Source organism: Trachypithecus francoisi, unplaced genomic scaffold (assembly GCF_009764315.1).
Source record: "Trachypithecus francoisi isolate TF-2019V2 unplaced genomic scaffold, Tfra_2.0 Lachesis_group18, whole genome shotgun sequence".
NCBI lineage: Eukaryota > Metazoa > Chordata > Mammalia > Primates > Cercopithecidae > Trachypithecus > Trachypithecus francoisi.
In genome coordinates, this window is record NW_022681463.1 from 1,759,190 (window position 1) to 1,871,899 (window position 112,710).

A 112,710-nucleotide genomic window follows, 5' to 3' on the forward strand; every position below is an offset into this window, starting at 1 on the left:
GATCTGTGGGAAGATGTGCTCCTCACCCAGGCGCATGGCCTATCTTCCCTCCAGAAGATCTAAAACCACATAGGAGGGAGTTGGGTCTCCATTTTGGCTGCAGTCAGCAAATCTCCAAAACTGTGGATTGCCAGGGTCCTCTCCCCAACAAGACGACGACGACCTGGCAGCCTGGGGACTGTGAGGGCACAGGCCCTGCCCACTGCAGTGCTGACTCTCAGGCAGTTGTCTCTGCCGCTTCTGGGAGACATGCTGAGACCCCCGAGTCCAGGCTACAGAGGACCCATCTCTTCCACTCCCTGCAGGACATGACACCCCCAGGTGGGACCTTCCCAAGCCACCCTGTCTCCATCAATCACATCATCAGCCACTCGCCACAGTCCGTCTCGCCAAATGAGAGTAGACAGGGCTTATTTCTACCACCAGCTCCGCCCCAAGGCTCACCGGGACGTCCCACCATCTTCTCTCCCTGTGACCACATGTGGCGGGGTCAGGCTCCTTCTCCCACTGGTACAACAGTGGCCGTGGCTCGAAGGAAGTTCTTTCCTAAGAGGAGCTCAGAGACCCTCTCTGGAAAGGAGTCCTCAGGCCCTGCATCACCATCCCTTCCCTGTGGCTTGGATGGACTCCCTCTGAGCCCGCCGCTGAGGCCACGGAACCCAGGCCAGCACCACCGGCCCTCAGGAGGGAGTGTGTCCTGGAGGCAGCTGTAACGGAACTCACTTCTCGCAGTTAAAACACACAAAGCACTTGGGGAGCCTTCGGTGTTCAAAGTGCTGTTGGAAATGCCAGGAGCATTGTGGGTGGGGCTGGGCTGTACGAGAGGGTGGGCCACGAATGTTTTCCAGGCTACGGCTTTAGGACTCCAGTGCTGCTGCTACTGGGAACACAGAGAGGGCTGCAGCAAGGAGCTCTGTCCCTGTGCACAAGGCCCGGGTCTGAAGTGTCCCTGGGAGAGGAGACGGACCAGCCCCGGTGGGGGGAGGGGTCAGAGAGCACACGGTCCCGGCTTTGCCCGCCAGTAGCAGCTGGGGTGCTTGCGGGGCTCAGGGTCCAGACAGAAAACATTTGCAGCCCCCCAGCTCAGGGGTGGGAACTTTGCACCAGCTACCATCAGCTGGACATCGAGATGAGGAGACCCCGAGAGGCATTGAGACCCCCAAACTCCACACCCATTCCCCTCCTCCCAACAGCCCAACAGAGCCTGCGCCTGGCAGATGCGGACCACGGCCCCCCGGCGTGCAGGAGACCACGTGGCATGCAGGCCAGCAGCCCAGGGCCCGGGCACCCTGGGAGGCAGGAGCCTGCACAGAGGGACCTGCGGGGGCCGATGTCCGGCCCTCCCCAGTGGGGCCGGGGGTGTGGCCAGGGTTCACCAACCCCTGACCTGGCCACAGTGCGCTCCCACTGAGGACTGTGGCTCTGGGAAGCCGATGGATAAGGTCTTGGGAGGCCCAAGCCGAGTCTCTGCCCCTGACCGCACAGTTGGTCGCTCACCAGTGCCGGAGGCTCCCTGAGAGTTGGTAGATTTTTGGCTGACTCCCTCTGGAGAGTCTTATGTCCTCTCAGTGAAATGGAGCGAAAGGACTGAACTATGTGGTCGGGGGCTCACGGCACCAGGGTGTGCGTCTGGCGGCTCAGGCCGACACAGGCTTTCTCCTCCTTGGGCCGCAAGGAGATGGCGTGATGGGGACCTGGGTGGAGGGAACCGCGTGTCCCCTTGCTGGCGGACCCCAGGCTGGCACCACGGAGGCAGGCGGCCCCCACCGAGCCGTGTGGGTCCTTTTCCTCCACGTGGACTCTTAGGTGTCACCTAGGAAACCAGACACATTCCTGACTTGGATGAGGAGCCAGAGCCCCCCGAGATGCCCTTCATGTCATCTGGCATCTGACCGTCCGAGCGCCACACGTTCAGCTCGCCGAAGATGCCCGTCTCGATCATCTCCTCCTGCCAGGGGATAGAGCAGTTGCCAGTGGCGAATTCCTGAAAGAATTCTGTGTCTGTTTTGTCAAACACCACACCTTTGACAGTGGAAAAGGCACCCACGTCCTGAATATCCTTCGCGTAGACAGTTTTGGAGTCTGGGATGAAAGGGGGTATCAGCATCCCTGTGGGAGACAGAAAACACAGAGGCAGGCACCTTGCGCGGGGAAGGAAGCACCGTTTAGCCAAAAAGCCCCTCTCCCCCGCGGCCCTGAGATGCACAAAGGCCTTTGGTGGCTCTTCCTTGGGGAAGTGTCCCCAAGGCTAACAGAGAAAGCCCGGTGTGCCTGGAAGGCCTCTGGTGTCCCTGAGACCACACAGCTGGGGCTTGTGTGGGGCCGGAAGAAGCCCGAGATCCCAGGGCCCATTGTGGAGCCTTCTCGTGAAAGGGCCTGGCACTCACATCTGCCTCCTTGGAAGCCTCCCCTAGGGCCTCATCATGAAGCTGTCTCCTCCCAAGTACCCCTTCCCCTGGGGCCCCGTCCCCACTGGGGCTTCCCCTGCACACTCTGCAGACCGCAGACCCCAGGTGCTTCAGCACTTGCTCCAGTGAACTTGGCAGCTTCCTCCCAAACTAGCATCCCTCCCTGACGCACCACGGCACCGATGGCCAGGCACAGCCAGTCACAGACATCAACATCCCCAGTGGGTGGGTGGACCCCTCCTCTCAAGGGTCCCCTCCTCGTCCTGTGACCCCTTGGAGCCCCCTTGGGCTCCCTGACCTCAGCCATCCTTGCCTTGCTGGGCCTGCCCAGGGCACCTGCCTGGCAGTCACTACTGTGACGCCAATATACGAAAACGACTTCTCATTTGGGGGATCTCCTGCTCTCTGGTCACCCGTGGCCCTGTCCTAAGTTAGTCACACTGCACGTGGCCTGACCCTTCCACCTGATCACAGGGTTCTAGAGAGCATGGCTGTGTCTCAGACGCACAAGTGCACGAACACACACACACGCACACACGCACATGCACACACATGCACATACACTCGTGCACACATGCACACACGCACACACATGCACACACGCACACACACTCACACATATGCACGCACACATGTGCACACATAGTATCTTCCACATCCACTTGACAAGCAAGTGCTGGTGGGTGGATGACTTTCTCCCCAGCAGACAGCCTGAGCCGCTGGCCTCTGTTTGATCGCGGGCTCCCTCCAGCACCCGGGGACGTGGTGGAAGGTTTGGGTCTCGAGGTTCCAGTGCAGCCGGCATGTTTCCTGCCTCCTAGCGCACCCAGAGCCCTCTGGCCTGATGCCAGCTCCATCGGCTTGTCCTGGGGCTGGGAGAATGAGTGGAGGACTGGGGGCCTTGCTGGGGGCAGAGGGAGAGCCTCGGGGGTCTCAGGCACTCCTCCCTGCTGACTCTCACAGGCTGGACCAGGTGGCCACAGAGCACAGACCCCCTCTCTCCCCGGGGCTGAGGCGTCCAACAGTACCGGCCTCCAGCTGCCTCCAGTTAAGGTCCTTGAAGAGGAAGTGGGTGCGGAGCTTGTCGCAGGTCTCGTCTCTGAACCCCAGGCGCTTCTCCGGGTCCTTCTCCAGCAGCGCCTCGCAGAAGTCCTTGCTGGCCTGGCTGAACTTGTCAGGGTACTTCACGGGCTCCGAGATGATCCGCTGCTTCAGTTCCTTGTTCTCCACCTGCAGGGATATGCATCGCCTTAGCCCTGCCGCACCTGCCTCTCTTGGGTGGTCAGACCAGACCACAGCTCCTCCCAGAAGAGCCACTGCTCACCCACGTGGGTGGAGGACCCGTGAGGCCTTGTGCCCCTCCCCAGCACAGCAGCATTTGAGGCTCCAGTCTCAGGAATGGAATCCTAAAGGTGAAGCTCCCAGGAGCCACAGGTGGGTGCTGTGCATTTTAGGGACTCTGTCTGACCCACCCCCAGCACAGCCGCAACCCATCGAGGAAGGAGGAGAGACAGGAAGCTGAAGGCCAGCACGGGCCCAGCTGGGGAGCAGCCTCTGTTTTCACTCTGCCATGGCGGACACGGTGGCTCTGTGGTCTTCAGGAGCTGTGCCAAGGTCTCACTTCCCCACCAGAGGCCCCACTGATGGACACAGTGTGAAGGGGGCTGCTCAGCCCTCAAGGTCCCTGGATCAGGCCATCGATACCCCTCCCATAGACATCCCCTTGCCCTGGCAGCCCACACCTGCGCCACGTCCCACAGATGCAGAGTGGCCACGGGCATGTTAGAGTCCCAGGACGACTCTGCTGTAAAATCTGTCTTGGCGGGACGGGTCACACGTCCAGGGAAGTCAGGAGGGAGGGGGTGGGCATGGCCCAGGTGGCATCGAGGGGGCGATGGGTGACCAGGGAAGAGCCACAACCCTCCAGCCCAGTGGGACTCTGAGATGGTGGCCTTCTGGCTCTGTGCGGCCCCTCCCTCGGTCCAACGAGAGGCAGCCCCAGCCCTGAGCTGAGTCAGCTTCACTGGGGAAAAGCCAGCTTTGCTCCACTTGTCTCGAATAAGGGACTGGCACCTCCCAATGTTATCTCTATTTGCAGTTCTGGTGACCTAGGAGCCGAGACAGCCCAGGGGGTGCTCAGAGGAGACCCAGCAGCCCAGAGCAGTGCTGGGCCCACCGTGGGCTGTGGGGTTCTTGGCATCTGGGGAGAAGGGGAGCTTGTGCTACAACAGCAAGGGATAAGACCGTCCAGGGAGGGGGGGCCCACTCCAATGTCCCAGGAGCCCCAGCCTCGCCAGTCCCCAGGGGATGAAGCTGCACCCCATGAAGGTGGCTTGTCCTGCTGCCCAGGGTCTGGGGCCACAGTGGGAAAAGTCACCCTCCCTTCTCCTGCCTGCCCCAGAGGGACCGACCCAGCAGGGCCCTCAGAGGCTGAGTGGTGGTGTGCTCTCCGGTGGGAGGGTCTGCCTGCTCTGGGGCACAGGGTGACTTGGAATCCCTCAGCCCTTCCACCTGCAGGCCTCAGGGGCTGGGAGTGTCACTCATCGAGACAGAACAGCATGGCCCAGGAGCGAGACCCCAGGACGTGAATCTGTGACCTCCCTACCCTAGGGCCCACAGAACAACTCCCAGGTCTGCCCCAGTAACAGACCCCATCGCTGCCCCGTTGCCAATGAGAGCCAGGGCATCAGGGTGGCTGCAGGGACACCTGCTGGCCACCTCCTACCTTCTCTCCACGGGCTCGGAAGGGTCCTCTGGCCGCAATCATCTCATACAGGGTGACCCCCAGGGCAAAGTAGTCCACAGAGAAGCCATACTCCTCGCCCTGCAGGAGCTCGGGGGCCATGAAACCTGCCAGCAAGGGACATTGCGGGTTCAGAGGCGGTCACTTCCATGGCGGGCACGCACTGCGGCAATCACAAGACTGATGCTCTGAGGATGCATCCCCCGGGGCCTCAGCACTCTCCACATTTGTGACCAGAATATCCTTTGTGGAAGGGCTGCCCTGTGCGTTACCGGGTGCCGAGCAGCACCCCAGACTCTGCCCATGGGGTGACAGCAGCACCCCCAGGCTGTGACAACCAAAAATGTCCCATGCCCACTCCAGTGCTGGGCACAGGGCAGGACTTGTTGACTGTAGCTGCACTGAGGCAGCCTTCCTGGACTCTTACTGGGGAGAATCCAACATCAATATCTTTTGAATTTTCCTCTCGAGCTGGTCAGATCATGCCGAGGTGGGTCTACCACATTCTGGGAACCAAGTTCAGAGGAGGCCTGCGGAGCCCCAGCCGTCGGTCACTCTCCTCTTCCTCAGCTGTCGGCCTGTTCTCCAGTTGTCCAGTGTCCCAGGAGTGCTATGGGTGTGTCCTCTCCAGAGAGGCAGCCCCAGTTGTCTGCCAAGAAGGCCCTTAGCTGCAGGGACTGTCCCTTAGCTGCATGGGAGGACAGGTCTGGGTGCAGCCATGGGGGCTGTCTTGGGATGGAGGGACGGCTCTGGGTGCAGCTGCTCTCCTGCAGTCATTCATCCACCAAAGCCATCTTTGCACAGACACCAGGCACTGGGCACCGACTGTTCCGTGCTGCTTCAGGGGGCTCTGGCAGCAGCTTAGCATTCTGCTTCCTCGTGTCAGCTGCCGGCTCCCCTCACCCATCGTCAGTCTTTCAGCTGCCATGACGCTGCCACTCACACCCTCCTTTGAGCATGTGGGTTTGTGCTTTTAGCGAGATTCCTTCACTGCCCCCGTCCCTGGACTTCAGAAGGGAAAGCACATCACATGTGTGTCCAGCCATCGACTTTGCCCACGAGAATATCTGAGTGTCCGCTTCCCGACACTTCACTACATTCCAAACACACTTTCCACTCCTCACTCTGTGCTCTGGCTCTGCCAGCGGATCAGGGAGCAATGAAGCTGGCAGCCTTGCTCACTCATCTGTTGGTGTCTTGTTAACGTCGAGGCAGATCTCTAGGCTCAGCACTTCCACACTCACAAACACGCCTGCTCTAGGTTCGTGCCTGGAAGCCACGCCAGGCTCACGTATGTCTGTCTAGTTTGCTGAAGCCGAGTTCTCTGCCTGGTCCCACAGTCTCAGCTCGAGGCTTCTGCACCCTAAAAGGCGCCTCCCCTCACGGCGGCCTGACTCTGAGGCAGCCAAGCACCTCTCAAGCCCTTCCCAGCTCCTCCTCACAGAGAAGACAGAATCCAGTGTGGACTGTGGCCTCCAGGCACCCCCACGCTGCTCAGGCTGGCACAGGGTCCTCTCCTCTCCCCACCTCCAGCTGAGGCTTGCCCACCTACCTGGCCTTGTCCACCTTTTGTGGCTCCCTGCAGACCCTGCCAGCCAGGCTGTGCCCTCCCCGGCCCTTCCGCCCTCTCCATGGTATCCCTCCTTCTTCACAGAGATGAGGTTCAAGACCACAGCCACGCACTGAGGTTTTCCTCTCCTTGTGAGCAAGCTTCCCCTCCAGGGCGGAAACCACAGATCCCACCTGCCTCAGCTCAGGCACTTCCATGGTCCAGCCCTGTGCCTGTTCCACGGAGCTGGGGCGTCTCTGAGTGATGGCCGCAGACCCTCCAGGCCCCGCTGCGATGCCACCATGGTGATGAGCACAGCACTTGCTCCAGCCTGCCCTGAGTGCCAGGCACAGCAGTCCACTATATGCTATGAGCTCGCCATGGGTACTCCTCATCGCATGGGTACTCCTCATTGCATGGGTACTCCTCATTGCCATGGGTACTCACGATGGGGATGTGCAGCAACTTGTCCAATGCCACGGCCCACACCCCACAGCCCACAGTCCACAGCCCACAGGCCACAGCCCACAGGCCACGGTGCATGGTCCATAGGCCACAGCCCACAGCCCACACCCTACAGCCCACAGTCCACAACCCACAAGCCAGTCCACAGACTGTGGGCTGCCTCCATGAGTGCTCTGCCCTCTTGTCTCCAGTGGCCATAGCCATGAGCTCTGGTGAGTCAGACTCCAAGAGAGGTTCCGACACCTGCCTGGCCCCCGAGCCAGCTCTGTGTGGCACGTGGGGCCTGTGTGAGCTACGTCAGCTCCCCAGCTGCCACCCAGGAGAGGCCAGCCCGGCACACAGTGGTGGACAGGCCCATTGGATGGCCCCATGACGGACATCCTGGGACTGGGCAGAGGGGCCGCAGGCTGGGGCATGGGGGCTGCTGGGGCTGGTCAGTTCTGACATTTCTGGGTCGAGGTCCTTCCTGGTCCTTCACCGTGTCTGAGGGCCAGGCTAATGTGGCCACAGAATGCTTTTTCCCCAAAAGAGTTGCAGGAACCCTCCTCCACAGAGCCACAGGCCCTGAATATGCCCTGCTGGTCCAGGATTACACTGACATCAGAATTCTGCCCAGACTCCGGGTAGGAACTGCTCACATGATCACAGCCTCTAGACCCACCCAGAGCCTTCTCAGCTCCAGACCAGGCACAAGCAAGGCCCACCAGACCGCAGGCTCCTGTCAGTTCCTGGGCCAAGGAGCCCCCCAGCCCTCTTGGCCTGACCTCATGATGCAGCCCGGACAGCGCACCTGTTTGTGCCCCAGGCCTCCCAAGGGACCTGCAGCCACGCAGCGGCCAGTAAATATTGACAGAAAGCGTGAGGGAGCCAGCTCTATCTGCTCTGTTCACAAATTCTACCGCCCCTGAACTCAAACTGAGGACCAGGCTTGACCAGCCCCGCCCTGTGCACACTCCTGGGCTGGCACAGCACTGGCAAGGGGGAGTCCCCGGACAGACTCCTGATGGCTGTGGTGTCTCTCTCTGCTTGGGGGGGCTGTGTGGGAGGGTGCGAGAGTGCCAGGAAGAAGGACACGGACTCTGGGGCTTTGCTGAATTGGCCCCGGCCTCCCAGCCTGCACCCTGACGTCAGCATCTCCAGGTCACTGTGCTGAGGTCACGGCCTGAGCCCAGCCCTGCTGTGTGCACCTGGAGCTCCGAGGAAGGGGCACCAGCGAAGGCAGGGGGCCCCCTGGCGGCCAGCCGGGCCATCACACTCGGCCTCAAAGCTGGGCCCTTTCCATCCGTGAGGTTAACTCTTCAAATCCTGGCCTCAGAGTCCACCTGGATCTCCCTGAAATGCATGAGGCGGCTACCACCCACATGGTCACACCCAGGCTTGGCAAGGATCCCAAAGACTTGAGGGCCACAGTGCCCACCGTTTCTACAGACCCAGAAAGAGGCTTGGATCATCTCACGAAGAACAGGTGCCACCCGAGGCTTCCTTGAGCCATGGGATCCCCCAGGGTGAGCTGCCTTCCAGAAAGTTCTCAGACCTTCGACCACTGGGTGCCTTTCACAGAGCCCTAAGCACTCAGTGGCTACTGAATCCCACATCCAGATTGCAACCCAGCCGTGAGGGGTGTGAACACAGAACTGCCCTTCTTCAGAACTGTGGGGAAACAGTCCTTAGCCCCCATCCCGAGATGCACCTTCCCCTAAGTCCAGCTGGAGCAAGGATGTCCCCACCTTGGCCACGGCACAGACACACCCAGTGCCTGAGCAGCCACATGGGAGGATCCGAAACACCAGCGCACACACACCCCACCAGGCGACAGCACCGCCTCCCCAGAGCCAGAGCAACCCTGGGGAGGGGACAATCTCTGCAAATCCCAGCAGAAGTGAGCCCCAACACGTGGACCCTCAAGACTGCAGAGGAGGGAGGAAGAACTGAAATTCACAGTGTGGCTGCTGTACACAGGCACCGGGCACACAGCGTGTGAGGTCTCCTCAGCAAGCCTGTGCACCGAGTGCTAGCAGGAGGCTCAGAGGTTAAGTAAAGCACACAGGCCACACGCCAACAGGTGCTGGGCCCAGAACACGGACCCCACTCTGCTTGACTGTGGGGGTCTCCTCTCCTCCGCAGGTGTTGTGAGCCTCCCCGCCTGGGGGGAGGTGAGAGGAGATGAGACGGGATGGGAGAGGCAGCAGGATGCACCGTGCATGTGCACTCACACACAGGCACACGGACACACGTGTGTGCACAGAGATGCAGGCATGCACACACAGGCACACATGCACACGTGTGTACAAAAACAGGCATACACATACAGGCACACATACCCACAGACACACATGCACACACACAGACACATGTGTGCACAAAGACACAGGCATACACATACAGGCACACAGGCACACGGACATGTGTGTGCACACAGGCATGTACAGGCACACATGCGCACACACACATGTATGCACAAAGACATACACATACAGGCACACAGACACACATGTGTGCACAAAGACCCAGGCATGCACACACAGGAACACATGCACACACACACATGTACACAGACACACATGTGCACAAAGAGGCACGCATGCACATACAGGCACACAGGCACACAGACACGTGTGTGCACAGAGACATGGGCATGCACACACACAGACACACGTGTGTGCACAGAGACGCAGGCATGCACACACAGGCACATATGCACACACACACACGTGTGTGCACAGAGATGCAGGCATGCACACACAGGCACACATGCACACAGACACACAGACACGTGTGTGCACAGAGATGCAGGCATGCACACACAGGCACGCATGCACACAGACACACACGTGTGTGCTCCAAGACTCAGGCATGCACACACAGGCACACAGGCACACATGCACACAGGCACACAGACACACACATGTGTGCACAGAGACGCAGGCATGCACACACAGACACACATGCACACTGTAAAATAAAAGTATCTCGGGACCCAAAATCATTAAACTAAAGGGAAAAGTCAAGCTGGGAGCTGCTTATGGCAAACGCGCCTCCCGTTCTATTCAAAGTTGCCCTCTGCTCACTGAGACAAAGGCATATCTGACCGCCTCCTCTGGAGAGACTAATCAGAAACTCAAACAAATGTAGCCATTTGTCTCTTATCTTCCTATGACCTGGAAGCCCCTCCCCACTTCGAGTTGTCCCCGCCTTTCCAGACAGAACCAGTGTTCATCTTACGTATGCTGACTGATGTCTCCTGGCTCCCTAAAATGTGTAAAATCAAACCGTGCTGCGATCACAAGTCGTCAGGATTTCCTGAGGCCATCACAGACTCACGTCCTCAACCTCAGCAAAATAAACTTTCTAAATTAACTGGTACCTGCCTCCGATTTTCAGGGTTCACAACACACACATACACATAAATGCACAATCACACAGACACCCTCAGACACAGGCACACACAGACGCCCATGTGCACAGACACACATATATACACTAACTCACATGTACGTGATGTGCACACAGACATATATACGCAAACATGTACGTGATGTGCACACAGACATATATACACAAACTCACATGTACATGATGTGTACACACACATATACACAAACTCACATGTACGTGATGTGCACACAGACACACATATATACGCAAACATGTACGTGATGTGCACACAGACATATATACACAAACTCACATGTACGTGATGTGCACAGACACACATATATATGCAAACATGTACGTGATGTGCACACAGACATATATACACAAACTCACATGTACGTGATGTGTACACACACATATACACAAACTCACACATACGTGCATGTGCACACACACACATGTACACAGGGACACACACAGGCACAGAGCCTCCTCAGCTGCGCTCAGACCCTTACCTGGGGTCCCTGCATAGCCCTTGGTCTTGCTCTGCCCGTCCAGCAGCTCCACGGCCAGCCCAAGGTCAGAGATCCGGACATTGCCTGAGAGGCAGACATAGTGGAGTCACCCCTGGCTGCACAGGTACCGGTGAGCCCAGAGCCACCTTCACACAAACGCACACACACAACACACACTACACCACACACACCACACAGATCACACCACAGACATCACACACCACAGACACCACACACACACAACACACCACGAACACCACACACCACACAGATCACACCACACACCACGGACACCACACATCCACACCATACCACACAGACACACCACTACTACACTATACATACCATATCACATGCAAACCACACAGACCATACCACACATACCACACCACACACACACATATCACAGACACACACACACCACACACAGACATACCAGGCAGCCATGAGGTCCCAGAGCCCAGAAGCCTCCCCTCCCTAGCCAGACTCACACACACACGTGACCCCACCACCATACCACAAACATATACACACACACCCCACACACACACCCCATGACCACACCACAAACATACACACACACCAAACAGCCATAAGCACCACCCAGTGCCCATGATCCTCCCCTCCCCAGCCAAACTCACAGACACACTACACACAACCCACATGGTCTCAGACACACCACACTCACTGCACACTCACATACCACAAACACATTCCACAGACCACACACACAGCACACGCCAACAACCAAAGACTACACACCTCACACACACGTGCCACACACAATACCACACACAATACCATATTTACATGTAGCACACCAGATACCACACATACCACACACAATACCAGAAGTACCACATACCACATCATACAGATACCACACACGCCACACACAATACCACACATGCCACGTACCACACCAGATACCTCACACCACACATACACGTACCAAGTGACCACGAGGCCCTAGCACCCCAGACTTACATACACCACACACACCAGACATACCACACCATCACACACCACACACACACACCATATACCACACACGTACCTCACACACAACACACACCCCACAAACCACATACACGTACACAGCACACACCATACACACGACAGCGGCTCCCTGGCTGACGGTGAAGGGCGCAGGGTGTAGGGAAGAGGGCTGGTCGCGCTGCAGCTAGGCGTGGGTGTTGCCCACCGGGATCCTCCCATCCCGGCCCCCTGCACTCTCTCGGGCCCTGATGCGTGTCTCGCACTTGCCTGACCTGCCAGCGTCGGGAGCCTAAACCCTTGTGTTTATTTCTGAGAAGAATCCTTGTGTGACGCCTCATTCAGGCAGAAGGAAGGTGGGGACTGGGCCTAGCAGACTCGCCATTCCCAGCTAGTTCTGCACCGCAGACCCCTGCGCTCACTCCCACGACTCCTGGTGCCCGATGACACCACCGCCGTCCACGCAGCTGTCCACCCTCGTGAGGTTGTGCAGAGACCTCCAGGGAAGCTGCGCCCCGCCCTCCTCGGAGCCCCCACCCCTCACCGCCACGGGCGCCGCCTACCGTCGTTGTCCAGCAGCACGTTCTCAGGCTTGAGGTCGCGGTAGACGATCCGCCGCTGGTGCAGGTGCTCCAGGCCGCAGATGATCTGCGCCGTGTAGAAGACGGCACGCGGCTCCGGGAAGCCGGGATTCTCCTCATTCACGTTGTAGATGTGGTACCTGGGGGCAGACACGCGGGAGCCATGTGCCCCGGGTTTAATGGGGAGTAAAATCATGGAAAGACAGAGCGGGGGCCTCAGAACCACGTCTCTCAGCCAGCGTTCTGGTCGTTTTGAGGCCTGGCCCCCCAGCGTCCCTGCAGGGGAGACCCCGAGGCCATGGTGGCTGGCGGCGTTAGCAGCTCAGGGACCCTGAACCCCAACAGCTAACGGGGAGAAGGTGCCGTCTACGTGCGTCTCCTGTCCCCCTGCTTCCCGGCGCGGGCTGCAGGTGCTGGAAAACAGCCCAGACCGTCTCAGGAAGAGGCCAGGCCGAGGCGGGACGGAGCTCCACAGGCCCCGAGTTCATCGGACTCGTGAAGGACTTGCAGCAAGGTGTTTCTTCTCAGCCTCTTTCCTCCCCCATAAAACATCATTTCTTATGTTTTCCATGGACAGGTTTTGCAGAGAAGCAAAACCTAACAAATAAAAGAAATGATTTAAACTATGTGGCACCAGGAGTATAGTCGCAGGAAACAGGAGAGGAGTCCCTGGAGCCAGGTGGACCACGAGGTGGCCGGAGCCACCAGGGCCTCCCTGGGCACCCCTGTGACTAAGCTTCCCAGCGCCCCCTCCCCTCCGCCTGGGCACCTGGCATGGTGACTTAGTCTGGACTCACATTCCTCATCTGAAAAATGGGGCCACCAGCCTCACCTGAAGGGGTTTCCTTGGAAATTAAAAGCAGGTGAGAATGGGGCATGCTGCTGCCAACCACAGCCATGGCCCCTGCCCACCCCCAACCTTACGGGTATCAGACACTGTTCATCTTCCAACAATCTTTCAACTTAGATATTATTTCTTCCCATTTTATAGACCAGGAAACAGAACCAATCAATGGCTACGCGGCCCAGGTACCAAGCGAGCCTGTGGTCTGATCTCCCACATGGGCCTGGGGCCTGCCTCAGTGATGGATCCAGGGCCAGAACTTTGTGGAGGCAGCGCCACCTCCTCTCTGCCGGAGAGTAGCAAGGCCATGGCCCCAGCTGGCCTGATCTTGTCTCCAGCTCCAGCATCAGCCCCAGGAGTGGGCGCTGGTGAAATTCATCTTCATTTACTCTCCTGGTGCAAGGCCCTCAGCCCTGCAGAGGCCCCTGCACTGCATCACGCGTCCCCCACAGTACCATGTGCCCCCCACACCCACACCAGGGCCACACACAAGGACGTGCCCTGACTGTCCGGTTGGGCACCTCCCAGGCTCCTGCACCAATGTGGGTCCAGGGTGCATTGTTTCAGGAACCGGCGCCTACTGACAGCGAGAAGGGGACGGTGATGGGTGCAAGGCTTTCCCTCGAGGGCAGGCCTCGGGCCACCATGGCTCTGCACGCAGGAAGCAACCCCATCGGGCCCCCCGCCGCCGGAAACCCTGACCCAGTGGGACAGCAGGGTCCCCTGGTGCCCTCTGGACCAGCCTTTACCTGATGTCGCCTCCGTTCATGATGGTCATCACTAGACAGAGGTCAGCCTTGGTTTCAAACGCATAGGCCAGAGACACAATGAACCTGCTGTGCACTTTCATCAGAATCTTCTTCTCCACCATAGCACCCTGAAAAGTGAGACGCTGAGTATGTGACGGCTTTGAATAGGAAAGGGACCAGTGCATTGTAGAGACCTGGTGCGCACGGCCACGCCCACTGCACACACAGCCACTAAACAGTCGCAAACATGCTTTAAATGCTCCTTTCACAGAGCAATTGCAAATGACTTCAAAACATGCCTGTACCCCCATTTCAGAAAACCAGACGTGTGAATTCCTTCACACAGGGGACTTCTGGTCTTCTGGGCCAGCCTCTGGCAAGGTGAGGCTCAAGCCCCGAGGCTGAGCAACATGGGTGAGGACCCCACCAGCCCCGCCTGCCCAATCTGGAGCCACAGTCCTCCCTCCTGTCTAGGCCACTGTGGGCTGAGCTCACAGACCAGCACCTCCCAAACCACCTCACCACTCTGCTTCGTTTTGTCTTTATTTTAAAACCTCACAATGCTCCACTGAATGAGTTTGTAAGTGTCTGGATAAGGACAGCACACCCCTCTTTGAAGAGGGAATTCCTGATGTCGGAGGCCCCTTTCTGTCTGCATTCACACTGGGGGAGGTGTTCAGTGATGTCAGTATGGAGTTCAGTTAGGTGATGGAAGTCAGGAGAAGAGGCTGACTGTTGGGTTAAATTTACAGTTAGATGTGAATGGCATGGTGTGGGAATTAGATGTCAAGAAAGCTAATTTTAAAAAATTACTGCTACAACCACATGGCATAGTTACCCACCCCGAGTTCCACGGCGAGAACACACGGATGTTCCAGGGCCTCTGCCCAGCGCCATGACCACCCGGTATTTCACCTTCACTAAGGGTTGAGGCCCTGCAGAGCCAGGGTGCACAGCGGCTGCTGCTTAACCCTAAGAGCTTCCTGTGCCCTCAACACAGCTGCGCAGTAGGAGAGGGACCAGGAGCTGCGTGGAGCCGAAGTGCAGTGGGCTGGCTCGGGAGATCACGTCCACACCCGGTGCAGCCGCTGCCTCTCACCCTTAAGACCTGTAAGCAGCTTCTGCTGATCCTGCCCCAGATGCACAGTCTGACGCCAGCGGGCAGAGCGGATGAAACTTAGCGTGGCCTGCGTGCCCGTCGCGCACTCCCACCCCCAAGAACAGCGCACTCAGGGGAACGGTTCCTGCATCCGGCGTCACGCCAGGCTCCACCTCACAGAAAGTGTCATCAGAGCAAGGCTGCCTCCGTCCTGCCTCAGCTCCTCCTGTATTCACTGCCATCAGAGGAGCCAGGTCCCTGGAAAGTCTTCCACGGCCATGGCCAAGAATCCGGAGACCCTGCCCTCTTCAGCCTCCCCTGAGAGGTCCTCTTTCCCCCACACTTGAGGCAAGTCTGTGGTTGGTGAAAAGCTGATGAGCAAAGGTGACACGTCCCCACCCAAAAATGTGGAGGTCGCTCTCCGAGGAGGGACGTCCCCACCCAAAAATGTGGAGGTCGCTCTCCGAGGAGGGATGTCCCCACCCAAAAATGTGGAGTTCCCTCTCTGAGGAGGGACGTCCCCACCCAAAAATGTGGAGGTCGCTCTCCGAGGAGGGACGTCCCCACCCAAAAATGTGGAGTTCCCTCTCTGAGGAGGGATGTCCCCACCCAAAAATGTGGAGTTCCCTCTCTGAGGAGGAATGTCCCCACCCAAAAATGTGGAGGTCCCTCTCTGAGGAGGGATGTCCCCACCCAAAAATGTGGAGTTCCCTCTCTGAGGAGGGACTTCTGCACACGGACTAGCACTGCCCGTGACCGCACGGCCGCGGGGCGCCCACGTGGTGAGGCTGGCGAGGCACCACCTGTTAAGGGCCACCGAGCCCAACAGTGAGTTGGGGGCCCTCTGCACCCTGCTGCCCCATCCCTGTTGGCTGGGCCACGCTGCTCACCTGGTAGCCCTTCCTCTTCTTCAGTCGCTTCTTGTTCAGCTTCTTGCAGGCATATAGCTTGCCGGTCGCCTTCATCTGGCAGGCTGACACCTCCCCGAAACCCCCTTTCCCCAGGACCCTGAAGTCCAGGAACCAGTCCTCCCCCATGGGCTGGGCTTCCAGCCACTTCCACTGCAGGAACCTCAGGAAGTACAGGCTGCCCAGGTACTCCTGGAAGGGGGCTTGGCCCAGGTGTGCCAGGGTGGCCTGCAGCAGGGGCTGGAAGAGCCCGTCCTGGCTCTCCATGGGCCCCTCCTTAAACTTCACCACCATCCCCTCATCCAGGAAGCTGCAGAAGAGTTTGGCCTGGGGGTCCAGGTACTGGGCCAGGATGGTCTGGGCCTTCTGTGGCTGCAGGTCGTTGTCTGCTGTGTCATAGTCCTCGATGTCTTTCCAGAGCTCCAGGGCTGGCAAGTGTTTCTCTGCCGATTGCAGGAACTGCTGAAAGAGCTTCTTGCCGATGGGCTGCTCCAAGCACACGCTCTCAAATTCCAGGCTGAGGCTGTCACGGAGGTACTCACACTTGGACAGCGGGGGCAGCTTGAGCTTGGCCAGGTACTTCTTGTCCCGGGAGGGCTGGGAGCTGCTGCCGTCAAAGCTGCCTCGGGCGGCGATGAAGGCAGAGTTGGCCACCACGGTCTCCAAGGACCCAAAATCCATCCCGGAGCTGGCTTCCTGCCCGCTTCAGGGTGCCTGGGGACCACTGGGGAGCCCCTGGGAGCCCGGGGCTGACACAGCACCAGGCTAAATCCCAGCTGGGGTCACGGAGGACGCTTAGGAGTGGCGAGAAGGTGCTAGAAAAAGACAATCCCCTGAGCTCTTGGAATCCGATTAGCTCATTCTGCCTGGCCCTTTCCTCCCAGGGCCCGCCTCGCTTTTCCCCGAGGACGACAAACAACTCCCAGGCTTCTGGGGCCCGGCTGGAGAGGCTCTCAAAGCTCTGTTCTGAGCTGCCCCATCCACCCCCTGGCCTCAGCAGCCAGGCTCAAGCCTGCTCTTTCCTTGGGATGTGGGCCCGACGGGAGAGGGTGGTGCCAGAAGAAACCATAACTTACAAAGGCTGTTTTTCCCTACTCTATTTCATTTTTATTTTTAAGAAAATAGCAGGTGAGAAGAAAACCACCTGATAATAGGAATTGAGAGGAAAAAAACCCACAATGATCAGCTTCCTGGGGGTCTGTAGGTGAGACCACCAGTGTTTGCTGAGGGGTCAGTTCCCAATCATTTTTCTTCTTCTCACCTGGGGTTTGCAAGCAAGGCAGGATTGTCAAGAGACAGTTGCTGGTGACACCAGGACCAGGGAGCAGAAGATCCCCAGAGCTACACCAAACCAAGGCTCCACTCAGAGGGATGCATGTGGAATACAGCTGGGGCACACCTAGGATATGCCTGGGGCACATCTGAGACACCTGAGACAGCTGGGGCGCACCTAGGACACACATCTGGGGCACAGCTGGGACACACTGTAGACAGCTGGGGCACACCTCGGACACATCTGGGCTGCACCTAGGGCACACCTGAGACACACCTGGGACACACCTGGGTTGCATCTGGGGCACACCTGAGACACCTGAAATGCAGCTGAGGAACACTTGGGACCCATCTGAGACACACCTGGGGCACACCTGAGATCCACCTGGGATACAGCTGGTGCACACATAGGACACACCTGGGACAGCTGGGGCACACCTGGGATATGCCTGGGGCACAGCTGAGACACACTGGAGACAGTTGGGGCACACTTGGGATGCACCTGGGATGCACCTGAGACACACCTAAGACAGCTGGGGCACACCTGAGACAGTTGAGGCACACCTGGGATACAACTGCGGCATACCTGAGACACACCTGGGACAGCTGGTGCACACCTGGGGCACATCTGGTATGCAGCTGGGGCACACCTGGGATACAGCTGGGGCACACCTGAGACACACCTGGGGCACACCTAGTATGCAGCTGGGGCACACCTGAGACAGGTGGGGCACACCTGGGATACAACTGTGGCACACCTGAGACACACCTGAGACAGCTGGGGCACACCTGGGATATGCCTGGGGCACAGCTGAGACACACTGGAGACAGTTGGGGCACACTTGGGATGCACCTGGGATGCACCTGAGACACACCTAAGACAGCTGGGGCACACCTGAGACAGTTGAGGCACACCTGGGATACAACTGCGGCATACCTGAGACACACCTGGGACAGCTGGAGCACACCTGGGGCACACCTGGTATGCAGCTGGGGCACACCTGAGACAGCTGGGGCACACCTGGGATACAACTGCGGTACACCTGAGACACACCTGGGACAGCTGGTGCACACCTGGGGCACACATGGAATGCAACTGGGGCACACCTGGGATGCAGCTGGGGCACACCTGAGACAGCTCGGGCAGACTTCAGACACACCTGGGACACACCTGGGGATGGTCACACAAATTAGGAGTGTCAGCTTCATAAGGGCATGGCCCTGCCTTATTCCAGCACACAGTAGGTACTCAATAAAGGTTTAGAGAAGAACGAGGAGGAAGTTAGCAGGGGATTGGTTCCAGCTCACACAGGGAGTAAGCAAAGGGTCGCAGAAAGGAAGAATGCCAGAGTGTGGAGAGGTTGAGACTGTCAGCCCACCCTGTTCCATGTGGGAGAAGAGGCACCTATGGGAGGGCACTGGGGCTGCACCTGGCAGGGTCCTCTGTAGCAACCACGGAGGCTGAAGAGAGGGCCTGCGGACTGAGCTGAGGTCTCCATGGCCTCCTGAGGGCTTTGGCAGGTGGATCACGAGTAAATATTTGAGGTGAGTGATACCCATCGTCCGCCAGGAGCCCTGCACGGGCCCAGCCCTGCCCTTCACAGTGGTGACCTTGGGCCAATCACATTAACTCCTTCCTGCCTGCTCACTCAGTGGGGCAACTGTGGTGCTTTGTGAAGTGAAGCCATCTCTGCTGACGTCTCCCTGCCTGTCCTAAGCCATGCCTCAAACAGCTACAAACACGAATCGCCCAGAGACCTTGCTGGAATAAAGATTCTGCTCCAGAGGCCGGGCGGTCCAAGACTATGCACCTGTAACAAGCTCGCAGGTGGTGCTGATGCTGCGGATTTGCGGGGTCTGAAGAGGATGGCTTCCTGTTGGACTGGGGGCTGTTCCACCTGCAGTCATGTTGGGAAGCGTTCAGTGAAATAAAGTTAAATATGTTAAATAAACAAAGTTAAAAATATGTTACACATGCCCATCACAGGGCTTCTTCAGTGATTTCAGGGTGAACATGGTTCTCAAAAAGAAGTAAAGTACGTCGTTTCCCAAATTCATCTGGCCCTGGAAATCCCTTTTTAAACTCTTTATTCTGTGACAATTGTGGATTTACACGCAGTGTTAAGAAACAACCCAGAGAGATCCTGTGTACCCTTAACTCCGTCTCCTGTAATGATGACTCTTGCCAAGTAGCAAAGATATTGACATCCATACAGTTGAGACAAAGGCCGCCTCCATCCACGGGACCCTCCTGTGCCACTCGCAGATGCACCCATGTTCCTCCAGCCCACCCTCCTCAACGCCCAGCAACCAGGACTTCTCCAAGAACATTACATGAATGGAGTCAGACACTACGTAGCTTTTCAGGATCTGCATTTCTCACTCAGCACTGTTCTCCAGGTGTCAGCCATGCCCTCCTGCTCGTCTCTGAGTTGTGCTCCACAGAAGAGGGTGCCACGGTCTGTTTCCCTGTTCACCGGTTGAAGGACCCCTGGGTCATTTCCTGTGTTTAGCTATAAAGCTGCTATAAACATCTGTGTAGGCCTTTCTGTGAATATAAGTTTCTATTTATCTGGGGTCAATGCCCAAAAGGGTCGTTGCTGGTTGCTGAGTCACACAGTAATTGCACGTTTAGTTTCGAAGAAACTGGCAAGCTGTTTTCTGGAGTGGCCGTGGCATTTTACATTCCCACCAGCAATGGTGAGCAGCTCCTTCCTCAGGATCCTCCCCAGAGTTTAGCGCTGCCACAGTCTTTTATCTTGGCCCTCATGGTAGGTGTGGGGTATTCCCTTACGGTTGTAACTTACATTTCCCTAATGGTGGTCGAACACCTTTCCATGTGTGGATTGCCACCTATGTGTGCTTTTGGGTGACATGTCTCTTCACATCTTTTGACCATGTAACAACTGGATTGTTTGCATTACTGAGTTTGAGATTCTATCAATATCAGATACTAGTCCTTCGTCAGACACGTGGTTTTCGAATATCTTCTCCTATTGACAGCTTGTCTTTGCCTCGTTTCTATATGGGCTTTCAGAGAGCAGAAGTTTTAAATTTTGTTGACTATAAATATTATGGATTGTGCTTTTGGTGTTGATCTTGAATATTTTCTCCCATATTTTTCCTAAAAGTTTTATAGTTTTACAATTTACATTTATGTTCATATCCACTTTGGGTTAATTTTTGTAGAAGGTTTAAGAGGTTGAGGGTCTTTTTCTTCCCACTTTGGCCAATGGATATCCAATAGCTCCAGCACTGTTTGTTGAAAAGGCTATTTTTGCTTCATTGAATTTCTTTTGCACCTTTGTCAGAGACCAGTTGCACATATTGTGTGGGTCTACCTCTGGATTTTCTCTTCTGTTCCATTGATCTATGTGTCTCCCTCTGACCATAACCTACAATCTTGAGTACCATAGCTACATTATAAGCTTTGAAATTGAGTAGACTGAGTCTTCCCATTTTATTCTTGTTTTTCAAAAAATTTTTCAAAACATGTTTTAAAAAATGCTATGTTCAAAATATGCAAGAAAATATTTATTCTAGTTCCTTTGCTTTTCTATATAAATTTTAGAATAATCTTGTATGTATCTACCAAAAACATTGTGCTTAGATTTTGATAGGAATTATGTTGCACCCATATATCAATCTGGGGAGACCGATCTCTTTGTTATGTTGAGTCTTCCACACTATAAACATGGTGTGTGTCTCCATTTATTCAAACTCTATTTCTTTCATCAATATTACATGGGTTTCAGCATGCAAGTCCTGTACATGTCGTGTTAGATTAGCACCTAAATATTCCTCTTGGTGTTGAGCAATCATAAATGGTAATGTGTTTTTAATTTTGGTATCCATATGCCTATTGCTACTATATAAACATACAGTGGATTTCTGCGTCCTCATCTCATATCCTGAGACCTTGCTAAACTTACTTATGAGCTGTAGGAGTTTTGTTACAGATTCTTTGAGATTTTCTACATAAGCATTCATATTATCTGCAAATAAGGACAGTTTTATTTCTTCATTTCTGACATTCATGCTTTTTATGTCCTCTTCTTGTTCACTGCTCTAAATAGAACTTCCAGTACAATGTTGGATAAAAATGAGGGAGCCTTGTTCCCGGTCTCGGGGTAAAAAAACGTTTCATCTTTCACCATTGGGCATACTGTTAGCTGTGAGTTTTTTGTCAGTGCTTTTAATCAAGTTGAACAGGCTTCCTTCTACTCTTGGTTTGCTGAGAGCTTTTGTCACATGGAAGTTGAATTTCATCAAATGCTTTTTCTACACCGATTGATATGATTGTGTGGTTTTTCTTCAGCTTGGTAATGTGGTGGATCACACTGATTGGGTGTTGAATCCTGAACCAGCCTTGCATTCCTGGAATACATCCCACTTGGTCATGGCGTTTGCTTTGTTGGATTCAATTTACCAATATTTTGTTTATGGTTTTTGCATCTATATTCATGAGGGATAGTGATCTGTAGTGTTCTTTTTTTTGAACTATCCTTGTCTGATTTTGGTATAAAGGTAACACTGGTCTTATGAGTTGGAAAATATTTCCTCTTCTTCTATTTTCCAAAAGATGGTGAGGAATTGGTGTTCTTTATTAAATGTTTGGTAGCATTGTCCCATGAAATCATCTGGGCCTAAAGGTTTCTTTATTGGGAGATTTTAAATAATTAATTCAATTTTCTTAATAGTTACAGGCTATTTACATTATCTATTAGAAATTGGGTGAGTTGTAATTTTTGATGAAGCAGACCATTATCTAAGTTGTAAAGTTTATGTATGTAGAATTGCATGTAGTATTTCCTTCCTTATCTTTTTGATATTTGCAGGGTCTGTAGTGATAGCTCCTATTTTATTCCTGCTATCAGTTATCTCAGCCTTCTCTCTAGCTACAGATTTATTACTTTTATTTATATTTTCAAAGAACTAGTCCTCTCAATTGCTTTTGCATTTTCAAGTTCATCGGTTTCTGCTCTTATCTTTTAATTTCTTCCTTCTGCTTGTTTTTTTGTTGTTGTTGTTGTGGTGGTGGTTTGCTTGCTCGCTTTTGCTTTGTTTTACTTGCTTTTCTCTTTCTAGGTTTGTGAGATGAGAGCTTAGGTTGAGACTTGTCCTCTTTTCTAAAATATGCATTTTTAGTGCTATAAATTTTCCTCTTAATACTGCTTTAGCTATGTCCCTTGAGTTTTTATATGCTGTATTTTTTCTTCATTCAGTTCCATGTATTTTTAAAATTTCCCTTGAAATTTCCTTTTTGACTCATGAGTACTAGAAGTATGTTGTTCAGTTTTCATATTTGGAGGTTTTTCTGTTATCTTTGTTATTAATATCTAATTTGATTCCATTTTGATTGGAGAACACACTCTGTATGATTTAAATTCTTTAAATTTGCTAAGACTTCCTTTATGGCCCAAGGTATGGCCTATCTTGATATATATTTCATAGGGAATTAAAAAGCACATGTATTCTCTGTTGAGTATTCTACGAATGTCAATGACATCCTGTTGGTTTGATGATGTTGAGTTCTTCTATATCCATGCTAATTTTCTATTTGGTTATTCTATCAATTGTTAAGAGAGGAGTATTGAGATCTCCAACTATAATTGTGGATTTGTTTGTTTCTACTTTTAGTTCTGTCAGTTTGCTTTCCATAGTTCGCAGCTTTCTAATTTTCCATTTGTTTCAGGCTTGTCTGTAATTGCTATTCAAGCATTTTTATCATGGCTGCTTTACAATTTTTGGCAGCTAATTCTAACATCTCTGTCACCTTGGCGTTGGCATATATTGTCTTTTTAAATTCATTTTTAGAATTTTAAAATTTTTTTAGCAGAGATGCCTGGGCTGGTCTGGAACTCCTGGTCTAAAATGATCCTCTCACCCCAGCCTCCCAATGCTCTGGGATAACAGGCATGAGCCAAAACACCCAGCTTTGTATTAATTCATCTTAAAATCTTCCTCATTCTGGCCGGGCGCGGTGGCTTAAGCCTGTAATCCCAGCACTTTGGGAGGCCGAGACGGGCGGATCACGAGGTCAGGAGATAGAGACCATCCTGGCTAACATGGTGAAACCCCGTCTCTACTAAAAAATACAAAAAACTAGCCAGGCGAGGTGGCGGGCGCCTGTAGTCCCAGCTACTCAGGAGGCTGAGGCAGGAGAATGGCGTGAACCCGGGAGGCAGAGCTTGCAGTGAGCTGAGATCTGGCCACTGCACTCCAGCCTGGGCCAGAGCGAGACTCTGTCTCAAAAAAAAAAAAAAAAAATCTCCCTCATTCTTTGTGTGATGAGTGGTTATCTACTGAAACCCAGACGTTTTCATATTATTTAATCCTTCTCTTTTTATTGGCTTTCTCTGACCCCACTTCAGCAGCAAAAGGGAGAGGCTTCACCTTGTTAACACCACGTGGGGCTAGAAGTCTAGGTTTCCCACTGGAAACCTTTGAGTGGGCTCCTGAGGACTGCTGGGTGGGTGGGTAGGAGTCCTGGCTCTCCATATGGTCTCCACTGACACCACAGTGCACCGGTGGTGGCCTTGTCACCGTGTGGTGGCCACAGTCCTAACTTTCCACTAGGCTGTGTCTGACACCACTCAGGTGGGGGGAGAGAGGGGTGACCGGTGGCTACCAGATGTGGGTGGGATTCTGGGCCCCCCCTCATTGTCTGGCACCCAATTTGTACGGAGCACCTAGTTCTATGTTTTCGGAGCATGCTCTGGGGAAACTGCCCTCTACCAAGGTCTCTGGCCCTCCTCCCTACATGCATGTGTCCAGAAGAAGGTCATTCTGATAACGTGTACAGTTCAGCACATGTGCCTGCTTCTGGAAATTCAGAGACTACATTAGGAAGACTAAATTCAAAGATGCTTAGAAAGAATTCATACTTTGTTCATTTCAAGAGCATCTATATACTTCACAGACAGCAGCTGCTGCATACTGGTGTTGTCAGACCCCTGGCACTCTGAGGTCCCAGGGCCACAGGCTGTGAACGATTAGACTGTGGCCTACTGCCAGACCCTGTGTTCTTATTGCCCTAACATTCCAAAGTCAGAAATGGGTACAACGTTAAAGAAAACGTGTAGGATGGGTCCATTAAGAAATTATGGCTGGGCGCAGTGACTCACACCTGTAATCCTAACACTTTGGGAGGATCCCTTGAACTCAGGAGGTCTAACCAGTCTGGGCAACATAGGGAGACCCCATCTTTACAAAAAAATAAAAGAAATAAAAATTAGAAATTAAAAAAAGGAAAAGAAATTATACGAATCCAGGTTAAAATGATGTCATTCCATTTGAATTTTAGGGCAATTATTTTGCAAACTCTAAATTATCCTAAAAAATTAAAGCAGTGTAATGCCTTGAGGGCTTTTCTTTCTTCTAAGAAATGAATTTGGTTACACGGGTCCCTGAGAGGGACGGCCTAGAGGTGACAGTGTGGGAAACTCTGCATGTAATTCTGGACGCACAGGGCTCATCATTTCAGTCGACTTCGATTCATATTTGTCAGAAGGCCCCTGAGCATGTTCCATTTGCCCTGCGTTCCCGTCACCCCCCTGCAGAGATGGGCAGCCAGCAGGCAGCAATGGCATCCGACATCCAGGACCCCCGTCTCCAACAGCGAAGCCTCCGAGCCGGGATTCTGTAGTGCCCCGCACAACAAGACTGCCTGGGAGCCCTCCATGTCCTGGTGCTCGGCCCCATGGGCGAGGGGCTCAGGCAGAATCTCCGGGCGGAAGTGGGCAGTAATGACTTCACAGTCCCTGCGCCGGCCCTGTGACCCCAATGCACTGCCCAGACCCCCGGTGACCCTGAGGCGCTGCCCAGGCTGAGCACTCCCCACCTGGACCCTGCCTTACTGCCTCCCACCCGCACTGTTAGAAACGCAGTATGGGGCCCCCAGGACTCGCTGGGCTGAATCTGTGTTCTTCTGTGAACCTGTGCACTTCATTCCAGGGTCCTCTAGATTTAAGGGCTTATATTTATGAATTCCTCCATAGACACAAAAAAATCCTAAAGGGCCCTCCGTGCCACTGCCCTCTGGGGATCTAAGAGGATATTGCTGCTCTGAGTGAATCTGGGAGACAGAGGAGCCCCCGGGGACCCCTGTGTTCCCTGCTGACCCAGCTCTAGCTGCCAGGCTCACCCTTCCACCAGGTCACCCAGAATCGGGCCAGCCACAGCTGGGGACCCAGGGAGCCAATTACCCCTCACTCGCCTGCCTCACACCCTCCCAGGCCAGGGATGCGGCCCCAGCTGGCTCAGCCCAAGGTCGTGGACACAGTGGGTTCAGGCCGGCTCTGCTTTGACCTCGACCTCTCTCCTGAAGGAGAGGAGGGAAGGGGCAGGGCCTGTGAGTGCTGCTCACCCGGGAACGTGCTCTCACCGCAATCAGAGCAGACGAAGCTGAAGCCAAGGGCGTCCCAAGAGCAGCGGGGTGAGGAACACGGGCCTGGCCCACCCCAGGGGCAACAGCCGGGCTGCACCGGGCCCCTGGTGTTTGGTGAGGCGATGGCCAGTGCTGATAACTCGGCCGTGGACTCTCCCTAGGATCCTTCGCCTGCCAAGCCTTTGACCTCTGGCAGAGGAAACTATAAAGCCCAGAGGCGGGTGTCTGGTCTCAGTTAGGGCGTAAGGGGTGCAAGGAGCAGGCAGGAGGCTCCCAGGCCAGGGACGATGGCGGCGCTGCAGGAGAAGAAGACGTGCGGACAGCGCATGGAGGAGTTCCAGCACTACTGCTGGAATCCGGACACGGGGCAGATGCTGGGCCGCACCCTGTCCCGGTGGGGTACGTGAGGGGGGTGGGCCGGTTGGAGGGGGCTGCTCTGAGAACGTGGCCTCCAGGTGAGCTCAGGAGGAGGGGAGCAGAGGGCCCCTGACAGTGAGACCCAGATGCTGTCCGGATGGCGTGGATGGGCTTTGGCCAGGGCCTCACTGGCCTCCCAGGGAAAGTGAGGGTCCCCAGAGCATCCTGAAGGCTGAGTTGACCTGCAGCCCTGACTGCAGAACGCCAGTGGAGGGCATCCACAGACTGGCCCCAAATTCCAGCCATATGCCTGACAACAGCATTTTAAAAGTATGTTTCCAGTGAATCATTTTTAAAAGAATATGAAAGGTGACCATGGCAATTCCTTGGTCACACAGATTTTCACTCAGTAACCTGAATAAGGGGCTCTGCCGAGAGGCGGCTGCCAGCCCCTCTTTCCAGGACACGCGCTGGCGTCCAGATGCAGAGGCAGGGAGTAAACCAGGCCTGCCTCAGCCTGTAGCACCTGTGCCTGTGTGAGGTCCGCCCTGCGGGGTCCTGTCCCTGTGGCTGCGCAGAGGCGCGGGCGGCCTGGCCCTCCTGGGAGGAAAGCAGATGCCTGGGCCTCCAAGGCCACACAGGCGGGGCAGCATCTGCATCTACATCAGGGCTACCACACCCGCTCCGGGAAACGCCCTCACCCCCACGGGAGTGTCTGGAGGAAGCACCTGCCCGCTCCCACCTCCCCCGGCGACCCCTGAGCCTCAGATGCAGCTGCACTGTCTGGCCAGGCGCTGGCCCTGGCTCCCAGGGAAGGTTGGGCCCTCCTCAGTCCCCATGGTACCTGGCTCTGGGGGTCCCAGCGCCGAGGTGGGAATGCAGAGCCCCAGGCCCGTCCCACCTGTCCGTGTACCTGAGACGTGGTGGGAACACTGGCGACACACTGCCAAGCCTCTCACGCTCACCACAGCGCTGGTGAAGGCCGCAGCCCTCGCTGGAGGCTCCGCGGTATCACAGGGCACCAGAGCCCACTGGAGCCACAGTGCATTTGAAGTAGAACAAATACCCTATTCTTGAAGAGGAAGGGACCGGGGGCAGGGTGGAGGCGGAAGGGCCTCCTGGGCCAGGCGGGGCGGCAGAGCAGGAGACCAGGTTGGGGAGGGAGCTGAGGGCGGGGGCTGGGCCGGGGGCTGCCAGCCAGACCCTTGGAAGCCCCATCTTCCGAGCCATTCTAGATGCTAAGACTCCCATGTGCCGCCTCCTGGCTGCAGGACCACAGAGAACCTTCTGGAATGGTCTCACTGCTCGGTTGGTAGACGTGGCCTCCGTTTAAGGATAAAAAAGTCTTAGGGCCCCGGGAAAACACAATTCAAGCGAAATGACAAAAACAAAAGGAATAGGACACGTTATTTTTACTAATGGGAGGACAGGTGCAGGTGTGGGAGAGGCAGAGTGAGCTGCATCTGGCTGGCCCCGGGAGCTGGCGGGAATGGGAATCTCACCTTCCAACCCCTCCCCTGTGCACTGCAGCGTGCCGGAACACCGTGGTGCAAGCGGGGGCCCAGGAAGTCCAGGGAGCACAGCCCACTCGAGCCTGGGCCCAGCCTGGCCAACCTTGGGCTCTTAGCCAGGAGGCAGGGCTGAGCCACCTGGTGGAGCTGAGAATCGCCATGAAGCGGGTCGGCAGCCACTGGGGAGACACGTACCGCCCACGTCTCCACTGTGCACCACAGACCCCAGGGTAGACCTACAGGACCCGCAGCGGGGAAACGGAGACCTCTGCCTTCACGGCGTAGGTCCCTGGGGGGCAGGCGGCCAAGTCAAATAGAAGCCACATCAGGAGTGACCTGAGAACACTGAGGCAGAGAGCTGCAGGGCCAGCACCAGAGAGGTGCCAGGCATGATCCAGCGAGAGAACAGAACCCCTCCACCACCACTGGTCCCACGTTGCTGAAGCTGGAAACCCAAAACCGGAGACTGAAGCCAAGCTGCTGGTGGCCACAGGCCCCCGCCACACGAGAATGCTGCCACCAGGGCCGCCTGGCAGGGAAAGGAGGGACTCGAAGTGGATGCCAGGTGAGCAAGACCCGGCCCTGAGCCCAGCCGGTGCTGAAGTGACCTGGCTCAGAGACCTGCGCTGTCTCAGCTCACAGGAGGGGCCCCCCAGAAAAGGACACACGGTCTGCAGGCCACAGCCTCTCATCACAGCTCAGAGCTCCGGCCTCTTGGCCCCACGCTCCCTTGCTTCTCTCTGACGTGGTCCCGCTCTTTGGCTGTGTTTTGGGTCACTGGAGAACGGCTCACTAAGCAGAATCCATGTCACATCACCGGAGAGGAGGAGGAGGCCCAGCTCATTACAGACCTCCCAGAAAGAGAAAAGCCGTAGCAAACACAAAGCCGTCCTCTTCCTGGCGGTGTCTCCATGCAAATGCCTGCTGCGATCCACACAAGCGAATTTACAGAGATGAAGACAGCATCCAGGAGCCGCCTGTGTCCAGGAGCCGCCCATGGCCACGGGGACGGTGGCCTCCGTGAGGCTCTGACTCTGAGGGGAAGCTCACAGGAGGGTCTCAAAAGCAGATGAGATGAAGCCACACCCTGAGTGGCCAGTGCCCGTGGACACCCCTGCTTCTGGAAGTGCCATGTCCAGGGCCTCCCTTCCTCCCTTTCTCTTCCTGATGTCCTTGTGGAAGCAGGGCTGGCCACGCGCTTCTAGGCCGCACTACAGGTCACCATGGGCAGGACCCCACCTCTCTGCCTCAGTTTCCCTTCCTGTGATGGGGAGAACCAGAACTCCCCTCTCAGAGGGCCCTTGGTTCCTGCTGGAGCTGGGATGGTGGCGCAGCCTTGGACACATCTCAAACAGCAGTTAGAGTGAAGTCAGCTGGGTGCAAGGGCCTCAGGTCACAGGATTCTGCCCATGTGGACATCGAGACAGGCAAACCCAGAAGCAGAACGTGGCCGGTGGTGCAGGGCTGGGAGGGGAGTGCAGCAACTGTCTATGGGGACGGGGTTTCTGTTTTAGGGGAAGAGAATGTTCTGGAACTAGGTAGGGAAGATGGTCATGCCACATCATGGACGCGCTCAAGGCCACCCAATTGTGCGTGTTAAAATGGCCGACGTGGTAAATTTTGTGCCTGCCTTATGTCGCAGTGTGGATCAGCCTGTACTACGTGGCCTTCTACGTGGTGATGACTGGGCTCTTCGCCCTGTGCCTCTACGTGCTGATGCAGACGGTTGACCCATACACGCCCGACTACCAAGACCAGCTACGGTCACCAGGTAAGTGCCGGAGATGCTGCCCTCATGCCGCGTGACAGGCCAGGCTGCCGCCTCCTGGGCTCTGGAGATGCCCAGGAGGACCCGTGCCTTCCTCAGAAATGAAGCCCAGAGAGGCCAGCCCGGCAGCCCCAGGGTGAGCCACACACCCCAGCAGGTGCCCCCGAGGGCGGCCCCCAGCCCCCGAACTGGCTTTAAGAGCAGCCCCAAGGCCTAAGTGGCCCCTTAGTTTCTTTCCATGAGGAAAATGACCCCAAATTATAAAATCTGACTTTGGCTTTAGTTTTAATTATGAAACAGAAGGGTTTTGTTATAGAGACAAGTTTTTCCATCCACTTACTTCCTATGCTTGGAATGTTTCTGCAAGGATGTACAGGAAACGGTTTCGAAGGAGCATGCCCGGGAGACCAGCAGAAAAGAGCCCGCTGGTCACCTACACAACAGCAGGGTGCGAGAACAGAGGAACAGGCATCCGAGTTGTCAGAGGCCACAGGACAGACGCCCCCGTCAGTGTGCAGAGCAAGTGCAGAACCTCCTTTCCCCTTAGACCCTGCTGAAGGTTATTTTAAACCATGTATAGATGTTATTCTAACAACATCCACAGAACAGCAACACCTAGCCTCAAATATAAAGCCAGCAGCATCCACAGGGGATCAGCTAAGCAAACTGCAGGCTTCACACAATGAAACCACATTTATGGAAAGAATGAGACACAAAATGACAGAAAAAGAGGCTCCCAATCGCATGGGAAGTGGAAGTGTGTGGCGTGTGTGGCCACTGGGAAGCTAGTGGCGTGTGGATGGTGGGCTGGTCCTAAGGACCTGAAGCAAGCACACGTTTCTGCATCTTCTGTGTTTCCACAGAAACAGGAGAGTGTGCAAAGGATGCACATTTGACAGTTCACATCGGGAAAGTCGACGGCTCTGGGTTTAACTCCCCGCTGTGTGCATCCTGATGTTCAGTTTTACGATTAACAAGTTGTTAGACCACTTTTGTTCTTAACCAAAACCAGTGAAGACTTTTTAAATGTGTGTTCAAATACAATTTTACGTAGAAACCCAGTTGCAGCCTCTGGATTAGTCATCACCTAACACAGAGCAGGCACCCAGTGGAGAGAGCCAGCCACCCGCCGACCCCCCACCACAGCAGCCAGCCAGCTTTCAGGGCCTCTCACACCCCAGGCGGAGCCAGGGCAACTCCCAGCGGGGCTCCGCGCCACATTCTAACCGTGCTGTCCCGGGGGTCCTTCCTTCCTGTGCTGCAGACAAGTTTACTCCAAGGAGGCTCCAGGGTTGGGCCACAGCCTCGGGCGTATCCTCAGCCACTTCAGAACTGATGGCTTAAAGTGGTGAGCATTTGGAGACACTAAACACAAAGGTCTCTCTCTCCAGGGGTAACCTTAAGGCCGGATATTTACGGGGAGAAAGGCCTGGAAATTGTCTACAACGTCTCTGATAACAGAACCTGGGTGGACCTCACACAGACTCTGCACACCTTCCTAGCAGGTAAAGTGTGAAACGTCTCCACAGCTGCGACTTTTTTTATTTTATAAGAAACTGGCACTCAGGGCTCAAGGCCTTCCCGGGGGGCAGCCGGGCATCAGGGCCAGGGCAGGACAGGGCTGGCAGGTGCGTCCATCCGCAGGCTACTCTCCAGCAGCCCAGGAGGACAGCATCAACTGCACCTCTGAGCAGTACTTCTTCCAGGAGAGTTTCCCCGCTCCCAACCACACCAAGTTCTCCTGCAAGTTCACGGCAGATATGCTGCAGAACTGCTCGGGCCTGGCGGATCCCAATTTCGGCTTTGAAGAAGGAAAGCCATGTTTTATTATTAAAATGAACAGGGTGAGTACTGAGGGTCTCCTTCCTGCGCCACTACAACATTGTGGTCAGGGCCTCTCACTCATCCCCACCACAAGGAGCACATGTGTCCTGACCGGGGCTTGCCCAAGCGGGGACAAGGACTCCGGCCTCATCACCCTGTACCTTGGTTTGGCACACACCTGTCCCGTTTGGCTCTTAGACACAAATTTAAAACCACTCGTCAGATACCAGCACATAGCCGGCCCTCTAAAACATGTGGAAACACTTGAACAGGGGTCTCTGTGAGGCCAGGGTCCCCTTCAGGGCGGCCAGAGATGCCAGGGCCAGGTAAAGGGGTCTCAAGTTCTGGAGTCAGGACTGGGAGGGATTTAGCACCTTCTAAAGCAGAGGCTTCCAACATGGGACCAGGGGCCCCTCCGGGGGTGTGGGGAGGTGACCCCTGAGCCAGGCTTGAGCAGGGCAGGTCCTGGCCAGGCAGAGGGCTTGGGGCCACCGCTCCATGGACCAATCAGCAGCTCTGCGCTGGGCTTCCCGGCAGCTGCGCTGTTCGTTTCCCACTTAAGAGGCTGTACACTTGTGCCCTCCACACCTCACGGGTCCCTCTGTCAGCCAGAGTCTCAGCACTGCTGGCATGGAGGGGCTGTGACGGGGGTCCCAGCAGGGCGTGGTGGCCACTGTGCCCGTCTCATGGCAGCTGCCACCCTCGGAGCACAGCAGGGGATGGCTGGGGCTGGAGAAGCCCAGGGAAGAGGTGTGAGGAAGGGGGCTGAAGCCCCGGGTGGACCAGAGAGAGTTTTCCGGAAGGGCTGTGCAGGGCAGGGGGCGGACCCAGCCTTGCCACGAGGCAGGCTGGCCGGTGCTCTGTTTCAGCACTCCACCACAGACCTGGACATAGTTCGAGAGCTAAGACCACCCCCGCCCCAGCGCTGCCACCTGCCAGCCACCTCCTGAAGCCTGGGCCAAGTGGCCAGCTAATGGGTGGGTTGGGGGAGGGCTGTGGCTCCAAGTGATGAGCTAGTGACACCTATGGGGATTCCTCCAAGGGAAGCCGCAAACCAGACCAAGGGCCCTTCTCAGTCCTGGTCAGAAAGCCCAAGCTGGGGCTGGCCAAGTCCCAGCTCCACGGGTGGGTGCCGCTGCACCTCACATGGCAGTGGGGGTGGGGAGCGGACACACTCAAGTTTTTCCCTTCTAGATTGTCAAGTTCCTCCCCAGCAACGGCTCAGCCCCCAGAGTGGACTGCGCCTTCCTGGTGAGTATGGCTGCACGGCGGGCTGGGCTGCCCCAGGAAAGGAGCTTGTCAGGGTCGTGCTGGTTCACGCTGGGCATGGCCCGCCTGGTTCTCTCCAGGAATGTCGACCTCAGCCCAGTAAGCCAGATGTAAACACCACTGAACCATCAGCACAGCGAGTTCCACCATGGGGGTTAAAACCCAGCAAGGGAAACACGGTGCTTTTTTCTCATCATTTTGCTTCCAGACGCATCTGAGTAGCATATCACCAGCTCGTTTCAAAATGCTTGGTGGCCATGTGGAAAGACCAATGTACATCCACCAGTTATGTTCTTTTTATGTGCTTCTTTACAAAAATATTCCAGCTTGCCAGCAGCTACAGTTGTTTGTGTTTAGTATACGGACTGCTAAGAGTTGGCATTGATCTCAGGCTAATTCCAGGCTTTTTTTCAAAATTGCTTTTTAAGTCAACATTTTTTAAAACTAAATTTTTTAAATGAAATGTTTTCTAAGGTTTGCTTCCACCATTACACCCAAAGGCAAAGGTTTCACAGCATGGTTCCATTACTGTGTGGAGCCTTCCCACTCGGGTGTCCGAGGGAACCTCACTTCCCTCAAAGCCTCCACTTTCCATATGGGCTACGGGGATTTGCTTTTCCTTTTTCAATTTATTTGGGTCACACCGTGGCTCCTGAGATTCTAACAGATCCAAAGCACCCTTCATATGTTTGTTGATGACCCCGAGCTACCCACTGAGCAAGTCTCTGCTTCTGAAATGAGAGGGCCCCAATCTCACAAAAACACGTGTTCACTTGTCCCTCTCACACCAACTTGTAACCCAGTTGTGGCAAAGCAGCACATGCCACTGAACAGTGGCCATCCTCGAGTGTGGACAAGCAAGCAGACTCCCAGCTTCACCCATCTACATCATCCTGCCAACACTTCAAGTTGTTAGAAGCACACACTGGAGGGGTCACTGGGCATTCTGCATGCTAACAAATCATATCCTTGCTGAGATCTCAGCATTGAGTATAAAGATTGCATCTGATTTATGCTAATTATGCAATAAAACATTTATGCAAGCACCTACACAGTGCACATGTGCACACATGCACACAAATGCAACACACAGACACGGGCACACACCAGCTCCCACCTGACTCAGACAGTGGCCTCTCCTCCCCAGGACCAGCCCCACGAGGTCAGCCAGCCGCTGCAGGTCGAGTACTACCCTCCCAACGGCACCTTCAGTCTGCACTACTTCCCTTATTACGGGAAGAAAGCCCAGGTAGGTTCCTTCCTTTCACGCTTCCCTCACCACAGCTGCTGAGTCCTCTCACACTTGGCCAAAGGAAAGCAAGAAGCACCTTCATGTATAAAAATGAAACAAAGGCGTGAACCGTCTGCGTGTTTCCCAAGGCCCGGTTCTTGTATCTACTTGGAAACATTCCTTTCATGCACCACGAAAATACAACTCTAACTGTTCTACCTTTTGTTTTTTTTTTTGGAGACAGAATCTTGCTCTGCAATCTGCAAGACAGAATCTTGCAATCTTAGCTCACTACAGCCTCAACCTCCTGGGCTCAAGTGATCCTCCCACTTCAGCCTCCGGAGTAGCTGGGACCACAGGCACACAACACCATGCCCAGCTAATGTTTGTATTTTTTGTAGAGAAAAGGGTCTCAGTATGTTGCCCAGGGTGGTCTTAAACTCCTGGGCTGAAGCACTCAGCCTGCCTCAGCCTCCCAAAGTGCTAGGATTACAGGCATGAGCCACTGCGCCCAGCCTAATTTTTCTACTTTCCAGATCCTCTAAAACAACTGCATATCCACTTCAAAGACTTTCCTCCACGTCACATGCTTTTCCTGTTTCATTTTTGTGTTCATCATCATAAGAGTTTATAGTTGAATTTACTCCTGGTATTGTCTGTCCCCTCCAGACCGTTGCTCTCCATTCTTACATGAGGGGATGTTATCTCAGCAAATTCCAGGGCATGCATTCGATCACGACCAGTCTTACACAAACGAGCTGCTTCTCTGCACCAACCTGACTGTTGACACTTCCCTTGCTTAGTTTTCTCTCCTTAACTTCAGAGATTTTTGAAACACCTGTCCTTTCCTCACTCCCACTTCAGCCTCACTACAGCAACCCTCTGGTGGCCACGAAGCTCCTCAATGTCCCTAGGAACGCTGAGGTCGCCATTGTGTGCAAGGTCATGGCAGAGCACGTGACCTTCGACAATCCCCACGACCCGTATGAAGGGAAAGTGGAGTTCAAACTCAAGATTGAGAAGTGAAACGGTTTGCGCAGGGGTCCTGGCCACAGCCTGCGGTGTCGCTCATGGACGCCCTCATGGTTGGGCTTCCCTTGCCCATCAGCTCCCTGCCAAATCATCCCCAAAGTGGTTTAGAGCAGCAACGGTGTTGTCAGTGTGGAAACTCCAAAGAAGTGCCCACATGTGAAGGGCCTGCTTGCGAGTATCAGTTCTTCCTTCGTGAATTCTTACAGTTTTTAAATGTAATTTGCTGCTATAAGAATGTCCAGCTAACATGGGAACGCCAAGGCAGCAACTCTCTCATTTATCAGGCTGTAAAAACAATTCGTCTTCTCCTGTGTAGACATCACTTTCTTATTATAATTTATTTTTCTACACTTCAATATGAACTGCCCACATTAATATAAAAACTGTTAATGCACTGATATGAAACACGGCTTACACTAATGACATTCTGAATTCTTGCTTTTAAAATTGCAATTCCTATGTTGTAAACATAAAATACATTAAAGTCACTCTTATTGTATGTAAAAAAAAAAATCATGTGTTTCCTGACATGGGAGAAAAATTAAACCAAACGCTTCCTTAAAAATCTCATTCTAAAAGTCTCAATTGCAAGTCAGGGAAATCACAAAAACCACGTTGGTGTGGGGTTGTCACCTAAGGATGCTCACAGCTCCGGGAGGCAAACAGTGGGGAGCGAGGGTGTCAGCAACCTGATGGTGTTTAAAACCCAATTAGTTACAAACACACTTCTCATTCACCAAGAACAAGTCTCTCCTCCAGTTAGCAACTCTAACCCTTTCAGAAAACTGAAATGAGAACATTCTCCCAAACAAGCAAACCTGCTCTTGCTGAAGGCCACGGGTTGCTCACCCAGACGGCGGTGTGCGCCCTGGGTCCCAGTTCCACCACTGAAGGCCACAGGCTTCTCACCCAAGTAGTATTGTGCGCCCTGGGTCCCAGTTCCACCACTGAAGGCCACGGGCTGCTCACCCAGACGGCGGCGTGAGGCCTGGGACCCAGTTTCACCACTGAAGGCCACGGGCTTCTCACCCAGACGGCGGCGTGAGGCCTGGGACCCAGTTTCACCACTGAAGGCCACGGGCTGCTCACCCAGACGGCGGCGTGAGGCCTGGGACCCAGTTTCACCACTGAAGGCCACGGGCTTCTCACCCAGACGGCAATGTGCGGTCTGGGTCCCAGTTCCACACGCTCAGTAGCGTGGCTGTTAGTGCCCAAAGGGCCCCAAGCACAGCGATTGACACGTGGAAATCCATCCACCCCAGTAGATACAAAATCCATGAAAAACGGTCTCTGAAGAAAGATTACAAACCTTGCAGATACGTTGTAAGGTTAATGAAATCAATTTACGGACGGAAGGCGCTGTACCCAGCATCTCCACTGTTTACTCTACCGGCAAAAACTGCCGGCAAAGGTCTCCGCGCAGACGTGAGTTTACGTCACAGAACGCGTGGCCACACTCACAGTCTGTGCTTCTCGAAAGGAGGCGCTTGTGTGCAGCTGACGCCGCTGGCTGCCACTCAAGCTGGAGACAAGGTGGAAGCACAGCTGCGGCGGACGTCTGAGACGCAGGGCTGGACGTCTGAGGCGGAGGGCGGGACGTCTGAGGCGGAGGGCGGGACGTCTGAGACGCAGGGCGGGACGTCTGAGGCGGAGGGCGGGACGTCTGAGGCGGAGGGCGGGACGTCTGAGGCGGAGGGCGGGACGTCTGAGGCGGAGGGCGGGACGTCTGAGGCGGAGGGCGGGACGTCTGAGGCGGAGGGCGGGACGTCTGAGGCGGAGGGCGGGACGACTGAGGCACAGGGCGGGACGACTGAGGCGGAGGGCGGGACGTCTGAGGCGGAGGGCGGGACGACTGAGGCGGAGGGCGGGACGTCTGAGGCGCAGGGCGGGACGACTGAGGCGCAGGGCGGCGGTGGCCGGTGGCGCAATACCAGTGCGGAAGACACGGTACCTGCAGGAGGCGTGGGAGTCTGTGGAATCAGGTCCTGAGCCCAGGACGGTCCATCATGCTGGGCAGTGAGGATTCACAGAGAGGGAAGGAAATTAGGGGCTACGCGCCAAAGACTTAAGTCTGAGTTTTAATTTTGCCTTTGAGAAGTCAGTGGAGAGCTCTTTCAGGAACCCGGAAGGCAGAAGACAAGTCCTTGACTGACCCGAGGCAGTGCGGGAAAGGGTGGCCGTGCCAGCAAGGTTGGCTGCGAGCCCAGGGTCCTCGAGGACAGCCGCCCCGCTCACTGGGAACCGGGAGGCGGTCATGCTCCCAACCAGGAGTAAAACAGCGCTGCCAGGCACAGAAACGAAGTGGGCGGTAGCACCAGAATATTCCAATGAACGCAGCCCTCGACAGTGTATTAAGAACACTCAGGCTGATATGTGGGACACCTGGGTCACCTCAGCAAGGTCATGCCATGCTGAAGGTCAGAGGTCAGAGGTGACACCACCTCAAAGTGACGGTGGAGCCATGAGAGTTCATCCCATCCAACTGTCAAAGTCCACCCAGCTGGAACCCAACACACCTGCCACGTGTCCCAGGGCCACCCAGAGCCCCCATCTCCAGGCCCTCACAGAACCCTAGCCTCCACCTCCCTTCCCAGACCCTGCATGGACACCAAAGCCCCCTTCTTTCTTTAGAGGCAAGGTCTCTCTATGCTGCCCAGGCTGGCCTTAAACTCCTGGGCTCCAGCAATCCCACCCACAGGGCACCCCTGTGCCTGATCAGAGCCCCTTCCTGATGAAGCCGGAGGCTGCTCCTGCCCCACCCTTCAGAATCACCAGTCCTAGTTTCAACCCCAAGGCTTGGAGAGAACCACAGGCACAGGAAGCTCGCCACGGGAAGCCACGGTGCACCCGCAGGTGCTGGCTGCACATGCACCCACAGGGAGCGCTCTGAGGCACGACTGACCGCTGTTTTAAGTTCCACAACCCTCGAGATGCTTATGGTAATTCAAGATTAGGAAAAAATGACTCTTCTAAAACTAGTCTTTTATTGGAATTTTCAGTGATTTAGCCAACTCGGAACACTTAGCTCTCCTTCATACCTTCTATGTCTTTCCAATTTTTTTGGTGGTAAAATACACATAAAATTTACCATCTTAACCATTTTTAATGCACAGTTTGGTGGCGCTGGGCACATTCACAGCATCCTGCAGCCATCACTGCCATCCACCTCCAGGCCTCTCCATCCTTCCAAAGAGAAGGTCGGTCCCATTCAACACTCATTCCCCACCCCCTCCCTCAGCTCCTGGCAACCATTCAACTTCCTGTCTCCATGATTCAAAGACTCTAAGTACCTCATATAAGTATTTTATGACTGGCATATTTCACACAGTATAACGTCCTCAAGGGGCATCCATGTTGTAGCATGACAGGATTTCCTTTCAAAGATTAAGATTTCGCTGTCCGTACAAACCACACTTTACTTGTCCACTCATCCACGGATGGACACTTCGGGTGCCTCTGCTGTTTAGCTATCCTGAATAGTGGTACGTGTAGACGTGGGTGTACAAATGTCTCTGGGTATATACCCTGAGTGGAATTGCCGGGCATAGGGTAATTCTGTTTTTAATTCTGTGAAGAACAGACATTTGGTTTTCCATAGTGGCTGTGGCTCTTTACACTCCCACCAACAGCGTAACAGGGCTCTGCCTTCTCCACATCCTCGCCAATGTTTATTTTCTCTTTTATAGGTTAATCTATGTTGCCTTCATGATAGTAACATTGAGCCCCTTTCATGTTCTTACAAGCCATTCATAGACTTTTCTTTGGAGAAATGCCTGTTCAAGCCCTTGCCTGTTTTTAAATCAGTTTGGTTGGTTGTTGAGTTTTAAGAGTTCTCTATATATCCTGGATATTAATTCCCTATCAGATACAGGGGCTGTGCACATTTTCTCCTGTTCTGTGGGTTGTCTTTCTACTCTGTTGACACTGTCTTCTGATGCAAGAAGGGTTTCTATTTTCATAAAGTCCACATTGTCTATTTTTCCCTGTGCCTTTGGTGTCATATCCAAAAAAATCACTGCCAAATCCAATGCCATGAAGCTTCTGCTCTGTTTTCTTCTTTTGTTTTTTGAGGCAGAGTCTCGCTCTGTCACCCAGGCTGGAGTGCAGTGGCACGATCTCAGCTCACTGCAACCTCTGCCCCCCGGATTCAAGTGATTCTCCTGCCTCAGCCTCCCGAGTAGCTGGGATTACAGGTGCGCACCATCTCGCTGGGCTAGTGTTTTGTATTTGTACAGACAGGGTTTCACCTAGCTTTTACAGTACTAGCTTGACAATACTCACCTCTTACAATACTAGCTTTTATAGGTGCCCACATATTTACCTTTACTGAGATCTTGATTTCTTCCTTTGGCTTCAAGCACGTTGGCCAGGCTGGTCTCAAACTCCTGACCTCAAGTGATCCACCCGCCTCGGCCCCCAAAGTGCTGGGATTACAGGAGTGAGCCACCGTGCTCGGCCACTCTGTTTTCTGCAGAGAGTTTGACAGTCTTAAGCCTCAGGTTCAGATCTCAGGTTCATTTTTTTGCACATGGAAAATCAGTTTTCCCAATACCGTTTGTGAAAAGACCACCCTTTCCCCATTGCATGGTCTTGGCTCCCTTGTCAAAAAAATCACTTGACCAAGTATGTGAGGGTGTTTGGCAGAGCTCTCTATTCTATTCCTTTAGTCTGTAGGTCTTTATGCCAATACTGCTCTGTTTTGATTATTACAGATTTGTAGTTTTGAAACCAGAAGTATGAGTCCTCCAGCTTTGCTCTTCAAGATTGTTGGGGCTATCTGAGGTCACTTGAGAAATTCTGTATGAATTTTAGGATGAGATTTTATTATTTCTGAAAAACAAATCATTGGGACTTTGACAGGGATTGCATATAATCTACAGATTAAGCTGGGTAGTGTTGACATCTTAACAATACTGTGTTCCAACACATAGCCATGGGGTACATATCCATTTGTTAATTCTTCTTAACAATGTCTTGCCATTTTCATTCTGTAAGTCTTTCACCTCCTCCAAGTTAATTCCTAGGTATTTCATTATTTTGATGCTATTGTAAATGGGATTATTTTCTTAATTCCCTTTTCAGATTTTCATTGTTAGTGTACAGAAACACAAATGACTTTCATATTTACTTTACAACCTATAGCCTTGCTTATTAGTTGTTTTTTAGTGGATTCTTTCAGATTTCCTGCATATAAGATCACATCAACAAATGGAGCTAGTTTTACTTCTTCCTTTCAAATACGAATGCCTTTTATTTATTTTTCTCACGTAACTGCTTCACTAGAACTTCCAGTACTATGTTGAATAGAAAAGGCCAGGGTGGGTATCTCTGCCTTGTCCTTATCTCACAGGAAAAGCTTTTAGTCTTTCACCTTGATGTCTGTTCTCTTTGAGTTTTTCATAAATGGCATGAAGTATATTGAAGTAGTTTCCTTCTATTCCTAGTTTGTTCTTTTTGCCATAACAGGATGTTGAATTTTATAAAATACTTTTTGTACATCACTTGTGATGATTACAGCTGAACGCAGTGGCTCACACCTGTAATCCAAGCACTTTGGGGGGCCAAGGTGGGACGATCACTTGAGCCAGGAGTTCAAAACCAGCCTGGGTAACACAGAGACCCTATCTATGCAAAAAGATAACAAATCAAAAAATCAGCCTGGCATGGTGACACACACCTGTGGTTCCAGCTACTTGGGAACATAAGGTAGGAGTTTGAGCCCAGGAGTTTCAGGCTGCAATGAACTATGATCAGGCCACTGCACTCCACCCTGGATGACAGAGCAAGACTTCATCCCTAATTTAAAAAAAAAAAAAAAAAGCTTTTAAAACAACATTGAGATGATCACGATTTTTGCTTTCATTCTGTTTATGTGTGTATTACAATGATCAATTTTCTTATGTCAAAATATCTTTGCATTCTAAAAATAAATCCCACTAGGTCATGCTGTGTAATCTTCTAAAGACGCTGCTAGTATTTACGTTGTATAATCTTTTAAATACATTGCCAGTATTTTGTTGAGGATTTCTGCATCACTGCTCCTCAGGCATGTTGGTATTTTGTGCTTGTGGTGTCTTTGGCTTTGATATCGGGTTAGTAATGGTGGCTTCACAGAATGAATGAGAATGTGTTCCCACCTCGTCAATTTTTTGGAAAAGCTTGAGGACTGGCAGTTATTCTTCAAATATTTGGCAGAATTCACCAGAGAAGACACTAGGTCCAGAGTGAGATTTTTTTTTTTTTTTTTTTTGAGGCGGAGTCTCGCTCTGTCGCCCAGACTGGAGTGCAGTGGCCGGATCTCAGCTCACTGCAAGCTCCGCCTCCCGAGTTTACGCCATTCTCCTGCCTCAGCCTCCCGAGTAGCTGGGACTACAGGCGCCCGCCACCTCGCCCGACTAGTTTTTGTATTTTTAGTAGAGACGGGGTTTCACCGTGTTAGCCAGGATGGTCTCGATCTCCTGACCTCGTGATCCGCCCATCTCGGCCTCCCAAAGTGCTGGGATTACAGGCTTGAGCCACCGCGCCCGGCCCAGAGTGAGATTTTAAAGTACTGATTCAATCTCCTTACTAGTCAAAGGTCTATTCAGATTTTTGCTTATTTTTATTAAATCTGGGTTTTGTTTCTAGGAATTTGTCCATTTCATCTAGGTTTTTTATTATGTTGACATACAATTGTTCCTATTATTCTCTCATAATCCTTTTTATTTCTGTAGAGCCAGTAGAAATGTTCCCATTTTCATTTCTGATTTTAGTAATGTCAATCTTTCTTAGTATACCTAACTAAAGATTTGTTGGTTTTATTGATGTAAACACACTTTTCGGTTTCTTGATTTTCTCCAGTTTTTCTGTTCTCTAATTTTAGCTTTGCTCTAATTTTTGTTAAATTGTCTTCCCTCTACTTGCTATTGGTTTAGATTTTTTTCTAGTGCCTGAACTTATAAAGTTAGGCCATTGATTTTGAGATCTTTCTTGTTTTTTAATGTAAGCGTTTATAGCTATAAATCTCCGTTATCACTGCTTTTGCCACATTTAAGTTTTGGCATTTTCATTGTCCTCTAAGAATTTTGTAAAATCTCCCCTGTGAGTTCTTCTTTCATTGTTTAGGAGTGTGTTGGTTAATTTACATAATTTTGTTAATTTTCCAGTTTTACTTGTTATTGATTTCTGACTTCATCTCCTGTGGTCTGAAAAGATGCTTGGCTTGTTATCTATCTTATTAAATCTACTGAGACTGAATTTGTACCTAGAAAAATGTCCCATGGAAACCTGGGAGGAGTGTGCATGCTGTAGTTGGGTGGGTGTTCTGTATATTCATGTCTGAGATCTAGCTGGCTTACTGTATACTCTATTTCCTGGTTTTTCTGTCTGATTGAGAGTGCTGTATTGAAATCTCCAACTATAATTAAAGAGCTATTTCTCACTTCAATTCTGTTAGTTTCTGCTTCATGAATCTTGATGGTCTGTCATTAGGTGTGTAAATGTTTTTAATTGTTTTATGTTCTCACTGTATTGAAGCTTTTATTAATATATAATGTCCTTTGTCTTTTGTAACTTTTAAAATTTAGTCTACTTTGTCTGGTTATTACTGCTCTCTTCTGGAGACTATTTACACAGAATATCTTTTTCCATGCTTTCACTTTCACCTATTCATCTCTGGATCTAAAGTGAATACTTTGAAGACAACATGTAGGTTGATCATGTTTTTATCCACTCTATAAGTCTTTTGATAGGAGAATTTAATCCATTTACATTTAAAGTACTTACTGATAAGGACTTGTTATTTTGCTATATGGCATATATTTTTCCATATGCCCTATAGCTTTTTAGCTCTTCTTGCCTCTCATTTCTTGTATCACTGTCTTCTTTTATGTTAAGTTGGATTCTTGTAGGTAAAGTTTACATTCATTTCTCATTTCCTTTTCTGTAAATTCTATAGTGATTTTCTTTGTGGTGGTTACATTTAACATCCTAAAGTTGTAACACTTTAATATGAATTTGTACCAGCTTACCTTCAATGGCATAAACAGTTCTCCTTTAAAGCTCTGTTCCCACCCCTTTAGGTTGCTCATACCACAAAATTACCTCTTAGTACATTGTGTGTTCAAAAACAAATACTTCTTTTAAATACATTAGTTTCTTAAATCCTGTAAAAAACAAAAAATGGAGTTACAACCTATTCTTACAATACTAGTTTTTACAATGGCCCACATATTTACCTTTATTGAGATTTTGGATTTTTCGTTTGGCTTCAAGCTGTTGTCTACCGTTCTTTCATTCCACCCTGCAGGACTCCCTCAAGCATTTCTTGCAGGGCAGGTCTAGCGGCAGCACACTTCCTCAGCTTTTGTTTATCTGGAAATGTCTTAATTTTGCCCTCGCCTTGTCTTAATTGAAGGACAGTTTTGTCAGCTGTAGGATTCTTGGTACCCAGTTTATTGTTTTTCTTTTAGCAGTTTGAATATACTGGCTCACTGCTTTGTGGCCTCCAGTTTCTGATGAAAACTCTGTGGATAATTTTAATGGGGGCCCCTTGTATGTGATGAGTTGCTCCTACTCTGCTGCTTTAAAGATCTTCTCTGTCTTCTGAAAGCTTAATTATAATGTGTCTTGGTGTGGATCTCTGAGTTCATCTTACTTGGAGTTCACGGTGCATCTTGGATGTTTATATTCCTATCTTTTATTAAACTTGTTGCATTTTCAGTCATTATTATCTTCAAATATTCTCTCTGCCCCTTTCTTTCTCTTCTCCTTCACAGACCTCCCAACATGTGCACTGGTCAGCCTCATGGTGTCCCGTGGGCCCCATAGGCTCTGTTCACTTCATTCTTTTCTCTTTTTGCTCCTCAGACTTAGTTATTTCCATTGTTCTGTCTTCAAATTTGCTACTTCTGCCTTTGAATCACTCTGATGAATTTTTCATTTCAGTTACTGTACTTTTCAGCTACAGAATTTCTTTTTGGTTTTTCAGGTTGTCTGTCTCATTATGATCCTTGCATTTGGTTCTATTATCATTCTCTTGACTTTCTGCACATATTCTTTGGCTTCCGTGAGCATCTTTAACACAGTTGTTTAAAAGTATTTGTCTAGTTTACCTGGCAGCAGATCCTTTCCAAGGACAGTTTTTTTTTCCCTTTAAATGGGCCATACTTTGCTATTTGTTGGCATGCCTTGTCACTGTTTGTTGAAAACTAGACATCTGAATCTATTACTGTGGTAAAACTCTGAAAAGAGGTCTCCTGTTCCCCAGGATTTGCCATTTTTGTTATTGCTGTGTTTATTGTTTCTTTGACAGCTCTAGGCTATACCTGTGCCGAGGTTCAGCCTGAGGTGTAAACGTAAGGTCTTCTCGGGTCTTTTCTGAGCCTCTCCCTGGGCAGCCCCATATATACAGTTGATTTTGTACATCCTAGTCTTCAATGTCTGGCTTCCAAAAGGGGTAAGAGAAAAATGAAGGAACAGGGGTAGCGGTAGAAAGCTGAAATGGACCAAAATTAACTGCAATGTGCTGACCAAGCCTCCCTTGAAAGTTTTCAGCCTTCAGTAGATTCCGTAGTTACAGAACCGCTGCATCAGGCAGATCCTGCCCGCAAGGTAGACGTCTACCTGGGGAGCCAGATTCCTGGTGCTTCCTATTCCACCATCTTCCCAGAATCCTCTCAATTTTATTCTTGTTCTCAAAGTCAAACTTTTAAATTTTGTCTCAATTTTCATTGTGAAAAAAGGCCAAGGAACTTGGCTTATCTTTCTCTGCACCACAGGCACCAAAAAGGAAGGTGCCTCTTTGCCCTGTGTCCACCAAGACCTTCACCCTTGGCCACCTTCCACCTTCAGGGTAGGCTCCCAGAGGATGTGCCTCAGACAACATTTGGTGGGGGAGGGGTTCACGCCCACAGGGACCACCCGGGCCTACCGCGTCTGGGCCTAACAACCTACTTTCTCATTCAAGTATACAGTAAAACCAACAAGACAGACAAATTTCTAGATAATAATCCTGAATTAGAGAAACACAGCTTGTTTAAAATGCCCATGCGCGTTTTATTAATAAAAACTAACAGTGCCAAGTTAAACAAGTCAAACAATTAAAGTCTCTTTATATTCCATAAAATATTACAGAAAAGTTTATTTGTGTTTCAATAAAAAGACTATCGTTTTAGAACAGGCAGCTAATAGCAACTGTGCAGTTAATGGGTTTTGTGAATAAATTTTAAAAGAGACTACTGCCTGTCCTTAAATTCCTTTTTCTTTTTATAAAAAAAGAACTATTAAAAATGATTGACAAATTTTGAGTTAAAAAATTGTTAAAACATTCTCTATATTTAATTTCAATTTTATAATAGATTACAGGAAGATGCTTATGAAACAAATACATTTGTTTCAGTAGATGTCTTTAAATGATAGACTTATAAGTATGTAAACAACTATATAATAAAAGGTTTCCAAACGCTGCCTGTAAGAAATCAGGCAAATTTTACCATAAGCAATAAACCATTCCAAGCCTTCCAGACAGTCTCCATAGCCGCACCAGCGTGGCAATAAGCTTTAACCAAACAAAAACAAACAAACAAAAGCACTTCGCAATTTGTTGCTGCAAAATAGGGAGAAAAGAGTGTATAAACTTGATGGAATCACAACAGTCAATATAATTTAAGGGACAATAAAGTCAATAAGGTTGATGGTGTTTATTGTTTAAAAAGTCGAATTCTGCTGTTTGCTTAGGGCTGTTTAGAAAGTCGAATTCTGCTGTTTGCTTGGACACTGTACCACTGAACAAACGCCACAGTCTCGCTATCCACCAGCAGGGGCGCTGTCCAAACTCACGGCAAATAAGTGGCATTAGGGGCGCCGTCCAAACTCACGGCAAATAAGTGGCATCGGGGGCGCCGTCCAAACTCACGGCAAATAAGCGGCATCAGGTGCTCACCGTCCACAACAGGAGGGTGTTTTATTTTCATGGATGTGGATGAAATACAATTTCTTCAGCAAACTCAGCAAAAACTTTTCAGGGGCAAAAATGAACTCTGCGCTTAAAGAAAAATAGCAAATGAAAACACAAAATCCTAAAAAGTAAATAAACGCTCTGCATCAGCACACTGGTATCAAAACACACATCCACAGCACATCCTAATCCTACGGGAAACAATCCTTGCTTATCAGAGGTGCATATCTAAATTCAATAGCTTACCAATATCTTCTTGGGAGTAGGCCAAAAGGAACAGAAAACCCACATTAAAAAAAAAGTTTCTTTTCCTAAACATTTTCCTGAAGCTGAATTTGAAGTGGGGAGGACATCAGTCGTCCTCGTCATTCTCATTGAAGTCATCATCCTCCTCATCGTCCTCCCCGACGTAGGACACCGGGGTCTCCACCCTGGAGCCGCTGTACTGAGACCCATTGGAGCTTGTGGCCAGCATTCCATCTGCACCGTTGGTCAGGTCACTGCAAGGCAGGAGGCGGATGAGGGGTGGTCAGTGCAGGGCGGCCCACTCAGCCTCCCCTCGCCTGAGGGCCTGTGGTCAAAGGACAGGCAGTGCCCCACAGGTGTGTGTTTTGTCAGTCACACAAACAGAACTGGGAGGTTGTGAGTGTCTGCAGTAGAGCATGCCAGCGCTCTGGCACTCACTCCATCCCTGTCTGGTTCTCTTCTAGCCCTGTCTCCTGGCATCCATAACAACAGAAACAGGAGGCCGAGCAGTCACACACTGCCTCTCCCTCACTCATCATTCCATCAGGAGCAGTGCCCCAGAGGGAACAAACTGTAAAACCATTAGACCCCTCCCTCCAGGACTTTCACTCATAACCAGCAACAGGAAAAAAAGAGAGCTTGGGGCAGGACCGGATGAAGTCCAGAGCGTGGGTCGAATCTGGCAGCATGGACTGAGAACCCAGAGGGTTGGCAGCACCACAAAAACCTACCACCAACCAGAGCTCACAACATTCCTAACATTTAAAAATGTTTTTCAATTAACATAAACCCATATGTACATATTTTAATACATTTTAATGGTATTTATTAACACTACAATAAAAACGAGTCAATGTGTCTTTTGATGACGTAATTCCGTATCTTGGAAACAAGTCAGAATGGTGAGAAATTCAGCCATAAAGCTGCTCACTGTAGTTTTTCTCATAACTGGGAACTACCTAGATGTCCTTTCATGAGGTACTTTTATACTATGTCCTATCATGCCACTATGAAAATTGGTGTTTCATAAGAAATGGTAATAGCTTTGTTTCCACTGTTATGAAAAACTGACAAGTCTGAAGAATCACATCCATAAAAAGATTATATGATGATAAAAGTCCTAAAAATACCCACAACCCACCTCATGGAAGAACCAGCGTTAAACATGTTTACAGACGGACCCCTACACGTTCACACATAGCTACAAGAATCGGCCTGTCAAAAGCTTGTCACCAAAGTCCTTTCTTCCATCACCACCTCACTGATCCTTGCCACAGATCAGTAACTCATCAATCACCAGTCTCACCTTACAGGTGAGGAGGCTAAGGCTGGCAGGGGCTGGCTTTGCACCTCCAGAGCTGGCAGGGAAGCTACACATGCCCAACACACCTGTTACATCTCATGGCTACAGCACATCCCAACGCAGGCTCAAGCGCACTGCAACTCACTATGTCGAGCCCTGTTATCCGGACCCATAGGTTACTAAGTTCTTATATTTCTAATTAAAGATTTTATTAACACTTAAGATTATAATATAAAGTAATACTATATATTGTATCACAATGCAATATGAAAGTTAATAAAGTCATTGTTTTGTTAATATTTACCATAAAAGTTGTATTTATCTTTGAAGCACTAAGATCAATACCTAAGGACACCATTCTACTCTATGGGATTGCAGGTTAAAGATTAAATACAAATTTATTTAAATAAAGGCCCTTTAATAGCATAGAAACTATATATAAAAATACAATAAAATGTAAGCTGAAAAATGCACAGAACAAAATATGTGTGCTGTGACCGCAGATGCGTTCTGAAAAATACATGCACCGTGACCGTTCTGAAAAATACATGCGCTGTGACTGCAGACGCGTTCTGAAAAATACGTGCACCACGATCGCAGACGCGTTCTGAGAAATACGTGCACCATGATCGCAGACGCGTTCTGAAAAATACGTGCACCATGATCGCAGACGCGTTCTGAAAAATACGTGCACTGTGATTGCAGACGCATTCTGAAAAATACGTGCACCGTGTTCGCAGACGCGTTCTGAAAAATACATGCGCCGTGACCGCAGACGTGTTCTGAAAAATATGTGTGCTGTGACCACAGACACGTTCTGAAAAATACATGCACCATGATCGCAGACGCGTTCTGAAAAATACGTGCGCTATGATCGACGTGTTCTGGAAAACATGTGCAGTGATTCCAGACAGGTTCTGAAAAATACGTGCGCTGTGACTGCAGATGTGTTCTGAAAAATGGGAGAAAAAAACCTAGAAACACTTGCTGTTACTTGGGCTGCCCGGGACAGGAGGAGTTTGGGTGGTTTTCGTTCCTACTTTATTTATTAGGTGATACTTTGAAAAAATCCACCACCATATATTACTTTTAGTTTTTAGTGAGCAAAGACCAACTGAGAAAAGCAGGGAAAGCCACACAGGGAAAGCCAGCAGGGCCCCACTGCCTGGACAGACAAGCCACATCGGAGCAGCCTCGGACCTGATGGCCACACATGAGACGGCTGCCCTGCCTTGGCCCCTGGACCCTGGGGGAGGCCTAGACGATGCCTCTCCCACACCCTCAACCACTGTCACCTGGCAGAGAACCTTGTGCCGTTAGACGTGGAACCTGCCGTCGTGATGAACACGCCTCCAACAGTTCCCTGAGCCATTTCTGAAAAGGGAAAGAAAATAAGCGAATGGTCATGAAACAGAAACAACACAAGACGCACAGGCCACCAACAAAATGACACGCAGTGCCACAGGACAGACGGCTGGAGAAGCTTCCAGATATCCTTCACTTGTCCATTATTTTCTGCACTGTGCCACGGAGCAGGACATCCCGCTGTGCAGTCACATAAGCCTGTCTTCTCTAAAAAGGCACAGACAGCCTTGCAATAAATACCTGCACACACTGACTTATAAACAGCACGCGTGTGCTTCTGCATCAGTATCACACCCATCGTGAAACAGAACAGAATGAAGTGTCAAGCTGAAACCCTCTTCCCACAGCCCATCCTGGCGGCTCCACGAAGCACAGGACAGAGGCTGGGGTCAGGGGTCAGGGCTCAGCCCACGTGGGTGGCCAGAGCCCACTGTCACCTGACAACATGGACCAGCCAGATTTTCACAAGATCTGGAGTGGTTTAGGAGCTCAGGGAGGAATCTCTGACCCTCTCAGGGAATAAATCCACACCCCAAGTTTAGGCTGACAAGAGAAGGATCAGCAGATATGGCACCTTCACAATTTCTCACCTTAAAGCCATTCTGCTGTCAGTGGTTGGGACCCTACAGCCCCACAGAAAGAATTCACCAGAACAGAAAAAAAGTTCCTTCAACAAAAGCTCCTGTGCTCCCGGCCCTCCGGAGCAGGACGCCAATGACTCTGAAACGCTTTTTCTTGGTTACTTTGCCCTAGTGACCAATCAGCTACCATCAGTGGGTGGGATCAGCAATCCAACTGCACTTCTCAAAGAATGTCAACTTCTACTTCTGGGCCTACGTGGAGGGTAAAATCCTGACTTAGCATCTCCTCACACGAACCACACGGGAAATCCACACGAGCCACCAGCGGACTCAAGGCCCCCACATCCAGTGGGTGATGGCACTGACTGGACCCCCCCCAGCCACACCCCCGCCCCCATGCCCCTCACAGCCCCCTTCTTTGTCTTTGCTCCTGGCCCTATACACGTGGGCCCAGTCTCAGCAAGACACATCCCAAGCTGGGAGGGGAGGATGCCATCTGAGGCCGGGGGCCATTCCTCACGCAGCCACGCCGGGTTGTCTGGGCATCGCTGACCTGTCACGTACGGCTCCAGAGCCTTGGGGACCAGACTTCTGGCCATTTTAAGGTCTTCAGCAGAGCAGCTCCCCGACTCCAGTCCACAGGCCATGCCCATCCGCTTCAGCACTTCTATGTCATCATGGATTTCAAATGTGTTGTCAAAATTAAACAGATACTCAAATCTGAAGGGGAAAGGCACAGTCAGAAACACAGGGTCTCCCAGTGGAGCCAGGACAGCTGACCCACTGACCGCCACACACAGCCTCCACATTCCCAGTTATCAGCATCTCCTCACAGAATTTAGAAACTCCGCAGTAAATGAGGTGAGAGGCAAATCGAGGTCCATTCTCCCAGAACACGCCCTGAGGCACATGCTCCTGGGACACAGCCTCCCACCACTCCACAACGGACAGCAAACCCCGGCTATTTGTGCAACATTTAAAACTTGTCCTCGTGACAATCCCAACAGGGTCGGCTCCCGCAAAAAGAGATAAGCGACCAGGGAACGGCTCCCCGCCCACAACCTACTTGTCATTGGAGATGCTGCAGTCGATGACTGTCTTCTTGCTGGTGTTGACGATGATGAAGGGCAGGTGGATGACTGAGTTGGGTGGCGGCGGCCGGCTGGCCTGCTGCTCCGCATGCCGGTTTCTCTGCACCAGGTTCTTGAAGGCAATTTGCTAAAAAAAAAGAGGAGCCAGGTGGCCTGTGGCGGCACGAGAACACAGTCCCTGTGCTCAAGGGGTCCTCACAGCCCTCCCTGCGCCCAGGCGACAGTGAGAAGTTGGCCTGGACATCTGAAAAGGCCAGCACCAGCCGCTGGGTGCTGACCTCTGCAGCCCAGGGACAAAAACACTCAGGAAACGAGATCCTGAGGGAAGAACTAAGGGAAAGCGGGCGCATAGCCATCCGGGCCCGAGATAAGTGTCCTCCATGGGAAGGGCGCTCACACCTCACAGCCATCTGTGCCCATGACGAAAACGTCCACCACGGCAAGGGTGCTCAACAAAACATCAATTTTGGAAGTCGATTTCTTGCTGTCCTTCACCCCTCTGAGGCCACCCACCCCCGTGGCACCTACAGGGTGACAGCCTTGGAGGGGGTGCCGTGCCGTGGACTTCGCCCACCCTGGAAAGTGGAACGCGGAAGGGCCCGTGTGCTGCAGGGGTGCTCCTCTGGGGGAATGGGCCCTGCAAGGTTGAACCCAGGGCCAGGGCCTCAGGGCCCCAAACCAAGTGTTCCACTTGGAGAGAACTTCTCTGCATTAATGTAGAGCCAGGAGACTCCCTTCCTCTCCCAGCCACCCTGGGTCTATCCCCGCTGGGCAGGTACTAAGGCACTGGCAACCAGGACTGTCCCTCCTGACAGACTCTGTGGCCCTGAGCAGCTCTCGCCCATGAGTCTCCATCACCACAGCTGCCACACCATCCCCTCTGGGAGGGCTCGAGCACACCTCGGTCAGAGCAGCAGTCAGCTCTGCAGTGAGCACCTTTACACATGACGCCCTCCACACCAGACACGGGGCCCCCAGGGGTGCCACCCACCCTCAGCACTCAATGGGAGGTGGGGAAGACCAGCTCCAGGGCCCTGATCAGCACTGTCAAGACCCAGGTGCATTGCGCCCACCACAGTTTTACATGCCTCGCCTGGCACCTGGGCCCTGGATTAAGCACCTCTGAGGGGATTTTTCAAATGTTGCTTTTGCATGAAGTCATCCCTCCATCTGTCTTTTGGCTGTTTAGACACTGTGACAAGGGATACACATGCACGCACACAGGCACATGCATGCAGGCACACACACGCAGGCATGCACACACATGCACACACATCCACGCAGGGGCACACACGCACACACACGCACGCACACACACAGGCACATGCACGCAGGTGCACACACACACACAAGCATGCATGCATACGCACACACATACACAACCTCGCTCTGGGAACACGGCCCACATTCAACACCTATGAGATGAACTCACACTCAGAATCTTTTTTTTTTTTTTTTTTTTGAGGCGGAGTCTCGCTCCGTCGCCCAGGCTGGAGTGCAGTGGCCGGATCTCAGCTCACTGCAAGCTCCGCCTCCCGCGTTTACGCCATTCTCCTGCCTCAGCCTCCCGAGTAGCTGGGACTACAGGCGCCCGCCACCTCGCCCGGCTAGTTTTTTGTATTTTTAGTAGAGATGGGGTTTCACCATGTTGGCCAGGATGGTCTCGATCTCCTGACCTCGTGATCCGCCCGTCTCGGCCTCCCAAAGTGCTGGGATTACAGGCTTGAGCCACCGCGCCCAGCCACACTCAGAATCTTAAAGCAGTCATTTGATTTGCCACACAGGAGCGTAACCCAAGGCAGTATGTTGCTGTTATAAAACGAAATTAGTAAAATAAAAATTACCCTGCCTCCAAAGATATGTATTCTCTTACCTGTAGAATAAGTTCTTGAAGTTGAGACTGTTTCTGTTTTATTCTTTCAAGTCTCCTCTGTCTTTCCACCTTCAAAAACAAACCCCCCATGTGGAGAATCATCACAATTGTTCCATACGGTGCATTTTACAACCCGCATCCTCACAGTGTCACCTATGTTTACCTTGAATGTAATCGAAGGGATATGGACAAATATAGACATAGCAGGTGCTACAAGATACAGGTGAGTTTTTCTTCCATTTCTAAACTATACCTTCTCCCCTCTCCTCTCACTTCTTGGATTTAACTACGGTATCTAAAAAGAAAACAAAAATCCCACAAACTAGGATTCAGAATTAACCTATGCTAGAGTTTCACACACTCTAGTGGGTCTGGGCCAACCACGCTCCCTCTCCTGACAGCCGAGACTGAGAAACGCAGGGAGACGTCTGCATGACCGTCTGCCAGCCGTCCGGACAGAGAGCATACGGGCATGGAGCCCAGACCCTTCTGAGTGACGGACAACAAAAACATCCACACAGACTTGAAGGGAAATCAAGGTTGAAGGGCCACCTCTAAGTTCTGACATTCCTGAGCCGAGTTGGTGGGCAGACCAATCCACTTGATCTCCTTCTTCTCCTTGGAGATGATGTTCATGGCCATCAGCACGTTTAAGGCATCGTAGACGCGCCGTCTTATGTTCTTCTGGTCATAAGCCTGGGGATGACAGGGAGTGGATTTTCCAAATGATCCAAAAAAGTCTGTGGATCCCACCTTAAACTGTAGGCCACGTGTACCGGCTCGAAGGGGCACCCCGTTCACAGAGCTGTCACCCCAACATGTCCTCAGGGAGCGCTCCCACCCTACAGATGATGCAGGGCAAGACAGGGCTGTGCGAACCCCGAGTGTGTTCCAGGAGGGGAGCTGGGGGCTCTCGGGTGTCGAGCCCAGTGGGTGAGGAGGGCATGTCTGCATTTCTGGGCCGCTGGATGTGCAGACAGCCCACGTGCTCGCTCACTGACGCTGACAGAGCATCATGCCAGCAAATGGACTGGGAAAAATTCTTTCATGCTGTACTTGGAATTTTCTGTATGGTTTTAACTGTTCCCAATATTAAAAGAGTAAAACGTGCCACACCACTTGCTTCCGCTACCCTGGCCTCTCGGCCCCCAGCACACACTTACTGACTCGTTTGGTAAAATGTGGTTGTCGGCAGCACTGAACTCTGCGACCAGCTCGTCCGCCACCTCGTTGTAGGAAGTGGTCCCTTTCCTCTGCACCTTCTCGCAGACCTTCATGGAGAAATGCCGCAGGCCCTTGCCATTCTTCTCTCCTTTCCTGTTGCGCTTCCTTCAAAATACAAAGGAGAAAAGAAGCGACTGTGAGCCCTCCTGAGCATCAGCCTGAATCGAGGAATGCTTTTGCCTGACAGCTGTAATGAGCTGCACAAAAAGGGGCCATATCCCACGGGTGCAGCAGATTCAACACGTGAGCAGGCCAGGACCCCCTAGCCCCAGCCCCCAGGCCCAGTGCTCCTGCGGGTCAGAAAGCGAGTGTCTCCCTGGCAGGCTGCACCTCTGTCCTTCCAAGTGTCAGGGAAAGCGGGAGGCGTCCCCAGGACCCGAATCAGCATATGGAAGGCGTATCAGTACACCAAGCACTTCTTTTTTTTTTTTTTACTTTTTTGAGACGGAGTCCCGCTTTGTAGCGGGCTGGAGTGCGGTGGCGCGATCTTGGCTCACTGCAACCTCCGCCTCCTGGGTTCAAGCAATTCTCCTGCCTCAGCCTCCCAAGTAGCTGGGATTACAGGCGCCCGCCACCACACCTGGCTAATTTTTTTGTATTTTTAGTAGAGACAGGGTTTCAGCATGTTGGCCAGGATGGTCTCGATCTCTTGACCTCATCATCTGCCGGCCTCGGCCTCCCACAGGGCTGGGATTACAGGTATGAGTCACAAGCACCACTTTTCTAAACAGGGCAACCAGAATCAGGAACTATGGGACATTTCAGTGTAAATTTGGGAATTTTTAGGACAAATTTCAGCAGGCTATAATTTCATCCGGCTTGGGCTGTGATAGCCGCTTGACAACAGGTGCAAACCGCTAAGTGTTCTTCACATAGAGGGAAAGCCCAACTCTGTACACTCTGGTCAGTCCCCACGTGGCGGGAAAGGTCACCTGAGGCTCCCAGCGGGTGAAGCTTTGGGCACCGACACAGGCAGGTTTTTGTAGCTTTGCGTGTGTGTTTTTTTAAGGAAAGACACAGCTCATCAGATCCTGCTTTAGTGGAAGGAGCCGCTCTGGTGGGGTCACTCATGGGGGCCGTAACCCCAGGGGCAGTAGAGGCTGAATTCAGGGGCAGTGGGTGAAATCCATCCCACGTGCTCCCAGCACAGACGATGAAAAGTCTCCAAGGTCCTGTGGCAAGTACAAGGCCAGCTTCTCCCCATCTTGGCCAAGAGCTACCAGCCCTTCAAAGAGCACTCACTATACCAGACACAAAGCAGGGTGGGCAGTGCCCAGCCCGACTTCTCCGTGACCAAGGCAGTGCGCCTCGACTGCGCACCTGTGCAGGGCACGATGATGGGTGAGTGTGATTTGGAGGCTGACATCGATGCGCACGGGAGCCCCACCGCGCAACTGTGTCACGCACGTGCCCGGGAGAACGTGGAGGTGCGAACCGCAAGCAATCCTACAACTCTAAGGGTCAGGAGGGAAGTGCTCACCCGGCAGACCAAGGTGAGGAGTCGGAAGGCTGGTTCTGAGAGGCAAAGTGAGTGCTGGGGGTGTGTGGGCTTCCTACCACCAGGGTGTTTGACGCTGCCGGTCTCTGAGGCGTACCAATTACCTACAGTCAAAAAAGACAATTCAGACAGTCAGTCCCCGCCCACACGGCGACGGTGCCACGCCCACCAACTGTTCGCTATCTGCAGCCACTGCGGAATTTCGTTAACCACAGTGAGCAGCCACGACGGAGCAGGAAAAACGTCCGGCGGTGGACGCTTTTGACACGGTGACGGCATCATCACACCTGTTCTGACTGTGGCTCATCTTCCCCCTGTCAGTCACAGGCATCTTCTCCAATTAGACAAAAGCAACAAGAAACTTTGAACGACCCAAACAAGCAAGAACAGGACAGGGCAGAGCGTGACCCTCAAAACGCACACAAGGCGCTAACGGTCGTTTAACGAGGGGGGCGGCACAGAATTCCACACAGGGCACTTCGGCACGCTTCTGGTTTTCCCTTCACCCTTTGACTTCCTTTTAGTAATATGGATGAGGATGAAATTGTATCCTTCCGTGGTACTAAAAAGAGGCCTGAAACAAACCAAAAACAGCTCTCAAAGGACAAAAGCACAGGCAGGGTGACAGCCATCACCTGGTAACCCTGTGCCCTGGGGCCCCGGGGGGACCCCTGCACCCGCAACGACGTCAGGCAAGGAGGGAGGGCGACCAGCACTGGGGGCGGAAGGTGGGGGGCTTCATGCACCCCCGGGGCTCACACACCTGGGCCTCTCTGGGGGGAACCACCAGAGGCAAGGCCAGTGTGGACGCTGACCCACCCACCCCACCCCACAGCACACCCGAGGTATCCACAACTATCTCTTCCTCAAGTGACATGCTGGCTGGTGTGACTTCTGACAAGTTCTTATCACTTTGGTTCCTCAATGAATGTTTGAGTGCGAATACCTGGGCACCCTCGTATAAGCAAATACAACTCTGACTACTCTGACTTCAAAGACCTTGTGGCCCGACTCTATCTAAACTGGAAACACTATTTCTCAGTAAATGTTAAGTCATTCAATTCACCACAAATCCAAGTGCCTCAGCGACTGAACTGCTTGTGTGGACATGTGGCTTCCGCTAAAGGGATTGGAGCTGGACACCTGCATGCTGGCGGGGGGACTTCATGCGGCTGACGCCCTGAGCTGCTCTAAGCTGGGCCCCCCACCCCGGCTCCCCTTCTTACAGGGATAAATGCATCACCTGCGGTGGCCCTGGGAGCAGCTGAGGGGACACTTTCCAAGTATCCCCAGGCCAGATCACCTGTCAGCTCCTGAGAAGAAAAGCATTTCAACAGGACCAATCTTTTCATTGACACTCATGTCTCCGATGATCAGAAATGCATCAGAGTGCGGCCTTCCGTGGATCACCCCGTTAGCAAGCCACGAAATCAAACTAGTGAATCTAGTGAATTTGCTGCAAAACGAAACCATACAAAAGACAAGTCTCCTGGGCATAGATAAATGTCCTGTGAAGCTTGTTTGGTTCAATATGTGCGTGTGTGTGTGTGCTGCTGGGGCCACGTGGCAGATCGAAACAGCAGCGTGTGCACTGCGCCACGTGGCAGATCGAAACAGCTGACAAAAGGACCCTGCGACCCGGTTGCCTGGAAGCACACTGGCCCCACACGGCTTCCTGCGTTGAGTTCAGTGGATGCCGTTCTCCGGGAGTCGATGTGAGACTGAGAACCCGCCAGCTCCACGCCAGGCAGTGCTGGCTGGCTCTGCGCATACCACACGCACAGGTACGGGGGGCTGGAGAATCCCACACACGATTCTAACCCACCTCATGGGTCTACTCCCTTCCCCGGGAATCCCAGGACCACACAAGGCACTGGATCTTGGCCCCGAGACAAATGCCATCACTGTGCCACTGTCCTCCAGTCAGGAGCAAACCGACTCACGAAGAGTGGCTCTGACTCACAATGGGGAACATCCTGATAAACCCGCGTGGGCTAAAAACACCCTAAGTCGAAATGCACGTCATCCACCTCTCCTACTGCGCATCACGGCTTAGCCAGTCTACCTTACATGTGCTCAGATCACGCACATTAGCCCAGCCGGGCCAAAGCATCTCACATAAAGCACACTCTAGATGAGGGTGGGTATCCAGGAGACCCACTGAATACCGCACTCAAAGGGAAAAACAGGATGGTCGTGTGGGCACTGGAAGCCGTTTCCACTGAATGTGTGTTGCTTTCGGACCATCTTAAAGTCAAAAAATCACAGGTCAAACCCACTGTAAGTGGGAAGAAGAGAAAGCCAGAGGGCAGGTGCACACCAGGTGCTCAATGGTGCTCACCAACAGCCTTTCCTGGAAGACAGGACTCAGCACCCAGGGGCACCCTGAGACCAAGCCGCCAGTGCACCGGGAAAGCGTTGTTACGGAGGCCAGGTCTTACAGGAAGCCTCCCTACTCTCCTGCTTTAACTGCTCCCTGCGGAAGGCACCATGTCATCAGGCCCATGCAGTGTTGGGCGAGGGTGCCTGCACCTTCCTCTGCGTGCCCTGCATGGCAGCTCCCCTCGCTGCGTATCCGCAGCACTGTCCCTGCTCCTCACCCATCACCTGCAGCTCACCAGCCCTGTGAGCTGAGTCAGCTTCACAGGAGCGGCCTGGAGCCAGCCCTCCCAGGAATGAGACGCGGAGGCTTCGCTCCCGGACCTGGCACAGGTGCGTTTCCTTCCTGATGCACAGGAAGCCGGGTGAACTTGGGCCGGCCGCCTGTGCCACAGGATGCCTTCCGGCCTCCCATTCAACAGACATGGAGCAGGCTCCCAGCCTCACTTCCCTACACCAGGAGCCACACTCAACAGCCACAGGAGCCACAGCAACACACTGAAGCCCTGCAGGGCATGTGTGGGCAAAAGTGCAGGGAAAACAGGAACCAAGGAGGTGCCAGAGGGTGGATGGGTCAGTGCCGGGAAGGACAGTTCAGAGTTGGGCCCCTAGGAAAGGAGAGGAGGTTTCGGAAGCAGAGGCCACACTAGCTGGAGTGGTGGGCAGAGACCCTGGAAGGGAGAAGTGGTCACAGCACAATGAGGGGTGCTGCCCAAAGTTGGGAGGCAGTGGGTCTGACTCCAACCAGGGCTTTCCAGGAGATCCAGGAGCCCTCTGGGAGCAGGAGGCAGGCATGGGCTGCAAGGCGCCAGGGACACTCACTCCTGGGATTTAACGGTGGCTTCTCTGGAGGATGGGCTCTGCCCTCATGACTCCCCCACGCGCCTCTCGTGGGGGAGCAGAGGAGGTGACCCGGGCCCCACAGGTCACGAGGGGTCTTCTCTTCCTACTGTGCTCACGGCTGGAATCCAAGCTGTGCTTCAGAGAAGGTAAATGACATGGCTTCAAACACTGCCGTTTGATTCTAAAGCTTTTGCAGCTTCCATGCCAGCAGTTGCTAGGAAACGGAGCACGCGGTGTAAGCATCCCACAGTAGAGGACCTGCCAGAGGTCCACCTTGCCCGAGACCAGTCCTCCTCCCCTAGAAGGTCCCCTCACTGGCTCCACAGCGAACCCTGGTGTTTTAAAGCAGCGATCCCCTACCTTTTCAGTACTAGGGACCAGTTTTGTGGAAGACAGTTTTTCCACAGACCGGGGTGGGGGTGGTTTTGGGAAGAAACTGCTCCACCTCAGATCATCAGGCGTTCGGTTCTCATAAGGAGTGCCGCCTGGATCCTGCACGTGCTGTTCACAGTGGGGTTTGTGCGCCGGTGATCCGACAGGAGGCAGGGCTCAGGCAATCACCTCCTGCTGTGCAGCCAGCTTCCTAACAGGCCCAGGGGTTGGGGACTCCTGATTTAAGGAATCCCTTCTGCCCTAAGAGCACACTTTTTGCACCTTAATTTCACACACTCTAAAAACTGAGATTACAACGTCTCTGTGTAGCATGACCCCACTCAGACACAGAATCCTAGAGATGGACTAAGGTTAACTGCAGTGTCCAGAGAGACATGGCCAGCAGTGCAGCTGCAAAGGAAAGGCCACTGTGACCACAGATGCCGCCTTCTGGGACAGAGGCCTGGGTGGGGGCTGCTTCTCGCGGGGGTCTCACACAGGCTGCTGCTCCTGCCGGCTGAGCATATCCATCCCGCACACCTTCCTGTGTGTGAGCTAAGCTTTGCAGCACTGCAGGTTTCACAAGCATTTGCACCTCAAAAGACCTTGACCTTGACAAGCCCTGTGCCTGCTGGCTGGTGAAGGTCAGAGACCTAACGAAACTCCCACCACTTTCACTCACATGGCCGGACTGAGCTCCACCCCTCGCATCAGAATGAGCCAGTCCCGTTTTTTGTAAACCTCTGGTATATAAAAAGGTTTAAGAGACATTTGCCATTTGTCAGCTTTAATTCCTACCACTGGGATTTTGCAAAACATGAAATAGCAATGACAAGCTCCACCCGAACAGGTGAATTTAAATCAGGAACTAGACTTTCAGTGACGAAGTTTAAAGCACATCAGTAAGATAATCTTCTCATTCATTTTCCTCCAGTGTATTCAGACCGGCAGTAAAGACGGAAGTGGTGCTACAATTATTCACCCAGATATAACTCTGCTATGATATACAGCACCTGTAAAATCAACCTTATAATTCCCAATCAACTTATACTCAAATCTATAATCTAATTATAAAGCAAAACAAAAACTGAATTTTTAGCGTTTATCAAAATGGCATTTACTGAAAAGCCGTGATCAGCTGTGATCAGTTATATCAGCCGTATAACATGGAAGAGCTTCCACAAACCGCTACTTTCTTTTTTTTGTTTGTTTGTTTGTTTGTTTGTTTGTTTTTGAGACGGAGTCTCGCTCTGTCCACCAGGCTGGAGTACAGTGGCACTATCTTGGCTCACTGCAAGCTCCGCCTCCCGGGTTCCCGCCATTCTCCTGCCTCAGCCTCCTGAGTAGCTGGGACTACAGGCGCCCGCCACCTCGCCCGGCTTTTTTTTTTTTATATTTTTAGTAGAGACGGGGTTTCACCGTGGTCTCAATCTCCTGACCTTGTGATCCGCCCGCCTCAGCCTCCCAAAGTGCTGGGATTACAGGCGTGAGCCACCGCGCCCGGCCAAACTGCTACTTTCAATGGCCACAAAACTTCTGCAGAGCGAGGTTTCTGTCACCTCCCACTGGCAGGAAAGGGGCCATGAAAGCTGCGTGGGACCTGGAACCGCTCACTCAGGACAGTTGTGTGGGAGCACGCACGGGGTTGGGGAGAGCACGCATGGGGAGGGGGTGCGGGGAGGGGGCACGGGGAGGGGCAGGGGGAAGGCAATCCCGCTCACATCCCTCAAGGGTGTGACCCAAAAGCCGCTCTCTCTTACAACTCATATCCTAAGATCTGTTAAAGAGTCCAGAGAATTTCAAGGGTATTTAAATAAATGGAAATAGCAAGAATGCATATAAAATAAAGACTAAAGTGCAAAAATGACCAAAATATCCCTCGTATGTGGTCATTGTTCTCTGAAGAAAACATGATTAGACCAAAAGGAGATGCCCTAGACAACAGAAATCAGCTCAGTACAGAGAGCTCTCTACAGGGCCAGGGACACCTGAGAGACACGGGAGGACACCTGAGAGACACCTGGGGACACCTGAGAGACACGGGAGGACACCTGGGGACGCCTGAGAGACACCTGGGGACGCCTGAGAGACACCTGGGGACGCCTGAGAGACACATGAGGATACCTGGGGACGCCTGAGAGACACGGGAGGACACCTGGGGACGCCTGAGAGACACCTGGGGACGCCTGAGAGACACGTGAGGACACCTGGGGATGCCTGAGAGACACGTGACGACACCTGGGGATGCCTGAGAGACACCTGGGGACTGCCTGAGAGACACGTGAGGACCTGGGGGAGAGCCTGGAACCCTGAGAGACACCTGGGGACGCCTGAGAGACACGTGAGGATACCTGGGGACGCCTGAGAGACACGGGAGGACACCTGGGGACGCCTGAGAGACACAGGAGGACACCTGGGGACACCTGAGAGACACAGGAGGACACCTGGGGACGCCTGAGAGACACGGGAGGACACCTGGGGACGCCTGAGAGACACCTGGGGACACCTGAGAGACACGTGAGGATACCTGGGGATGCCTGAGAGACACGTGACGACACCTGGGGACACCTGAGAGACACAGGAGGACACCTGGGGATGCCTGAGAGACACCTGGGGACAGGTGAACGGACAGGTTCTCATCCCACCCGGAGGCATTCGATCCTTGTAAGAGGACAGGGCCACAGCATAGGCAGCACAGGGTGAGGGTGGAGTGGACCAGGAGGCTGGGGTGCGAGAGGTGCTGCATCACCAAAGCCCAGGGCTGGCAGGAACAGGGCTGGGACAGCTGCCCAGGCGGGGCCAGAGCATCATCTCAGGACCAGGAAGGAGCCCTCAGACACCATAAACAGCTCCCCAAGGAAGGACCGGAAGCCCGGCCTAGCCTTGGGGTGGCTGTGTCCCTCACCACCAGCTCCAGTCACAGCCGAACCTGCCCACCCAGTGCCTGGGGCCCCACTTCGGTGAGGTCAGGATTCTGTGCGGGCTCCTCGTCTCCAACAGCCTGCCACCGGCAAGAACGCAGAGGGCGGACAGAGACAGGAAACAGCATTGTGAGAAGCGGCATCAGTGGGCCAGCAGCAGCCTGGGGAGGGGGATGCGCCATTTCCCAACGCCCATGCGCCCCTCTCCTGTGCACAGCCGAGGGAGCAGCATCTGCCCTGTCCCTGCCCCGAGGCCAAGGCACGGCCACGGCCAGGGCCCTGCCCCTACCTGGCTTCCCAGCCTGGTGTCGCCAGGAGGGCCACGGCCAACACTCGGCCACATCACGTAAGAAGCCCTTGTTAGATGAAGAGCTTTGAGCTCTGACACTAAGAGGAAGGTGCCTCTGGCCGGGGCCGCGGCCCCGCCCACCACCCTCCAGCTACTGGAAGGATGGCGTGGGCTGGGGCACGTCTCCCACAACAACACGCAGGCAGCTGCAGAGGGCCGTGGACAATCAAGCACTGGCCGTGGGCTCCCTGACGAGGGGAAGGCCCTATGCTGCAACCAGAGTCCAAATCCAGGCATGCCTGGGAACACCCCCAACCACACGGCTCCCCCAACCCCGACCCGCACCAAGATCCCGACTGTCCACTCCTGCGGGAGCCTTACCACTTGCTGGGCAATGTTGACATTGGACTGTCCAAAGGTTTTTGGCAAGAGCTGCTTCCCGAGCGGGTTGACAGTGGAGGGGTGGACGGCCACGAAGGACACCACGCCTGCAACACAAGGACACCAGGTCAAGGGCGAGACTCCTTTTCTAAGTGAAGGCTAAAAGTGGCCGTTCCAGCAAGACGGTGCTTCCAACGAGATGCTTAGCTTTCCCCACTTGTACTGTCTCAAATCCATGGCTCAAGTGCAAACACCTCCATGAAGCTTAATTCCCAATGTAAAACCGTAAGGGGAGGGCCGCAGGGCCGTGCTGACGCAACCCAGGTGACCCAGGCTGATCACCCACTGCTCTGGCCCCTCGGCGAGGTCTGCAGAATGTGCTGATGGGACCACGGCCTGGAAAAGTCTGTGATTCTGTGACAATTACGGAACAGAATTTTAAAACTAGAATTTTTATCCCAACATTTCTCTATGAGGCTGCAAACCTAGCATGGAAATCTGATAATCCACTTTTCCTTAGGAAGGAGAGCCACATTTGTTCCTAGGAAGGAGCGTGCCTTCCGCGGAGGCTGCGCCTCTAAACACGCAGGAGCCCTCAGAACACTGGTGAAGCAAGTGGGGACCCCTCTGCAGGAGACGTGAGGCCTCTCTCCTCTAACAGCGGAATGCAAAAGGTCCTAGGGACATAGCAGTGGACAAAGTCCTGGAACATTTACACAAAAATACTAAAATGAAGCTAGTAATGATAAAGTTCAAAAACTGGCATCAGCAGGCAGAGAGAACAGAGGAACCCATAAACTAGGTGGTAGCGAGCACCCTGGGAAACAAGGTGGGAGGCCTGAGTGGCCAGCACAGCCCAGGAGGGGCGTCAGGCAGCCACACGGAGGCAGCAAGGGGCTCGCAGTGCCCCGCCCCATGGCTGGGGGAGCTGAGCGGATGGCCCCCCATTTGAAAAAGCGCGATACCCTCGGGTGAAGAAAAGACAAGACTTTCGGGTCATGACAATATCAGGAAAGGAGAACTCCCCAATCTCGCCACACCTCAGGCCTCCCCGGACGGCCGCCCATCCGACCTCGGGCCTCCCCCAACAGCCAGCCATCCGAGGAGCTGCAGGACCCTGGGCTTCCCCACAGGCATCTCCCTTCATTCCCACCAGTCAGCACCAAATGACTCACAAATCATCGGTGAGACTTTCGAATACGTTGTCTTTGCGATCTGGTTTCATTTTGGGGCCCTTTACAACCCTTTACAAGCCCTTTACATGAGTTCTAAAAACATCTACTGCTTTTTATGCGTTTCTTTAAAATACACTAAAGAATGAATTTTGCTGCTACATAAGAACACTTACTAATTTCTCTTAATAACCTAAGTTGGCCGAGACAGATCCTTAGGAAGTGATTAAAAAGACATCTGCCTTTGATCCAACTGGGTTAAATGTTAGTATTTTTACCACCCAATATCAACACATATCTAAAATTCTTTTCTGGAACTAAAATAAGATGATCTGCTGTGGGGTAATTTTCTTCCAAAAATAAAGATGCGTATCCTAAGAAAAGCAAATATTTACTTTTTAATTGTTTTATATATGTGAAAGGTATTATTTTAGAATATTCAATTGAAAAGTAAAGATTGTACATATTCAAAATGTACAAGTGATGATTTGATGCACATATACACTGTGTAATACTTACCAGAGAAAGACATTTTAAAAGCAAACATAATATTCTACTATGCAGGGAATGATTTAAAATACACAATTAAACACTTTTCAGATTCACATACAGATGAGTAAATAGTAAGCTTTCCAGAATACTTAGCTGATTCATTACAAAGATAACATCTTTTAATATTTGCAAACGAGTCTGATTTCAATAAATGTGGAGAAAGCAACAGACCTGTGAGTTCACAAAAGCCAGCGGCACCGTCATTCCCCATCAGCAGCCAAGCGGCTCTTCCCGCCCTGCATGGCCCGGCCACAGCATCACAGCGCCCGGCCACAGCGCCGCCCACCAGCACCACAGGTACTGTGCACTCGGGCGTCCCAGTCTGGGGCTCCCCTTTCCTGCCCCAGCAGGGAGTGTGGGTAGGACTCGGGGATTCGGGTGGTGTTGGGGCTGTGGGACAGCAGTGTAGCTGAGACCCTCGGGGCATCCCGCCTGCCCTCCATCTGCTCCGCCCACAGGCCGTCTGGCTGGCCTGCCTACGCCATCTGTCCTTCCAACCAGGCCTCTCCCTCTGGGCCAGAAGCCAGCACCATGAGGCTGGGAGGGGTTGCTAAGGGTTTTCACAGCTAGGAAGGGGGAGGAACACACAGAGGGAAGAGGGTCCCTCCTCTGGTACCCAGCGCAGGATGAGTGAATGCAGGCAGATGTCCAGGGCCCCTGAGCTTCCCCACTCACTCCTGCTGTCCGCCTGGAGTCTGAGCCCCACACCAGTTGCAGGAAAAGGGTTTCGGAGCCGGAGGGCTTGCCAAGCACAGAGGGCCCCTCCCAGCCTAGACACAAACCAACAGAGGACCTCTGAGCAGCACGTCAACCAGCAGCACCCCTGGGTCACCAGCTGAGTCTCTACAGGACAGAGGGCAGAGTACGTGCATCAGTAACAGGGAGAAGAAAGAAATCCTGAGGCTGAGGGTGAGTACCCCCTGCCCCACACCAGAGCAGCATTTCAGAAGGGCCTTGAGACAGGGGCTGAGTTCGCACGCCCACCCGGCCAGTGAGCAGCAAGGCCTCTCTCTGAATACATCTCAGACCCACACCCAGAAGTACAGGCTGGAAAGGGCAGTGACTTCTGGGGACCAGAGCTGGGTGGGTGGCCTTTTTTTTTTTGAGATGGAGTCTCGCTCTGCTGCCCAGGCTGGAGTGCAGTGACATTATCTCGGCTCACCGCAACCTATGCCTCCCAGGTTCCAGCGATTCTCCTGCCTCAGCCTCCTGAGTAGCTGGGACTACAGGCACCCGCCACCACGCCCGGCTAATTTTTGTATTTTTAGTAGAGACGGGGTTTCACCATGTTGGCCAGGCTGGTCTTGAACGCGTCACTTCAGGTGATCCACCCACCTCGGCCTCCCAAAGTGCTGGGATTACAGGGGTGCGCCAATGTGCCTGGCCGGACTTCTTGTTTCTATTCATTGAGAAACTTTTCAAATACAAACAATAACACGACAATTTTATTCCAGTACACTTAAAATACACTGTTATCATACTTGCTTCAAGTTTCGTACAGACATAAGGAGCAGAAATAAAATGACAGTCCCCAGGATCCTCAGCCTCCCCACGAGGCTGCCCTGTGTGCAGCTCCCAGGGCCTGCAGGGACGTACTCACTTCATTTTTCATACTTTCCCAGGATGTGCTGAACTGAACCTAAGGCTATAATAATTGTTTTTTGTGTGCCTCTGAAACACAGACAAATATTATACGGCTCGCATTCTGCAATCCTGCCAACACTGTGTTTCAGACACCCGTACACAGAGAGATCCGGCCGATTTCCTCAAACGCTGCTATGCTATTCCATTACAATAAAGTGGTCATATGAACACAGATGTCATAGGAAAATGCTGTTTGCTATTACTGAACTGCATGCTGTGTGTTTTTCTCAGCACACCCGCCGCCAGCGAAGCCTTGGTCCAAGCGGCCGCTGTCCCAGAGTCCGCCCGGCTCCCCAAGCGGTTGTTCCAGTCCAAACGCACCAGTGGCAGCCAGGCTGTTGCTCCCCGCCACGTTTTGGTCCACCTCAGGGTAGAATGTTATTTCAATTAGTAGTTGTTGTTTTTGAGACAGGGTCTCACTCTGTCACCCAGGTGGGAGTGCAGTGGTACAATCTCAGCTCACTGCAACCTCCACCTCTCGGTTCAAGGGATCCTCCCACCTCAACCTCTCAAGTAGCTGGTACTACAGGCTCGCACCACCACACCCAGCTAATTTTCGTATTTTTTTTTGTAAAGACAGGGTTTCGCTGCATCACACAGACTGGTCTTGAACTCCTGAGTTCAAGTCATCCACCCGCTTTGGCCTCTCAAAGTGCTGGGACTACAGGTGTGAGCCACCCTGCCCAGCCAATCATTTAGTTTTAATCTGGCAATATAAGTAGAGTGTTCCACACATTTTCTTGGTAAGGCTGCCCCACACAATCTATGCATGGGAGGGAGGAGGACTAACATTTCAGGGACAAGCTGAGTCACATGAAGACATGGCCCGGCCGGGCGCGGTGGCTCAAGCCTGTAATCCCAGCACTTTGGGAGGCCGAGACGGGCGGATCACGAGGTCAGGAGATCGAGACCATCCTGGCTAACACGGTGAAACCCCGTCTCTACTAAAAAATACAAAAAACTAGCCGGGCGTGGTGGTGGGCGCCTGTAGTCCCAGCTGCTCGGGAGGCTGAGGCAGGAGAATGGCGTGAACCTGGGAGGCGGAGCTTGCAGTGAGCTGAGGTCCGGCCACTGCACTCCAGCCTGGGCGACAGAGCGAGACTCCGTCTCAAAAAAAAAAAAAAAAAAAAAAAAAGAAGACATGGCCCACAAGCCGACTCTACAGAAATTAGTTCCTTTTTCAAATGAACTAATTAAAAACATTTTATATACAGCATTTTAAATGGAGAATTCCTTTCTTGGGAAGAAAATTAGTTAAGAATATATACGGTCTGAGTTGCTATAATCCATTAACAGAAAAAGGAGTCTAAATACAGTATTCACATTTTTATCATTACTTATCCTATTCTATTAATATCTATAGGGCTTCAGATAAATTATGAGACCATAAAGTTTTGTATTTTCTGAAAAACAATTTTAACATCTTTACATTGTCAGAGCCAGACGTCTACGAGTTACTGTTTTGCCCACCAAGCTGGAGACGTTTCGTCTGCTCATCTGGCCAAGCACAGCCCCTCTGCAGGGGAGCGGCTCTGCAGGTGAGTGCCTCCGTGGCTGGCTCACAAGCAGCATTTGTGCACACTGGCCACAACAGAACATTCTTCTCTGTTGTCAGCACTGAGGAGGAAGCTCCTGCCTAAGTGACCACACCCAGGCACCTGCCCCATGGAGACATTGCTCTCCCCAGACTCCATTCAGACTCAGGAGACCTGAGCTCCTAGAACGCAGGTTGAGGCAGCTCCCACACGAAACCTATCCTCTGGCAGTTATCAGAGACCTCAGCTGCACAAACCACACATCTACTGCGCCTGACGTGGCTGGGCCCCCCAGCAGGACCTGCTCCTGAGAACACGCGGTTACTACTCCAAGTTCACAGCATGGCTGAAGTCGCTCCCACGAACCTCTCTGTACAAACACACAGAGCTCCAGGAGGCTACCCTGCATCCACAGTCATCATCTCACACCTGGGAACAAGGGTTACAGCCACAGAAATGTCATTACTGGGCTAAAAACAGAGGCTGGGTTTTTAATGTCCTTCGGGTTAAAAACAGAGAAATATGAAGAGAGAAAAAGCTGATGGCCTCTCCTGACAGTTTTGTAGGAGGCTGGCAGTTTGAAGAGGCCAACCAAAAGTTATACCCTCCCTTCCTATAACCCCCTTCCCTAACAGTTGTACAAAGAGCAGTGCGTGGGGGGGGGGGGGGGGGGGGGGGGGAGGGCACAGTTCACAAGCGACAGTCACCATGATAAGGAATTACGTAAGCAACACTAAGCTTCTGACCACACATCACTGCTAAATTTCCTCCTCCACTTAGAACCCTAAAGCCGACAGACATGAGACTGAAGCAGGAGGAAAGTAAAGACACAACAAAGGGAGATGCTCTTTCGGAAGCAGTCATTCTGGGCTAAGAGCACATGTATAATCAAATGCCCACATGTGCTGGGCATTCCCACATGAGCAGCAACCGAGGGACCCAGGCCCGGCGCCGCAGACAGGGTGAGCCTGCACCGCACACAGCCATGACCTGTGTCTGAGTGCTCTCCACGTACTCACTATGTTAAAAATCATGAGCACACTATGAGAAAAAGGCAGCAAATAACAAAAGGTAGCAAAACGCATCACAGTCGTCGAAGCCATGAATGGAAGGGCCCCAGTGACTAAAGACAGGAGCCACCAAAAGGCATGGGGAGGACGCAGACACTCCACGCACCAGCTGCCAAAGTACACGCTCAAATGTACACTTACACATTTACTTTTTTTTTTTTTTTTTGAGACAGAGTCTCACTCTGTCACCCAGGCTAGAGGGCAGTGGAGCAATCTCGGTTCACTGCAACCTCCGCCTTCCGGGTTCAAGTGATTCTCCTGCCTCAGCCTCCTGAGTAGCTGGGATTACAGGCACGCAACCACAGCGCCCCAGTAATTTTTATATTTGTAGTGGAGAGGCAGTTTCACCATGTTGGCTAGGGTGGTCTTGAACTCCTTACCTCAGGTGATCCACCTGCCTAGGCCTCCCAAAGTGCTGGGATAACAGGCGTGAGCCACTGTGCCCAGCCTACTCATTTGAGACGGGGTCTGGCTCTGTCGCCCAGGCTGGAGTGCAGAGGCTCAATCACAACTCACTGCAGCCTCGATCTCCCAGGCTCAAGCAATCCTCCTGCCTCAGCCTCCTGAGTAGCTGCGACTATCTATAGGCATGCACCACCATGCTTGGCTACTTTTTTTTTTTATTTTTTGTAGAGATGGGGCCTCACGTTGTTGCCCAGGCTGGTCTTGAACTCCTGGCCTCAAGCAGTCCTCCCACTGCAGCCCCCCCATATCTCACTGCAGCACTGAGATTTCTGGTGTGAGCACCTGCACCTGGCCTACACACGTATCTGTGCTCTCAGGAACAGTGTGGGCGGATTCTCGGTGAGCCTGGATCACCCCTCGGTACAGGAGGTGCACAGGCAGCCCTGAGGTACAGACAGACAAGCACACTTCCAGGCCAGCTGTGGCCTCCCGGCTGGCCTCCCTGAGGACGAGGTGCAGGTCGGACAGGATTGCACACATCGGGGAGGAGGATGCAGGCAGCCCTGGGGCCAGGTCACCCTGGGACGGGGGCAGGGTGGACCAGGCAAAGCCAGAGGGAAAGCTCCTATCAGTACTGCGGGGCCACAGGCATGACACGAGGAAGAGCCCACCTGTGACACACAAAGCCTAAAAACGCACCACCACCAAATGCTGGCGAGGACGTGGAACTGTCAGACACACACAGTGTGTGTGCAAATGTTCACACCAGCATTTTGCTCTCAGGAAACAATCAGAGGCAAACCAAACAGCCACGACTAAAATGGCTCACGTAAAATGTATCGTCAAAACCTCCACGTTGGGACTCTCATCCTTGGGGAGCCTGTGGATACAAAATGTCTCGAGTTTGGTGCATTTCTCTGGGTGGAAAGCAGTTTTCTGAGCCTCGAAGGGTGTGATGGTGTTTTACGTGTCAGCCTGACGGTGCTCTATCCCGTTATTCAGCCAAAGGCCAGCCGAGAACTTGCCGCTAAACTCCTTGAAAAGGAGCCATTAAGCAAAGGAGATTGTGCTCGATGCAGGTGGGCCTCGTCTAACCCGATGAAGGCTTTTAGAGCAAAACCTACATTTTTCCAGAAAAAGAATTCATCACCAACCGCCCTGCAGGTTCCGCCCTGGTGGCCCCACTATGGCTAGGCTGGGTCCTGTAGTGAGTCCCCACCTGGGTTCCCCGTCCCCCTGGCTGTTGCTCTAGAGAAACTGACAATCACAGTGGGGACCTGGACACAGCCCCCCACAGCAGCAGCAGGAAGAGACACAGTGGCCCCAAGCGGCTGTGGCGTGGAGAGGAGCTGGGAGGACCAGGGCCAGGGACCCACGAGGAGCCTCAGCTGGGCTCATCCCCTCTACCTTCCCCTGATCCACTCTCACCGGGACAGCTCCTGTCCTGCCTCAAGATCTGACTCAAGCAAGGCCTCCACAGCCCTCGAAGTGCTACCGACCCTACCCTGGGCTTGCAGGGCACAGACGGAGGAAGGCGGAGCCTCGCTCACTTGCACCACCAAGGGCAACTCAAAAAGCACCCGCAACGGCTCCATCTAAGGGCGCCGAGGGCCCTGCCTAGACCGCCCCACCTCCCAAACTAGAGGCAAGGGGGGCCCACTAGTGAAGACGGGTGTCTGTTGGGGAGGCAAGGACTACACGCTTACACACACACACAACTCACACACATGCACAATCAGAACTCACACTCAACTCATGCACATACACGCACACTCACGCAACTCCTACTCAACTCGCACATACACAACTCATTCAACTCACGCACACAACTCACATACACACATGCACACGCACAGAACACAACACACACAACACTCCACACACACAACTCACTCAACTCACACGTGCACATGCACACAGCTCACACGCAACTCACACACAACACACATCTCGACTCACAAATGCACAACCACAACTGACACAACCCACGTGAACTCATGCACACAACACAAGCACTCCACACACACACTCCTCACAATTCACACAACTCACTTGCACACACACAAGCACACAACTCGCATGCACCCACAAACTCACAGGTACACTCACGTACTCACACAACTCATGCACACAACACACATGCACACTCAACACATACTCAACTCATGCACACTCAGACATGCAGTCACTCCTCATGCACAATGCACCAACAAGCACTCCTCACATACACACTCATTCACGCATACACACTGACATACACTCATGCACACATTCCTCACATGCACACTCAGTGACACACACGTTCCTCACGCGCACTCATGCACACATATTGACACAGACACATGCAAACACCAACAAACTGTTCTATTTGTTAAACAGAATTCTCTGGAACGAACACCGGAAGAGAACACTGGTGCTCACCTGCTTGGGCAGAAGAGGAAAGAAGGAAACCTCTCTGCACCTTTTCATACTTCAAAATTTTAAAACATGCACACGTCACTGACTCAAAACCAAATTTAAAATAACCACGTGTGGCCAGGTGCAGTGGCTCACGCCTGTAATCCTAGCACTTTGGGAGGCCGAGGCGGGCGGATCATGAGGTCAGGAGTTCGAGACCAGCCTGACCAATATGGTGAAATCCCATCTCTACTAAAAATACAAAATTAGCTGGATATGGTGGTGAGCACCTGTAATCCCAGCTACTCAGGAGGTTGAGGCAGGAGAATCACTTGAATCCGGGAGGCGGAGGTTGCAGTGAGCCGAGATCACGCCACTGTACTCCAGCCCGGGCAACAGAGTGAGACTCCATCTCAAAAACAACGACAACAACAACAAAAAAAACTCCACGTGTGTGGTGGAATCAACACCAGGTGAGGGCAGGGGAGGCCCAAGAGCTGCTGCCGGCGATCCGGGGAAAGAACTGACCATCCCAAGGCTCACCTCGGGAGGATCAGGGGGCCGGGGCACGCGGGGCGAGCAGACGGGAAACGCATGGCCCTGCTGGGCCGTGTCAAAACCAGAATATTTTCAGCTATGCTACGAATGCCAGAATACGTTCCCTCCTAATCCCTGCAATTCAACTCTTCAGCTCCATTAAACTTGTTACAGATTTAAGTACAGATTTGTGAGCAAGAACGGAAAAGGAGGCGGCCCACATGTGGTAAGAAAGCCTACTGCATGTAGCCTAACAAGAGGAATCCAAATTCAACACCATAGTAACAGACTTCATCATTTCCAATGGTGAAAATGGTGAACCTTTTCATTGTTATTTCTGCTTTATCACCTGAACAGAAAATGTCATGCCTGTAACTTGTGCACTTTTTTTTTTTTTTTTGAGACGGAGTCTGTCGCCTAGGCTGGAGTGCAGTGGCCAAATCTCAGCTCACTGCAAGCTCCGCCTCCCGGGTTTATGCCATTCTCCTGCCTCAGCCTCCTATGTGCACTTTTAAGTGTTCAATTAGTTACGCTAAAACTATACTTCTCTCAAGCAATCTGTGAATCCTCAAACGATCAAGACAAAAAGCTCATAAATAATCCTAAAAGGGCTGCGTAGATTTGCTCCCTATTCCTAGAAAAGCAGCAGGGAAGGACCTGCGTCAGCAGAAGAGCAGGGCCAGTCCCACCTCCTTCCTCTGGCAGGGCCCACGGGCAGCAGGAGGCTGCGGAGGCTGCAGGCTGGCTCAGGTCACAAGGCCAAGTTCTCTCAAGGAAGAGACCAGAGTAGGACCTACGGACGGGCCCCAAGGAGACATCTGGACCTGGCTCCACAGCACGTAGGGGTTGGAGGCAGATGGCACCATGGGCGCCCACACCAGCATTGGACAGAAAGGGACAGGCAGGAGGGCCAAGCCTCAGCAGAGAGCTGGTGGCCTGGTCACCCACGCCTCAGAGCCACGGCAAGCACTGAGAGGTCACTTACAAGGGTCTCAATGTTAAGAGTAAAAAAAGCTCATTTTATATATGGGAATAATTAGGAAAATCAGAAGGTTCCTTCCAGGAATCTAAAACGGAAACACATCCAGCCCTCTAGGCTCCTCCCTGGGCTGACGCAACCAGGTGCATGTCGCGACCAGAGCACTCAGTGGCCCCACTAGGCTCTGCAGGCAGAAACGTCTCAGGACAAAGCAAGCTCTTCCACAAGCTCGTCTCCCAGCAATATCACAACCAACCACAGTGAACTGCCTGCACGCACTCCCAGCTCCACACAGCACAGCCTCTCACGAGGGGCCAAGCACCGCACATCAAAGCTTCTAAGTGGTGTGTCCTGACCCAGCACAGGTAAGGAGTTTACCTGGGAAGTAACCAGGTGAGCACACACACCTTCATGAATGTAAACCACAGCACCACTCCAAGGTGTAAAATGGAAACTGCCAACCGTGGGACCCGGAAGAGGCGGCTTCAACCTCTCCAGCTGACTTCCTCCCCTGGATTCCTCAAGACAGAAAAATGGTTTTTCCTCAAGAGCTAGTAAAATACACGCGTGAAGCGTTACACGTGGCAAGTGCTCGCTTCGCAGGAGGTGTGCACCACGGTAGGCCCATCGTTCCTCAAACAGCACAGGTGAGTCCGGTTTCTGGAAGTGCCCACACCACTGCTGAGACGTCATTATCTTTGGGTGGCGGGAAAACAAATTATCTTTATTTCTTCTTTACATTATTCTACCTTTTTCTAAACTTTTGCAAATAGTATACATACCTTAGAATTCAAAATCTGCAAAGCTGCTGGTGTGTGTGCAGGCTGTGTACTAAATATTAGAAGGCCCCTACGCCCACCCTCCTGGGTTCCCGGAGCACAAAGGTGCCCGTGCAGGAGACGCCATCATTAGCAAGAGGCTTCCACGTCAATAGCTTCATAAACACGTGAAGCTTCACGCATTCGTCAACGCAAGTGTGTCCGGAGCAGGTGCCCTTACCTTTTCCGGGACTGAGGTTCTGGTCTATGAAGACCTTGAGTTCTCCGTTGGCTTCAATTAGACCGGCCTGCAGAAAACAACAAAACCATAATAAACACAACAGCTAAAAGGGCTACGAAACAAGGGGCGTCTAAAGCCACCCTCAAGGGTTCTATCAAATAACGTTGTAAAAGGCAGAAGGGCCACAGCTAAGCAACGCCAGGAGCCCCAGGAGAACGCCAGGTCCGGAGAAGGAACGTCGCTGTCACCACGGCACCTGCAGGGCCAAAACAGCACCGTCCACCAGGAATTAGCCACGACTTATAGAATCCACACAGTCTTGAAAAATCACAATCATAATGATGAGGAAAATGTTCACAATAGAATGTTAAACGAAAGGCGGCACAGATAAGAGTACAGCCACACAGCGGGGGCACGGGGGTGACGGCGCAGCCACACGGCGGGGGCACGGGGGTGACGGCGCAGCCACACGGCGGGGGCACGGGGGTGACGGCGCAGCCACACGGCGGGGGCAGGGGGGGGGGTGACGGCGCAGCCACACGGCGGGGGCACGGGGGTGACGGCGCAGCCACACGGCGGGGGCAGGGGGGTGACGGCTCAGCCACACGGCGGGGGCAGGGGGGTGACGGCGCAGCCACACGGCGGGGGCACGGGGGTGACGGCGCAGCCACACGGCGGGGGCACGGGCGTGACGGCGCAGCCACACGGCGGGGGCAGGGGGGTGACGGCGCAGCCACACAGCGGGGGCACACGTGTGACAGGACAACCACACAGCCGGAAACATATGCATGATGGTGTAGCCACACAGCCGGACACACACGCATGATGGTACATCCATACAGCGGGGCACATGTGTGACAGTACAGCCGCACAGCAAGAACACACGCGTGATGGCACAGCCACAGCAGGCGCACACACGTGACGGTACAGCCACAGCAGGGGCACACGCCTAATGGTACAGCTATACGGCAGTAACACACACCTAACGGTTCAGCCACACAGCAAGACACATTAAGGGGGACTCCTATCAGAATTGTCAACCTCATCCTGCTTCTCCAGAAAAGTCATGAAATCTTTCATTCTCTTACTTGTCCCAACAAAACGTCAGTCCCCAGGGGCTGGGCTCTGCGAAGGAAAGGCCATCCCAAGAGGAGGTCTTGGAGGGGCGGCCTCTGGGCGTGGCCGCCTGAGCATGAGCACACACACGGCAGCACGCTTGAGTACCCAGGGTCCGAGGAGGCCACGCACCTCAGGCAGTGGGGCTGGGGGGCGGCGATGGGGGTTGCTGTCTTCGCCGAGGGTAAAGACACTCGAATGCACCCTTCTGTAGACAACACCACGGGAACAAGGAGATGCCATGACCCCATGGTGCCACCCACATAAGTCAGGGGACATGGGGAGGCAGCCCAGGTACAAGCCAGGCAGCCAAGACTAAAAGCCCAGCAAGATGACCCCTGCAAGACCACTGGGCAATTTCCCGAGCATCTTCACAACCCCCTTCCCTACAGAAGATGAGGAAAACCAGGGCTGCCCGTAAGCTTGAGGACGACGGCAAGTTCACATCCTAAGAGGCTAAAAAAAGATAGTAACGACAGACATTCAAACTGGGTCCAACCACACTTTCTGAGTCTGGCTGTGCAGCAGGCACCATCCCAGCCCTGGCTGTGGGACTTGCTGGGAGGTGGGTGGACGACCCAGTGACCACCTGCACACAGAGCCAGGTGAGGTGGGATGTGCAGGAGGGGCTGCATCACACTGGCCACACCCAGGGGCTGGGATCCAGGCTCCACCACGCCCAGGGGCCCAAAGACGGCTTGTGATGCAATCTCAAGGAAAAGAGCTGTGGGGCAAGAACCCGACCATACCCAGGAGGCGCCTCTGAGGCCACCAACCTGATGCAGCACCAGACAGGCCCCGCAGAGGGTTACGCTGGCACAAACGCACGACACCAGACAGGCCCCGCAGAGGGCTACGCTGGCACAAACGCACGACACCAGGCAGGCCCCGCAGAGGGCTACGCTGGCACAAACGCACGACACCAGGCAGGCCCCGCAGAGGGCTACGCTGGCACAAACGCACGACACCAGGCAGGCCCCGCAGAGGGCTACGCTGGCACAAACGCACGACACCAGGCAGGCCCCGCAGAGGGCTACGCTGGCACAAACGCACGACACCAGGCAGGCCCCGCAGAGGGCTACGCTGGCACAAACGCACGACACCAGGCAGGCCCCGCAGAGGGCTACGCTGGCACAAACGCACGACACCAGGCAAGCCCCGCAGAGGGCTACGCTGGCACAAACACACGACAGGAAAAGCGTGACCCGTGGTCAACGATGGTGCCTGAAAGCCGGCGTGCATGGCTTTGTGCTGGCACCCATTAGTGTGTTACACATGAGATGCCAGACGTCCTGGTCACCGTGAGGGCAATACCATCCAGGCCAGGTTGGTAAGGCCGAGATGTTAAGCCTGGGAGAGAAAGGGCAGGAGGGTACGGCCAGTAAGAAAAAGGCGAGTGAGTGCGGATAGGTGGCTAAGCCAGGTACACACGGCCAAGTGGCTATGGCGGGCCAGAATCCACAGGAGATGAATGCCAAGACACTACAGCAAAGTAGGTAAGGTCAGGTGACTGTGACTAAGGAGGTGAAAGCAAACTAGGTAAGACTGAGAAGTTAAACACAAGGTGGGTCAGCCAGGAGGGAACAGCCAGGTGCGTAAGGCCAGGAAGTTACAGCCAGGAGGTTAACAGGCCTGGTGCGTGAGGCCAGGAGGCAAGGGCCTCGGTCAGGGCTGGTCAGGCTTGAGCCCAGCTCAAGCATCTGTGTGGGAGTGGAGCATGCTCCAGCCCCGGGTGCATGGAGCTGGAGGAAGCCGTGCCAGGGGTCTGATGGAGCAAGTCCCAGTTGTGGAGGATGACCGCCCTCCCACCTACACAGCCAGGACTGTGCCCGGTTTCCCTGCATGGCGTCTGCGCTCCCAGCCCTGGCCTGTGGCAACCGTGGTTCGGGCTCTGAAGCCGTTTTGTACCACTGTCCCTGTCTATCGCCCTCCCTCACCAGGATGAACAAATGAGCGCCTGCTAAGAAGTGCAGGGCCAGGGACTGGTGCAGGGCACGCACCGCCCAGGGTGGCACAGCGCCTTTTTTCTGTTGGTGGGGACAGCCCGATGGGCAGAGCCAGAGCAGGGGCTGCTCCTCCCCATGCCTGCAGGGCATGTGGAAGACCCCCAGGAGCAGCGGCTGCTGCGGCCTCCATGAAACGCTGGCAAGTCAGGCCTCAACAGAGGAGCCCCGCCTAGGGCCACCGTGCACTCAGACACGGGCCCAGCCCGGCCACCGCGACGCTCGTGTCTGTAAACGTTCTGCCGCTGCTCACATAAAACCCTCCTCAAGTGCACCAATACAGGCCCTGCAAGAACGCCAACTGCCCTTGCCCAGGGCAGACCTCGGCATCCGCAGGGGCTGGAGCACAGGTGGCCTGGATGCTTCTCACTCTGCCCCACTGACTCGGTGGTCAGCCCCGGCTGGGACAGGAACTCAGCAATCCCTGAGTAGCCCACGCCCAGGAAACTCAGGTCCAGGAGACCACTGCCCCGTCACCGCCACCCACCGGCACAGCCCCTCCTTCCGGGCAGTGCTTCCTCCTCCCCAGCAGCTGCCCAGGGAGTTAACGGGCCAGGCTGTGGACCCAGGCGGCCCTTCCAGGAAGACTGAGATGGGGTGAAGGAGCCCGTCTTTCTCCGCCAGCCTCAATGTTGTGACATAAAGCTCTGGGGTAACTGCACGGACGCGGAGCACACAGTGACGGCAGCCAGTGAGGAGAGAACAAGGCCCACATGTGGGCCAGAGCCGCACTGCCGACACAAGCGTGGCATCATCTGTGGGTCCAACTGGGTCTGCCACAAGCATCGTTTTGCTCCAGGAAAAACCCTTTCATTCCCCTTCTTTATGCAACTCATGCTTCTGAAAGTAGAAATGGCATATAGCACTTCAAAATCCACAGCCTCGGCCTGCTGCTTCCACCGGCCACGTGCCCAGGTGTCGCCAGATCCCTGGCAAGCGCCCGCAGCTCACAGCTGGCCCCTTTCCTCAGCTTTCTCCTGGAGAAGCTCTGGGCCCAGGAGGCAGGGGGCATGAATGACGCCCTGTGCTGTCTCAGCAGCAGCGCTGACGCTGCCACCTGCACGGCTCTGTCCGGGGCCACCCTCCCTGCAGGGTGTTTGGCGGCGTCCTCAGCCTTCACCCTGGGTGGGACAATCAGAATCATCTCCGGACACTGCAAAGCCACCGGCAGCCAAGAACCACAGACTCAGAGGCATGACTTCTGGGGCCGCAGGGCCTCTAAAGCAGACCTCTCCAGAGCTGGTGGAGAATAAATGCACACCTGGCTACAGAGGCTACAGTCTCAACCTTAATTTCCAACTAGGAACATAAGGCTGTAAGACAGGAAACCTGACCTAAAAGGAAACCACACAGTGGTTCCTGTGGTGCCTGTAAGTGCCTATCTTGATGGGATGCGCTTACTCCACACTGAGTTTGACAAACACTGAAAATATTTCATAATACAATGTGTGTCAAAATCACAAGGGAAATGCAAACTCTCAATTCCATAAAGGAGATTAGAAAACAAAACCACCACCTAGACTGCCTCTGTTCACAGATCATCTGAAGAACTCACACAAATGTTCTACAAACCAGCACTGGAGGAGGGTGAACTGGGGAGACGTGAGTGGGAGCAGGCGGCTGACGGCGGGGCTGGGCCATACAGCCTCCAGGAAGGCTCCGTGGCGTCTTCATGTGCGGCCCTCCTAATCCTGCTTGGGATGGTATTTTGAAGTGACTGGGCCATGAAGGCACAGCCTCCCAGATGGAATCTGTGCCCTGATAAAGGGGCTCCCTGGCCCTACCACCAGGTGAGGGCACGGCAAGAAGACGCTACTTACCAGCCAAGCAGCGGCTCTCACCAGACACCAAACCTATCAGGGCCTTGACAGTGGACTCTTAGGCTCCCGAGCTGTGAGCAGTCGATTCCTGTTGTTTACAAGCTGCCCAATTCATGGTGACGGTATTCCTGTGACAGCAGCCCAAGCAACCAGGACAGGCTCTCCTGCAAATACCCACCACTGTGCTGCCTTTCCAATGGGCCCTGCTGCAGACATCCACCACCACGCTGCCTTTCCAACGGGCTCCCCTGCGGACACTCACTGCCACACCACCTTCCCAACAGGATCCCATGCAGACACTCACCACTGCACTGTCTCCTACCGGCTCCCCTGCAGACACCCACCACCGCACCACCTTCCCACAGGATCCTCCGCGGACACCCACCACCGCACCTCCTTCCCACAGGATCCCCTGCAGACACTCATCACCGCACCGCCTCCTACCAGCTCCCCTGTGGACACTCAACATTGCGCCACCTTCTCCCTGTACTGACTTCTGTGATCCGACCCCCGGGAGGATGGAAATAAGGGGCAACTTCTGAAGCCAGGTCACTCCCTGCCCTCTTGCAAAAGCTGGTGCCATGGTGTGAGGACACTCAAGAGGCCCTGAGGTGGTCCTGGTGCTGAGGGCTCCTCCTGCTACTGCTGCCACAGGTAAGACATCTAGGAAGACATCTTACCTGCTGCCACAGGTAAGACATCTAGGAAGGCCTCAGACCTTGGTCTTGAGGCCTGCAGAGCTGGGTAACGTCTCAACTGCAACTGCGTGAGACTCCAGGACAGAAGCACCCAACCGAGCCACTCCCAAACTCCGGGCCCACAGCTCTTGTGTGGGAGTAAGAGAGCGTATTATTGTTTTAAGCCACTACATTCGTCTCTTTCACAGCAATAGATAACTAATATAGCAGTAAAGAGTTTTCTCTAGAACATTAAAAAAATGTGATTATTTTCATCAACCAGGTTGTCACTGAATTTATTTTCGAAGTGATCTTGAACCCTGCGCAAACTGAGTTCCACACGGAAAGCTCACTGGCACTGTTGTCAGAAGAACGGGATCCCACGTGGCACGCCCTCAGCATCAGCCTTTCAAAGCTGCGCTCACCCTCGGACACCCCCTTCCTGGAAGAACAGGGAAGAGTGTTATGACGACCCCCTTGGCTGACAACAGGAAGAGTCGCAAGAACTAAGTGCAGCATCATCCCTGAAAAAGCCAGTGACGATGCCATGATTTAATTCCCATTTGCCATCAAACACAATGCCCTGCTGAGGCTCCACGCAGCCACGAGGAAGCTCAGCCAGCCACATCCCGACAAAACCTACCAAGAGCTTGAGGTTCATGACTCGCTGCTGCCCACCTGCAGACCACAACCTCCCCACGTGGGCTCCACCTCGCTCCCGGGAAGGGGCCCGCGCAGGGCAGGTAAACATGCAGACCCTCAGCCTCCGCTCCTGCCCGAGACAACAGCAGCAGACCCCCAGCGTAGCGTGTAAACGTTGAGAACCCTGTATGTGGGGTGACCACCCGTCCTGGTTGGCCCGGAACTAAGACAGGCTCCTAGGACACAGAACCACTAGGGTCCCGCCAGGCAGGCAGGCCCCGGACTGGCTATAAACGCTGGCTGCTAAACGGGACTTGTTAATAGGAACACCGGCTGGGGTCCGTCCGCTCAGTGTTCGTGTCAACAGGATGCACAAGGGGTACACGCTGGCCTGCTGGTCAACGGCACAGTGGCCTTAGCATCCAAGTCCCCACTCTCCAGACCAGGGGCCAGCTGTGGCCTTGCTAGCTCCCATGTCACAGCCAGCACCTGAATAGGCAACCCCACGTGAACCACGCAGGATCCAAGGCCACAGCCTCTCCTGTCCTGTGTCCTGTCTTTAGGAGTGTGGGTGTGAGTCTGGGTCTCCGCTGACACTTTAGAACTGACTAAGACAGACACAAGTACAGCCTCTGTGATTGTTTAATATGAAGTCATTCCTACGGGTTGACATTTAGCAGATACTACAAAACCACAACGAGCAGCTTGAGTACGTAAGGAGCTGCGGGAAAGACCCTCATGTAGGTCCTCCTGACATTTCTTGTGGGCTGTGACCCATAGGAACTCAGTAACAAGCACCAAAACACAAACGGTTTCACTTGCCTTTCTTTTTTTTTGGAGACAGGCTCTTACTCTGTCACCCATGCGGGGGTGCAGTGGTAAGATCTCAGCTCACTGCAGGCTTGACCTTCTGGGCTCAAGCCATCCTCCCACGTCAGCCTCCGAAGCAGCTAGGACAGGCATGCACCCCATGCCGGGCTAATGTTTCTTTAACTTTTAGTAGAGACGAGGTCTCATTATGTTGCCCAGGCTGGTCTCGAACCCCTGGGCTCAAGCACGCGTAAGCTACCACGCCTGGCCCAGCTTCCTGTGTCTAATATACTGCTGAAATTGCTATTAATTTTAAGACATGTGCACTGGACTTATTTTCCTGTTAAATCTTTATACTCAAGATACAGCCCTACCTCCCAGTAAGGACACCTCAAGGTGCTAAACACATTCACATATAAGCCAACAGCAAAGGTGCCCCTTGGCTAAAACTAACCTTAATTTCTATTAGAAAAACTATGTTCAACTATATTTGTGTTTGTAGTTAATGGAGATAACAGTTGATTATTCTCGTCTTACATTAGATAAAACTGTACCATGAGTAGCAGCAATAACAGCAAAACACACGTTCCCAAAACACGCCATGCTGCTAGAAAAAGCTGAACCAACTGAAAATGAGAACTATTAAAGATGACATTGTTTAATAAACCTCAGCAGTGCCCACTTTGTGACAGGGTCTACGAATGGGACTAACTTCCGTGCCAGGCCTAAAAGGGGGCCTATCACCGCCGTCATCTTTAAAACACACAGGTGACCACGGTTCTCACAACCTGGAGCTGCACTCGCCTGGCCCGGATGGAGGCGCTGCCCAGGCCCTCATCGCCTCCTTCCCTGCTGGCCAGCACCCGCCAGGGTGTGTCCAGGGGGCTAATCCCCTGGGGATACACAAGCCCTAGAGACCCAGGAGGGTGCAAGGGCGTGAAGACGACTCTCCCCTACACTGGACACACAAGCCCTAGAGACCCAGGAGGGTGCGAGGGCCTGAAGAGGACTCTCCCCTACACAGCCAGTGAGGGGTCAGCCAGTGGCACACAGCCGCCAGGTGGGGCACATGCCGGACCCCACACTGTCTCACACCTCTCTGCCCTGCTCTTCTCTGTACCTTCTAATCTACTGAACAATTTACCATTTCCATTGCTAACGGCTCCCTACTAAAGTGTAAACCAGGCTTATCTGAGCCGTGGCCTGCAGGCTGCACGTGGCCCAAGACACCTTTGAATGCAGCCCAACACAAATTTGCAAATTTTATGAGTTTTTTTTTTAGCTTAGCTATTGTTAGTGTCACTCTATTTTATGTGGCCCAAGACAATTCTTCTTGCAATGTGGTCCAGGGAAAACAAAAGATTTGACGACCCTGGCATCAACTCTGTGAAGCAAGAATTTTGCCTGGTAAGAAAACGGCCCAGCAGGGGCCCTGCAGTCCCGACATCACAGGTTCACAAGCCAGGCCCAGGGGAGGGCTGGAGACAGGGACACCAGGGCCACACACTTCTCAGAGTGCAGAGGGGACCCAGCAAATGATTCAGGCTGGAGGGTCATCCAGTCTCTGTCACAGCCACTCAGCTCTGCCTTCACAACAGCCAAAAAAGTGTCAAGGAACAATCTTAATTTCAAAAGTAAGCAGAGGCAAGAAGAAAGTGACCCAGCTGCACTGAGGGATTCCCCTGAGGACTGGAGTGGCCCATGCCAGACCCCAGGGCAGAAAACACTTCACTGCACTTTAAACTGTATAATGAATGAACAGACCTGGGGAAGAGGCCACTCTATATAACAGCAGCCAGGATGGGCCGCCTGCTACCAGGGCCCTCCTGGTCCCAGCACGGGACTCCTGCAGAGAACTCTCTCTGCTCCTCCTCTGACTTGCGCGGAGAACTCCGTCGGCTTCCCCCTCGACTCCTGCGGGTAACTCCATCCGCTCCTCCCTCAACTCCTGCGGGTAACTCCGTCCGCTCCTCCCTCAACTCCTGCGGGTAACTCCGTCCGCTCCTCCCTCAACTCCTGCGGGTAACTCCATCTGCTCCTCCCTTAACTCCTGCAGAGAACTCTCTCTGCTCCGCCCTTTTGGCTGTTGGGTTGCCCATCACAAACAGCTGGCACTTCTGCCCACCTGGCCACAAGCCCTTCCTCTGGGGCTGGGGCTGGGACCCTGCCTGGAGCTCCCAGGAGCCCTCCTGGGCCCTGGAGAGCACACCTGGGAACAAACACAACCCCAGAGCTCAGGGACAACCTCTGGCAGCCCCAGCCACCCCTTCCAGTACCCTGGCCCCGCAGGGGGCCCCGCGTGGGCAGCCCTGACCTACTCCCACCAAGCACCAGAGCCTGGTGAGGGTGAGGGTGGCCTCAAGAGACTGACTCTGACCTTGCTGGCTCACCCTGAGGAAGCCACCAGCGAGCTGCCCTACACTGGGGTCCACACGGCAAAGCACAAGAACACACCCCCACCCGCAGCCCACAAGGAGCGTGTTCCCACCAGCAGCCCACAAGGAGCGGGATCCCACCAGCAGCCCACAAGGAGCGTGTTCCCACCAGCAGCCCACAAGGAGCGGGATCCCACCAGCAGCCCACAAGGAGCGGGATCCCACCAGCAGCCCACCAGGAGCGTGTTCCCACCAGCAGCCCACAAGGAGCGGGATCCCACCAGCAGCCCACAAGGAGCGTGTTCCCACCAGCAGCCCACAAGGAGCGGGATCCCACCAGCAGCCCACAAGGAGCGTGTTCCCACCAGCAGCCCACAAGGAGCGGGATCCCACCAGCAGCCCACAAGGAGCGTGTTCCCACCAGCAGCCCACAAGGAGTGGGATCCAACCAGCAGCCGGGCGAGTTAATCTGAAAGTGGTCCTGCCGGGACCAACTCAGGGCACCACAGGCCAGGGCCACCTGGGACAGGCTGGACAGGGGACCTGGGCTCCTAACAGGCACTGGGAGGCAACAGACGCTGCTGGTTCAAGATGCTAAATCCAGACAGGACACGCTGGGTGACCGCCAGGCCCAGCCTTTCTTAGCTACAGAGGCCAACACCTCCCCACCTCGGGGAAGAGGACACGGTGCCACTGCAGAGCAGGGACGCGGCAGAAAAGAACCTCGCGTCTGAAGAAGATCCGGGACAGCGCGAAGGCTCATCTCACGAACATGCTCCGAGTGAAAGCATCAAGTGGGAAGAGCAGGACAGGAGCTGCCGTGTCTGGAAATGGCAGGACAGGAGCCTCAGATCAAGCCTGCTGCGGAAACAATTACAGAAGAAATGTGTTTACATAAAAATCCTAGAAGAAAACCTAGGCAATACCATTCAGGACACAGGCATGGGCAAGGACTTCATGTCTAAAACACCAAAAGTAATGGCAACAAAAGCCAAAATTGACAAATGGGATCTAATTAAACTAAAGAGCTTCTGCACAGCAAAAGAAACTACTATCAGAGTGAACAGGCAACCTACAGAATGGGAGAAATTTTTGCAATCTACTCATCTGACAAAGGGCTAATATCCAGAACCTACAAAGAACTCAAATAAATTTACAAGAAAAAAACAAACAACCCCATCGAAAAGTGGGCGAAGGATATGAACAGACACTTCTCAAAAGAAGACATTTATGCAGCCAACAGACACATGAAAAAATGCTCATCATCACTCGCCATCAGAGAAATGCAAATCAAAACCACAATGAGATACCATCTCACAGCAGTTAGAATGGCAATCATTAAAAAGTCAGGAAACAACAGGTGCTGGAGAGGATGTGGAGAAATAGGAACACTTTTACACTGTTGGTGGGACTGTAAACTAGTTCAACCATTGTGAAAGACAGTGTGATGATTCGTCAAGGATTTAGAACTAGAAATACCATTTGACCCAGCCATCCCATTACTGGGTATATACCCAAAGGAGTATAAATCATGCTGCTATAAAGACACATGCACACGTATGTTTTTTGCAGCACTATTCACAATAGCAAAGACTTGGAACCAACCCAAATGTCCATCAATGACAGACTGGATAAAGAACATGTGGCACATATACACCATGGAATACTATGCAGCCATAAAAAAGGATGAGTTCATGTCCTTTGTAGGGACATGGATGAAGCTGGAAACCATCTTTCTCAGCAAACTATTGCAAGAACAGAAAACCAAACACCGCATATTCTCACTCATAGGTGGGAATTGAACAATGAGATCACTTGGACACAGGAAGGGGAACATCACACACCAGGGCCTGTCGTGGGGTGCGGGGAGTGGGGAGGGACAGCATCGGGAGATATACCTAATGTAAATGACGAGTTAATGGGTGCAGCACACCAACATGGCACATGTATACATATGTAACAAATCTGCACATTGTGCACATGTACCCTAGAACTTAAAGTATAATAAAAAATAATTTAAAAAAAAAGAAATGTGTTTAAATCCATTGAATCTGTCTAATGCAATCAGAGAACCCGTGACCAGGGCAGGCAGGGCCAGTGCTGAGGCCCCCCGGAGGAAGGCTCCGAGCAAAGCCCCCGTACTGGGGCTGGGACCCCCAAGGGCCACACCTTGAGAAGAAAGAGCTGGAAACTCAAAGAGCCAGACCCTCACCCAGCGGAAGCCCAGACACCAAGACCGGAGGGATCCGTCGCCACCATCTGCGGCCCAGCTGCTGAGAAGGGCCCTGCACTTCCTCCACAGACTCTGATATAAATGCCCAACAGGACAAGAGGGCAAGTCGTGACCAAAAACCAAGAGCACGGAGCCAGACCCGCAGGGATGGGGGTGAAACCACCAGAGTAACTGATCAGACGCTCGAGAAATTAAAGCTCAGGTTTGACCATTTTAGCAAAGAACTAAAACCTATAAAAGAAACCAAAAGAAAGTTCCAGAGCAGAAAATACAATAACTGCACATTCGACAGTGAGATGAACTATCCGGTTTGGAGCAGACGTAGCAGGAGGGAAAATAAAGAAAAATGTAAGCAGCAAACACGATGATGTTAAAAAGGCCTAAGAACTGTACAATTTGCACCCAAGGAAAGAGAAAAGGGCAGTGAAAGTCTCCTCATCAAAGGGAGCCATTTAAAAAAAAAAAAAATCAAGAGTGCCGCAGCCAGGGAGGACATGCCTGCAACATGCAGACCCGAGCCAGGACCACACCCAGAACAGAGAGGCAGCCCTGCAAGTCAGAACAAAGAGATCTACAGACAGCCCAGCTCCTGCGCGTGGACTGAAGACGCCGCCACACTCCGCGTCAAGACAGAGAGGTCCTTCTGCAGCCCGGAAGCAGGAGCGACACACAGCACCCTCGGGCGCCAGGAATGCAGGTGGAGGCCACAGGCGCCCAGCACCCCAGGAGCCATCACGCCCTGCTGCCCAACAGCTGTGGGCACAGGAGCAAGCCCCCTTGGGTCTGCCCCCAGCTCAGCGACCCCACAGGGCCAAACCACGCAAATCCTCCACAGACACGCACAGACGTGCGCCAAAGACCATGCAAGATGTTCACAGCTACAGATGGTCATAACTACAACTGCCAAAAACAGGACACAGTGAACGTCCGTTCCTGAGAATGCATCTGCAGCGGTAGCGGTATCCTCAGCACAAGGCACTGAGGCTGGCGGCAGAGCTGACTTCTCACTGCTGGACTCCAGCACGGGAGGAGAATCATGGCTTGGGGACTGCCCTAGGCGCATGTGGGAGGCTCCTGGATGGCTGTGTTGCCATCTGGGCAGTGGTGACACAGTGTGTGTTATGTTTAAAATCCATTTAGCTGTATACTTCACATCTGTGTATTTTACAGTAGGTATGTTATCATTCTTTAGGTTTTCTTGTACTTTATATATTATTATTCGCTGAAGTTTTTTTCTTTTTTTTGAGACGGAGTCTCACTCTGTCACCCAGGCTAGAGTGCAGTGGCGCAATCTCGGCTCACCGCAGCCTCCACCCTCAGAGTTCAAGCGATTCTCCTGCCTCAGCCTCCTGAGTAGCTGGGATTACAGGCTCCTGCCACCGCATCTGGCTAATATTTTGTATGTTTAGTAGATGGGGTTTCACCATCTTGGCCAGGCTGGTCTTCAACTCCTGACCTCGTGATCCACCCGCCTCGGCCTCCCAAAGCGCTGGGATTACAGGCGTGAGCCACCACGTCCAGCCTCACTAAAGTTTTTTTAAGTCATAAGAATGCTAGAAAATATCAAGCAGAGTAAAGAAAATATAAAAACAGAAGTAATGTGAGTTAAGCTGTGACGATACAAAGGCATAAGAATGATACAATGGACTTTGGGGACTTGGGGGAAAGGGTGGGAGGGGGGTGAGGAATAAAAGACTACAAATTGGGTGCAGTGTACACTGCTTGGGTGATGGGTGCACCAAAATCTCAGAAATCACCACTAAAGAACTTATTCATATAACCAAATACCACCTGTTCTCCAAATACCTATGGAAATAAAAAATAAAAATAGAAAAAAATGAAAAAAAATTAAGAAAAGAGTATACTAGAAAAAGCAGACCTTTATAAGCAATATAACCAGTTAGAAAATACAATGGGTGGCCAGGCACGGTGGCTCACGCCTCTAATCCCAGCACTTTGGGAGGCCAAGGCGGGCAGATCATGAGGTCAGGAGATTGAGACCATCTTGGCTAATACAGTGAAACCCCATCTCTACTAAAAAATACAAAAAATTAGCCGGGCATGGTGGCGGGCGCCTGTAGTACCAGCTACTCGGGAGGCTGAGACAGGAGAATGGCGTCAACCCGGGAGGCAGAGCTTGCAGTGAGCCGAGATTGCGCCACTGCACTCCAGCCTGGGCGACAGAGCGAGACTGTTTCAAAAAAAAAAAAAAAAAAAAAACAAAGAAAGAAAATACAATGGATAAAAACACTCATTAATAACAAATTTTAAAAATATATAACCCCTAAGATCAAACCTACATGCAAGGTCTATATTTGCAAAACTAAAACTTTCACAAACATCCTAATTTTTCTGAAGGTAAAGAAAAACTTTACCGAAATGGAGACTCAAACTTTGACTTGAATAAGAATCAGAAGTAGATTAAAAAACAAACACCTAATAGAAAAATACACAAGACACAAAGCTGTTAACAAACGTAAGACAAGACGTTCTAGCTATCCCAGTAGTGCTCTGAGAAATGCAAAGAAAAACGTGCACTCCTGGGCTGGCAGAGATGCCGTGGCTGGCAGCACCCAGGTCCTCTACCCAGTCCGCAATCCCTACCTGGGCAGCTGTACTTCCAAGAGCCCATTAGGAGAGTACTTGGAAGCCTAACCCAGCCAGTGCATTTATCACACACCTGCTTAGATAAAGACGGAGTGCTGCAAGCAACCTAAATAAACATGTGAGCCATGTCTTAGTCCTTTCAGACTCCGCCACCAACCACAGCCTGCAGCCCTACGTGCAAGGGTTCTCTCTCATGGTCCTGGGTTCTCTCTCACAGTCCTGGAGCCCCACATGCAAGGGTTCCGTGTCACAGTCCTGGGTTCCTTCTTTCATGGTCCTGGAGCCCCACATGCAAGGATTTTCTCTCACAGTCCTGGCTCCTGGGTTCTCTCTTGCAGTCCTGGGTTCTCTATTGCGGTCCTGGAGCCCTACGTGGGAGGGTTCTGTCTCATGGTCCGGAGCCCTATGTGCAAGGATTCTCTCTCATGGTACTGGGTTCTCTCTCACAATCCTGCAGCCCTACATGCGAGGGCTCTCTCTCACGGTCCTGGAGCCCTCCGTGCAATGATTCTCTCTCACAGTCCTGGGTTCTCTCTCGTGATCCCGGAGCCCTATCCTACCTGCAAGGATTCTCTCTCACGGTCCTGGAGCCCTCCGTGCAATGATTCTCTCTCACAGTTCTGGGTTCTCTCGCAGTCCTGGAGCCCTGCGTGCAAGGGTTCTCCCTTGCGGTCCTGGAGCACTACCTGCAAGGATTCTCTCTCCCGGTCCTGGTTTCTCTATCGCGGTCCTGGAGCCCTATGTGCAAAGCTTCTCTCTCATGGTCCGGAGCCCTACATGCAAGGATTCTCTCTCATGATTCTGGGTTCTCTCTTGCAGTCCTGGAGCCCTAAACACAAGGATTCTCTCTCGCAGCCCTGAAGACCTAAGCAGAAGGGTTCTCTCTCACGGTCCTGGGTTCTCTCTCACGGTTCTGGAGCCCTACATACAAGGATTCTCTCTGGCGGTCCTGAAGCCCTAAGTACAAGGGTTCTCTTGTACTTCACAGTCCTGGGTTCTCTCTCGTGATCCTGGAGCCCTATCCTACCTGCAAGGGTTCTCTCTCACAGTCCTGGGTTCTCTCTCACGGTCCTGGAGCCCTAAGTGCAAGGATTCTCTCTCACAGTCCTGGAGGTAGAAGTGGGAGGTCAGGACAGAGCCAGCTTCCAGGCTGCACCTACCACCTCCTACTTGGGCCACATAAGGTGGGAAAAGGGCAGGCTCGCCCTGGAGACTGGCTTACAAGGACGGTGATCCAACGGGCAGGGGGGCTACACCCTCATGCCCTCAATCAATCCTAGTCACTCCCAAAGGCCCCAACACCGCCGAGGGTAAGGTTTTGAAGGATGAACACACAGCCAGGGCAGCGCATCAACAGGGTGGAGTAAGTGAGGGTGCATCGACGAGACCAGACTCCAGCAGCTGCGGAAAGGGGGCGAGGCTCCAATGCAAACAAACTTTCCAAATTTGAGACAACTTGAGAAATCTAAATGCTGCTTATGTGACAATAAGAGTGAATGACTATCTCTGAGAGACACATGTCAGAATATTTAATAACTACTTAATGATCACCCTGGCCAGGGAGGGAGTCACCCAGGTCCGTGACAGGGATGAGGCAGCAGCACAATCTCTCTCTTTTGTGTGTGTCTGAAATGTTCCACAAACTTTTTAGAATTATCTCTGCTTATATTTACTGATGTGAAAAAAAAACCTAGGACAAACTGTTGAGTAAAAAATAGCAGTGAACAAAACGTGAGCTCATTTACTTAAAATTCCATACTGTACATGTGTGTTTAAACACACACATCTAGGTTATCCCCAAAAACAATCACCAAAAAGCCTTAACAGCAGAGCCCCCATGACTGTCATTTCAGATGACTGCTTACTTTCGGATACCTTTCTGCACCACTAAGTTTTTGTTTTTTTTTTTTTTTTTTTTTTTTGAGACGGAGTCTCGCTCTATCGCCCAGGCTGGAGTGCAGTGGCCGGATCTCAGCTCACTGCAAGCTCCGCCTCCCGGGTTTACACCATTCTCCTGCCTCAGCCTCCCGAGTAGCTGGGACTACAGGCGCCCGCCACCTCGCCCGGCTAGTTTTTTGTATTTTTTAGTAGAGACGGGGTTTCACCGTGTTAGCCAGGATGGTCTCGATCTCCTGACCTCGTGATCCACCCGTCTCGGCCTCCCAAAGTGCTGGGATTACAGGCTTGAGCCACCGCGCCCGGCCCTAAGTTTTTAAATAAACTTTCCACTGTCATAACTAAACAAAACAATAAAGCAATTTCATCTTCTAAACTAAGGGAAAAACTGCACGCCTAACGAGGTTCATCCAGAGGTGCCAAGTTGCAGGCAAGGGTGGGGCCCAATGTCACCCTAAGAAAGAGTCAGAGGAAGTCGGCATCCCCGAGCGGGCAGAGGGACGGCGGCCAGAGCCACAGTGCAAGCCACGCAGGGGCACAGAACGCCTCCTCCCGGCCCCACGCAACTTAAATGAAGAGGAAAGGGGGTGCAGACTCAACCCAAGTGGGCAACACAAACCCCAGGTCCTCAGGGGACAGCCTGGAGCCACCAGGCAGGGAAGCTGAAGAGCAAGGAGGTAAGTTCACACACAATGCGAGTCACAGGAGGGGCAGGTTAGGGAGGTGGGGCTGTGCTTCAGGGGGCACCAGAACCTTCAGGAAACCAGTGGATTCTGAAGCCCCAGCAAGCAGAGGGTAGGGCCTGTCCACTCGCGAGTAGACACCTGGAAGGCAGGCACCCAGCATCCCTCTCCCAGCAGAGGCTGCTCTAATCTATATAATCTATAATCAGACTTTCAGCCACCACTCTAAAGCCTGCTTTTCCAGCAGAAAAACACCAAAAGATGCTCCAGTCTACAACAGGCACAAATGCAAAATTGCCTGGAAAACCCATACATTAGTTCCACAGCCGTTAAACAGGAGCTTGAACCCTGCCTCCGGCTGTCTTTGGGACAGGCTGCACTGGGTCGTGCAGTATGAACCTGGCAGGCGAGGTTTTCCAGGGCTGGGGTGGTGGGGAGTAGAGGCACCAGACAGGGACTTGGCCAGGGACCAGCAAGTGGCTCCCAGCACAGTTGGATTCCACACTCTTGACAACGACTCACCTGAAATGTCAGCGGCTCCGCTCTCTTCTCTTATGAAGTCACTGCTGTGTTCGAACACCTCATGCCCGCAGCCCTCCTGAAGGCGCAGCCTGCAGGAGAGGCCTGCTCCCTCGGAGACTCCATCTCTCCTGTATCTGGCCAACCGCCACCCCCTCAATCATTCTAAACAGTGCCCAGGGCAAGCCAGGGCCCGTCTGTGCAACACTGGGTCAGAGGCAGGGGCCGCAGAGTCCCCAGCGTGTCTGGCGGCTGGCTCCTGAGCTCAGAGCCTTCACACTGGGCACGCAGCAATGGCCGTCCCTCCAGCTCTGATCAGACCAGCCCCTCGTGGATGGGAGAAGGTCTGACCCCAAGCCCAGGCCTATGAGGTGCTCCTAATTTCATCAAAGCCTTATGTTCACTCTTTCGCATCCATCCAAGTTCAGCCAGGACGGGGACAGCAGCTGACACCCTCCTTTCTCCCTCACTGCCCTGTTAGGGAGGGTGGCTGGCCACCCACATGGGACAGGCGAGCACACAGAGGCCAGGAGTCCCCACCTGAGGTCGCAGGGCTGACAAGGTCCAGTGGTGCAGGCCTCTGGGACCCTGCCTCACACAGCTTCCTCCACAACACATCACACACGCCCGGTGGGAAAATGCTCCCCAGGGAAATGCAGCACACGCTGCCGGACAGCGCGACGGGGTCCAAGCCTGGGGCCTCAGGGAAGAGCCGCCCCGTAGCCCTCGCCCAAGTATACCGCCAGCCTGTGGGAGGTGGAGACCATCTCCGTTCATCTGTTTACTTATCACATCAGCTAACTTTAAAAATAACAATATATTCATCTCATTTCTCTTCTGGAAAAGTTTTTACATTAAACTGTTTTCTCTTTTAGAAAGAATTTACATTTCCATTTTAACAAAAACCAAGTCATCCAAGGACAGAGTGAGCCACCGGCGCTCTCAGAAACACTCCTCCAGGGTAGCCTGGGGTCAGCACGGAGCAGAAACCCTGGCCAGACAGGGGGTGTCCGGAGGGCCCAGGACACCCACCCTGACCATGGCACCAGGCAGGCACCAGAGCCGCAGCAGATTCAGGTGCGGGGTTTGATGCCCACCCACAAGGAGGCACCGTGAGGCAAGCTCAGGACAGGTTGGGGCGAGGGGATGCACGGCCTCCTCACCAGCAGCCTTTCCGTCTCAACACTGAGCAAAAATGGGGCTCCAGGGAACCAATGCCCGAAAACACGAAGCATGGCTTCCAGGATCCGCGTCCACCTGTGATAAATGCCACTGGAACCACAGCCTGGGACGGGATAGACACCGAGGACACGAACGGGCATCAACATCGCCCTCGATGCTGACCACCTTCACCCCCTTCCACCCCAGAACAGGATTTGGTCCGGCTACTCCAATGGGAACTGCTTTTCCATTTGTTAGAGAAAAAAGAGGTTAAGTCCAGGCAAGCGTCATCGTGGCTAGCCGAAAAGAGCTCCCAGACACAGCCTACAGACCAGGGTTTCCAGTTCTGTGGCTGCACACCCCGTGAGCTGCCGAATGTGTGACTCCTCCTCCCCAATTTGGCCGCGCTGGGCGAGGGGACACCTGGGGTCTCCCAAAGCCAGAGGAACCCCTCGTCCACAGCCAGCTCCCCTCGGGCCACCTGGATGACACAGAGGCAGACGTCCGTCCTCCATGCTGCATCATTCCAGGTAAGGCCTCCAAGCCTAAAAACGACTCCAGGAGTCAGAGGGTGCCCTAAGCAGGAATGGCTTCCAAGAGCCAATAACTAGGTGAGAGGTGTGACCTCAAACTCAGGCATGAAAACCAAGTCAGAGGCTGGACTCCCACCACAGTCACCTCTCTCTTCATCCTGCTTCCCTGCAAAATATAATTCGGATTCTATCAACAGTGGTGACATGAGATGTTTTCATTCAAACCCTGATTTTCCTTAAAGGCAAAAGAAATAGCAGAGTCTAAAATAAGTCCCATACAAATTACTCCGAGCCATTAATACTTTCAAGGAGAGGAAGTGAATGACTACACAGCAGCTAAAAAGCCTGACGGTACGTCTCAAAGACCAGCGTTTGTAGTCACAGACATGCACGCACACAGGCAATTTCACCTCCAGCAGTTCATCCTAAAACTCATCCTGGATTTGTGCAAATTTGGGAAGATTTAACTGGAAACCACTAGAATCCCCAACCACAGGGGAGTGGGTCATTACTGAGGCACATCCATGCAGCAGGAAGAGCTCTCCTAACTCCACTGCCTCTCCCACAAAATGCCAGGCCGACAAGACTCTCTCAGACGGATCTCCATGTGTCTCAGACTCAGCCTTGTTCATTCCAGACACCCCTCTATACCAGCGGCACTGTTACCAGCATCCCGGGAAAACTGCAACCAACCCAGGAGGCTGCACTCTGTGTCCTGAGATGTCTTTTACGTTCTCCACTCAATCCACAGAAAACAAAACCCGGTACGTCAGCGGGTGTGGCTCGACGGGGTGGCCCCACTCTCCAAGAAGAGGAGCTCAGTCCGGAGCCAAGAGATCTGGGGACCAGATGCGCATTTGTCTGAATGTAAAATGAAGTGTTTAGGTACAGCATCTTTTTAAAGTTATTTCCCAGGTTAATCCACGTTTTCAGTAACTGACCATCTACGACTCCCCAACGTACCAAATAAACGTACAGCTGCTAAAAACATGGTAGAAAAAAATAACTGACCAGAGAAAACACTGACAATATACTGAGGTGAAAAGATTAGAAACAGAAGGTACAGTATGTTCCCATCTTGGAAAAGCTGCCTTATCACACACGGCTAAATAGAAATCCAACAGGCATACGCTATAAAATCCTAACAGTTCAGCTCACATATGAACATAACTTCATTTTCTTCTTTTTGCTTTCCTAGAATTTTTTAAAATTTTCTGCAACTAAGATTACTCTTACAATCAGAAGAAATAATGCTCGAATTTTTTTTAGTAAGTCATATTCTTTTCTTGTGGAAAGTCTACTTAATGGATACTATTAAAAAGCAACTACGACAGAAAAGCCCACTGGTACAGCAATCGGCACACGCAGGTCACTCAGTAACACAAGGCTTCCATGTCCACTAGGAATGGGCGGCACCCACAGCCCAAGCCTGGGCACAGCTGAGGACCAGCGCACAGGACACCTGTCACCTGGGCACGGCTGAGGACCAGCGCACAGGACACCTGTCACCTGGGCACGGCTGAGGACCAGCGCACACCACATCAGTCACCTGGGCAGGGTGAGGACCCACACACACCACACCTGTCACCTGGGCAGGGCTGAGGACCAGCGCACAGGACACCTGCCACCTGGGTAGAGTGAGGACCCGCGCACACCACACCTGTCACCAGGGAAGGGCTGAGGACCAGCACACAACACACCTGTTACCTGGGCACGGCTAAGGACCCGTGTACACCACACCTGTCACCTGGGCATGGCTGAGGATCAGCACACAGCATACCTGTCACCTGGGCAGGACTCAGAACCCGCACACATCACACCTGTCACCTGGGCAGGGCTGAGGATTTGCACACAGGACACCTGTCACCTGGGCAGGGCTGAGGACCCGCGCACATCACACCTGTCACCTGGGCAGGGCTGAGGATTCGCACACAGGACACCTGTCACCTGGGCAGGGCTGAGAATCAGCACACAGCACACCTGTCACCTGGGCATTGCTGAGGACCCGCACACACCACACCTGTCACCTGGGCATTGCTGAGGACCCGCACACACCACACCTGTCACCTGGGCAGGGCTGAGGATTCGCACACAGGACACCTGTCACCTGGACAGGGCTGAGGATCCACGCACAGCACACCTGTCACCTGGGCAGGGCTGAGGATCAGCACACCTGTCACCTGGGCATTGCTGAGGACCCGCACACGGCACACCTGTCACCTGGGCAGGGCTGAGGATCCGCGCACAGCACACCTGTCACCTGACTTGCACACACACCTGTCACCTGGGCATTGCTGAGGACCCGCACACACCACACCTGTCACCTGGGCATTGCTGAGGACCCGCACACACCACACCTGTCACCTGGACACGGCTGAGGATCCACGCACAGCACACCTGTCACCTGGGCAGGCTGAGGATCAGCACACAGCACATCTTGTCACCTGACTTGCACACACACCTGTCACCTGGCCATGGCTGAGGACCAGCGCACAGCACACCTGTCACCTGGGAAGGGCTGAGGACCAGCACACACCACACCTGTCACCTGGACAGGGCTGAGGATCCACGCACAGCACATCTTGTCACCTGACTTGCACACACACCTGTCACCTGGCCATGGCTGAGGACCAGCGCACAGCACACCTGTCACCTGGGAAGGGCTGAGGACCAGCACACACCACACCTGTCACCTGGGCAGGAGGGGAGGGCTAGGGACGCGTTGGCAATGCTGGATTCTGGGCTGACCCATTCGGGTTTCTGACCCTTTCCTGCTTCCCCATCCGCTGGAGCAGATCACACTGTCTCTTTTCCTCAGAGCCCAGTGACGCGATGCTATTGAATGGCACACCAGGGTGCACAGGGCAAGCATCTGCGTTAAAAGATACTGTATCTCAAAGCCACAGGGGACACACAAGGGTTTCATTCATCAGACCAGAATCTCTTAGAAACTGGACCACGGAAAAACAGGATTTATGGCTGGGCGTGGTGGCTCACACCTGTAATTCCAGCACTCTGGGAGGCCGAGGCAGGTGGGTCACCCAAGGTCGGGAGTTCGAGACCAGCCTGACCAACACGGAGAAACCCCATGTCTACTAAAAATAAAAAAACCTAGCAGGGTATGGTGGTGCATGCCTATAATCCCAGCTACTTGGGAGGCTAGGAGGTAGGAGAATTGCTTGAACCCAGGAGGCAGAGGTTGCAGTGAGCCAAGATCGCGCCATTGCACTCCAGCCTGGGCAATAAGAGTGAAACTCCATCTCAAAACAAAAAACAGGATTCACACAAAAGACTGACAGGAAGAGGGAGATACAACTCTTCATCCTTGAGTCTCAAAATGACCTGTAGCACATGTGAACAGAGCCCATGACCTGTGCGACAACTTAAAAGCCATAGTCCGCGTCCACACAGGAGCCCGGAAGCAGAGTTGAGATGCTGTGGGAATCTCAGCCAGCCGGGAAAAAGGTGCAAAGGGTGGACGCTTTTCCAGGCCTGCACCACGCACAAAGATACAGACAGCAGTGCATGGCCAGTACCCGAACAACCAGAATCATCTGAGTAAGAAGACACCTGGGGGATGAGGGGTCATCTAATTCAGCCTCTAATTCAGCCAATGCTGACACCCGCCCTTCCCCCTGCAGATCCATCCCCACGTGTGGTCTAAGCCACCCACTGCTGCTAGGCCTCCTCTCTGAGCAAAACTTGACAAATCTAGTTCTTTACGACAAACAGCAGAAAGCCATAGTGTAAGTCAAGCTAAATATCAACTGCAAATCTGGATTTTCTAATTGTTCTACAACAAAATATTTTTAATGTAAATACCAAGAGTGAAAAGTTTTTAACATCCCCTGAAGAGCACCTAACAGTTCTACTGCAAATCAAGCAGTGCACCAAAGGTGAGGTTTCTAATTCTTACACAAAGAACTCCAGAGATTTTTTCCAAATACCAAAAGTAAAGAGCTAACAAAGAGCTGATTAAAATATCCTTTTTATCTTTTGAATTTCATACCAGATGTTCCTATAATACCTCTTTCAAAGCATGTTTTAGGGGCAAACTTTTTTTTTTTTTTTTTTTGAGATGAAGTCTTGCTCTTGTCGCCCAGGCTGCAGTGCAATAGTGGTGTCATCTCGGCTCACTGCAACCTCCGCCTCCCGGGTTCAAGCGATTCTCCTTCTCAGCCTCCCGAGTAGCTGGGACTACAGGCGCCTGCCACCATGCCTGGCTAATTTTTGTATGTTTAGTAGAGACAGGGTTTTGCCACGTTGGCCAGACTGGTCTCGAACTCCTGACCTCAGGTGATCTACCCACCTCCTGGATTACAGGCGTGAGCCACCACAACTGGCAGGGGCAAAACTTGTAATTAACCTATAATTTTCTAATTTTTACTATCTCTTCAGAATTAATCTAACCTCATCCTATGTAGGAAAAAAAATCCTGAAATATGAAAAGACTGTTGTAAAAACAAGCACGTCATCATAGATTTCTTCAACACTTAAACCTGAGGGGGCTAAACTGACAACCTTCTTAACCTCTAAGTTCTCTCTTTCTGAGGACAAAACAAGGCCTGAGCTGCTGAATCCTGTTCCCAGAACTCACTTCTTCAAACACTGAAGGAAACAGCAGTTTGTTGCTGCATCAGGTCCACCTCTTCAGGCCTGAACTTCATCGTCCAAGTCTGTAAAAGGACACCTGGTAGTAGACCCTTCGAGGAGCTCATTGGTCCCCTCTTGGCATTAGCAGGGCCTCATGGCAGCATCACTCAAAAGCCTCCATGGTGGGACGCACACAGTTCTCTTCGGTCCCCGGCTCTCAATTTCAGGATTTCTCCATAAACTCACAGGACACAAACAGGCACCACAGAACGGCTTTCACAACCAAGGCAAGTGAATGCTGGGCAGTCATGTCCACAGCCACTTCCTCTGCACAGGCAGCTGACCAGGTCCGAGTCCCCGCCCAGCCCAAGAGCAAGTTCAGATTCCCTGCATCTTTACCAACAGCAGGAGGAGCTTGGAGAGACAAACAGGACCCCAGAAACAGCCCCACACTGGCTACACCCCAATGTCTTACAGCAAAGGCATCCCTGTAATGTCTGATGAATTCATCAGCTCCCCGCCTTCCCACTTACAAACCTTCATGACACTGGACAATTGTGGGTGAGGGCAGGATCTTCCAAGGTCGGGAGGGGAGAGGCACAGCTCTGCCTGATCCCACCAAGGGTCATGTTGCCTGGGCAGACAGAAAACTTGGCTGCAGGCCAAGATGCCAGTGCCAGGCCATACTCCCTCACCCAAGGGCCCTGCCAGCCCAGCTCTAGAACTTGAGTCCCTGCAGCTGGAGTGACTCGTGACAAGGGCCTATCCGACTCTACAGGAGGCGCCAAAGTGCCTTCCAAGACTAAATCTGAGGATGGTTCTGAGCACCACCATTACCTGCCATGGGACCCCACAGATCCGCGGGTCACAGCCACCCTGCTCAGGAACCGGAGGACAGCCTCTCTGGGCCCTGAGGGGGAGGGCCTGAGACGTTTCAAGGGCAGTTCAGAAACTCAGAGTCTGTATGGACCTCCCCGAGTGTCTCCAAACTTAAGACAGGACTGCACCTGAGGCTATCAACAGACTGGGTGGGCCAGGCATGGAAACAGACAAGTCCCCATAGCAAGGAAATCCTCCCCAAATTGCCAAGGGCAGCCCATAATCTTGATAATAAATTTCTGTAAGTGGCCCATGCTATGCCAGCACTCCTGCCGGGCAAGACCAGGCCTCAGGTTCCCGGCGCCAGCCAGGTGGCCATCTGACAGCTGACTCCTGTTCTCCACATTCTCCCACTCAACAGAGTATAAAGATAAATATTCCATTAGAATTTAGCATTTTAATTCACATAAATAAAATAAAATAAAAAACAAGTCCCTGAGCAAGACAGCAGAAACCTAATCTCTCGCACCATTTCTCCAGCTGGGCCCACTCAAGGAACATCAAAGGCAGCCACCTTCTAGGCTGTTTCCTCCTCCTGTGACCCTGTATCACCCACTCCAGCACCGCCACTCACTCTCCACCCACAATACCATCACCACACTCACCCTCTACCAGCTCCACCATCACCACTCACTCTCCGCTCACAACACTACCAACACTCACTCTCCACCCACAATACCATCACCACACTCACCCTCTACCAGCTCCACCATCACCACTCACTCTCCGCTCACAACACTACCAACACTCACTCTCCACCCACAACACCATAATCACACTCACTCTCTACCAACTCCACGACCACTCACTCTCCATCCAATCTACCATCACCACTCACTCTCCACTCACACCATCAGCACTCACTTTCCACCAACTCCATCACCACTCATTCTCCATCCAATCTACCATCACCACTCACCCTCCACTCACAACACTACCAACACTCACTCTCCATCCACTCCACCATCATCACCACTCACTCTTCCCCAATCTACCACCATCACCACCCACTATCCACCTACAACACCATCACCACTCACTCTCCACTCACAACACTACCAACACTCACTCTCTACCCATACCACCATAATCACACTCACTCTACCAACTCCACCATCACCACTCACTCTCCATCCAATCTACCATCACCACTCACTCTCCACTCACAACACTATAATCACACTCACTCTCTACCCACTCCACCATCACCACTCACTCTCCACCTACACCATCACGACTCACTCTCCCCCAGTCTACCACACTCACTCTCCGTCCAATCTACCATCACCACTCTCTCCACCTACAACACCATCACCACTCACTTACTCTCCACCCACTCCAGCACCACCACACTCACTCTCCATCAAGTCCACCACCACTCACTCTGCACCTACTGCACCATCACTGATCACTCTCCTCACCACTCCTCAGTCATTTCCTACCCACTCTGCAAACTTCTCAGAGTACCTCTCTCCTCCCTTGTGTGTAGCTCCTTGCCATACAGACCTTCACATCCACTGCCTGTCAACTGCTGTTCAAAGATGACACCCCCAGAGGACTGACTTCATCCTCTTCTTTTTGTCCCTAACTCACATGGAGCCATTTGTGGCCTCTTCCCACCTGCTTGTCTCCCTGTGCCCTACTTGAGGTTGGAAGCTCCTGAGTTGTTTTTCTCTTGTGTTCTCTCCAGAACGTTCCAGTCTCAGGTCTTGGGTGTCCTTGTTTCTTCTCCTCCATGGTGACTACCAGGGACCAGTTCCAACTCCCTGCATCCTGTGGCCCCTCATGGCCCTCTACAGAGGCCCCAGGGCTCTGAGAAGCTGGAGTGGCACAGCTTTCCCCTAGCATAAGGGCTTTTGGCATATACCTGTGGTTTTACTACAGTACCGGTGCTTTAAAAACCTAACTGGTGGGCTGGACACAGTGGCTCATGCCTGTAATCCCAGCACTTTGGGAGGCTGAGGTGGGTGGATCACCTGCGGTCAGGAGTTCAAGACCAGCCTGGCCAACATGGTGAAACCCACTGTCTATCAACAAAAAATTTTTTAGCTAAGTGTGGTAGTGCGCCTGTAATCCCAGCTATTTGGGAGGCTGAGGAGGAGAATCGCTTGAACCTGGGAGGCTGAAGTCACAGTGAGCCGAGGTCATGCCATTGCACTCTAGCCTGGGCAACAAGAGCAAAACTCTGTCTCAAAAAAAAAAAAAAAAAACCCTAAATGGTGATCTATGTTCCCTTCTGCAAAAGCTGCCAACATCATCTTTTCAAAACTCAAATGTCACACCTCTGCTTAAAAGAGTTAGCTAGGCTGGGAACAGTGGCTCACGCCTGTAAGGTGGGTGGATTGCTGAGGTCAGGAGTTCGAAACCAGCCTGACCAACATGGTGAAACGCCATCTCTGGTAATAACACAAAAAAATTTGCCAGGCATGGTGGCACATGCCTGTAATCCTAGCTTCCTGGGAGGCTGAGGCGAGAGGATTGCTTAAACCCAGGAGGCAGAGGCTGCAGTGGGCCAAGATTGTGCCACTGTACTCCAGCTTGGGAGACAGAGCAAGACTCTGTCTCAAAAGAAAAAGAGCTAGAAAAAACATCAAATTCCTCGACTTCTCCACAATCTCCCTTTCCAGCCAGACCCAGCACTCCTGACCACTCCCCGACTTTGAGCAGGGAAGGCCTCACCAGCTGTAGAATCCTATTCTCCTCCCAGCACCAGCCCCCAACTCAGATCACAACCCCTGAGCGCAAGTTAATCCCCCAGTCCCTGTGCCTATGCAGCCCCTGACAAATGCTGCGTCTCAGATGCAGAAACTGGATGGAGCATTCGGAGTCCCGCAGAGCCAGATCACCTTTCTGTATGCCCCCCACCCCCAGCCTCACACTATATGCTGCTCATATACAGTGCCAATGAAATCAAGGGGGAATGAATGAGGGCCCCGGTGACACCACCCATTATGTATCAAAGCGTGTTTGAGAACCATTTGAGGAAACCACACAGGAAACCACACAACACCAGAAGCGTGCTCTAACCGAGGCCCTGGGCCCAGCTCCTCACGGTGAGGAGACGTAATGAACATGGCTGCGCGTTGAGCACGTGGCCACATCTGGCATTCTGAGTGCATGCACGCATGAGGTCAGGGCATGGTACAGACAAGCACAGTGGATAGCATAAAAGTAGCCTCGCAGCACACCCAGATATGACTTCAAAAACCCACATTGGGTCCACCTGTGTGCTCATACGCCCTCTCTAAAGCACATCCCAGTGCTTGAAGCCAGGGACACCGTGTGACGTAGGTGGTCACAGGTCAGGGAGGGCAGACGCCCCACAAGGCCTCACAGGGACCACTGAAACCTCGGCACCGATGGAGAGGGCTCCACACTCTGGATGCATTTTTGCTACAGCTGTTTCAACAACCCCTTTCACTCACGGTTACAGAGCAATGCCTGGTTGGAAACACTAAGGAATCCAGCTGGTGTTTCAGTGACCAGCATTACCAAGCATGGTAAAGAACCGCACACCAATAAAATAGAGTACATTTCTGGCCTTAAAAGCCTCGTTCCCCACACAAGTTTAAAAAACTATTCAAAATATTCTATAGTTTCTTGACAAATACAAAGCAGGCTAAGTAGCATTTTTCACCAGATTTCATAAATCACCAAATCTCATCCTTCTGAGAAAAAAAAGTGGCCAAAACAATTGCTTAGCTCTTGGTCCACCCAAGTGGAATTAACTTCCTCTGTAGGAAGACAGGTGCCAGCAGGTGGCTACAGCCTGAGACCTGAGCCTGGCCCCGTCCAGGATCTCACGTGGAAGCCCCCCAAGAAATGGAGGATTCGCTGCGGTGCTGCAACACCCTCCACCTCAATTTAATAAGGAGTTTATTCAAAATTATCAATTAACACAGTCGGTAAAGATAAGGAGAAAGTCAGAAGGCACCACCCCATCACCACCCGACTGCACAGTGTGGTATCCAAGGCCACAACTTGGGGGTGGTGAGCGCAGTTTCAGAGATCAGATCCTTCCATCTTTCACCCTCATTCCGCTTCAGACGCTTTAAAAGTCTGAAAATAAACACTACTGTCGCTTATGTGTTGTCACTCTGAAATAAAGGCAGAAAACTACAAAGAATTTAGTGCGAGGCAAACCTTCGTGTGCAGCATGAAGCGAACATACTTACATCTTTTGCCATGTTACCAGATCCGGGAAATAAATGCTACAAATGTTCACCTTCCCAGAGAAGAAAAATGATTTTTCTGGTGAAAAAAAGGAAGGAAAAACAAGAAATAAGTAAGAATGAAATAAGAAGTTGAAAAAATAACATATCTCAAAGGAAACGTGGACCTTCCTTCCCAAAGGCACCCTCCATCCTGAGAGCGGAGCTGGCCAAATCGACTCCCACACTCGGGATTTTAAGTCGCCTCGTCAGATGGAAATGCCCCCTGCGCAAAAGTGGCCCGCGGGCCCGCAGGGTCACCACCACGACCCCCAGGTCCCCGACGGCCCGCCCAGCGGCCGAGGGTGGGGCTGAGCCCCGGCAGCCAGGGCGCAGCGCCTCCCTCCCGCCGCTGCAGGGGGGGCCCCACCACCCACCTGGGCGCAGCCCCAGGGTCCCGGCGCAACGTGCAGGCTCGCGGCGTCCACCCCAGACCCCGGCGGCGCCCGCCCGGCTGACCGGTAACTCTGACAGGTGGGCTTCCGGGGTCCGCGCCGCGCGCCTGTCACTAGGCCTCGGGCCGCCTCCGCACGAGGCGCCTCCCGCGCGCGCCGGAACCGGGTCCCCGCGGGCCGCCGTGGGGCGGCCTCCCCTCCCCCGCCCTGCGCGCTCCGTCCGACCCTGGCCCCGGCCCCACCTCCGGCGCGGGGCGCGGGCGCTGCCGTCGGCCGGGAGGGCCAGGCCCGGGACCCCCGCCCCGCGGTCACCTGGGGACGAGTCCCCACCAGCGCCGAGCGCGCGGGGTCCCCGAGGCACAGGAGCGCGCGGGGCGCGGGAGGGCGCGGGAGACCGCGGGTCGGGGCCGCGCGGCGCCTACACGCGGCCGGGGCACGGGATGGGGTGGCCGGGGGTCCCGCCCGCACCCCCGGCCCCCGCCCGCGGCATCCCCTGCCCGCCCGCACCTGGCTGCCCGGTCCGGCCGCGCGGGCGGGGACGCGGAAAGGGCGCGGTGCGGGGCGCTGGGTGGCGCAGGGAGGCGCGGGCGGGGGCCGGGCCGGGCGGTCCCGGCCGTGGCGGGGTCCCTGCCCTGGGCCGAGCGGCGCCGGGACGCGGGGCTCACCCTGGCCGAGCGTCGGGCCGGCGTGACGTGCGCGCGGCGCGGTGACGTGGGCGGCGGCGGGCCCGCTCCGCGCAGCGCGCCTGCGCGCCTTTTCGCGCCTTCGGCGCCCTCCTCCTCCTCCTCTGCTGCTCCTCGGTCTCCCGCTCCTCCCGCCAGTGCTGCGCGCCCTGGGAGGGCGGGGAGGGGCTGTGCGCGCGTGCGCGTGCGGAGATGGAACCGGGGCCTGCGCCGGGACGGGCAGTGAGCGCGCGCGGCGTGCGCTCGGAGGCCAAGGGGCCGCGTTTGTGCGCATCTGTGACGGTGTGTCAGGAGCGAGGTGGCTGGCTGTGTGCAAGAGTGTGTGCACATGGGGGAGCGGGGTCGGCTATGTGCACGAGTGTGTGTGCACGTGGGGGAGCGGCGACTGGTGTGTGCACGTAGGAGAGCGGGTAGTAGTGTGTGCACTAGTGTGTGTGCATGTGAGAGGGCGGAGACTGGTGTGTGCACTAGTGTGTGTGCACATGGGGCAGCAGGTGGGGGGCCGGGTGTCAGGATGTGTGTGCAGGAAGCAGAGAGTGCCGGCTGTGTGCATGTGTGTAGGGGGGAGCATGGACTAGTGTGTGCAGGAGTGTGTGTGCGAATAGCGGGGCCAGGTGTGTGCTTGAGCTCTCTCTCACAGAGGAGAGACAGCCAGCTGTGTGCGCGCCTGTATGCACGGAGAGAGGGGGCCGCTTGTGTGCATGAGTGTCTGTGCACATAAAGGGCCGACTGTGTGTGGGGCTGTGCATGTATGGAGAGCAGGTGTGTGCACAGACATGTGTATGTGGACACACGGAAGACAGGTGTGTGTGCGTGCGTGGCACAGAGGCTGCTGCCTCTGCTGGACCCGGTGACCTCCAAGCCCATGCCTGGCCTATACCCAGATTACCAACAATTCTGCGCGTCCTCGGTGCCCACTGGACGCAGCCTGGCCCGGGACTCGGGATGGAAAGCAGGGACAGGAAAACTCCAGAAACAGTTTCATTGCATGGTGAGCCTGGTGGTCCCCAAGTCCTGGAGACTTAGTCCACCCTGGTTGGCCCAGCCGCTAGGGCCAGGACCGAGCACCCCAGCCAAGAGCGGGCTAGGCCAGAGAAGAGTCCAAAGTTCAGGGCCACAGCAGGCAGCAGAGGCTGGTGCGCACGGAGTGTAAGGAACGTCTACGGAGGACTTGAGGAGCTGACCAAAGGCCTCTCTGCCTGTGCGGGGTATTATTACATGACAGCTCGCTTTGCACGTTTTATGCTGATTTTGGCCACTCCTGCCCCTCAGGCAAGGCCGCACCCCCTAAAGTTCTGGTCACCTGGCTTCAACTGCTTATAAATTAGCACCCATTATTTCTTTGAAGACTACCAAAAATGCTCACTTTCTGCGAGCCGGTTCACACAAAATAGGTACTTAGACAACACTGATGTTCCTCAAATGGCGCTATCTTCCTAGCTCCGTTCCTTCTCTTTCACAGGAATTCTTTATGTGTTCCTAAATTTCAGTATTTGAGCCCTGATGGCAACAGTGACACCCTCCCGGCCTCTGGGGACTTCTCCCTGAGACCTGGGGGCTCCAGTTAGAAGGATACACACGTAGGGTCCAAGATTGGGGTCTTAAACGTCTTCCCCACAAATTCAGGATTCTGATAAGTCAACAATGTTTATATAGTTGATAACTAATATTATTCAAAGAAATTTCTGCACAAAAATCACTGCACTGAGGTACTCTGAACGCGCATGAGGCACTGCAGCAATGAACGCTCATCAGGCTCTGTGTGGCTTAGGAAAAGGGCAAAAAGTTACTCCCTTTTTCCTCTCCATAGCCACATGTTCCACAGAAAGCCCTCGTTTCTCCTAACAAAAGTCAACAGAATTCCGTCTAAAATTTTTGGTTGATGATCCAAATATTTTTAGCCACTGCCTTGCCTTGCAGTCTCTCGATTGGGTTGCTGAAATGCAGACTTCCTAAATAAGCCTATAACCCTAGGAATTTAAGCCATTGGCCTCCCTGTGTCTCCGGAGCCTGGGCTGTTTAGGAGACAAGGTTCTTTTAATGATGCACTCATTCAGGTGTTGACTTGCACCACATGCCAGAGGCTAGGTTCAGCCCTATGGTTGGGGCCAGATACTGTCTTGTTTTGTGCATGTGGGCACCAGATTCAGCTACCATCCCAAATATTACATGGAAATGGCCTGTGCTGCGTTTTACTAGAAGTGAACATGTCCCTCCCAGGAAAAGTCTTCATCTCCCAAAAGCTGTGTGTGTGTCTGCTCCAGAGTCTCCAGGCATGGTACAAACTCTCCCTGCCAATTCCACACCCCCATTAAACTGTCCTCTCTTTCAGAGAGAGAGAATTTTCTAATCCTGTTTTAATTCTAAATCTGCTGATTACATATCCAGATTGTCTTTTGTTTCCCTCCTCGATGACATTGGTCTTTTCTCCAACCATCTCCTATTTCCTGCCTTCTTCCATCACCATGACAAGAGGCCTTTGGTGGGAGGACAAGCAGGAGGCAGGGACTCATGGAATGTATGGGGAGAGTTAAAAAATAACATTCCTGGATATGGGTAAATGGCATTTTCTTGATCTTTGGTAAAATGTCAATAAAGGCATCTGTAGAAAACTTTGCTCTGTGTATTTGAGTGTATCATAAAACATGGGAAAATCTGTGCACTTTCCCAACATCCAGGTCTGTCTCGCGTGGCTCTCCTTTGCTCTCACAGATCAACACTCCTAACCGCCCCCCCAACCCCCAGACACAAAGACATTTTTGTCTCTCTCCTACTCTCCTACTCTCTCCTACTGCATTATTGCTCCTTTTTAAAATTCCCGGTCAAATCCCAAGTTCTCCCTCTTGGAAGGAAGGTCTGTTGTGATCCTGCCACATGAGCATGCTATAATATTATTTCTGTCTTAAAGACTGTCACATTCATTTATAGTCTGAAACCACAGTTCTTTCAAAATCACCCCTTGGATCTGACAAATTCTAGAGGAGCATATCACCAAATTTATAAAAGTCTAATTTACCCGAATTGACCAATTTTGCCTACTCCTTAGACATGTTCCCTTGCTTTGATCTGGAATCTTCTCTGGCTTTTGCGATGAGAGACCCCTTGGCACCTTGGCCATTGACTCTGCAGTTCTCCTGAAGTGTCCCTGCCCTGTGGCTTGCTTCGCTCTGGTTAAGATGATATCAGGTGATGTTCTGTGGAGTCCCATGATTTCAGGTTGAAAGATACATGTTCTGGCGTCATCTCCTTTCCCCACAGCACCCATCTGTGGTCAGCCCAAGGTGAAGCCAGCACCAGAAGCCTACAGAAGCATTTTGTTTGAGAAATGTGGCCTCACATGCAATTGAGTACCTTTGGGCATTTTTCTGCTGCCTGCCCACGCCTCTTATGGATTCACAGAAGGAACTTAGCGTCCACTGGACACATGCTGAGATGATGGGGCGTCACATCACTGTGGATAAGTGATCTTAGCCTCTGTGATGTGCAAATTCCTTTAACAGAGAAATAAGTGGATAAAAATATAGTTTGTTAATAAGAAGACAAAACCGGCCGGGCGCGGTGGCTCAAGCGTGTAATCCCAGCACTTTGGGAGGCCGAGACGGGCAGATCACGAGGTCAGGAGATCGAGACCACCCTGGCTAATACGGTGAAACCCTGTCTCTACTTAAAAATACAAAAAAAAAACTAGCCGGGTGACGAGGCGGGCGCCTGTAGTCCCAGCTACTTGGGAGGCTGAGGCAGGAGAATGGCGTAAACCCGGGAGGCGGAGCTTGCAGTGAGCTGAGATCTGGCCACTGCACTCCAGCCTGGGTGGCAGAGCGAGACTCCGTCTCAAAAAAAAAAAAAAAAAAAGAAGAAGAAGACAAAACCACAGTTTTGAAACCCTTGCCTTCCCTGTATTCCTCCCTCCCCAAGCATTTCTGAGCTCCTACTAAGTGCCAGACACAACTCTGGGTGCTGATATTATGCAGATTAATAAGAGACTGTCCAGAGTCAAACTGGAGAGACAGATGCACCTGCAATTATAATGGATGTGACCTGGTGGGACAAGCGCATGTTCATGATTGGGAAGGGGGCTATGGAAGCACAGAACAATGATTTCTCCCTGCACACAGTCAGCAACACTTCATGGAGAAGGTGACAATTGAGAGACACTATGACCAGCTGAGTATATATACAGGTGTGTCTGAGTGTGTGTGTGTGTGCACAAACAGAAACAAATCAGTTTGCACTCCAGCCTAGGCGACAGAGCAAGACTCCCTCTCAAAAGGATTAAAAAAAAAAAAAGCAATGCAAGCAAGAACCAAGCAGCCAGTCCAGACAGAACCAGGATGTTGAACAGATGCTAGAATTAATCTGCGCCAGATCTCATCAGAGCCCTGTGCTCCAGACTCACGTCCTGCCTGGGAGCCTTCCAAGGGCTGTGTGTCCTCCAGCCCCTAGCTTTCCCACTCTGGATGGCACCTGCCTCGGCCTCCCAAAATGCTGGGATTATAGGCGCAAGCCACCGCACCCAGTCTGATCTGCTAGTATTTTATTGAAGACTTTTGCATTTATGTTCATGAGAGAGATGACTCTGTAGTTTTCTTTTCTTGCAATGTCTTTGTCTAGTTTTCGTATTATGTTAATGCTGGCCTCACAGAATAAATTAAAACATATTCCTCTGCTTTTATCTTGGGGAAGAGACTGTAGAGAAGTGGTATAATTTATTCCTTAAATGTTTAGTAAAATTTACCAGTGAACCTATCTGAGCCTGGTGCTTTCTGTTATTCATTATTGATTCAATTTCTTTAATAGATTTAGGTCTATTCAAATTGTCTCTTTTTGTGTGAGTTTTGGCAGATTGTGTCTTCCAAGGAATTGGTCCATTTCATATAGGATACCAAATTTGCAGGCACAGAGTTGTTCGTCATATGCCTTTATTACCCCTTTAATGTCCATGAGTTCTATATGAAGTCTAATGGCCCCTCTATCATTTTGGATATGAGCCATTTCTGTCTTCTCTGTTTTTTCCTTCGCTTGGCTAGAAGTTTATGGATTTTATTAATCTTTTCAAAAAACCATCTTTTGGTTTTATTGCTTTTCGCTATTGTTTTCTTGTTTTCATTTCATTGGTTTCTGCTCTAATTCTTATTATTTCTTTTCTTCTGCTTACATTGAATTTAATTTCTAGTTCACTAAAGTGGAGGCTTAGATCATTGATTTTAGATATTTCTTCTTTTCTAATATATGCAGTCAATGCCATAAGTTCTCCTTTAAGCACTGCTTTTGCTGCACTCCACAAATTTTGATAGTTGCATTTTCATTTTCGTTTAGGTCAATGAAAGATTTTTAAATTTCTCTTGAAATTTCTACTTAGGCCCATGTCTTATCTACAAGTGTGTTGTTTAATCAACAAGTAGTTTGGGATTTCCAGTGACAACCCAACTTGAAATTTTATATAGAATACCAACATATCTAGTAATTCCAAGACCATTTTGAAGAACAATAATGCTGAAGGATTTATACTACCAGATTTCAATGCCACATTAAGACAGTGTGGTGATGGCCTACAGATAAATAAATATAGCTAAAGAGATCAATGACACAGAATAGAAAATCCCAAAATAGACTCACATATTATATTTACTTGATTTTCAACAAAAGCATCAATGCCATTAATGGGAAAATAAAAGTCTTTTCAATAAATGGTGTTGGATCTCATATGGAAAAAAATGAACTTTGAGCTCTACCTCACACCAAACCCCCCAAATTAAACTGTATGATATTACATTAATTTTAGCTTTATGAAAGCTACAATTAGATGTTTTGAAGAAAACAAGACCTTAGGATAGGCAAAAATTTTTCAAATAGAGCAAAAATAGCACCAAGTATAAAAGAAAAAATGTATAACTTGGACTTTTTCAAGATTTAAAACTCTTGCTCATCAAAAGCAAGTTTAAAAAATATTCACAGGCCGGGCGCGGTGGCTCAAGCCTGTAATCCCAGCACTTTGGGAGGCCGAGATGGGCGGATCACGAGGTCAGGAGATCGAGACCATCCTGGCTAACATGGTGAAACCCCGTCTCTACTAAAAAAAACTACAAAAAACTAGCCGGGCGAGGTGGCGGCGCCTGTAGTCCCAGCTACTCGGGAGGCTGAGGCAGGAGAATGGCGTAAACCCGGGAGGCGGAGCTTGCAGTGAGCTGAGATCCGGCCACAGCACTCCAGCCTGGGTGACAGAGCGAGACTCCGTCTTAAAAAAAAAAAAAAAAAATTCACAGACTAGGGAAATATTTACAACACAAATATCTAACAAAGAAATATCCAGAACAATTAAGAACAACTACAAGTTAATAAATAAAAGAAAACTCAGTTATAAGATTGTCAAAAAGCCTTGAGCTATAGTAAAGAAGAAATCCAAATGGCCAAGAAACATGTGAAAATATTCTCAGCCTCTTTAGTAATCAGAAAAACACAAATTAAAGGCATAGGCAAATACCATTTCATACCCATCTGAATGGCTAAAAGGCAAGGGATTGACAACATCAAGTGTTGGCAAAGAATGTGACACAAGTGGAACTGTCATATATTGGTGGTGGGAGTGTTAAATGTTAAAATTCTTTTGAAAAACTGACTAACATTCCCTAATGAAGTCAAACATACAACTACTCCATGGTCCAGCAATTCCACTCCCAGGAATATATCCAAGAGAAATCAATGCATTTGTCTATCAAAAGACATCTTCAGGAGGTTAAGGCAAGAGAATTGCTTGAACCTGGGAAGCAGAGGTTGCAGTGAGCAGCACTATGTGTAACTGTTCCAAACTGGGACCTGTCCCAATGCTCCCTGACAACAGGACAAATTCTGATAGAGTCACACAATGGAATGAACTGTCCACAACTACAGGCAGTAATGGGGTAAAATGCCTCATAAATACTGTTTTGAGCTCTTGCTCAAAGAGTAGCAAGACACAAAACACTACATTTTGTGTGGATCCATTTTTATAAAGTACCAAACAAGCAAAATGAATCTAGTTGGGACAGAGGCTGCTGGTTGAAAGGTGGGAGTGGGAGTGGAAATAAATGGAAGAGAACACGGGGGTCTTGGGGTGCTGGGGAAGCTGCGTTTCATTGATCTGGGTCTAGGTTAAATAGGTGAATCCAGTGAAAATTCATCAAGCTGTAAACTTGTGAGATTTGTACCTTTCTATACATATATAATACAGCAATAAAAAGTAAGAAACTAATCCAGAAGAAATCAAACCAATATCCGATTTAACAACAGAACAAAATATGAAATACGAGGAACAACTCTAATGAAAAATGTGTACAACACAATGCTATAAAACATAACTGAAAGATAGAAGAAGAACTAAATACATAAAGGTATATGCTGTTCATAGCTCAGAAGAGCCAGTGTTGTTGATGGGCCAATATATATACACATGAAAAGATTCTTGGTCTCATTAATTATCAGGGAGATACAGATCAAGACCACAGTCAGAAATCATTTTATGCCCATATGACAGGCAAACTTTAAGAAGTCTGACAATAGCAAATACTGGAAAGGCTGTGGGCCAATGACATTTCTTACACATGACAAGTAGGAGTGTTAGTTGATACAGTTACTTTTGAAAATAATTTGGCACAATCCTATTAGGTTGTATATTTGCACAACCTGCTACCTAACAATTCCACATTCAGGACCTGTCCCAGGGATCATGCTCAGCATCAATGTTTATGCTAACAAAAAGGTGGAAGGCAGCTCAAATGTTCAACTGCAGGACACCAGATAAACAAAGTCAGGAGTATTCCCACAATAGGATAACAAGTGAGAATGAATGAAGTAAAATGTCCCTAATGCCCATATATAATATCATATCCTTCTTATAAAGTTTAAAAACAAAAAGACAAAACTCATGTATGCATAATAAATATATATAAGAAAAGAGACAAGCTAGAAAGGATAACAAGTGTCAAAGTCAGAGTAGTTCTTTGGTTACTTTCGGGAGGAAAACTTAGGGAGCTGTGTGTCATCATGTTCTTGGGTAGGGCTGTGGTTACACTAGGATTTGTGATGTTCAATGGACATATAAACCAAGAGATACAACTGGACCATGCATGCAAGAGTGCAGCTGCCACTGAAACAAAGATAAGGATCAACCCTGTCTTCCTACCTGAGGGTAAGCTCTCCTCATTGTCAGTCCTTCCAAATCCTGCCACTTCGAAAGCTCGCCTGACCTCCACATGTTGACCTTCGCTTGTATGGCCCCTCCTCTACCACACATCAGCAAACCAGAGAAGTGAAGGGGATCTTAGAGCTACTTTTACTTCTTACTTTATATAATTTTGTTAACAGTGAAAAATTATAGGCACTTTTTCCGGCATTTCTCTGTATTTCCATATAAATATATAAAACGAAGTCAGTTTTAAAAATCTAGAGAACATGTTTTAGTACAGAAGTTGCAAACTGGTGGTTTACCCTACTCAGGATTAAAAAGAAAAAAAGCAAAGAATATTGCCAACATTTAAAAATCACAAAATTTTATACAGAAGTCCGTATTTCTGGCTTCTTTTTAAAAATCAGACGATCTGGCCAGTGTTTGTGCATTCCTACTTAGCAGCTGCCTGCCAAGACTGAGCGGCACCAAGTTCCCACCCCCCTGATGCCACACTCAGCTCATTCACCTGCCTGGCCGCGGCATTTGTTCACTGATTTCTCTTTACCATCTTCCCTTCCTTTACATGGTACGCATGTTTGTCTCTGTGTCCTGACACCAAGGAAGCCTGTTCTTAGTAGCCCAGGGTCATCATCTACTTGGGCAGATGAGGACTCTAACAAGAACCCAGGGAAATGACCGCACACCCTGGCACAGAGGTTGCCCCAAGCCAGGCTCCAAGTGAGCCATCAGTAGACAGGGCTCCAAGGGTGAGGGCAGGAGGTGACTGAGTTGCTGTCAGGGGCTGTTGGCCTAAAAGAGCTAAGATCTGTCCTGCTGGGAGGTGGGAAAATAAATCCATGATGGAACCAGACCAGATTTCACAGGGAGACACAGGCTGGTGATAGGCACGGCGGGAGGAGATCACTTGACATTTTGGTACAGGCTGAAAAAGAAACAATCCAGGGTTCGGCCTTTTATAGAAAATTATCAAAGCAACGTTTAAAAGAAACATCCTCACTCAAAACCTGAGACTCACCTTGTCTGAGCTCAAACCACAGTGTTTGGGCCTCAGGGGTGGGCAAGAAAACTAGGTCAGGGTCAGACAGGGCTGCAGAGTTGGGTGGGAGCCGTGGCAACACCAGGCTGGGCCCAGGCAATTCAGAACGGCCCTGCATGGCTTAACGTCCTCAGGACACTGACCAGAAACCAGACCTCAAAAAGTAAGAAAGTCGCACTCAACAGGGAATTCGGGTT

The 112,710-nt window shown here is 52.3% G+C and overlaps 3 protein-coding genes across 8 annotated transcripts; 1 reads left to right on the forward strand and 2 right to left on the reverse strand.

Annotated features, from left to right (window-relative positions):
• Nucleotides 1-1,516: 1,516 nt before the first annotated feature.
• On the reverse strand, nt 1,517-16,950 carry GRK1 (G protein-coupled receptor kinase 1). The gene is made up of 7 exons (XM_033177126.1): nt 16,215-16,950; nt 14,226-14,353; nt 12,615-12,772; nt 11,056-11,139; nt 5,134-5,258; nt 3,437-3,638; nt 1,517-2,109 (listed from the first exon to the last, which is right to left on the reverse strand). Exons 1-7 carry the CDS (start codon nt 16,911-16,913, stop codon nt 1,814-1,816), a joined length of 1,692 nt encoding a protein of 563 aa, XP_033033017.1. The 5' UTR covers nt 16,914-16,950; the 3' UTR covers nt 1,517-1,813.
• Nucleotides 16,951-26,119: 9,169 nt separating this feature from the next.
• ATP4B (ATPase H+/K+ transporting subunit beta) lies at nt 26,120-35,450 on the forward strand. Its single transcript, XM_033177127.1, has 7 exons — nt 26,120-26,292; nt 29,404-29,532; nt 30,921-31,034; nt 31,174-31,373; nt 32,548-32,604; nt 33,770-33,871; nt 34,718-35,450. The coding sequence occupies exons 1-7, from the start codon at nt 26,181-26,183 to the stop codon at nt 34,877-34,879; spliced, it is 876 nt and encodes a 291-aa protein (XP_033033018.1). The 5' UTR covers nt 26,120-26,180; the 3' UTR covers nt 34,880-35,450.
• Nucleotides 35,451-44,896: 9,446 nt separating this feature from the next.
• Nucleotides 44,897-103,348, reverse strand: TFDP1 (transcription factor Dp-1). 6 transcript variants are annotated; one of them, XM_033177130.1, is made up of 12 exons: nt 103,138-103,348; nt 102,200-102,275; nt 73,478-73,544; nt 62,188-62,294; nt 54,985-55,106; nt 53,444-53,609; nt 52,833-52,976; nt 52,281-52,349; nt 50,383-50,534; nt 49,870-50,036; nt 48,678-48,744; nt 44,897-46,321 (listed from the first exon to the last, which is right to left on the reverse strand). In XM_033177130.1, exons 2-12 carry the CDS (start codon nt 102,209-102,211, stop codon nt 46,174-46,176), a joined length of 1,221 nt encoding a protein of 406 aa, XP_033033021.1. In that variant the 5' UTR covers nt 102,212-102,275; nt 103,138-103,348; the 3' UTR covers nt 44,897-46,173. The 6 variants fall into 6 exon arrangements, with proteins under 6 accessions (XP_033033021.1, XP_033033019.1, XP_033033025.1 ...); XM_033177128.1 differs by having other exon boundaries at nt 48,666-48,744; XM_033177134.1 differs by lacking the exon at nt 48,678-48,744.
• Between the last annotated feature and the right edge of the window lie 9,362 nt (nt 103,349-112,710).

Excerpts from the sequence above, each read along its gene's own strand:
- GRK1 (XM_033177126.1), bottom strand. The coding sequence starts at position 16,913 with ATGGATTTTGGGTCCTTGGAGACCGTGGTGGCCAACTCTGCCTTCATC. Across the intron at positions 11,140-12,614 it reads CGTGCTGCTGGACAACGACG|GCAATGTCCGGATCTCTGAC; the intron begins GTAGGCGGCGCC and ends TCTGCCTCTCAG. Across the intron at positions 3,639-5,133 it reads TCCGAGCCCGTGGAGAGAAG|GTGGAGAACAAGGAACTGAA; the intron begins GTAGGAGGTGGC and ends ATATCCCTGCAG.
- ATP4B (XM_033177127.1), top strand. The coding sequence starts at position 26,181 with ATGGCGGCGCTGCAGGAGAAGAAGACGTGCGGACAGCGCATGGAGGAG. Across the intron at positions 31,035-31,173 it reads TCTGCACACCTTCCTAGCAG|GCTACTCTCCAGCAGCCCAG; the intron begins GTAAAGTGTGAA and ends GTCCATCCGCAG. Across the intron at positions 31,374-32,547 it reads TTATTATTAAAATGAACAGG|ATTGTCAAGTTCCTCCCCAG; the intron begins GTGAGTACTGAG and ends TTTCCCTTCTAG.
- TFDP1 (XM_033177128.1), bottom strand. Across the intron at positions 52,350-52,832 it reads AGGAATGTCAGAACTTAGAG|GTGGAAAGACAGAGGAGACT; the intron begins GTGGCCCTTCAA and ends TTGTTTTTGAAG. Across the intron at positions 48,745-49,869 it reads TCTGGAGCCGTACGTGACAG|AAATGGCTCAGGGAACTGTT; the intron begins GTCAGCGATGCC and ends TTCCCTTTTCAG.